Genomic DNA, 144,179 nt, shown 5'->3' with positions numbered 1-144,179 from the left:
ACAGAGTCTCAATTTGGAGCAACGGTCTGAGCTCCTAAGGTCCAAATGAGGAGCAGAAGGAGGGAGAACATGAGCAAAAAATCAGGACCACGAGGGATGCACCCACCCACTGTGACAGTGGAACTGATCTATTGGGAGCCCACCAAGGCCAGCTGGTCTGGGACTGAATAAGCATGGGTTGATTCCGGACTCTCTGAGCATGGCGGTCAATGAAGGCTGATGAGAAGCCAAGGACAATGGCACTAGGTTTCGATCCTAATACATGAACTGGCTTTGTGGGAGCTTAGCCTGTTTGGACGCTCACCTTTCTGGACGTAGATAGAAGGACCTTGGTCTTCCCGCAGGGCAGGGAATTTGGACTGCTCTTCAGTATCGAGAGGGAGGGGGAATGGAGTGGGGGGAGGAGAAGAGGAGTGGGGATAGGGGGAGGGAAGTGGGGGGAGGGCAATATTTGGGAGGAGGGGAGGGAAATGGGAAATGGGGAGCAGGTGGAAATTTTAATTAAAAAAGAATAAAAATAAATAAATAAGTAAAAAAAAAGAAAAAAAAAAGAAAAAGGTAATAACTAATTTCAGACAAATATGTTTACTTTGGGTTTGATTGTGTGGTTCCAAGTACTGTTTCATTTGAATGAAGAAAATGTGCCCCCATTTTGACAACAGAATTATTAAATATCAAAGCTACAATAAAACCTAAGTGATAAAGAATACATGTGTTGACTTATGAAAACCAGAGTAAACATGGAATTCTAATAAGACATTAAGACCTACACAGTCTAAACAATATCATTTGTCATTATGGTATTATTTCTTTACTTGGAAAAACTAAAGTAAATATGAATTCACCTTGGGAAAACTGTTAGACTTTGGGCCCAACTTCTTAACTTCACCTTCAATGAGAGCTATGTGATGAATGCCCTTGATTAATAATTAAACCATTTTCTAACATGACCTAAAAGTAGCTCTGCCCTCATAGTAAAGTTTATTTTATAAGAGTCAGGGTGTTCCAGAATGACAGGATAAAATGGTAATCCCTCTACAACAACAAAAAAAATAGTCTTTTTTAAAAATCTAGCACTATTTTTTAACTTAAAATGGTTATAAATACCACTTAGGGTTAAAAATGTGTGATTTTATACTAAGATGAGTTTGATAAGTGAGTTTCTTAAAGGGAAGCACAAGTTGGCCATTTATAGTAACACTCTGGAAGTAGTTCATAAATATGTTTTGAAGGAATGAGTCACTAAGAAACAAATCCCAGTGAAATGATGACAATCTAAATGAACTTTTAAAATATTTGTGTTAGGATCAAATATGAACACAAACTAGAAACGATGTTTAAATTGCCTTTGAAGGCAGTCATTGATTATGGAAGTGGTTTGAATCAATAAATAAGGTAAAATCCATGGAAAGTTACCTCTGAAAATAATCTCTAACACACTGGACTCTAGGCTTCTGCCAGAGTTGGCAGAACTGCTTCCAGAGTGACCAAGGCTTGGCTGCTATGCCTACCCAAATCTTCTGCCTTCTTTCTGGTCCTTTACCCACTTTGCTTGTCTGCTCCATTTAATACATTCATGTTCTAGCTGTGTACACAATTTTGCTATACTTGCTATTGTATGTACATGAATAATAAATATTTTACTACATAAAAATAAGATTTAAAATGTTTTTTAATCTAACCGATGCTTTTTTCCTTGGGTGAAAAAGAAATTTTTTTTATACATGCCAAGGTTAATCACTTGAAAATCAATTTAGTCTTTCTTCTCTGGCAGACATTGTTTTTTCTGTTAGTGAACATGAGCTAGGCACTACACACAGACTCAGACTAGCAACTTTGTTCTCTGACATCTTCGAAGTCCAAGTTCTAAACCTTGCTCAACCACTTGATTCTATTAAATTCTTTATCTGGTGTTATCATCATGGTGTACACAAAAGAACCAAATATTTCCTTAGAAAGCTTTGAGCCAGCGTCACTCATCTTAACCAGACTCAGTCTCACTCGCATGCTTTTGCCTGTTGCTATTTTCTATACTAACTGAAAAGTAAATGTTTATGTGCTCCTTCTGAAGCAATGTCTTAGCATTAATCCTAGTCAAGGATCTTTAGCTGCTAAACCTATTCAAAACCTAACTGAAATCCCATCTTCCAAATCTGCTTTTCCTTTAGCACTGGTCATGTCTGACCCCTTCAACTTTTATTCTTCCCTCTGTAAACTGAAAGCATATCAGGGTTTAATAAGTACAAAGCCGGAAGTAAAGAAGTGTGTTGTGTATATTTCCAACAGTAGTGTATTGCCTATGATGATAAGTCGACAGTTAACTATAAAAATTTTATTATACCATAAAATTGCAATGCTCGGTAGAAACTGGCCACATACTATATGTATTGACTATTTTCTAAAAAGGAATGAATTGTAAATTTAGTTATTGCGATGGTTTGAAAAGAAATAGCCCTCAAAGCGAGTGGCTCTCTTAGGAGGTGTGGCCTTGTTGGTGCAGGTGTGATCTTGTTGAAGGAAGTGTGTCATGTGGAGGTAGTGTGAGATCTTATAAATTCCTTAGCCATGCCCAGTGAGATACACAACTTTCTGTTGCGTGCGGAATCAAGATGGAGCTCCTTCTCCACTCTCAGCTTTTTCTCCAGCACGATGTCTGCTTGCGTGCCCCCATGTCCTTTACGATGATGATAAACCTCTGAAACTGTCAGCCATCCAATTAAATGTTTCCTTTAGAAGAGTTACCTCCTTTTTCCAGCTGCAACACTCAGGAAAATGGGCTCTGCACCTCACCTGGGCAGCCCAGCAGAGCTGACTCTGTGGATGGGGCACAGGTGAGCCAGTTCAGAACTTGAGTGTGGAAGATCAGCCCCAAGTCCTCTTCTGTCAAATGGCAGCATGGATGGGAAGAGATGCCTTCTGCCTTCCCTATCAGCTATGTCTGAGGCAGGTGAGATAGCTGGCCCTGAGGTCATAAGAGAAGAGCAGGAGAGTTGCACCTGCCCATAACCAACTGCAGCACTTGGGAGAACAGGTCCTGCACCTCATCTGGGTAGCACAATAGAACTGACCCTTTTGACAGGGATGAGGGAGCCCCAAAGTAGTGAGCAATGGAGAACTGTCCCCACAACTTGACTGTCATGTAGCAGTATGGCGTGGTGAGAGATGCCCCCCATTATGTCTTGCCCCTCACCAGCTGGGATGAACAAGGGAGCTGACCCTCCTTTTCTCCAGCTACAGCATGCAGGAAAACTGGCCCTGTTTCTCACCTGGGCGGCTCAGCAAGTTGACCCTGTTTACTTGGAGCCAGTGAACTGACCCTGAGGATGTGAGCATGGGAGATCTGGCTCTGCCCCTCATCTGCCATATGGTGGCACGGGTGATGGAGAGATGTTCCCTCCTACTCCTGGCTACCTGTGTTAGGTGGGAGAGCCGCCCTGAGGTCGTAAGAGTAGGAGAGCTCTCCCTGCTCCTCACCAGCTAGAGCTCTCAGGGAAGCGGTCTGTTCTTTTGTTTATACCCTATGCACTTCCTGCAAATAAAATAAATTAACATTTAAGAGAAAAACGGGGGAAAACCCCATCATGGAAGCTGTAGTGTGACACAGTGAGTCACACAGTAAATACTTTTTATCCATATATCTTTATTGCAAATGTTCATCACAAAGAGTCTTAGGTCTGGTTAGAGGCCTCTGGTTTCTGCTACACTATCAATGCTGGGCCCTCACTGGGATGCCTCTAGGATATCCTTGTTGCTGTTGCCCTGTGTCGTCGTGGAGATTCTGCAACTTTGGATCATGTGAACAGGAAATGAATGGGATTGAGATGCATGATGTGAAAGACACAAAAAATGAACAAAAAGAAAGTTAAAAGAAAGAGTTGCTATGGCCATGGTGTCTCTTCACAGAAATAGAAACTCTAAGACAGTCATTAAAAACGAAGTTTTACAGGGAAAAAATATTACATGTAAACCTTGTCAGAGGATTCCCAGTGAACCACAGTCCTCTCATATGCTGCTGCCATGCTGGTTTCACACCTGTGTCATTAGACATGCCAGTGGGTAAATGCCGAGAAACTTAACTAAGGCAAAAAAAAAAGATTACGAATAGTACCTGAATTTATTTAATGACAATCGTATTTTTAAAATATTAGGATATTGTGGGTTAATAATCTATTCTTTAACATAATCTATTTGAATGCTTTCCTATTACAACATTGTGAATGAAGTATATTTCCTTATAACTATACAACTTTATTCAGAGAAGTTTGCTATGCCAATACTCACTGGCAGTGAAACTCACATTAACTGTGAAACTACCTTGTATACTGTGAACATGTTCAGTGCAAACAAATAAATACTAAAGACTGCATATATTGTGGCTTTTGGTTCTGTGGATTCAGATACCATAATTTTGAATGAATAATTACAAAAACAGTAGCTACATGCCATGGTACACACAGTTAGCTTATGATGGTATTGTTAGATGTGACATTGGATATGTTTTTTTTCTCCATAAATTTCTGAGTAGTTATTAGGTGAAGTTCAGTTTCTGAATGGTAATGACTGAGCTCCAGTAAACATGCTTTGGAGAGCCAGTATTCTAAAGATCATATGGCCTGTTCGGAGAAACAGTGATGAGTAAAACCCGCCATTTGATGTACATATGTACATATCATCAAGCTGGGGGTGTTTGTATGTTGGTAACAGAGGATGAATGTGTACTATTCATATGGTCATGGGTTCAGTGCCTACCCTTACCACAAAAGGCAGAAAAATGGGAAACTCTGTATACCACATCTTCACCCAAACTTGCTATTATCTGTTTTATTTGTAAGTATAGAATACTTGATGCCTATTAACTATCATATCCGTGTGCTTCTGATTTCCTTTGCTTTATGATTTATGTAGTTATGCACTGTTGCACCTTTTTATGTGTTACTCAGCATTTCTTCTCTGGCGAAATTGCTATTTAAAACTTTTGCTTACTTTTAGGGGAGTATTTTATTAGTAAGTTATGAGTGCTCTTTATATTCAAAATATAAGTTCCTAACCTGATTCATGAATTTTAAATATTTTCTCCTATTCAATAGCTTGTCATTGTCCTCCCCAGTGGGATATGCTGCAAAATGATGTTTAATTAAGTCTAGTGATTATTAAGAAAAGAAATGATGCTGCTTTTTTTCCAAATAAATTAAGAGAAAGTGAACATATGAATTTGAATACCTGGAGAATAAAAGAGAAATTTTAATAAAATGGAACTCAGAAAAACTCTGATGCTAATGATAATAGCTATCAAATAAAACTAACAAAAAGAGAGAAGTAAAAATAATCATAAATTAAAATAAATAGCATGGTAAACTATAGGAATAAAAATCAACTGTATATATACTCTAGCACTAAATTTTGAAAGGGCTTAATTAGTTCATAAAGTACAACATTGTGGTCTGTGGATACACATATTCAAAACAAGAACTATACAAACACTGAAAAATTTATAGTGGGCCAAAAGATTTTCTGTAAAGTTGAACAAAATTTGAGTAGTATTAGTTATGCCAGTGTCAAGGGGGAAATACTTGGTTAAAAAGAAACAAAGTTAAATTGTCTTGTATAATATGAAAAATATAACCTTTGTAACTTATTCATCAAAGAACATAGCAGTTTAAATTTTGCCTAAACTGAGGAAGAGTTAAAGCAAACAGAGGAGGCAAAACCAGGATTAGAAATCTAACTTTAAGCTTTAAGCCACACTGAGTACTACTCATTGCATTGCACACCATAACTGCAGAGGTCAGTGTGAAGACAGCAGGCAGAGCACCCTACAGTCAATGAGACATGGTGTAAAAATGTCTCAAATAAAGTTTTAGTGAACTGGGGGTAGGGGTGGGGCTGAGAAACGGGACTAGGAAGTGTCTGGATGGCCAAGTTGAGGGAGGGAAGGAGAGGGAAAGCAGAAAAAGGGTTATCTTGATAGAGAAGGCCATTATTGGGTTTGGGAGACACCTGGGAGAAAGTCCCAGGAATCCGCAGGATGAGCCCACCTAAGACTTCTAGCAATAGTGGTGAGGGTGTCTGAACGGCCATTCTCTTGTAATCAGATTGGTGACCACCCTAATTGTCATCATAGAACCTTCATCCAGTACCTGATGGAAATAGAAGCAGAGATCCACAGCCAAGTACTGGGCCGAGCTCCGGGATTCCAATTGAAGAGAGAGAAGATGGATTATATGAGCAAGAGGGGGAGGGGGGTCAAGATCATGACACAGAACCCAAAGAGACAGCTGACCTGAGCTCGTGGGAACTCATGGACACTAGATGGACATGTAGGGAGCCTGCAAGGGACTGACCTAAGCCCTCTGCACGTGGGTAATTGTTGTATAGCTTGGTCTATGTGTGGAGCGCCCAAGCAGTATGACCAGGATCTGTCCTTGAAGCATGAGGTAACTCCTTGGATCTATTCCCAGTGGTGGGGTGCCTTGTTCAGCCTTCATACAAAGGGGGAGGAGCTTGGTCCTGCCTCATCTTGATATGCCATGCTTTGTTGACTTCCTCTGGAGGCCATACCCTTTCTGAGGAATGGGTGGGGGGACTGAAAAGGGTGGGGGTAGGAAACGGTTGGAGAGGAAGGAGAAGAGACTGTGGTTGATACATAAAATAAATAAATTTAATTAAAAGATCCAATATTAAATATGAAAACTATAAAATTCTACTAAATACCGGACACATCCTTAGGTATGTCACGTCGGGTTGCATTTTAAAGTTCGCTAGCAAATTCGACTTTCCAGCTATGTTGGAGAACTGACACCTTCAAGATAAAATTGTCTACAGTAGGGTAGAGTAAGCTACACTTTTATGTACTGTAAAAAATATGTCACTTAATAAAACAAGTATATGATATTTAATTTTCCTAAGACTTGAATTATAGTAGGAACCAACCTAGGCTGTATCGGTGACGCTAAAGCCATGTTAGAAACCATTACCATTAACAAAGGCCAGGATCAAGAAGCAGCAGAAGAGGACGCTAAAGGGAGCTGACTTCTCAGATCTCCCTGTAAGTCCCTCCCTCCTGCACTTTCCTACGTGTGACTGGGTGGCACGGTGTAAGTCAACATTCCACTGATAAACACTGAACATCGGAATCATAGGTGATGGAGGACACCAGGAGAACATGGCCCCCTGAATGGAGTAAGCAGGGCTCACATGGGTTCCCATAGACTGAAGCAGCAACCATGGGACCTGCGTGAGTCTGTACCAGGTCCTCTGTGTATGATGCGACTGTTAGCGTGGTAGTTATGTAAGGCTCCTAACAGTGGGAGAGGGTGAATCTCTGACATTTTGCCTTGCTTTGGGTTCTTTTCCTATTCTTGGGTTGCCTTGTCAAGCCTCAATATGAGGACTTTTACCTTGCTTTTCTTGATCTGTTTTGTCATGTTTGGGTGTTGTCTCTTGGAGGCCTGCTCTTTTTTGAAGGTAAAGAGAGGGGAAATGGATCTTGGTGAGAAAAGAGGTGGGGGCAGTTGGGAGGAGTGGAGAGAGGGGAACTGTGGTCAGGATACATTGTATGAGAAAAGAGTCTATGTTCAATTAAAAATGAAAATGGAAGAGTAAGATTATCATTTAGGCCTTATCTTTTCATTGGCTGGAATAAAATAGGAGTCCCCATTCTAACACAGATACCAGAGGATATTATATTAAATGTGAAAAATGATTTCAGAGAAATAAATGAGATACAAGAAGCCAAAGTGTGGAAACAGTAAAGGAAAGGATTATACTCTGTCTAGATAACTTTTAGACTCACGACTATTACTGTGACAAAGAACTAATTCTTGAAGCAAGTATTACATTTTAATAAAGAATGGAGGAGACCACAGGAAATTATTTTAGGGGTACTTGGAAAAAAACCTATGCCAAAAGATCATGCTTGAACTTGAAGGTATGCCTAGAGAGCTAGCCTAGAGGGTACGAGAGCTTTCTTTGCATGTATTAGCACCAGAGAGTACATCCCAGAATCCATACAGAAACTGGCTGCAGACATGTGCACCTATAAATCTAGCCCTGTGCAAGAAGTAGACAGGAAGATTGCTGAGCCTTGTTAGGATGCCATCCTTGCTCCAACTTCAGTCAGCAGCAGAACCTTTCCTGAAAGGAACAAGGAGGAGACTCATAGAACAGGGTACTCATGCTGTCATGAGCTACACACACACACACTATGCACAATATCACATTGACACACATATGCAAAATCAATAAATAAATAAAATTAAAAAATAAGATGTCTTCTTATATGTATTCAATACAAATGTTTTGACATTACAAAGTAATCCTGAGTTGGCAAGTTATCTCAGTGGGCGACGGGACTTGATGCAAAGCCTAAGAATATAAAATCTGTCTCAGGGGCCCACAGGATGGAAGGAGAGAGCAGACTTACATGTTGTTCCCTGATCTCCACATGCAGGCCGTGACACGTAAAGACTTCAGCCCTTGTAAATACATACATGCAATTCGAAAAAATCAAATCAATACTTATTTCCCAATTAGAGATACATATACGTGAACTTTGGAAATATATTGAACAAATTCAAAACATTGGTTTAAAGGGACGTTAAATCATTTGGCAGCCATAGGAAGAAGAAAGGGATGTGCGGTGTGGAAGAAAAGGATAACACTGTGGGCACTAGATAGAGCCATCTCAGCAGAGCACAAGACTAAGGGAAAACGGTGGAAATATACATAAAAAAAGTAACTTTTTTCCCTTTAAGAACAAAAACTGAAAGCTCTACATTAGACTTTTGTCCAGCGCATGCCCTACATAAAACCTTAAGTCTTACAACATGCTGAACACCACCAAGGAATCAGTCAACCATCCTTTCTCTCTTAAGATTCCACTTTTTACTCAGCATCTGGCTATAATAGAATCTAAAGGGCAATCACAAGAGATAAGGGGAGCTTGCCTCTCTCTGCGTACCTCTGTCTCTTTTCTGGGGATCACAATTTCTTATTCGGGATCACACAGAATTACCAAGCCCCAGAGTATACTACCCATGTTGAAAGGAAGCCAGTCGGATGGTTTCAGTAGTTATTCTGTATCTAGAAGCTCACAAGGCAACTGTAGGTGAAGCTGTATCTTTCATGACAGTTAAGGTTCAGAAAAGAAACCCACATGTTTTCTTTGCCCAGTGCCTGTGATACAAAGTGTCTTGTTGCCAAAGATGACTAAGTTATTTGAGAGAGGAGCTGATCTTGCTTGATTTAATTGTTGCTCTGTGTCTTACTGTAGGGATTAAAACCAGGAAAGAGACATGTTGTAAATCTTTGCTTTTCAACTGTTTTTCCTCATCAATGTATTTTAGACAATATTTTCTTAATAACTTCCCATGAAATATGAACACCACCTATATATGTTTGCTATCCACTATGCTATGATTTATACATTGACGTTTGGTCACTCCCCTAAGAACCAACATTTTGTACTTTGGAGAGATATCACTCCATGGTGTTTGCACAGTTAAGTCACACCATTGAATGCTATCATATTTATTTTTGCAACCTACATGCCCTTTTCTCTAATTGCAAAACTGGAGTGTGTCACTAAATTTTGCTTTAATCCTTAGGAAAAAGACTCAACACAATATTTGTGAAACTGCTATGGAGAAATCACTTAGATTAAGCAACTATAGAGAATGAGTCAACTGGAGTTTGCTAACATGAAGTCAATAGCAGGGAATTTTTCATCCTTCCCATTACTGGAACTTAAGAAAAAACACATTCAGTGGTTTTAGAAATATTCTACATATAATTTGCAAGTTGTGGGTATTTTAGCCACTCCCTGTTCCTATCATATTTCAAATAAAGAGTTAGAATTTCACAGAAGCATATTAAATCATAAAGGCAAGTCTACCTAAGGCGTGATTTAACTGCATTTGATGGTTGAACTAGACTTGCTTATTAGTTCTTATTAGTTATGCTTATCCTACTAAACACTTAAATTAAAAGCAGAAAGTAATGCTAGGAACAACCTCCCATATGTGTATGTAGACACACAAAGGAAGGGTTCCCTTCCTTAACAAATCACGGTGTTCTTTGAAATGATAAATGCTTCGTACTATAAAACGGGCTGCTTGTTTTCCTTATGTGGCAGAAGAATCAGCCTTTGCCTGTTTTTCTCTAGGAATCAAGAAGCCAAATGCATCTTCTTCTCAGCCCTGTCCACGCTATTCATTACTCATGTGTCTGTGTCCCACCTGCCTCGGGGTGAAAGTGAATGGCTTCCTGCCTCCCTGAGGCATCCCCCAAGGTTTCTGAAAGAATTTAGAAATGGGCTAGAGAAACACGTTTTATTTATTTATGCCTATTTACATACTAAAATATGTTTATTTTTGCTCCTGTCAATGGAAAGAAATTCTCATGCTCTATGTCTTAAGCTTTAAGCGAAGAAATCTGAAAAGAAAATAAAAGATGCCATAAATTTTTCACACGGCCATCACCTGATGGAATGAAAATGAAGTCAAGCATGCACAGTGTGACTGGGGATTCACACAAATTTGATTGGAATCGGGCCACATGTCAGCTGCATGCCCTTGCAAAAGATTGCTTCAGTCTTCTGTGCCTTTGTGCGAGTTTCCTAGTTTCTCTGTAAGGATTACAAGGCCAGAAAATATCCTAGAAACATTTCCAGCACATTGTAAGCATCCCAACGTACTAGCTATTAACAACCATAAATTGTTCTGCTTCTTGGTTCTGAGGAGATCAACTGTTGTACATAGTATCAAAAAAATTCTCAACTTTAATGATGACTATAAAAAAAGGAAGTTATTTAGTATTCAGATACTCATATTCTAATTCAAGGGGTCAGGAACTTAAAGTGAAAATATCTAGGACAGGGTAAACAAACACAAAGAATATAAATTGTTTTTATATCACATTAAAATTTTAATTTCATGAGTCTTATAAGTTAGGAATTGTTGAAGTGATTAGTTTTTATCACTTTCAAAATAGGTCTAAAGGATCTACAAAATACTTCTCAAATATAAGAACAGATAAATTCCCAAGGTTTCCATTGAAATGCAGATTCTGATTAAGTCACTCTGAAAGGGGGACTTCAGTGAGGATATGCATGCAAGACCAATGCTGTTATCTGCAAACCGTAGTTTAAATGACAGGATATGCGATTTTCAAATACTTTATATTGCACTTGATGAAGGAACTTGTCAATATGCTATGCCAGAAGCATAGATGAACAAACACACTGGGTGTCTCTCCAAAACTGCAGAATTTAATGAATAGCAATAAACTCTATTGGACACATGCCATAAATTCAAACTATAGAATTAAAGTACCCAGCAGAAGACCCCAAAGCATAGGGAACAAAGCAAAAGGCTAAAGTTCTGACCTGCTGTGAGAAAAGCATAAAATTAATTAATGAAGTGAGAAGAACATGTAGTTCATGTAACACTTTTGTTGAGACAATATTATGTTCCAATAACCTTGGCATTAAGACGTTGTATGTATTTTAAAACACTAAAAAGCATATAAAAAGTAGTGAACCAAAGCAAGAATTAGCATGCACTATGAAAGTGAAGGGAATACTAGTTTGTAAAGAGTTATGCATTTTAAATGCTATAATGACACTGAAGGAATATTCATATAAGTTAATGACAGGAAAAAGGCAGAAAGTTATTTAAAGTTCTGTGTTGCATGAGTCCTAATTGGTCTTAATAATAAAAACCCAGAGCCAGATATCGGGGCAAATGCTGCAAAATCTGAGAAAGAAAGGAGCAAGCCACAGCTAACCCTTACATTGCTAACTCCTCCGGCAAAAAGGGCCAACCTTATGTCTCTTCCTGCCTTATATTCCTCTCTCTGCCCAGCCATATCACTTCCTGTCTGTCTATAAAGACCTCCAGACCTCTATGGTTAACTAGTGGCTAACTCTACCCTCTGATCTCTGCAGGCAAGCTTTATTTGTTAGACTACAGCCAAGATATCACCACAGTTCTGTCACTTTAATTTATGACACATGTGTTTAATGTAATTAGGGGAAATCTGTTTTTTAATAAATGATGTTTAAAAACCAAAGAGGTTCCCTTCCTATAGTTTAGTGTCCTTTAAACATTAAGTCAGAAGGAATTACAGAAATTGTAAAAGAAACTATGAAATATTTATCATATCACTATACACAACATTTACAATGAATAAACATCAAAACTACAGAAAAATTGAAGATTAAATCATTAAACAAAACTTATAACAAAGATCACTGTAGGAATGAAATCGATAGGAAAAACTATATAATATAAATAAAGAATATTTACTATTCATTGACCAAAAGAGAAATACATATTAAATATGAAATTTGCTTGACAAAACTGGAAACCACAATATATAAATTTTCATTTATTTAAGTAGAAACCGAAATGTAGGGAACAGCAGAAGTCTTAGCAAAATGGGTGGGCTTGGGTACTTCTGGTGAGACCACACACTGACTGCCGTTTTAGACAGCAACTGTGCTATAGCTACTGAACTTTTCACTGGGTCCACTCTGGCACTTGACAGCACTGTTGCTGTAGTAGAACATCGGAAACAACCTCAGTATCAGTGCACAGGTAAAGGTGTATTTTCTAGTGAAACTTTAGTAGAAACTGGTAGGAAACCATTTCTTAAATAAGCTGTTACCTCTTAAAAGGAAATACACAAGCATGCATGGTTTGGGGACTGAAAAATTATAGTTGTATGTTGCATATTTACAAAAGCCTACATGTTGGAGAATATGTATAAATGATACATATGATCTATTTTTGTATAAGCCTTTGGTAGCAGGTCAAATAGTGGCCAGAGAAAAATAATCTCCCTAGAAGCCTCTTGGTATTTTCTGAACTGTGCCATAGGCATTTCTTATTCAATAGTTGTTGTGTAAAATATAATTATTCTCATCATTTCTATAGTTGTACAAATTTAAATCATATTCTTCTTTTTATCTTTATATGTGTATACACAATATGTGTGTGTGTGTGTGTGTATAGTATAGTATATATATATAGATGCTTACACTAAGGGACATCTCCAACCCCTAAACTATGTTTAGAACAGCACTAAGGATACTGACATTTAAATAAACAACAGTTTTTTTCATCATTTTTCATTACTGGCCATGTTTTTCTAACTGTGGAATTTATAGATTCCCATAATTATTCACAAGTGCTGTTCTCTGCTGTGCCTGTAGTAGGAAAGCTGCTGTGTTCAGTGCTCTGTGGACTCTGAATATTCGCATATCTGATCTCAACTACACAAGACCCATGACGGACATTTCTTTGTCTTCTTTCAATTGTGAGTCCAGCAGATCGTATATAGACCTTTTCTTTGTTCATGAACACCCCTTCTGCAATTAATTCTTATTTTACTTCTTAAATGTGTGGTTGTTTTTATAGTTCTCTTTGCTTCTACTATAAAGTAGCAATATTTATCTAAATCTTATAGTGTATATGTAAGCATAAAATAAAATATTTCACTTGGTGCATATTTGTAATTCCAGCAGTTGGGAGATTGATACAGTAGAATTGTTGAGATGGATTGAATCCTATTTTGGGCGTACATGTAGAGACACTGTCAGAAGAAAGAAAAACTCAGAAAAATTATTTTCCAAGCTATTAAAAAGCTACAAAAACAAGTGACACTTTCTATGTAACGTTATTTTATCATAATTATCTTGTGCCTTTATTATTGGCATGATTACAGTAAACATTATTTTATGTGCCTTCTCTGTTTATATTACAGAGTGCCCTCTGTTTAAAGAACCAGCCATTATTTACAAAAGTATCTCATATAAACGGTATTCTCAATAACATTGATAGTGGTATAACACTGTTTTTTGATTGACCAGAGCATTTGAAATGAGAGTTATGCAACCATTCTATAAAGAATTTTTAAACATAGAGATCAACATGTACATGATAGCCATTGGCTTATTTATATATTTCCTCAAGAGAAATGCTCAACCACAGATACTCCCTTCATGCCCAATAACTCCCTAGCCATCACCAATTTATAGAAATACAGATTAGATGGAGACTGATGAGCCTATTACAAAATATAATTGAAAGCAATTATATTCCCTCAGAGACCTGTCAACTTCTTGCACAGAGTCACATCCTCTTTGATTTATTCTTCTGCCGTCTGTTTCACCTATAGACCTGGATTTTCTTTCGTCTCTTATCTTATATACACTTTTGCATGATTTTTTCTTATAGGTATGATGACTCTTTGAATGCTGTGGCTCTGAATTTTTTAGTCTCATGTCCTCAGTCCCAATCACAGGGCCTGAAACTTGGTGTTTACTAATATTTGTTAAATCGTAATCAATTAAACTTAAAGAAAAACTAATGATGTTTAATGTTTATAAAATTAAAAGGTCATGTGAGGTAAATTTGATCAGGAAAATAATATATGGAGACAAGTTTGACATAATCTTTCATTATATTTTGGGTGATAAACTTACTCAATGATTATACCTTATCATCATGTATAGAGTTGAAGACAGCAAACTCTATAGTATTCTGGTTTGATGGTGTCCTTCGGAATTCTGTCCTCAGCAAGGCAGAATTAAATGCTGGGGTGTTTCTGTGAGTAAACTACTGAGAATTAAATGTCTGTTATAATGTCAGCAACAATAAATACACAAATGAGAAAATACCATAGCAGCTATTGAACGTGGATCAGTGGATATCTGTTTCTGGTACCTACTGGTTGATGTTCTACCATGATAAGCAATTTACTAGATGAGTGTAGGAGGTCCTTCTGTCTCTGTGTTGCTAGTATTGGTTAATGAATAAAGAACTGCTTTGAGCCTATGACAAGGGCAGAACAGAACTAGGTGGGAAAAGCTAGGCTGTATGCTGGGAGAAAGAAGGGCAGAGTCAGAGATACACCATGGGGCCGCCCAGAGATAGACATGCCAAAACTTTAGCTGGTAAGCCACTGTCATGTGACAATACACAGATTAATAGAAATGAGTTAAATTAATGTATAAAATTATCCAATAAGAAGCTAGAGCTAATGGGCCAAGCAGTGATTAAATTAATACAGTTTCTGTGTGTTTAATTTCAGGGCTAAGCTAGTCGGGCAGCCAGGATGAACAAAAAGTCTTCCTCCTACAGTAGATTGTATTTCTTATGATACTTTTGTTTTCTCTATCTCATGGGTTATCTATCATTTGGTGTACTATTGAGAATAGGCACTATTTGTCTTAACAGTTCAGCTTTCCTATTATTTGAAAATTAAGAAAATAGATTTAATGTGCTAAAAAGGTCTGTTAAGACAAAAATAAAAAATAAAAAGCAATCTTGGACTTTCCTGCATTAAAGTCTGTTTACTTCCAGATCACTGACAGACTTTAATATAGAATGAATATCTCAGGTAAAGTAGAACAGAGGTTATATAATTGTGTTGGTAACATAAAGTTAAGAACAAAATCTATTTACATGCATATTTTATATAATTACATGTGTGCATACATTGTAGATTCTTGAACTTGGCTATAAATAACAAAATTTTTACAACTGGGAAAATATTACATGATTAAAAAGTTTTTATTTTGCTGACAAAAGCATTTGTCCTTGGTCTACACTTTTCACATGTGTCTGATCAAATCAAATCAAGGGGGCAGGCTAGTGGGTAGAGAGAAACTAAGGAGAAATGAAAGGACTTCGCTCCTCCACTTTCTCCCCCTGGCAATGCTCTATGACGATATTATACAGTTCTTTTTCTGACACATGTTCTTTCAGGGACCTTTATTTCTACAGCTGCCTTTCCATACAGGGTCATGGTGGAACTTAGAGTTGCAAGATTGTGGGCTGAGCACTCTCATGGTAATCCACAGCTCACTTTAAAACTGACTTCAGAATTTAGCAATTTAGGAGTGGTCTTGTTAAAAGTTGATGATATTGATATTAATTCATGTATAGCTGTATTAAGGAGATGGAAAAAGTCATTAAACCAGATGTAAAGTAAAAAGAAACTTTTTCAAGAGTATGACACCTAAACCAATGACGTCATCAGGAAGCTAGCTGACTGTGCTGAGAGGCACTGTTGTTGACAGGAGCTGATCATGCAGAGCACCCGAAAGCATGAGAGCAAAACCCACTCACTATCTGAGGAAGGTCAGAAAAGGAAAAGCACATCAGATAAACAGTAGCAGAGAGATGATTGCAGAACTACAATAATTTGAATAAGCATTGATATGGTTATTATTTTCAAAGAAATATAAGATAAACATATAATCGATCCATCAGGTCCTGTCTAACTCCCTTTATCAATGATAGAAATTTAATTATTATAAAACAATTACTGAGAGCTGTGTAGTAAAAATTTAGAAGACACATAAATGTCAAATTGTTTGACATTAAGAATAAAATTAACTTATGAGAGAGAGAAAGAGAAAGAGAAAGAGAGACCAATTTTACAGTATTCCCAGGCCACAGAAGGAAAAGTAAAGCATTAATAAATGTTGCTAAGAGTGGTAGCTTTGTGTTGAACATTCTTTCAGTCTTTCTTACATACACATTCTATATTGTTTTGGTTTTTATTTTATGTGAATGAGTGAAATCACCTCATGCCTTCGAATGGGAAAAAGACCGTTCTCTTTTCTTCGTGGATTATGGTTTTAGAACTGTCAGCAAGTAGCTCCTTCTCTGGAAACCAGCCACATCTCCATCATGGCAACACAGCTGTTTTGAACATTTTAAGATCACTTTGAGAACACTCCAGCTGCAAGGACCACATGCTGAAACCTTGGTCATGATGCAGCAGGTTTGACTCAAATCCCAACCACTCTAGACAATAGTATAAGTCAGCATTCTAGGCAAGACAAGCTTTACATGACCCTGCATCTACTCTCACCCAAAATAGAAAAGTAGCACTTCTCCAATAAATATGTAAGAATATAGTAGTTGGTACAACAAGAACCCATGCTATGATTGATATAAATTCTTTCCTTCACTTGCATACAACACACACTCTTGAATACAGTCAAAGCTGTTTGCCTTAGTTCTTGAATCTCTTGGGAACAACTCTCCCAAATGCAGTACTTTGACCATCTCACTAATGTTCTTTTTGCCTACTTGGAGTTTTTATCAAAAATAAGTGAGCTTAGGTAGTAGCTTAAAGAGAAGAGAGGGAGCTAAAGGAACAAGGACAGTCTCTACCAAGGACTCCAGAAGGAGTAAGAAATAAGGATAAGAGAAAGTAAACAGTCAATATGCAAAATGAGAAACATGGAGAGTGACAGACTACAGATACTGGTTACTAGAAGGATACCCAGGAGTTACCCAGCCTTGAAGGATGAGGGTCCCAGTAAACTTGAGAGCTATAATATTAATTGGTATGACTGATACCAATACTGACATAATTGATTGCTACTCTGGACTAAGGATTTCATAGTTCTTCGGTGCCATGATATTAGCAACCACAAGTCAAAGCACTAGGAGTCTAGCATAAGCAAATGACTGATCCCACGAGAATCTAATTCAAGGGTCTGAACCCTAAATGTGTAGGAGGCACAGAGGTTCTGGTGCTCACTAGTAAGCACCAGAGAAACCAGGATTCTAAACATGCTGGGTTATCTCTTCAAAGGAAGAGATATATAACCTGTGACCTGTTTCTTGACCAGAAAACTAGGAACCGAGGTGGTTAGTAGCCTGATGACTTTTTTCACTATACCCAATCTTTGAGATATTACATGTAGACAATGTATAGAACTCATCTTTATGGAAGATGTCAATTGTTCTTTACAAAAGGTTTTGATGCAGTCATGTCTTAAGCTTTTTTGTACACATGGAAAACTACAATCAGAAAAAAGTTCAACAAATTGTACTGTGCCTAAATAAGCCTAAAATAAACTTCTCAGGGTCAGAATTTCAAAGTTTGAGCCAACACTGAGTCATGATGCATTGGACTCCCTGTCTGTCTTTTGTGGATTGACCCTCTGCACTCTTCTGGCCACGGTGTTTGCAGAGACATCCTCCCATCCCAATACTAAAGGTTTAGTTCCAGGGGTCCTTCAACACTCAGTGTCTTATAACTATGCCTTATAACTATCAACACTAAAAAGCTTGTTTTCCAGCTGCTCACAATTTCCACCTCAGAAGAACAAAACATCCCAGGCAGCATAGAACTAAATATAAAAAATCTTTTAAAAAAAGATCTTAGCTAAAGAACAACTCAGTGATCTGAAAAATCAATAAATAAATCCATCTTGGTAGCACTATAAAGAGACCCAGCTTACTGTCATTACTTATAGATTCAAGATCTTGACATTAATATGTTCATTTTGTGTAGATCTGAAATAGGTACATCACTTTTGTTGACCTACACAGACATGCACAAAGCAGTAAAAAGATGAGTTTCTGTATGAGTATGATCGGATCAAAGATGATGCTCTGACTTCTTGTAGTGACTTGTAGAGGCAAGTGAGAACTGAACACTGAGCGAGTCATGTGCTTCAGTGCAAGAATTCCTAGTTTCAGAGTTTATTGGGTTAAGTTTGATTCCCCACTTCAGCTTCTGGTAGTGGACAAATGAGATGAGTCACTCAATCATCTTGCTTCCTCTTTTGTATTATGAAGAAGATGAAAATTTACCAGGATGTAAGGGATAGGCTGTTTCCACATTTGATGTTTTTTTCTCATTATTTCTCTTTTATATTGTTTGTTTGTTTGTCTGTTTAGGAGTAATAGCTTAGTAATCTCTCAATTCCATGTTTTCAGAGACCTTATTTAACAAATGGAGGCATTGGTAATTCAAACTGATTCCAGAAGTTATGAAGCCAACAATATAAAGCCAGAAATCCAAACATATACTAACATGGAATATCAGATGCCTCAAAGGAAAAAGGAGCCGGGCGGTGGTGGCGCATGCCTTTAATCCCAGCCCTCAGGAGGCAGAGGCAGGAGGATCTTTGTGAGTTCGAGACCAGCCTGGTCTACAAGAGCTAGTTCCAGGACAGGCTCCAAAACCACAGAGAAACCCTGTCTCGAAAAACCAAAAAAAAAAAAAGGAAAGAAAAACAATGAAGAATCATTTGGCAATTAATTTCAATTAAGTGTAATTTAATTTCAATGACTACATAATTGTGTATTGCAAAAATTCAGAAAATACCTCATAAATCAAAATAATTAAGCTAATATAAATAAAACTTCATAATAGAATGTGTTGTAAAGTAATTCCTACAAATAAATGATAAAGGGAAAAATGTAAAAAATAAGATAGGTAATAAAATAGGGTTGGGGAGATGGTTCAGTTTGTAAATTGTTTGTCCTATGAGCAAGAAGTTGACCCCCAACACCCATATAGAATACTATATACAGGTAATTCACAGATATAATGCCAGTGTTGGAGAGGAGAGACAGGGGCATTTTTGTAACTCGCTGCCAAGCCAGCCTGGCTTAATCAATGGCAAGCTCAAGTTTCCAATGAAAAACCTCTTGTCTTATGAAAGAAATAATAAAGTAGTACCTTATTTCTGGAACAACATGTGCTCTTTTAGGCCTTCAATGCCCAGCTCGCTATACTTCATCTACGTCTTGTATATTTCATCTTACCCTCAAAAGTTTTTATTTATTTTATTGAAGTTTCTGTTTTCTTGCAATCAATCTTGATGCGTTTTGCAAAGGTCAGCCTAGTCACTGCTCTTCTGAGACAAAATAAATACTGCTGTGTCAAAGAAACCTCACTCTGAGTTTGAGAAAGGCAAACACTTGTCATTGAAAACCATTCGCTAAAGAGTCTGATTATAATCTGAAAAATAAACGTTCTGGGTCAGAATCTCAGAACACAGAAATGGATATTTACTTTTATTCCATCAAAAATGTCAAAAATGGGAAAGAAGCATCTTCAAATCAGATCTCATTAAATTACTTTTTTCTTTTGAAAATAATCTTGTATTTGTTATTTGGAATAGAATTTTCATACAAAAAATGAAAAATTGAAAATATTTTTTCTGGGATTCATATAGCTATTCAATTATGGAATAAAAGATCCTAGTTGGAATTCGAAAATACATGTTCTGGGGACAACAGTAGCAATTTTTAATCTTAGAATTTATAGTATACAATTTTTATCTATTAGATGGACATACTTCTCCCTGACTTGCTTATGACTAATTCAACTATTACGCCATTTCACACACAGAAAATGCATGTAGATTCTAGGTACTACTTTAAACTCCTTCAATTTAGATAGTGTTAAAGTATATAATAATAGTCTTAAGTCTTTTTATGTGTTTGGCATGATTCATGCAAGAGTGCATGTGTGTGTGTGTGTGTTTTGTGTGCGTGTGTGTGTGTGTAGTGTGTGGTTGACTGTCTGCCTGTGTGATGAAACACACATAGAAAACGGTACTGATTTAATATTTAAATATTCCTTTGAAATAAATATTATTGTATTTATCTTTTCAGATGAAAAGAGTAAAACAGAGAAAATATAATTTGCAAAAGGCTCCACAGCTTTTTATTTATGACATAAGTCTAAGAACAAATGAATTTTTACAACAAATATCCAGAAACATTTTGAACTTGGCCATGGCACTAGATAGATAATACAATTTTCTTTTATGAAGTTGAATGAAGTGATTGTGTATGGTGTATGTATGGGCTTGGAATCCTGTGATTCCAGTCAGACTGCCTGCCCTTATACAAACAGTAAAAATAGACAACGGGGATGCTATGTCATTGTTGGAATTTTAGTTAGTTTAAAACACGAAGCATAAAATAGTATTATAGTCAGAGCCAAGATGAGATTTAGCATTGGTGACTATTTGTGTTTGTGACTGGTGAGCTGCCTCTGCAGTGTGTTCCTTCCTGAGCATCCTCCGCTGAAGGCTGACGTCCCACGCCTTTACTTCATTGGCCTAAGCTGTCTGCTGCTTGCATCAGCCCGCACCACGTCACACTTGATCAGATTGCTTTGGCATGAAACATGAAAGTCATGCTCACCGAAGCGCTACAGATTTGTTTAAATCTGTTAACCATAAAATTGTGCCAGCAACAGTTTTGCGGCAGGATGAATACCAGTGATGATTAAAGTACAGGGGACATATAAATGAGTCTCAAAAAAAAAAAAAAAAAAAACTGAAGGTATAAAATTTTGGGTGTGTTTCATTTTGTCCCTTCAAATGAAAGGTTATCACTACTGGATGAATTTTGTGAACACTCAGATTCTATGGGGGAGATTTTGAATTTCATGGGGGCATTAAGAATGGGAGGAAGGGGGAATTTTACTGTTTCTGTTTCCTGAGACTATCTACCATGACTGCTCTGTGTGTTTTATGAGTATTCATCTGCAGAAGCGTAGAGGATATGGCACCAGGTTTCCAAGACAACGGAATAATCCCAAAGGACAACAGAACGGGAGGTGAAGGCAACTGGAAGCCAAAAGAATATCCTGAGCTGCAGAGAGGTACCACCTCAACAGGGAATAGAATGGAAACTTCTGGATACCCAGATGCCATTGGAAGAAGGAGGGCCGTATTCAGGAAGGAGTTTAATATATGGCTTGTGTCCCAGAATTCTATAGTGCTCAGAAAAAAAAAATGAAATTGTCACTCCCAACAACTCTGCAAAATGAAATTAATCTCTGCGAGGTCCTTTGCTATGAAAGATAGACTCTTTCCACATGGAATCATTTTTTGTTGCTGTTGTTGGAAAAGTCACACTAATTCCCCTTTCCAGGCAGCAGCCAAGAATGACTTATCTGACTTTATGTGTGGTGGGGAGGAGGGTGGACAATCACACTGTGCTCAGCTACATGGGACCTTGCGCTCTTCACCTACCGGCTTGTGAAGAAGGATGCCCAAGATCCTCTCACTGTCCTTAGAAGCCCACCCTTCTCTCTCTTGCAGAGAAAGCCTGTGACTGCTCAGCTCTGTTCATGACAGGACACATGCATTTATTTATGAAGTAAAATATTAGAAAGTCCAAATCGGCTACACATCAAATCGCCTCATTCAACTCTATCTTATCAGGAAAAAATGATATAAAAATTTCTATTTGTCTTGTGGCTCATCTTCTTAGTTAATGCTATGCTTGAGAGATGAAATAGATATGATTTGTTTATGCTTGGAATTGCTAAGACATTCTTGCTATATTATTTGTGTATAAGTTTTCTGTTACTGACATAACAAATGATCATGATTTCAGCGCGTTTAATGACTGCAGATTTATTTTCTTGTCATGTTAGTAGATCAGAAGCCCAGCACAGCAGTATCAGACTCCGTTAGAATCAAGCAGGCTGGCGTCATAGTGTTGGCTAAAACTGTGGCTATCGAGCAGTGTTCAGAGTCCCCACAACAACTGATCTGATTTTTTGCCCAAATATATTCTTTCCACTTGTTTTTAAAGGATGCTTCTGCTATCTTTAAGCCAGCAGCAGCTCAGATTGGGCTCCCACTGTGGTGATGCACAGATTAATGGAGATGGGTTAGTTTAGGATGCAAGAGTAAGCAAGAAATACGCTTAAGCTATTGGCCACACAATATTGCCATTAATAGAGATTTCTGTGTGATTATTTCATGAGTCTGGGCAGGCAGGAAATGCACAAACAGCCTCCCCCAACAGAGCAAGGCACCAACCGTGAGTATAGTAGAGTATTTCTTAGGATTCATCACACTGACTTTTTTTTTCTCCAGTCATGCTTGGTTGTATCCTCTGGACCATTCAACTTCTGGGTCCTGGGGCTCCAGTCAGTGTCAGGATTAGGCTCCTTCTCATGGCATGGATCTCAGACTGGACCAGTCATTGATCGGACGTGCTCACAATCTCTGCACTGCCTTTACCCAGATATATATTTTTTTTTATTAATTAATTTAATTATTAAAGATTTCTGCCTCTTCCCTGCCACCACCTCCCATTCCCCCCTCCCCCAATCAAGTCTTCCTCCCTCCTCAGCCCAAAGAGCAAGCAGGTTTCCCTGCCCTGTGGGAGGTCCAAGGACCACCCACCTCCATCCAGGTCTAGTAAGGTGAGCATCCAAACTACCTGGGCTCCCACAAAGCCATTACGTGCAGTAGGATCAAGAACCCATTGCCACTGTTCTTCAGTTCTCAGTAGTCCTCATTGTCCGTTATGTTCAGCGAGACCGGTTTTGTCCCATGCTTTTTCAGACCCCGGTCAGCTGGCCTTGGTGAGTTCCCGATAGAACATCCCCATTGCCTCAGTGTGTGGGTGCACCCCTCGCGGTCCTGAATTCCTTGCTTGTGCTCTCTCTCCTTCTGCTCTTCCTTTGGATCGTGAGACTTCAGTCCAGTGCTCCAATGTTGGTCTCTGTCTCTGTCTTCTTTCATCGCCTGATGAAGGTTAATATTCAGGGGGATGCTTATTTAAGCAAGGAAAGGCCCACTGCAATCTTAGAGCTAGGGTGTTGTGTATAGCTCTCAGATGGAGTGAACATGCCTCTGCCATGTTGGACTGATCGAAACCAATGGGCGGGGTCATGGAGTTGGTCCTAGCCACGCCTGCTTAACATTTAAAAGAAAAAAAGGTGCTCCTGGTCAAAAATAGCACATAATAAAGACATATTCAGTTGGAAAAGACGTCTAAATGGGTCACAGTGTTACATAAATTTACGTTGGCTTAGGAGAGAGAGGAAAAATAGTCTAGACAGTTATAAAGGAGTACAGACAGTCATAGATTAAAGGAGATAAGATAATAAAATAAATATTAAACTTGTGGAAAAAGTAATAGAGTAAGAATAATAAACCACATAAAGATGGAATATACACTAGACTATGTATATTATTGCATTTTCTTTAATTTTTTTGACTGTGAATGAGCTAAGTACAGAGAGACATTTCATTGTACAGGCAGCAATATGTCTCTTTCAATTCATTCTTCCCTCATTATCATTAAGTTCTACTTTGAAAACAAATTAAAACTTAACATATCCATGAGTTTTTATTCAGATGAGTCTGTTTAATATTTTTATTATTCTCATCCAATATTATATGGACACAATAGACACTAGTTTGTGTGACATTCTGATAATCAGCTGGGTCCGGCCATACTCCTCACTACTCCCCCGGTAAAATTGTGAAACTATTTCATGTACGTTACCTGCTTTCTTCTTCTCAGGTTTGTTTTCATGTTGAACTTTTGATAGTCTTCAGCGTTATCCCAGCTTTTGCAATTTTTGATCATTGATGTGTGGAGACTCTAGAAATTATGGTACTGGTTTTCAGTTGATTTTATTATGGAATTCAGATGACATTCCACATTTGCAATTTTAAGGTTTATGTTTCCAGGTAGTAACATATGTCTCTTTTCTTAGAGCTAATCTACTTATTGTCCTACTCTATTATGTAGAATCTACTGCGCTGTTCTATGAGAAAGAGACTGAAGTGAGAATGATTTGAGTGGAGTGACTCTGGCTCCAAATCTGTGGAAGAGTAGTGGAAACCAGTCTTGCATGGACAGGAGGAAGTATTTCCTCATGAGTCTCAGAGAGGTTCATGTAGAATGGGGAATCTTAGTCAATCAATATTTTCAAAACTGTTCTCTCCTCAACATTTACTACAATTATTTCGTCGTTTACTTTCTTTAGAGATGGGAACCTAATGTTGCCCAGACTGGTCTCGAACTTGCCACATACCTGATCAGTGTCTTGAACTACTGCCCCTCCAGCTTTGTCTTCCCTCTGCTGGGATCACAAGCACATGCCACCATGCCCTCCACTCACTGATTTTCAATTTCTGAATTCTAAATGAATGTTAAAATTTGTTTACTTTAGCAATGCAGGGTATCAATTTACTTTTTTTTCAGAGTAGAAAGCATTGTGGTTTTATTTTCTTAAAATGCAATTAAGAATTCAAGAGGAAAAACTGGAAAAAAAAAAAGAAAAACGTGCTTAGAAGTCTGATTCATCTGGTTCTGTAGTGTGTGTTGTAGGGGGGGGAGCCTTGAGTTCCCAATAACAGTATCAACGACCCTGTCTAATCACTTATATGATGAATATTCTAATACTTCTTTGCCTTCTTTATTTTTGTTCTCGGTAGTGCAGGAGCCCTGATCTCAATCATGCCTGTTGTAGTAGCTGCCGTCTCCCACGATGCTTATACTTTAACATCTGCTTACTTCTCTTCTCTGGTGCATGCACACCAGACAGCAGGTGCCTGTTCTCCTCTGTGTCCTCTGCTGAAGCTTTCCTATTCACTTCAAGTCTCTAGGTCTCCAACAGAGATTTGCTGTAATCTATTTCTGCTTGTGAAGCCCACTCTTCATGTGTAAGGGGAGTCTTTACCTATCCACATTTGTTGTGCAATATGTAATTGAGTGCATTGAAATAGAAAATAATGTCCAGCCCTACCCCACTCCCTAAAACGAACAATGTACAATAACTTCTTTCAGGGACCACTCCTTTTTAGATTAGCTTAAGCATACAGTTTGCATCTGTATTCCCAGCCATATTGTTCAGTCTGGCCTCATAGCAATCACATCACTAAAAGTTTATTCCTCTCTTTAGACTTTAAAGCATCTCTATCAAAACACATCTCTATCAAAACCTACGTCTTTCTGCGTCTGTGTCAAGTATATTTTAGCTGACTATATTTTAGCTGTTTCAAGCTAGAGTCATAGCCATTCACTGCAACAGATAGAACTTAGAAATTCCATGGGTCTAAATCATTACCAGGAGGCTGCAGTTTACGTTCTACTGAACAGAAGCACCTTGATATTTAGTAGGAAGGAAAGTTGACAACATCCTTCTCAGACAGCTGTGTAAATGCTGGCTGAGATGTCACAGAGGCCCTTAAGCCTTCTACTGTGACTCCTCTACAAAGATCATCACAGTATAGTCAGACCCTGAAGTTTCCAAACTACAATCCTTGAAAATCATTATTAGCATCACCTGGAAACTTTCTAGATCTTCAGACCCCAGCTATTCTCCAGATGGGTGGATTCAGAGGCTCTAAAAGCAGGGATAGAGAATCACGTATGTTTCATATACCAGAATTGGGAACAACTGAGAAACCTGCTCATGGAGCATGTCATGGTCAAGCTTTCAAACTGGGTTAACAGAATCACCAGAAATTGTTCTGAAAACTAGATCCTGGGTCCCATTATGTAGCTCCCATGAAGAAGACTGCAGGAAAAATGCAATTTTACTAGCATTTCCCAGGCATTTCTCCTTTTCAGTTAAGTGCTTATGACTTCATAAGAATTGTTCTGTGCTCTTCCCATTTTCTCTTTTTAAAGTGGCATTCTCTTCTCTTTGGAACTGCAAAGGAAAATAAGGCAATGAAATCTGAAGCTGGCTTGTATGAAAGAGAGTGCTCATATACCAAAGTCATTATCTCAAACACTGGTAATCCCAGTACCTGGGAGGAGGGAACAAGAGGACATCCTCAGTTACATAACAAGTTTGGGGTCAGTCTGGGCTTTATGTGACTCTGTGCAAAAGAGAAAGGGAGTAATTTTGCTCATCACTGCATTCATTTTGAAAATAATTACATTCCAGAGTTGTCTCTTTACTGATATTAAGCATTGTGACTTGCATCACACACACACAAACTCTGAGTGATCTTGAAATTACAGATATTTAGATTCGTTGAACAAGATCTGTGGTTATTAATTGATACACAAGTGTACATAAACATCATACATACTTAACTCACTGGAATATGTTATCATCTACATTATATATACCTGAAATATTAATATGATACAGAATATACCTCTTGACTGTCCATTGTCCATCGGTAAGTTATGAGTATTGAGTTCTTGGTGGACAAAGTAGAAGTGTTGAAATAGTTAATCTTTGATGTTTCTTGCTTTTCAAGCTACGATAATTAAATTACTTTAATAATACTATGTACTATGATTAAATTACTTATCAACTTGTATACACAGTCACTTCCAGAAATCATAAATGAAGATTAAATGGTATTCCTTTGAACTTCTGTTTCTTGGCATTTATTGCATTGACTACAGGCAAATACTTAAAATTTATTAACCTTGTCAGTTCAAAGCAAAGCACAAAGGATACAGACAGGGATGCTCTAAATAGTTTATTCATACTTTGAGCCACTTACTGTAAATGTGCTGCTTCTATTTGATAAAAATACTTCAAATAAGAATCAAATTCAAGGGCAATTCCAGAATGAATTAGAATCAAAGAAAATAGTAAAAATTAAAGCACCCCAAGCCTATGTTTTTTTACAATTCTGTGTTAGGATTCTATTTACTTTGGAGACTTTTAATTAGGAGAAGTTTGTTTTGATTGATGATCTCAAAATTGCATCATGGTTACTTGCCCCTGTTGCCTGTGAAAAACCTGTTATAATGAGAGATCAGTGGCAGAGAAAGCTGCTAGTCTTACTGCATTCAGGAAGCAGTGGAGGAGACAGGAATAAGCAACTCTAAATAACTTCACTTTCACTTTTTTAATAGTGCCCCAGCTTCCATTAGGATCCAGCCCTTAGCACATGTGCCTTTTTGGGGAATTCAATAGCCAATCTCCAGCAGCCCTTTCTCATCTCAATAATACTTGTTGGAAAATGTGAGTCCCTTCCCCAGCTCTACAGTAGAACACACTCAACAGACTTCTGTGGCCCTATGCACTTTCCTATCAGTGGTGGATCCCACAGATCTTCCTCTTCTAATCTTCCTTTCCCCATTTGTTGCATGGCCCCAGACTCCAACCCTAGCAGGCTTCTCTTGCTAATTCAAGGACCATTCTTCTCAGTGCAACAAGTAGGCTAAAGACAGACCCACACCTCTCCCACTGTTCCTGAGATTCAACACCCACCCACCCCCCAGTCTCACTCCAAGTTTTGTAGCCTGAAAATTTTTGTTTTCCCTTTCCTCTCTGACACCATCCCTAAGAGATAGCAAAGCGTCTCCTCCAAAATACCCACTCCAATTCATCCCAGTCTTCTTCCCTGTAAACATACCAGCTGAGTAGACAGGAAAATAGACAGCATACTACCTCACACTCCCCAGAAATCCAGAAAGGAAACAGAAACCAAGAAAAAGAACAAAAACCCACCCAACAAAAATGAATCCAGAAATCGACACCTAGACCTATAATCATCCCAAACCAAGATGCCTAGACATGAATGTAAAAACACCATCAATAACAGGCAGGGAAATAAGTCCCTACGAGAGCCCCTCTATCTGACCACGGCAGGCCTTGAACATTCCAGTGTAGCTGAAGCACAAAGAAAAGGCCTTAAAACTAACTATATGAAGATGACAAACTTCCTTTAAAAATGAATATTCTTTTTTTGCTGTTTTTATTAATCTATACATTTTTCTCTAGTTCCCTCCCTCCCCTCTCCCTTTTTACCCTCTCCCATGACACCCGTGCTCCCAATTCACTCAGATTACCTTGTCTTTTACTTCTTCCTATGTAGATCCATGTATGTCTCTCTTAGGGTCCTCTTTATTGTCTAGATTCTCTGGGTTTCAGTAGGCTGTTTTGTTTTATGTCTAAAAGCCACTTATGAGTGAGTACGTATTATATTTGTCTTTCTGTGTCTGGGTTACCCGATTCAATATGTGTTTTCCTAGATCCACCCATTTGCCTGAAAATTTCAAGATGTCATTATCTTTTCATGCTGTGAAGATAATCAACATTATTGGTCACTGATACCTTCCATTATCAATGATCTCAGTTCCCCAATAAAAAGACATAGACTACCAAATTAGATGTGAAAACAGGATCCATTCTTCTCCTGCATGCAGAAAATCTACTTCCATTTCAAAGACAAATATCACTTCAGGTTGAGGAGTTGAAAAAAAAGGTATTTCAACCCAATGGACGTTAGAAGCAAGCCATTGTAGCCAATCTAATATCTAACAAAATAGACTTCAAACCAAAACTAATCAAAAGAAATATGGAAGAATACTATATACATCAAAGGAAAAATCCAACAAGATGACATTTCAACACTTACTATCTAGACACAAAACAAAATGCCACATATATTTGCAAAAGAAATACCGCTACAGCTTAAACCACATATTGTCCCTCACACACTTAAAGTGGGAGGCTTCAGTATCCCACTCTGACCAGTGGGCAGGTCATCTGGACAAAAACAAAACCGAGAAATACCGATACCGAACTTAAGAGACAGTATATATCAAATGGACCTAACAGATTTTTACAGAACATTCCACCCAAACACAAAAGAATATACATTCTACTCTGCACCTTATGGAACTTCCATCAAAAGTGACCACTTATATAGAAACAAAGCAAGTCTCAACAGATACAAGAAAATTAAAATAAGTTCCTGCATCTTATCAGATCACTACAGATTAAAGTTAGATATCAATAATAATGGAAACATGAGAAAGCTTGCAAACACATAGAACCTGAACAACTCTCTACTCAATGAAAAATATTCCAAGACAGAAAAAAGAAATAAATAAAATAATTCCTAATAATAAAAAAGGAAAAAGAAAACGGGGAAACACAATCTCAGTTAATATCTTACAATAAGTTATAAATAGCTGATTTGATTATAGATAATTTTTTGTATATTCTACTAATGTTTCAAGCAAATGTTTTTTTTTAAAATATTTATTTATTTATTATGTGTACAATATTCCTTCCATGTGTGCCCGCAAGCCAGAAAGGGGTGCCAGGTCTCATTATAGATGGCTGTGAGCCACCATGTGGTTGCTGGGAATTGAACTCAGGACCTCTGGAAGAGCAGTCAGTGCTCTTAACCTCTGAGCCATCTCTCCAGCCCAGCAAATGTTTTTTTATTGTGATGCAATCCAAGCTTGCCTTGACTTTAGCACCTTCCCATTTCAGCCTCCTGCATACTAAAAACTAGTATTGCCCGTCACCATAATAAACTTTAAAATGTCTTTTCCATTTGATTACATTAATTATAAACACTATACATTTAGAATAAAAGTAGACCTATATGAGAAAGCACCTAGTTTACTCTTTTACGTTGGTACTAGCTAAATATTCTTGACTGGAAATTAAGAACTTTGTGACTAAGGACTCCTACAATAATGCACTAAACACGTTTAGCATGATTTAATCGGCAAAGTTTTCTAGGTAGATCCTTTTCATTATTTCTGTAATAATGAAATTTTTTAAAGATTAAAAATAGTAATCATCATATGAAATAAGTGTACAAATCAGGAAAAATTGAAAAGAAGACAAAATTGATCAAAAATAGATAATTTTACATACACTCTCTGTATAATATTGTAACAATCTGGAATTCTAAGTAAATGCAGAGGTTTTGTTTATTCACATTTCCTGTACATTTTTAGCAGGCTGCACATAGTTAATTTCACAGTCACTTTAGTATTTTAATTTTCCAGAATAGTAAAGTGCTGTACATTAATGACAAGGGAAGGACAAAGCCATGGCAAGTAGTCATGGTCCAACAACACACAGTCTGTTGGCCTCAGGCTGAGTACAGAATCAACTTGTTAAGACAGATTTTCCCTAACTGACAAGAAAACAACTGACTCTTTGCTTTTGAACTTACACATTTGCTTGATGGCTTTGGTTTTGCATGACTAGCTTCTGTGGTAACTGAAATTGCATTTCACAAGCAAGAGTTGAGACAATAATCAATTTTCTGATCCTTTCATATTTTTCATTACTAATTAAACTAAGACTTGGGAAAGAAAGCATAAGTCTTGTAGAAATATGACAACCATTTTTTCAAATTTATTCACAATTTCTCAATATGAAAATGTCTTGCTAACCATTAGTCTTTACTCACCATCAGGCACAAAACATGACTGTACTAAGCAGGAATAGTCATACAAAGAACAAAGTAACTGACATTGTGGCATAACATCTTTGAAAAATGAGATTTATCTAATGAAAAATTATATTTTGAAAAATAGTTACACTTATGACTTAAATTACATTTAATCTGATTAAACCATGATCAGTCTATTAGACTGGATTTTAATTTTAATAAGAACTTTGAAGTGATTTGTGTATATTGTGAAACACTTCAGACTGGACTAGCAAATCAAATTTTCCTTGGTTATATTTTGTTTAAGGAAAGGGGTCTTTTATAAATTATCTAAAGTTTTTGGAAAATCAGAAGAACAAAATGGAGGTATAAACAAACCACAAAATGTTTAATTTAATTGTGACTAATTTATGAGATTTAGCAGTGGTAGTTGCTGGGTCCTGCATTGATTTAGAGAGGAATGTGAGTCAGACATACCACTGCGCTGAGGATGAAAAACAAACCTTTATTGAAATTATGGACAGTGGTGAATCTTCAAACTATTTTTTATGTTCCCTTACTTGTTCTCAAACCATTGGTTTCATCTTTCATTTGAATCAGAATAAAATACTATTAAAAGGGGGCATTTCACCAAGTAAATAATTTTGAAGAAACATATTTATTTCTCAGGTCTATAATATAATAAAATCATACCACAATTTCTCAGTTTCTATTTCCATTATAGTGTTTTTGCAATTGACAAGTGTATTTGCTGGAACAAAACACCAAACAAATGCAACTTAACAGAGGAAAAGTGTTTATTTTAGCCCACAGTTCCTGGACAAGGAAGTCAAAGTGGTGGGGGTTCAGAGTACCTAGGCATAGCACATTCACAGTCAAAAGACAGAGAGAGATCAATAATGGCTTTCCTGTTCTCACTCAGTCACAACTAAGGTCGATTTTCACATCTCAACGTAACCTAGAGCAGTGGTTCTCAACCTTCCTAAGACTGCAAAACTTAATACAGCTTGATGTTGTGGTGACTCCCAACCAAAAAAAAAGAAGAAGAAGAAGAAGAAGAAGAAGAAGAAGAAGAAGAAGAAGAAGAAGAAGAAGAAGAAGAAGAAGAAGAAGAAAGAAGAAGAAGAAGAAGAAGAAGAAGAAGAAGAAGAAGAAGAAGAAGATCTTTGTTGCTAATTTTGCTACTGTTATGAATGTTAATGTAAATATCTGTGCTTTCCATTAGTCTTAGGTGACCTCCCCCAGGGGCCAGGATGCACAGGTGACAACCACTGGCCTATACGATCACTCACAAGCATATGTAGAGACTTGTCATCAGGTATTTCTAGATTAGGAAACTGATATGCTACTGATCTCTTTGGCAGCATGAATCTGAAAGCATGGTGATGTTGGAGGGCCTTCTGTCTATTTGTTACTTTCATTGGTCAAATAAAGAGACTACCTTGGCCTTTGATGGACAGAAGCTTAGATAGGCAGAGTAGACAGAACAGAATGCTGGGAGAAAGAAGGAGAGTCAGGCAGATGCCATGAAGCTCTGGCCTGAGATGGACGTAGGTTAGAATCTTCCCGGTAAGCCACAACCCCATGGTGATACACAGATTACTAGATATGGGTTAAAGCAAGATGTGAGAGTTAGCCAAAAAGAGGCTAGATATAATGGGCCAGGCAGTGTTTAAAAGAATACAGTTTCTGTGTAATTATTTCAGGTAAAGCTAGCCGGATGGCGGGAAGCGGTCTGTTGCTCCTTTTTACAACAGCACGGAATATAAAAATGAGGTGGACTAAAGTCTTATTTAGCAGCAAACTTTATTCAGAGCATTGGACAACTTGTATTCTGAGGATATTCTGAAGGTCATGTAAGCAAATTTCACTTGAGTTCAAGTTAAATGCAGTCACAATGCAAGGTCACATTAGTTCAAGCTGAAAAGAGTTAGGAGGGCAACTCATGCTTGAAAGCATCATTCTGAGCAATAATGGGTAAGATGACGGTAGCCTAAAGTAAACCTACTCATATTATTGTAACTGGGAGGAGCACAAAACCATATGCCAGGAACAACTCATGATACAGAGGAACAAAGGTTATAAGACTCTCATCTTGTTTACTCGAAATTTCCTCACAAGCTCTTAGAAATCTCCTTACACAATTCTATTCATTTCTTAAGTGCAGCACATCCACAGTGGTTTTGATTCAGGATATTGACAAATCTAATTATCACTTAATGTGCAAGTACCCTATAAGTAAGCAAATTATAAAACATAATGAATAACATTAGACCAGTGAAAACATTCTTTGCTATACTCTGCCTTGAAAAACAAGGGTTCATTCCTTCTAAAGCTTCAGCTATTCCATCAGCCATACCCTTGAAGAAATGCCTGGTAATCAACGTGAAAATGTATCAAAAACTTTCTGCTGTAACTGTATAACATCAAAACTTAAATAATCCCCCAATCTTGTAAATGTATTCCCATGCATCCCATAGAACTGACTACAATTAAATCAATGACTATTAGCCAAAGAACAGTTAGCAGCAAATGTTCCATGAGGATTCCAATCAATAAACACATGATCACCAGGGTGATTGATTTTTCCTTTTTCCTTTTGGCATCTTCTAATAGGAATAAAAATGTTTTGATACCAATAGGAAATGATTCAAGTTTAAACACCGTACCTACTTCAGATGGATGAATGAAAATCTATTAAGGTTAAAAAATCCAGGCATAAGCACTGTGTCATTAGTAAAAATGACAGGAGCTGGTTAGATGTGTTCAGAGACATCACAGATGCACAAGTCTAAGAAGCTAGCATCGCTGGAGAAACATCCTCAGGTGATATAGAACTCTGTGTTTTGTAGAATAATACCTCTCACTTGGTAAATGGGGCCTTAACTTGGTCCCGGGTGGAAAGACTAGGCTTCAGATGATACGATCAAGATCTCCATTTGTCCTTTGCCCTTCAGCTCGAGGATTGCTATCTTTCTGGTGACTTCTGATGTCTCCACACCATCTGCCAGAATTATGGCCCTGGGCCATAGGAGCAGAAAGAGGAATCCATAATGTTTTAATGGATCACACACTCTTCAATTATATCCTTTCTACATTCACAATCTTTTGCAACATTTCTTTTCTCTCTCAAGTCAGGTCAGTTTGCATTGTCAGTGCAGCTCAATCTTTCATGTGCTAATTTATACATAGGGTTAGTTTTGAACCCCAGTCTTCCTTCAGAATACCCATTTTGTGTGAAGATAGGCAGACTGGGATTCCAAAGCTGCCCATTATGATTCAAAGACTCTAAATCTTCCTTAGGTCACATAATAAGTTGCCATCCAAATTTAAATAAACAGCAGGTTCAGTTAAAACAATGGCTGAAGAATATCTAATAAAAGCTGATTGGTTACAGCAAGCTGTAGACTGTAAAAATTAGGGAATGGGTAAAATGTTTTTGCATGTGTATGTAGAGTATGTAGAATTTGAATTTATGCTTCTTGTCTTTTCAAAGAGCCATTGATAGTCCCAAAGATGGGAGAATTCTTTATTCTGACCCAAATCATCATGGTCAAATTCATTAGAGCAAGATTTTTTTATTTATGTACACTGCCTGCCTCCCTCCTTGTCAGGATTGAAGAGGTCTGTTGACAGAAGTTTATGTCCCACCCAGTCCCGCAGCCATTAAGTTCCAAAGAAACACGTAGAAGTCTACATTAATTATAAACTGGTTGGCCTAGCAGCTCAGGATTCTTATTAATTAATTCTTTCTCATATCTTAAATTAACCCACTATTCTTGTCTATGTGAGCCACATGGCTTGGTACCTTTTTCAGTGAGGCAATCACATCTTGCTTCCTCTCTGTCTGGGTGATGACTGCAGACTTAATCTTTCTTCTTCCCCGAATTCTCCTGTTCTCATTGCCCCACCTCTACTTCCTGCCTGGTTGCCCCAACTATACTTCTTGCCTGGCTACTGACCAAACAGCATTTTATTAAACAAGGCAAGGTTTTTATAGCTCCGGAGCAGGGGTTTTCCAAATAGGGGATTTGGTGGGTAAAATAGGCAGGGTTATAGTAACAGAATATAAGAAAACGTGTTAGTGACCTCCTGGAGCAAAGACATAATTGCAAGGTGGGCATGCCAACAGGCAGGCATGACAAGGTAGCCATAACAACCCTTTTGAAACAAAGTCAGGGTTGCAAGATGGTTATTGACTTTTTGAAACAAGAACCTGGTCATCATTCCTGAAACAGGCAGTACAGAACCATTTGTAGTTAAGCTTACAGGTAGCACCTGGCCCAATCCCTGAGAAACAGAGATTTAATCATGAACAGGAATGAAGCTAATTTGTCTTTACTATAGGATGACTTTTTACTATAGGAGGCAGTCTGGTTCTTTATCATCTATAAAAGCATTCTAAGCAATCTCTATGGGATTTTTAGACATGATTTTAGGTAAGATCCATGTTCTTGGGACTCAGGTGTTGCCACTCTGCCCTAGTGAGCAGAAAGGGATGACAGATATCGTGCAGCTGGGCAGCTCTGAACTCTGGTCAGATAATGAAAAAGAGACAAGCTTCAAATCCTTTAAGTGCTTGGCTTCATAATCAGGAAGTGTGAACCAGGCGGTGGTGGCGCACGCCTTTAATTCCAGCACTTGGGAGGCAGAGGCAGGTGGATCTCTGTGAGTTCGAGACCAGCCTGGTCTACAAGAGCTAGTTCCAGGACAGGCTCCAAAACCACAGAGAAACCCTGTCTCAAAAAACCAAAAAAAAAAAAAAAAAAAAAAAAATCAGGAAGTGTGAGAGGCTGTGGAGTTCATTTGGTCCACCCTGCGAAGCTGTGTCCGACAAAATTTTCTTTTTTTTCCTCCATTTTTTTAAGGTTGCCCATTAAACTGCAATTGGAACACTATGCTGAAATCTGTCTTTGAACAGGATAGGTATCTAAAGCAGCTAATTTTGCTCTAGGTCCCCACATTTCTACATAATTTTAGAAAGTTGGAACTTGGAGCTCTGAATCCATTGAACAAAGTTTGAATTTGAGTACCAGTGGGTGTACATAGTGAGTCTCTCCTGTCCACTTCTTCCCTTGTAGGGATTTATGTCTGTGACCCTCCCTGGAAAGGAAGTCTTACCAAAATGATCACTGAGATATTAATTTTGCAAAACCATCTGAAATGCCAGTGGAGCCAAGAAAAGCTTGCAAGTAATTCTTCCTAATCTCAGTTCCCCAGAAAGAAATTCATCTGGGAATGAGGATGTTTGGACAGTAAACCAAACCACACAGTCTCTAAGATCAGAGGAAAATGACTTCTCAGGGATCTTGGGCACTTATTCTAGAACTCCCTAAACAGTCATTCTGGAAAGCTTAAACACACACACAAACACACACAAAACCTTTAGTGATGTGTCCTAACTAGTGAGGAGAGCGAGAGTGCATAAGTATCGATCTATATGGTGTATCTCACACCTTTCTTTGTATTGTCAAGTACGGATGTTGACACAACCACAGCTAGGATCCAGTGCTAGCAGAGAGCATCTCACCAAACTGTCTCTCTCAAGAATAAGTGTATTTGTCTGAGGTCTAGATATGTGGCCCAGGCAGGACTTGAGTCTTTCACGATATTAGGTGCATGCTGGGTGAGAAATGGCATCTTTCATTTGGTTCAGAGCATACTGGCCTGAAACTATGAAAAGATGTCTTTGCTACAGGTTGAAAAGTTTTCATAAGCAAACAGGTCAAATAAAATCTCAGCATGGATGGGGGAATTTGGCATGAAGTTCTACTTCTAACTAAGGAGCTACTGGCATTTTACAGTGAATGGAAATGAGGATATGACCACTCCAAGCTGTGGTTGAAAAAGAAGGGTTTTATTGTATATACGAGGGAGATTAAATCCAGAAGCATCTGGAAAAGTCCATCTGGACAGAACAGAGCCATGAGAAGAGGTGGAACAAGAGAGGAAGTAAAGAGAGAAGTCAGATAAAGGGCAAGCAGACCAAGAAATGGCTGAGGACAGGAGGACAAAGAACACAGGGCTGAGGTGGCAGGTTTGCATAGCAAAAAGAAGCTGGGGGAAGGGAAGCAAAGTTCAGGGGCTGAAAAAGTTTAGGGAAGGGGGTGGGTGAGATGTGCTGAAGAGGGCCCAGCTCAGGACCCTGTAACTGGTGCTCACAGCTAGAGTCTGGAGGCCAGCTGAGCTTTCGTGTGTTAAATAGGCTCCACAGTTAGCTAGTTTCCTGAGTTTGTTTAGGACTTGACAAGTGGTGGCTGGGATGGGGAGAGTGTGTTTTCTTTGAGGGTGCGGCCCCTGGTGAGTTGATCATGTTCCAGTGGCCACTCGCACATATCCAGGACTACTGGGCAAAGCCAACTGTACTTAACAGGTTATTTTAAAACAGGACACAAAGCTCTGTGGACATGGAAGTGGAGGAAGATCTGAGAAAATTATAGGAAAGGGTAGATATGACCAAAATATATTGTTTCAAGGTCTCAAAGAATTAAAAAAAAGGTAAGGAAATGAAAATAAGAATTATGTCAGAGGCTGAAAAGATGACTCGGAACTTGAGTCCTTTTTGATCTTCCAGAAATCCTGAGCTCAGCTCCCACCACCTATAGAGGGCAGCTCATGACCCTGTAATTTCTGATCAAGGGGATTCATTGGTACCCACACATACAGGGCACACATATAATTAGATATACAAAATAAAATAAAATTCAGGCAGCTAAACAGAAAGATAGATAGATGATTGATGATAGAAGATAGATAGATAGATAGATAGATAGATAGATAGATAGATAGATGAATAAACAAAAAGTAATGAAGTCATCACAGAGGAAGACAGGGAGACTGGGTGGATCATCTTTGCTAACACTGGGTCCCAAAGTGCTCAGAATCTAATTGTCTAGTTTTGTCTTACTTTAAAAGTGAACAACAGACACATTCCAAAGAAAACCAGATCGCAACAAATATATTTGACTTTGACTTTGTATGGATGTGCATTTGGTCTTTTTTGTTTTACTAACGGATAGGCCATCTTGTTCACAGGAAGGTGCCACCAATGGACGTGGATAGTAATTTCTTTCATTGGGGCCTTAGAGAACAAGGGAGATGCCCAGTGGAAATAAAAGAATAAACCAGAGTCTCAGAAACTATGGCAATCCATTGGAAGACAGTGTATGGAATTTGAGTTTGGCCTCTCTCACAAATTTCCTTGCGGTATTGTTTCCTTGGAGTCATGGAAGGTAAGACCAAGGAAAAATGTTTCTTAATTTTCTACAAGTGAACAATAGAAGTTTCTAGAAAAGGAGATTCTTATACCTACTGGAATATCTTTAAGCTTAGTGAGGTTTCTCACTACAGTGATTTAAAATACAAGAGTTATGCATGACCTATCTGGCTATTTCTGTCAGAGGAGTAAGACAAGGTCATTTGAGGAAAAGCAGTGTTGACAATTCCACAGGTCCATGCCTGTGGCTTTGAGACGACCAAACTAATGAGATAATGTGAAATTATGGAGAAGGTAGTGAGAAATAAGCCTGGTAAATTATAGACAGGTAGGATTAGAATAGAGTTTATCTGAAAAGCTTTAATTGGACTTAGTATGAAATAGGAGGAAGATTTTTCATATTATTTACTAAGATGAGTTTAGCATAACTTGTCGAAGTGGCTTGCTCTAATAATATAATCAAACTTCTTATCTCCATGACCTGGTCAAGTTTTTGTAGTCAACTTAAGGACCTTTTAAAATGCACACTTCTCTGATCTAATCGTTCACTGCTCCAAGAATCAGGGAATTAACTCAATGAAAAATTATTCTTTTTTCATACTCTATGCAGAGAAATGTGGCTCACAGTCCGACAGTTTTTCCTCTGTTTTTGCTACAGTGTCCTTGCCTTTGCAGACACCTTCACGGGATGGAATGCCCACTGTCTTTTAGCTGCAAGGAAACAGATCTCACGTAAATATTTATTTTCTCAGGATGTACTTCCCAGTACAGGATGTACACCAGACTTGCTGGGTATAAACCCAGGCTGAGTTTGAACAAGCAACACAGATGTTCCTAGAGGATCAACTCTAAATTTCACAAGCTCTGCCTCCTGACAGCTGTTTGTAACCAGGCTGCAAATTGGTTGCCAGCATAATGAAACTAAGAATTTGTGAAGCTACGAATAAACTGCAAACAATCTGAAGAACAGTCTCTCTCATTTAGGTGTGAGTGTTTGTGTCTACTTACCACATTCCCCAACTATCTGCTGAAGCGGAGGGTGTCCACAGCTGTGTTTACCGAAGATGAGGAAATGAACAAAATGGTCAGTGGTGGAAAATTACTAAATAATGTAGTACATGAGCTTTAAAGAAATTTAAAGATTTACCAGTGAAAATAGGTTAGGAACAACATATGGCAAGGTGGATGAATATCGCACCCTTGAAAATCTATAAAAGAAAGTCCTATGAAGAGATCAAAAGTTGGGGTCATGTGTCTAAAACTAAAACTAAATATTTAGCTAAAGGGTTGTTTTCATGTGTACAGGTATATATTATATACATATGGCATATATATATATATATAAACAAACATACACATGTATATTACATAAATGCTAAGAGAATAAAAATGTGCAAGACAATTTGAGCACAAAAAGATAAGTACTATTCAGTTGTACAGAAAACAGAGACAGTTATGAACTGGAACAGGAAAACAAGAACCCAAAGACAATACAAGTTCATGTCACATGGAGTTGTACTTCTTTAATTTTTATTCCATATTTGATATCTAGATATATATTCAGCATAATGTTTATTGTGCATACTCATTCATGACATTCTTAATTGTAAAAACTCTTAGCCTCATTGGGCTCTTAAAACTAACCTAAGTGGTAATCCAGTCAGTCAGCCTTTGGCACATAGGGACCGGAAGATTCAATCATGCAACAGTCACGAGGTCTCTTTAAAGAGAAAGATTTGAAATATCAGCTCTTCCTGGCTTTGCTCTGGAAATAATTGAAGACAGCTATCATAGTAGCTCTAAAAACTGGACAATATCTCCTGTATATATTCAGGTCAGTGATAAGACTGGTATCTTCCTTCACTGTAAACCATTTCCCTGTGGGCCACCATAGCATCAGAACACATCCTTTTAATTGCCCATCTATCCCACCTTTGTTCAGCATCTCTGCTCTCCTAAATTTGCTACACATTTTTTTCACCAACTTTTCCTACTATCTCTACTCACCTTAATTTTCTATTTGTCAAATTTGTCATGGTTGTTGCTGGTTGTTGTTTTACACATATTTTTGAGTTAACTCACTTGTGAAGTCAGACAACAACTTGTGGTCAGTTTTCTTGTCTCCACTGTGTGGGTTCCAGAGATTAAACTCAGTTACCAAGCTTGGAGACAATGTTTGCACCAACTGAACCATCTTCACACAAGTCTTAAAAGGTAGAGAATGAGGTACTCATAAATCTTAAGATTTCATAGAAAGTCTTAGAACAACAACTCTTTATGACCATTCCATGGAAACAAAATTGGAAGTCAGTCAGGTTCTATTACTTACTATTATTATTACTAATTATTATTATTATTATCTTACTATTAAACCATGACAAGGGGCCAACTTCTCTTTATTTTTAATTCAATTACAGCAAATTCAAAATTATCACCTAAATTTCACTAAACATGGCAGGCCACACATTTTTTTTTTTTATAATTTTCAGCTTAATTTGACAAGAAAGAAAAAGCCCTCACCCAAACTCATGTTCCATTACTTTCTATGGATTCTTTTCTCTATTATAGGATGACTTGGCTTAAGAACCTTTTCATTACCAATCATTTTCATCTAAAGACACACACTGAAATGTTGACTTACTTTTCAATGAGCTCCTGATTCTGACTTTAAAAATTGCAGGTAACTGACTGAGCATGTGCACAGCGTTGTTAAAATGCCGACCCTTTCATCTTGAACAGGCTGGCTTTTGGGTTTTGAGCACCTGCTTGGTGATCCCAGGGCAATGAAATGAACCTGCAAAGGTGCTAGGCTGTCATCCGAGAAGCATTGGCTAGGTCACTTTCCATTCTGTATGGGAGTTTGCAGATGATTTAAGTTAAAGATCTGAAGATGAAATGATGGTCCCAGACTATCCAGGTAAGAGCAAAGTTCTCATAAGGATCCTACAAAGAAGGTGGCGAAAAGGTCATAATGAACGTGACATATGGTAGGACCGAGCAAAGGCTACAGGAAAGACGTGACACTGTGAGCCTTGAAGACAGAGGCAGCAATCATGGGCCAAGGACTGTGCACGGTTTCTAGAAGCTGAAAAAGATAAGGACTCAAAGTTCTCCTTTGATGTCCTCAGGACAAGTGAAGGCTTGTGCACCTATTTTTATTTTTTAAAGTGTTTTGCAGGTAACTGAGAAAACAGCTTAAACCGGCTGCCGTATAAAGAACTAAACTTGTGCCAACCTAAGTTCAGTTCCACAGAACCCACATAAAAGAGCCCACCTGTAACTAAAATGGAGGGTTAGCAAAGGGACAGGAGACCATAAGATTCCAGTATTCCTGATACCCATTGGCCAGACAGATTAGCAGAACTGATTAGTTCTGTGTTCCAAGAGACAATCTGTCTCAAAAGAGACAAATAGACAAATAAATAAATAAACAAACAAACAATATAAATAAGGGTGAAGAGTAATGAAGAAAAGAGACCCAATTCTTGCCTTTTGTTTTGACATAAATGTGTGCACAACAGCAAATGAGCAACCAACACACACACATACACTCACAATTCACACATCCATTTATCTTTTTATATGTACTATAGTACTTAGGATGGATCCCAAGGTCTTATGTTCTAAGCTCTCTTATCTACAGAATTTATAAGACTGAATTATCACTCTAAGTCATTAATTTTGTGTGTATTTGTTACTACATAAATAGAAAGAAAATAGAAGCTTAATTGGATTTGATTGTTTGTTTTCTGATTGAATGAAAACTCAAGAAAATCTTGGCTTTCAACCCGACCATTCTTTCAGGGGCAGTTTGGTAAAGAACAGAGAAATGCTTTCTCTGCCTTTGCTCCTTTCATGGGCCAGTGAAAAAGGATTTTCCCTGTATAAACTAAAATCCCCCAACCTACTGATTTTATTTATTGCAATCACAAGCCCATTCTGACCATGTAGTGTTTTAACACTGCATGCTGGGATAGTGGAGATGAACTGGACTGGACTGGCAAAAATGGCATTTCTTCTATAGTTCCACTTCATTTTTCTTTGTTTACTAATTAATTGTTGACAACATCTGTCCCTCATCTCTTTCTTCCTAGCCTCTAGCTCTCATGTACTCATCACCATCATGAAATAGTAGTTGCTTAGAATCGCCATCTTATTATATGTCTGATACATCACATGACCAATTAACCTATTTAACCCTAGCTACAACTATAAAGGGATGTCACTTAAATTATCTCATTTCTAGAGAGATACTGAGATTAGTCCACTCAAAGCTGTAGACCAGGCTGCAGCAGGGTCAGCGTTGAGATTCGGTGATGTCAGGTGCAAGGCAAAGAATACACACTTCCATTCTGATCCTAAATATTGGAGGAAAACAGAACTTAGTGTACAAGCAATAACAACCATGGAGTAGTTTGCATCTCTTCCAACTCTCTATGGCAAACTAAGAAAGAAGAAGCTGTCCACAGAAAGTGTTGACCTTGGTTTTATCAAACTAAAATTAAAATATTAGAATTGATTAGAGGAAGTAAGAGTTATTGAAAGGAATATGTACTTTTTCAAGTTGCCTTTGTGTTCAGAGCATAACCACAGTGTGCCTGCCTCTAAGAGGAGCTGGCAACTGTACATTTCTCACCAGGACAATTTGTCCACTTGTCCTTGAGAGTAACTAAACAGAAATTATAATATTTAATGAGAAAAGAACGCGCATCTACGTGGCTTTAAAAATGTCACCGTGTCTCTGTGTGTTGTGAGACTAGATAGCCCAGGGACTTAGAGTAAAACCAAATACTTCTGTCTGTTCTTTAAAAAAAACTGACAGCAAGGTGATTACTAATGACATTTTGCTATACTCATAGATCTGTGCCTTGTTCAGTTATCGTCAATTACCCTTCCCCCTGCAGCAGATAGAGTCAAATACAGAGACCCACATACAGACATTATACAGAAAGTGAGAGACCGTGGAATGCTCAGCTGTAGATGAGTCTCCATCAAATCTCTCTGTTTCTTTATTATTGTTACACACACACACACACATAAGTGCATTGTGTGTATGTGCATGTGTGCATGCACATACATGTGTGTATGTACAAAGGCATAAATATAGGATACTGTCTGTGTGTGTTTTGCGTGTGTTGTGGGCCCATATTTCTACATGGTGTGACAGCCAAGTTCTCAGGCTGTCTCTACCCTAACAAAAGCTCCGGATATGTTGCTCCTTTTCTTTCGCAATTATGTAGATCACCTGAGAAGAGGTGTGAATTCCAAGCTAGTGACTGAGCTGGGATGTGATTTAGGAACTGGCTGGCAGGACAGAGAAAGATCTGCTACAGTTCAATAAGCTGGAGATGCTAGAAGTTTGATGTATGTGGGTCCATTAGGGCTGAGCCCCCCAGGATCTACCATCTTCCTTCACAGATACTCATTCAACAGTGTTCATTGCCACATAGTTCACAAAACCCAGGAAGTGGGAACATCCTAAATGTCCTTTAACCATGGACAGTACATAAAAAAATTTTGGTACATGTATATAATGTATACTGTATAATGTAATACTATATATAAAATGCAAATGTGGTACACAGGAACAATAAAATATTATTCATCTGTAGAGCAAAATGAAAATTTCAAGCAAATCAATGCATCTAAAAGGGTTATTTAGACCTAGAAAGACAAACACCACAAGTTCACTCTCATATGAAGTTCCAAATCTTCAGGTGTGAATATGCAGCACGGAGTAACCACAGAAACCTGGGAAATGTAAGTGGAGCACAGATATGTGGTTGTTCTTGAGATGGGAATCATATACGGGTTTTCATAGACAGGTAATGTGAAGTGTAAAACAGAAAAATGTAAAGGGGAGCTTCACTGGGGAGAAGGAAGTCAAGGCATAAAGAGGAAGAAAGATGAGAGACAAATAGCATCAGTGTTTAATAAAGCCTTAAGGGATCATATTATATATGTTTATATATATATACACACACACAAACACAGACACACACATACACACACACACATATATATATATATATATAAATACACACACACACACACACACATATATAAACACATATCAACGTTAAGCCACTCAGGCTGACAATGATCCCCTGAGGAAGCGTGGACGAACAACACCTTCATACCAAACACAATACATATCCTTTAGAATAGTTGGGCAGGTAGTCCAGTGAGTCCTTAAACAATATAGACTATGGCTGTAGCCCTTGGTTGCCATTCAGAAGTTGAAGGTAAGCCCCTCTTGCTGAATACACTGAAAACTAATGATTAGAATTGTGTCTAACCTGAAAACCTATACTAGGCATGATATCAAGGGAGGGACACAATTAGTCTTACACCTATGAACCACAGCAACGATCATTTTGGCAAAGATATGCAAAGGAGTAATAAATGGCACACATAAGATAGTGGTGATCAATAACTGTCCAAATGGAGCAAAGAAAAAAAGGGTAGGGAAATCATCCTTGTACTATAAACCTAGCCAGTATCCTGGAGTGAAAGAGGTCATGTAGCTTAGAGAATAATCTACTACCTCCATTTTACTGGATCCGAATTCTTTCTTACTACATTCTAATCTCACCTTTTGTCTACTATCAAGTCTCATCAGAGAAGCTTCTCCTTAGTACAAATGAAGATTGTCCCAGAAAGCCATGGCTAAACATCTTGATAGTTTTAGGAAATTATAAAAGAAATTACTGACATCTTCTAATGTATGTGTTATACACCATACTTAAGTATATATATGGATTTGCTTGGATATGCACATATGTATAGCAACCTTTCTGATGAGCCAAATGAACCTAATCAAAAAGGAAATTGCAAATCTGGAAAGCTTCAGACAGACAGATTAGAAGATTTTTATGGACTATTAAATAACCATTTGTCGTCATTCTCAAAAACAAAGTTGTTCAAGTGACTCATGGAGGGGTTTGGTGTCCTGCTAATTTAGATCCTCGGAGCTCCAGCTTCCTTTCTCCTCCTTGTCTCCTGAAGCCACTCCTTCTGAACCACATTAGGAAGGTTTGCCTCTCATTCATGCCTGGTCTAACCTTGTGCTGTGGGAAGTGTGGAAGGAGGAAGGAATTGTAAGGGGGAGAAGAAACATATTTTCAAAAAAAACCACAGCACAACAACACTCTGCACTTGTGGCTTGGCTGCAGGACCCTGGGAGATGGGTGGTAAACCTATGCTTAGGAATTTTCTGCTATGCCATGAGCCATCTCCAAGTATTAGGACTAAAAATAATTCCAAAGTTCACTTCTAAACCTTGGACTTCCAAACGTACATTTGTCTGTTCTGTTACAGATGACGGATCTGAAATGAAAACTGATCTTTTTTCCTCCCTCTGCAGCAAAGGCCACATTCCATCCATCCAAACCGCAGCACGTTGGAACTGAAATAGTCCAGTCCCTCACAGAGATGAGTCACTCTAGTAGTGACTCTAAGATTCGCTCCTTTCATATCTAAATGGTAACTTTTTAGTGTGTCTTCTGCTATTAAACTTAGAAACCCTTTCATGGAAATCAAACAGATTTGCTTTGGGAGGAAAAGAAAAGCTATGAGGGGTTATATTTCTAATGATTCGTGTTACAATAGCACTTTCGTCAGACTGTAGAGCTAGGCTGTTTGAGCAGCAAATCTGGGGCCCCCAGAGAGAAGACAGGGGTCTTGTGGACTGACTCTAAGCTTTCCACTCTGAACTCAGTCGGGATACTTTAGCAGACTTTGGGTTATTCCTTGTGAAGAGTCAGTTCAGAGTAGGGAATTTGATAAAAACAAAACAGAGTGTGGACCCAAATATGAACACTAAAGCTGTACTTATGACAGGTAGACTGGCTTGTGCAATAGGGTCCTAGACCTTGTCATTTACGAAGGGTAATTCTGTGTGTTGTAAACAAAGGAGCTGCTATGCTCAGGGGAGCACTGGGAAGCATGTCCCATGTAAACCATCTTAAAGAAGATGTCAGAGGAACAGTCAACACAACAGGCTAAAGTCTGAGGAAATACCATCCGATTCAATGAACAATAAAGAAAGCTCTGAGACAGCTTTAGCTTCAGTCTTTTGATTTCCAAAGCAGTAACAGGATGATATTCTGTAGCTTTCATAGACAATGACTGTGATCCAAACATGGAATCCAGAAAATTTGAGGTAATCAAATTACATTTCTACATTGGTTCATCTTGAGTACGAGGTTCACAGTGAAAGCGCACAGTTATTTGGTAGTTTGGTAACAAATCAAAATGAGGATAAAAATGCTACAAAACTATAAATCTAATTAGGTAAAACAGGAAGCTGCACTGAAATCATAAATGTGTTTTTGTTTGGAATGTCTGTGAAGTCATGAAATAGCAAAGTGTCTTAGTGTCTCCGGCCACTTTCACATAATATGAAAGGCTGGAAAATTTATAAAGAGCAAAGATGTATTTCATACAGCTGGGGAGGCTGAGAATCTAGTGTCAGGAAGCTGCCAGGGCATCACACAGTAAGGATGTAAAATTTGAGTTCAGAGTTTCCTCTTTCTTTCTATAAAGTCATAAATTTCAGTGTGGGGCCCAGGCCTCCTTAGTTCATCCAGTCATATCTGCCTCCTAGAGTCCTGACCTCCAAATGCCACAACATATTGAATTTGGAATTAAGTTGTCAAAATACGAGTCACATTCAAACCACAGCGTACTTCAGAGATTGCGGAGGGAGAAGACATTTCATTAGTCTTTTGTTCTCAGGGTCTTGCTCTATAAACTTCTTTAAAGGTACAATGCATTATAACATTCAACTAGGAATGGCACCATTATTAACCAGTACTAGATGAAGAGTACCTATTAGGTTGGTTGGGTCTTCCATGTATGCTTTCTTCAGCAAGTCTAATTTTCAATCATTTATAATTTTATTATAATTACTCTTCCTTTATATGGTAGCAATGTCCGTTCTATGGATAAAGTTAAAGTATTGGCAACAAAATCACAAAAGCTGTAAAGGCTTGATTATTTGCATGGTACCCAGGATTACATACATAGCAAGGCTATAACAGTCAAGCTTCCCTGGTTTTCGTTTGGGCAATTCAGCCAATTTTTTTTCTGCATCTTGGGAGTCTCTAGACTTGATGATATGTGTTTTATAACTCTTAATGTAACTAAGAAAATCGAAGTAAATTAAAAAAAAAAACACTATAAACACCAAAGCAGCAGACTAAAATGCCTGGGAAACAGGCCAATGGGATCGTGAAGTACGAAACTGAATCTAATTGTATTTTAACTATGAAGGCAGGGTTATGAAAAGGAAATCAAAGAAAATTTCCTAAATTAACTTTAAAATTGCAAATCTCCCATAGATTTCACTACATTATTAAAAATAACAGCTGTCCCAAAATTATTCTTCTCTCATCTGAGTTTTCTTGTATCAGTAGCCATATAAGACACTAGGAGGATTTTAACCATAAAGGAGAATTATGTAGATAGTTTTTGAGGCATTTCACACAAAATACTCACCAATATCTATTTGTTAAGCACTGATTATGATTTAAATCTCCAAACCCTAAAATGGGGTTTGGAGAAGTTACTCAGCAGTTAAGAGTGGGATTAGGTTCCTACCACATGGAGGGGGAAGCACCAAACAGACAGTGACCTCAGCTCCGGGAAATCTGATGCATCTCTGGTCTCTGTGGTTACACAGACACACAGACACACACACACACACACACACACACACACACACACACACACACTGAATGAATGAATGAATGAATGAATGAATAGCAAATCTTCTTTATACCTAAATAACAATATTTGTGAGGTTTTCACAGATGCTCTACTCCTTTCTGTGTAGTTAAAATTCACATAAACTTTAAATTGATAGCAGCCATTAAGATGAACGGTCTATTTTGTACCACTTTCCTAAGATGATAAAAATGAGTCAAAGCAAGATGGAGTAACAAGGTGCAAGTTAAGCAATTAGTAAGAAAGTCAGACTGTGAACCCAGACTGCTACAGAATAGCATACTAAGCAATCTATAACAGCTGCAGTACTGATCACATTATTAAATAAACATACTAAAAATAAGAAGGCAAAAAACATGCAAAAATATGTAACTATTGTGCCCTTCACTATATTGTCACATTGACAATATAGATACCAACATATCTGGTACTGTGGTTTTGTGAACTAAAATTGCATTAGTGTTCAGAGAAACTCCAAAGCCATGAGTGCAGAGAAGTGGGCGAGTCTTATGATGGCTCCTCTGGAAATAAGATAATTCTTTAAATACCTCTGACAGACAAGCAATTGTGGGTTTGAAATCTTGATTTGGCTGTGGAAAATTAGCCTATCAGAGATGCCACCTCTACCACTTGGCAGCATTCATTGAGAACTCACACATTTCTACTTTTCAAAGAGGTTGAGCATTCTTGAATTGGGTTAGGTAGAAGAATGGTTTTTCAGAGATGTACTGAAATGAAGGGTATCCTGCAAACACTAAAGTGTTACTGGCTCTAAGAAGGGAAACTGAGACTGTATGTGGATTGTCTGGATCCACTGTTCATGGATGTTTGATTAGATTGGTCAAGCTTAAGCCAAAAGGCAGGAAATAAGAATGTGATTACAATGGCAATACCCAAAACTGCATAGTTCTGCATAGCCCTGTAATAGGAGTCTGCTCATTTGTTCCCCAGCTGCCCAGAACTGAATAATCACAAAGAAACTATATTTAATAACAACACCGTTTGACCAATGACTCTGGCCTCTTACTAGCTAGCTCTGACATCTTAAATTAATCTATTTCCATCAAACTGTGTATCTCCACAAGGCTGTGGCCTACCAGTAAAGTTCCTAAGGTTCCAACATGTCCTCCTCTGTTGGCAGCTACATGGTGTCCCCCTGACTCTGTATACTCTCTCTCTATGTCTTTTCCAGCCTGGCTATATTCTGCCCTGCTATAGCCAAACCAGCTTTATTCATTAACAAATAAAAGCAACACATATACAGAAGGACATCCCATGTCATCTCCCCTTTTCTATCTAATTAAACAGGAAGGTTTCGCCGGGCGGTGGTGGTGCATGCCTTTAATCCCAGCACTTCGGAGGCAGAGGCAGGCAGATCTCTGTGAGTTCGAGGCCAGCCTGGTCTACAAGAGCTAGTTCCAGGACAGGAACCATAAAAGCTATGGAGAAACCCTGTCTCGAAAATCAAAAAAACAAAACAAAACAAAACAAAAAAAGCAGGAAGGTTTAAACTTTAACATAGCAAAAATATATAAAACAAAATAGGTATCAAGCAAGAATTACAGTTATAATATTTAGTCTTATATCCTATCTTTGTGAACTTAAAGTTTTATATCTAACTTATCTTTGTCATAACTAAAAAAACTATAATTATAATTATCTAGTCTTCAACTCCATCAAAGACTCCAGAAGGATATAATATTACCTAAGTAAACAGGAAGTGCATTGTAAGCAACATCTAAAACTCTAGAATTGATGGAGACATCTTGCTGCCTGGACAGTCACTCAAAGTTCTCTGGACAGTCACTCTAAGTTCTTCTGTAATATTGGGACATCAGTCTTCAGGCTACAGGCCCATAGTATCTAGCAGACTTTTCTGTGCAGCAGAAAATTTGAAGATCTGTTCTGCCTTGTAATGGCAAAGTTTGTCAGTCACTTTCTTCTGTGTCCTGCTGAATATCTGGCATATTCTTTATGAAGCAAGAACCCTGAAAGACTGTCTCACTTTTAGGCATGTTCATTTTTCTTCAGGTCCTGCATGTTCAGTTCACACAGCATATCATCAATCAGTCCAGGCATGAGCAGTTTCTTGCCCAAATGGCCAGCCTGTCACAGTGAAGGCAAATTGTATAATGAGTTTCTTCAGTCATCCTCTTTGAAGTAATTTGTGCTGCCACAAGCAGACATGTCTCACTGTCAAGAAAAACCTAAGTTCTTAAAACATTTTAAATGCCATATTCTATAGGTCTTTGAAGCATTGAAGGTTATCTATCTAACTGAAATATATCTCTATATATTTAGAAAACCTAAATAACACAACTACAAGCTTGACTATTATAAATGGCTCTCTATTAATCTATAATTTTTAATTATATATTACATTTTAAATAAACACTATAAACATATAACCTTAAATAAGAATAGAAATATATTTATAACAAAACTGACTGCAAATTTTTATCAATAAACCAAAGTTCATACCAATGCAAAGTATTCATCTTTATATTATATCTCCTACACCCTTTTTAAAGAAAGAGTTTGACTGTGACCATTTAACCATTTAAACCAACCTCCTTTAAATGAAAACAAACATTTATAAACAATCATTTTGGGAATTTGGGCATAGTTTTCTCCAAACTGCTTCCTGCTGTTTGTTGGGCAAATTATTTTTAGGGTCATGCAGACCTCTTGAGTGGTCTTGTTCCATCAAACCACATAAACCAGGATGGAATCAATAGGTTCTCATCTCCCATGGAAACAAAAGAAGAACGTTTTTTCCAAAACAAGATATCCTTAGACCCAAATTTTGAGGTCAAGATGACTTTAAAATATTTATGTTGGTTTAGCTTAGCAGGCCCCTGAATCAAATTTCTCTCTGTAGTCAAGAAATTCAAAGGAAACACAATAATATGCATAATCCAGACTGTATTTTCCATCTTTACATGGCTGATTTTTTTATTCTATAACTTTTTAAATATTTATTTTATGTTTACCTCTTTTATCTATGACTGTCTGTACTCTTATTTTAGTTTTACTGTCTCTTTAAGGACTTTACTTCATTTTTTAACTGTCTATAATCTTTTCCTCCTCTCTTCCAAGCCTATGCACATTTTTAAACACACTGTCTCATTTAGAGGTCCTTTATTTCTGAATCTGTCCTATTGTGTATCTGAAATCCTTTTCTGACAAGTAGCATTTTAAAATGACAAGCAGTATCGTTGAGGCAGCCCTGGGTGCTGGTTCCACCTCTCTTGGCCTTTCAGTTTGGCAGAGGTACGTTTTCTGCCAGCTCTGGTGGGAGCCATGCTCACCACCTCAACTCTGGGAATCACCATGCAACACTTAAACCCTTTTTGTCTGAGTAAAAGCTAAATCTGTCATGTAGCATGCTGTGCAGCTTGGAGATATCTGTGTGCATGGCAGCAGGAATCCCTCTATGTTTGCCTAGAAGGCCTATTCCAGCTACTTGCTCAGGCAGGGATGCTGAGCAACAAGTATCCTTTCAGTTACTTTTCCCCTAACCCCTAGAGGGCATACAAGTACCCGAACCAGAAGTGTGTGGGTATACAAGCCCGGACCAGAAGTGTGTGGCAGGTCATGCTGGTTAGCTCCAAACATATGGGTGCCATTTTGTAGAAGGAGACAGCTCATTTGTTTCCTGGCTGCCCAGACCCAAATAATCATAAGCAACTATAATGATTACAACACTGTTTGGCCAATGACTCTAGTGAATTTATAGCTAGCTCTTACATCTTAAATTAACCTATCTCTATCAAACTAAGTACTGCCACAATGCTGTGGCCTACTGGTAAGGCTCTTAAGGTTCCAGTGTGTCCTCCTCTTTTGGCAGCTACATGCCATCTCCCTACTCCGCCTACTCTCTTTCTATGTATTTTCCAGCGTAGCTATATTCTGCCTTGCTATAGGCCAAAACAACTTTATTCATTAACCATATAAGCAACACATAAACAGGACATCCCACATCACAGCTCTCCACAGCAGACAGAGGACAGATGGCAGATGGCAGAATCTAAAGCATAACAAACAAATGGCATTCTATGCCCTAAGCAGGCTTTTAAAGTAATTCTTATATATCTATTTTTTCTTTTATTGAAAATAGATTCTTTTCTCATAAATATATCTTGATTACAGTTTCTCCCTACTCTTTTCCTCATAGTTCCTCAACACCCACTTACCGTACAGATACACACTATTTCTCTCACGAGAAAAGATGGGTTTCTAGTAGATCACAACCAAACATGACAAAAATTAGCATTAAGAGGATTAGACACAACCATCACAGTGAGGTTGGGCAAAACAGCCCAACAGAAGAAAATGGGCTCCAAGAGCAGGCTCAAGAATCAAAGACCTGTTGTGGAAAATTGCTTTAAGGATATAAAAGTGTGCTACATTTATGCTGCATTTGTTTAATTATATAAAGATGTGATGCTGTTTCACCTTGCCTGCCAAAGGCAGTTGACTGGTCTAATAAAAAGCCAAATGGCCAATAGTTAGGAAGTAGAGGGACAGAAGAGGGGTTGGAGGAGTTGGCTGGCAGAAAGAACAAGTAGAAGGAGAGAGAACAAGAGGTAGAGAGGGGAGAGAGAGAGAGACAGCAGAGAGGAAGGAGAAAGAAGGAGAATAGACACACTGGGGCTAGCCACCCAGGTAGTCATTAGGCAGCCAAATATAAAGGAAACAGTGAAAGCAGGACATACAGATAAAAATTAAGGTAGAAAGCCCCAAGGTAAAATATGGATGAAGAGAAACAGGTTAAACTAAGTTATCATAGCTAGCAAGAAATAAGCAAACACTAAATCTGAGCATTCATAACTAATAATAAATCTCCATGCCATGATTTTGGAACTGGTTGGTGACCCAAAAGAAAGCTTGCCAGAGAGACCCACTGGTTCACACATTCAGGAGTCCCATAAAAATATTAAGCTGAAAGTTATAATATACATATAGAGTACGTGGTGTAGCCCCTGTAGGCCCTGTGCCTGCTGCTTTAGTCTCTGTGAGCTCTTAAGAGCCTTGCTTATTTGATTCAGAGTGGCCTGTTCTTCTGGTGTCCTCCATCTCCTCTAGGTTTGACACTCTTTCTACCTCCTCTTCCACAGGGTGTCCTGAACCCTTACAGAAGGAATCTGACAGAGACACAGCTGTGTGTTTCAAGAACTCTCTCTTTCTCTGTGTAATATCTGGCTGTGGGTCTCTGCAACTCTTCCCATCTGCTTCAGGAGGAAACTACTCTGATGATGACTGAATATGAAACTAATTTATGAGTATAGAAGAATATCATTAGGAATAATTTTATTTATATGTAATATATATGTTTTTATAAATATAAATATATGTATATATACATATATGCATACATACACACAAACATACATACACACACATATACAGTGTTTGGTTATTATCTTGTCCCTTGTTATTGGACACCCAAGCAATCATTGTCATGGAGTCAAATCAGACATTGGTTGGTTACTCACCTATTCTGTGTGCCACCATTATCCCAGTATATTTTATAGGCAAAGCAGAATTTAGCTGAAAGGTTTTGTGGCTAGGTTTGTTTCTATGTATCTCTTTTGGTAGCCTGCAGAATGTTCCCACACCAACAGTACTAGAATGTAGGAGTAAAGGTTTTATGTAGGCACCAGCTCAACTTCTCCATGTTCAACGAGTTGTGTGGGTGTTGTCCTCAGCAATGGGGCCTTGCTGTCAATTTGTGGGGGACAACTTATTTTCTCAGCAACAGTCTGGGTTGTTGTAAATTTCTATGGGATCCTTTTGACCAACATCTCAATTAGCTCAAATCAAGTCTGGATACTGGAAGCTTCATTTGATGAGAGAGGATGGCCAATTGGTGTTCTGTTGCCGTCATTATTTGGAAACGTCATTAGCGTTGCCTTTCTATATCATAGGAAGTTTACATTTCACTAAGTTTTTATATCAAGCCTCAGATGTTCTTCAGTTCTTGCTGTCTGTCTCCTCCCTCCCTCCCTCAATCCCACTTCTGCTCTGCCTTCCTACTTTATCATAGCCTCCCTTGCCCATTCCAGTCCATCCACAAAATGTATTTTCCCCTCCCAGGGAGATCCATGTGCTCTCTGACTGCCAGTCCCTAGCTTCCTCTATGTGTCTATGGATTGTAGCTTGATTAACATTTATTTAATGGTTAGTATCCAGATATCAGTGAATATATAGCATATTTATCTTTCTGCATTTGAATTACACAGACTACTTCCATCCATTTGTCTGAAAATTATATGATGTCATTTTATAAACAGCTGATTAATAGTCTGTTGTGCAAATGTACCACATTTTCTTTATTCATTCTTCTGTTGAGGGACATCTAGGTTTATCTCAGTTTCTGGCCATTATGAATAGAGCAGGAATGAACAGGGTTCAGCACGTGTCCCTGTGGCAGGATGAAGTTCCTTTCAATATATACTCCAGAGAGGTATAGTTGATCTTGAGGGAGATAGACTCACATCTTTCTGAGAAACTACCTAGGCTGCATTTTAAAGCATATGCACATGACACTTAGAGAAAGCCTGAGTCAAACACAAGGCACTGTTTGCACGTAGTATAAAAAAGAAGCTGGAAAGTTGATATGAGCTCAAAGAAAGAAAGGCTTTGATGAGGAGGCTTTCAATAATACTCAATTATATTAAGTCAGAACCAGTGTGCTTTAAAATAGAGGGCAACATAGTCCCAATTCTATTATTAAGCATGTCAATCTAGATTTCAAGGGGTTGAGTGAATGTCATCAACAATCTTAAAGGGAAGCTCAACAAAGACAAGAAAACAGGGGGAAAGAGATAAAACACCCTTCCAACCATAAACTAGCAATGATTCAGAGAAAAAGAACTCCCCAACTTGAGATGCAGACAGAGAACATACAGAGTTCCAGATGGCCAAGTTCAACTTAAAGATTCAGTAATGTCCTCTCTCTCTCTGTCTTTTTCTCTCTTATGAAGCTTTAAGTAAGTTAATGGTTACGTGTTTGACTGCATTTCTAAATGTCTTGAATCACCTCTGAATTATATGCATCTGGATGAAGTTGTTAATCAGCACGTATGTTATGCAGCTTTCTGTAACTACAAAACACATCTGTGATAACAAACTTACAAAGGGAGAGGGCTTATCTTGGCTTATGGATTTGGATAGATTGATCCCACTGTTTTAACTCTGAGGCAAGGCATCATGCTGGAAGCACATGGGAAAAACGAATGCACTCACTTCTTATGCCATGCATTAAAGAAAACAAGAAGGGGCCAGATCCACACAAGCCTCTTCTAAAGGACACCTTCATGACCTAAGGACCCCAACTTCTCCAATATTCTACCACCTGCCTTGTAGCTACCCTTGTCTTTGGAAGACATTCAACAGCAAAACTATAGCAGTAGCTAAAGGGCAATAACTGATTGAAGAGAAAATGATGAAGCATTTGATTTGGGCAAGGTGATCTAGGGAGTTGAATTCCCATAAGGGGTTTGCATGATTAGAAGAACATATACATAGGGCAAACTCAAACTTTTCAGACAAGTAAAGCCAATAAGACAGAGCACTGGAAACAGGAAGGAAGCTCCCATACATGGATAAGTTCTAACACAAAATGAGTTCAGTCAACAGGGTTGTAAAATTTTAAAAATTTAAATTTATTAGGATGTATTAGTAGCACAGTTACACAGAGTAGACTTCAGGGATTCACCAATGATGGTCACCAATATGTGCTTCTTCGTGGTTTTTAAACCCTATTTTTCATCATTCAAATTTATTCAGATAATCGTTGAATTTCATACATAGCTTCACAATCTGGGTCTGACAGGTCTTCCATTAGTAAAAATGAATGGAAACGTACATTTCATGAAAGGCACATAAAATAATCTAAACTAACACGGGAGGAATTTCGATAACCTCGAATTTCTTTACATTGCAAATTAAAAAAAATTTCCCCCAAAGCAAACCACGTGAATGCAATTCATGATTCTCCATACACTTACGTGTGCACAAATGTCAACAAGAAGACTAGGGAAATGGTAACATCTGAGGCGAGTGAGAAACCACACGCTGGCACAGTCTATAGAAAGACTTAACTTTACAGGATGAGTCAAAGAGGGGAATGAGCTGGGCAATGTTACTCATTTTGCCAACACAAGGACACATAGACAGGAAAACGGCACTAACAAAGTTCAGTATGTGGCACTTATGTAACACATATGTAAGCACTCACAGACACACTCACTGATCTTGTTAAATATTACTATTCAATTTCTAAGTATAATTGTCCGCTTAATGTCAGAAACCACAGTATAGCTTTAAATGAATATGAATTCCAGCGAGTGGAAGGAATTTGGAAATCGAAGGGAAAAGAAGCAATTTTTGACATAAAGTGATAAACTTGAAACTGGTGAATCAAAAAGCTTGTATGCTATCAGTAATAGAGGATTTTCTGGTTAGCTTCCAAACAAGGAATTATCATGTATGCTTAAATATGAGGGACTTGCCAAAGAAAATACATAAATGAATGTCTCAAAATTCACATACTAAAAATTTTTACCCACAAAAATGTTTTCACCACTCACCTAAACTTTGCCATAAATAAACTATGTTTTTAAGGGTATAAAATTAATCTGGCATCACCAAAAGCAATGCAGAAATGTCATCCAGATACTAAGGTTCAATTGAAACAAATTGGTGGACTAAAAGCGAAGTGTTTTTAAGATCCTGTATCTTCAAAATTCTGAACCTTTAGCTTCTTCAGACAAATTTAAGGTAGAATCGTAACATCATGCATCCTGTAAAGAAAATGTCAATGCACACGATGCTTGCTTAACTGAGATAAAGGCAGTGTGCTCACCTCGGTGAGAACATCCCCGTGAAACACATAACCTTTAGAGAACAACTCGTGGTATTAAAATAGTCTGTGCAATGTTTGTACAAATAACGTTTTATGAATACAAGTATACATATAATCAAGGAAAGGGCCATGACAATTCCTAATATTAATTATGGTACCTAAAATTCATAGGACACAAACATAAATAAAGCTGTTTAAAACTGGCAAACACAGAGCTATTCTGTCATTCAGTACAAGGTACTTAATATTTATGTTATTTCCAAAGCCATCACACTGGAATCGTAAGTTGCCACTCTTACAACCTAAACATAATATGGGAAATCAAAAGATATAAATACATCTTACATTTGCATATTTACACTTACACAGACGTCATCAGTTACACTAGAGCCCAGTTTCAACATCACACCTCCCTTTGACATTGCAGGCCCCTCTTTCCCCTTTGAGAAAGGTCCTAGTCCTTCCAGATAAAGACACAAAACAGAACAACTTTGGTCATGTCCAGGATGCATTTGCAATACACTACATTCTGTGTGGCTGGGAGACTCTAGTCTAGAGAGATCCATATATAAGTACTCATTTGGTTTGAAAATGCTTGTTACCACCAACTGCAAAACTTAGAAGAGACCGCAATCTTTTAGATTATTTTTTATGATGACATCTGTTACAGCGTCAAACACAAACTGCACGTTCTTAGTATCCGTGGCACAGGTGAAGTGGGTGTAGATTTCCTTTGTGTCCTTTCGTTTATTGAGGTCTTCAAACTGACACTGGATATATGCAGCTGCCTCTTCATAGGTGTTTGATCCTGAGATGGAGAAAAAGAAGTATACAAAAAGTTATAGTGGTACAGGGTTAAGTAAAATGCGCCTTTAAACACAGGCCAGTTTTCTGCATATAAAATATAGGGACTCCATAATTCCATTTAACCCTCTAGAACAAAATGATTTTTTTTTCCAGTTGAAAAACACCTGGGTAAACTCCTCTTCACAACTCATCTTTAACCTTAAGAACTCCTTTACATGGTAGTCTATGTTTGCTCCTTTTCTGCTTAAGTTTCCAAGATCCAGACCCCTTTCTATCACTGTCTATCATCCACACCTTCATGCTGGAGAATTCAAGCCACCGAACCCTAATGGTGGCTTTGTATTATTGGACTAACCCACTGGTGAATCAGCAATGCCAGCTGAATTCATTTCTCTCCCCCTTCATATTTTCTCATTAGTCATCTTTTTGTCATCATTTTTATTCAAAATCTATATCATGTCTCTAATATGGTAAATGTTACGAAGTTACTAAAAGAAGAGAAAAAAATGATGTGCTACTCCTGCTTTTAGGTGAGGGGCTTGAAACTGGCTCTGAGCAAGAAAAATTTAGAAAGGGCCTGGCAGAATCTGGGGATAAGCACACACATCCTCTGACCCAGAAATTCCAGTTGTTAGGTATAGGTTCAGTAGAGCTTTGTTATGGTCAAAGAAAGTTCACAAATAATGCTAGCAGAACATCGCCTTCTACTGGAGGAAATAGGGCCTGCAGAGAGAAATTTGGGCTGACATCATAATTTTTCCCAGTTAAGAATACATACAACAATGAAAGGATAGTTTGCAAAAGGAATACAGGGCTGCAGACGGACTTTGATGAAACGGCAGCTCTCAGTGATAGGAGAGGAAGTGCATTGCAAGGCAGCAGAGGCAGGACACACCCAAGTGGCTGGCAGGGCCCCCCAGGCTTTATCCATACAAAGCCATAGCCATAAGATCCAGGAGCTGACGCTGTGCCAGAAACAACTTAGCCATTCACAGAGCAAGTAAGTAGTGCAGATTTGAAATTATAATCGTAGCCTTTGGGATATCAAATAATTATGTGATAGTCAGTGTTTATCAAAGACACTTCCTGTCTGCATTCAACGAGATTCTAAATAAAAGCAGCTTGACTGGGGCAGATCTGCAGACATTGCATGATGCACTGGGGTCTGAAGTTGGACTCTGCGGCTGCACCGAGCTCTTGTTCTTGTCAAAACAGGGTTGGCCAAGTACAAACACCAATGGGCTACGCAATGTCAGCTGTGTGAAGACACTCACTCAGCACTTACCATCAACCCACCCACTGCAATGCTAACTCAGAATTTATTTAGACTTTAAGAAGTTCTTGAGAACTTTTTGTTCTTTCAAATAGACTGAGGCAAAGGTTAAACTATTTCTATTTAGAGTTCATACAAACTAATGGCACTTTTGTTTTTTGAAGGGAAAGGGCCCTTCACTTAAGTATATATAATACATATTGAAGTATGTAATATTAATATATATATATATAATATACATACATGTATATGAAAACTGATTTACTTTGCTTGTATGTGAAGCCTGGAAAACCAGGAGTGGGTAGGTATTTCTCTTCTCGGCACTCAATTTTTGTTTTGGAAACAGGTTCTCAGATACCCTGGTCTGTCTTTCTGCTTACTATGTAGCCCAAGATGGCCTTGAAGTACTGATCTTCCTGCTTCACCTTACAGGTCTGGAGCTTACAAGTGTGAACACCAGACTCATGTTCAATAGTGGCTCGGGATGTGCTCCATAGAACTAAACCAAATTTCAACCAATGCTTTATCCCAATTCCTGATTTTACAGACGAGGCACTGGAACCTAGAAAAGGCATCTGCCTTGTTCAAGATTGTGGATTCAATTATGTAAAAGCTGGGTCTTTCCTTCAAATCTGCTGTGCTCTTGGAGCTCATTGGCCAGATCATCAACACTCGAAGGAGCTGCCCTACTGGGTCCTCTTCCCTGGTCTGCTTCAGTCATGTTCTGTCCATTAGGCTGGGTGACTCCTATGGTTCGTCATGGGCTTATTAGCATGTGTGTGTGTTTGCCACGAGATAGCGAACAGAGACAGGTCTTATCTCTGCTCATCCAATCTGTCATTAGCTTATTGTATGAGCACGTCAGTTTTTAAATTCATTAGAGACATGGAGTCACCTTAGGAAATTACCAGAAAGCTTTTCCAGAAAACGGACAAGAGAAAACTCATCCACATCTTCATGGCACATTTGTGTTGAGTTTGGAAAACATGATGTCCTCCGGTGCAAGAATTAGTAAGACAATAGACTCAAGCCAACAACTGAAGTCATGCATTAGGGGAGTTTCGCTTAGATACACATGATTTGCTAAGTTAATCTAAGAGTCCAATACCTGCATATTCCGGGTAGCAGATTGTGAGGGGGCTCTTCTTGATTTTTTCTTCAAAGAGGTCCTTCTTGTTTAGGAAAAGGATAATGGATGTGTCTGTAAACCACTTGTTGTTACATATACTGTCAAACAACTTCATGCTTTCATGCATTCGATTCTGGAACATAAAAACAATCATTTTCATGAGCAGCGAAGGCTTTCAGGAAAATTGTTTTTATTTAATTAGCATTTTTTTCCTTTAGTTTTCATACTGACCATAGTTTCCTGTCCCTCTTCTCCGGTTTCCCCCCTCCCCTACACGCCAACTAGCCCCCTCTCCATCCACCTCCTCCTCCTCCACCTCCACTCAGAAAGGGGCAGGCCTCCCAAAAGCTTGAACACAGAACGGATAACACAGCACACCAAGTTGAGGTAGGACCAAGCTCCTCCCCTTGTGTCAAGGTTTGCTGAGGTTATCCAGGGTGGGGAACAGGTTCCCAAAAGCCAGCTAAGTGCAGGCATGGGTTCTCATCTCCCTGCTACACAACTTGATAGGGGAGAGCATTTCGGGGTTAGGGAGAAACCTGGTGCCGGGGAGGCTCCAGGGAATCCACAAGGACCCAGCTAAGACCCCTAGCAATAGCAGTGAGGGTGCCTGAACTGGCCTTCCCCTGTAATCAGATTGGTGACTGTCCTAACTGTAATAATCATAGAGCCATCACTCAGTAACCGATGGAAGCAGATGCAGAGATGCACAGTCAAGCACTGGGGAACGGTTTTAAAAAGAACAAACATTGCACCAGACCAGATCTTTGCAGCTGAAAACCGCTCAACACCCCGAAGCATGTCCCAGCTGTTATCTCAACTCCAATTTTGTCTTAACCTGCTCTGTCTGAGTCACTTGGGCTGATTTCAAACTCAAGCAAAGAAAGCCTTAGCCAGTTTATTCCCTGTGCTGAGACGGAGGCTGGCCCTGGGTGAAAGCTATTACCTCCTAAAGGGAAACCGAACCTCTCTTCTTTCCTACAAGCAGCAACAATTTTCTAGAAGCCAGCAGGAGACCCTGCGCAGCTAGGCCTGTGACAATGATCATGAAGACCAGGGTTTGACCCCGACAGTGGAATGATGCATACCCCTCCCCCTTGACTTCCGGCTTCTTCTTCCTTATTTAGAATCCAAGAGCTTTTCTCACTATCCAACAAGCATCTAGGATGCTGAGCCCCTGTTCTTCCCGTAAGGCTGTACTGAAGGAATTATCTTCCACTTCCTCCTAGCCAGTCACCTTCTAATTAGACTACTGAGGTGAGCGGTGGCCAGGTCTAGTTGATTGAGACGTCTATCCAGTCAGGTCTCCTGATCAAGAACTCATAAGCATTCTATAGCAATACATTTTTGTCATCTCTACACAAGCACAACTTGGATTTTAGATAAGCTGAGTGTCTCGGTATCACCTAATCACCGCTGGCTCAGTGCCCACTGGGTAATGTCTTATGCCTGAGGTCCTGCTGCTGTAGCATGTTGTAACCAAGGGGTGTTCATGTCTGAACCCATCAAAGAAATGTCACTGTTGTGCAGATCACCTAGGCTGAAGAGGCAGTAGACGCGTTGGAGAGTAATTATTAAATTGAGCAAACTGAAATCCAAGTAGGTCAACACTGTGGACATGAGCAAAGACGACTTCCAGTTTTGTCCGCTACCCTTTGAGGTGCTGAGTTCAAAGAGAACACTGCCATATTTTACAGCGTAGGAACGAAAGAAATGTTTACGTGAGGCTGTGTTTTCCCTTCTGGTCAACAGCTGTTTGTACTTGATGTAGAAAAACCTGAAATCTCCCCGAAATTTTCTTTCTATTTAAGGGCCAGAACTTTAAATCTGTATCCAAAAAATGCTTCCCCGGGAGAACAATGCATTTATAAAACGCTATTTGAGAATTATTTTTCTCTACATAATGAAGGGTAGCATATATCAAAACAACAAGCTATCGGAGTAACTCGTGAGAAAGTGTGAGCGTGAAGCGAATGCAGGAGATGCACAGGTGTGTGTGTGTGGGCACCTACACCTCCCAGCATCTCTACCCTCCAGGCTGCAGCAGAGAAGCCACAGCATACAGCCTGAACTTTCAAACACTTCCTTCGTAAGCCAGGATTTCTCAGAAAAGCTCTTGGCAACATCTGCCGCTGCTGGCGTTTCGTGTTGCGCCCCAGAAGTGCGTCTACTTGCCATTTCTTCATCCTCAGCTAGAACCAGGTCGTAGTCACTCAGGGCCACACAGAAGATGATGGCGGTCACGCCCTCGAAGCAATGGATCCACTTCTTCCGTTCTGACCTCTGTCCTCCCACATCGAACATTCTGTAAGACGAAGATTTATGACTTGACCCCACATTCAGTGTTCAAAAGCCCCGACAAGTTCTGCAATGCCAACAGAAATGCTCCACATAGCTTGGGGACTGTGGGACGGGAAGAAAGGGACAGAGTGGGAGGGGAAAAATGTTACCAATTTGTTTTCTCAAAGGCCCAGGGTGGGGGGTTAAGTTATTTTTTAAAATAAATTCTTTGATTGCAGCAAGGGTAACTCTAAACCACATGAAAAATATTCTTAACAAACAACACATATGGGCCCTTGATGTGTCTCAGAAGCCTGAGTTCAATCCTTTGGTCCCTTCCACATGCACTCTGTGGCATGTGTGCATGTGGGAGTTCATGTACACACACACACACATACGTACACACACATGCACACACAAGTGATGAAAAATTAAAATTCATTTTTTTAAAAGCAAAGACATCCATTAACAATCATGAAAGCACTTTGGATATCAAACCAGTAACAGATGAATGGACCTCACTGCTTGTAAACACTGACAGCCACACGAAGCAATAGAGGAAGTCAGAAACCCAAGGAAACACACTCGACTTGCCAGTTCCAAGCAATAGAGCCACAGGCCAGGGCTCCCTGTTTGTACTGAGAAATGAGTTCGGGCAGGATGTTGGAACGTCAGAAAAACCATCTCAGTAAGAAGAGGGTTATGAGACAAAGTAATTTTAGAAAATGACCAAGAGGTTTGTGTAAATTATAGACTAAAACGAGAGGGGGGGGGGAGAGGTGATGGACCAATAAAATAAGAATTCCTCAATAATTATATAATATATAACCATGGACAACTGGAGGTTAGTGTACATGGTTCTGGCCCAATCAAACAATATAATGCCAATGACCTTTTCTTCCTGTTCCTGGCAAGGATACGAAGTTAAGCCAAAGTTTAAATTTGCATAGACGACATTATACTGCCTAGAAATAGCCACTTATATAATAGAAACACTGCGTAAACAGGCACATTTTAAAGGCCCCATTTATCTCAATGGCGCACTAATTAAAGCCACTCCTGGTTAATTCCCCACAGAGCAGCGGTGGCCTAAAACCAAATCTGAATCCGTCCACTAGTGCTGTCGCTTTTGTCGTCTTGATTTAGCTGGATGTTAACCTGCTCGTTAATGTTTGCTATAGCAGAACAATCCTACCACGGCAGACATCAGAGCGGACAGGCTAGGAGGAGAACAGAGGGCAGAGGGGTAAGATGCAACCCAGTGTAAAGGAGAACAAAGGGAGAACCGGTTTAACATTAATACAAGAATACAATTCGTAAACAATTTTACCATAAGCTTAGTTTTTTTTCACACAGCACGCCTCGCCCATCCATCTGGAACAACCCATCCCTTCCTCCACTTTCTCTGTCTGCTCTGCTCACTCCGTGACTCAGTCACTTACTAGTGCTTCTGTGTTACTGATGTGGTCGACATCTAGAGATGGCTGACTTTAAGCAAAGCAGACTCTCCTTAATGGGGTAGCCAGGCTCGCGGCACTCAGCCAGGAGGGCTAGAACCAAAGCTAGGGGTTCTCAGACAAGAGATGAAAATATCCTCATGATGCCTCCACGGGTTTTATTTGAGCCTGACTGTCTGCTCTGCAAACTCAGGTCTGCCCATGCCTTCGAACAACTTAATCATTCCTGCTCTCTGGAGAATACTGAGTGGTACAAAAGGAAGTACCAATAAAGGGGGATACGGTAACAAATATCTTCAGGTGTGAAAATGAAAAGGGGCTTGGGACTGGATACATGAGTAGCATCCTGAAGTGTCCTGAATTACTTTACATAAAAAAAACCCAGATTTTTTTGAAATATAGACAACAAAGTTAATTTTATTTCAAATTCAGATGAAAGCAAAACCCCCGGAGTTTCTACAGTCTTAGAGAATGCATAGACTATGATGAACAGCATGCAAATACCAAACTGCTTAGAAACAGTTTTAATGAGTTCTCAGAGGAAAGGGAAAATGCCCACTGTGGGGAAGGTGATGCTCTAACAGACGGGCAGAAGTGGCTGTGTAGCTTATCTGCATCAGTCTGTAAGGAATGGATTTGACTTCTTATAGGAACACAACAGCAGAAAAGCAAACTTGAGGAATTACACTCCAAGCCAAAAGGGAGTCCTCCTCCCCCACACAGGAAAGAGCGACATATGACTGCACAGTTGGCAGAGGTATAAGCCAAGGTGTGCCATGAATTGCCAGCAGCTACCAGACACTAAAATCAGGTCAAGAATATTTTTCCCTGGAGCCTTGAGGAAGAGCACAGTCTCTCAACACACTGATCTCAGTTCTAACCTGAAGAACAGGAAGATGATGGATGTTTACTTGTTCATGAACCCATTTTTGGGCAATTCGCATGGCAACGCTAGGAAGTGAAAATATTATTTGCAAAGAATGTTCTTTACTCGTAAGCCCTATTTTCTGCCTTAGCAATTACCATCTCTTGAAAATTAAATATCTGCTTTTTTATCTGCCTTTTTCCTTAAACAGTTTAAAAGCAAAGACGGTCTCTCTTTGCTTGTTTATGTCCCCAACATTTGATACACAAAGAACTCTATAAATACTACTAAATAAATCAACCATGCCTACTAAATACTTTTCAACATTTTCAAGAAATAATAGACTAGCGTTGTGTTTAAGATTAGGAAATACTTTCTATATCAGGGGAATGTTAAAACCCAAGAGATTTCATTATAATGTGACAGTCAGGTAATTTGAGTATAGAAGGAACCTCCCCAATTTATTTAACTTATGAATTATAAATGAATGATGGTCTTTCATATATTGGTCATAAAATGGAAAATTCATTTTACACCAGTGATTCCCAAGTAGCATCAATCAGAAACAACAATCGGGAGATGCTGATGTCACTGGTCAAAGACTGTGTTTTGAGAAAGAACCCGAAATCTAAGGAGCAACAATAGTTGTGACCAGATTTTGTTTAAATTTATAACTATTTAAAGAGCTAAATGAAGATAATAACCAGATTAACTATTTTTACTACTCTTTTCAGATTCCATATAAATCAGAGTATTCAGAAATGTTATAATTATTTATTCATAAAATGTTAAGTGTAGAATAGAAAATAGATTCCTGCGTTAAGTCGTTCTGTTTGGAATTATTAATGTAATTCTTTAATTTATTGTTTAATAATTTAATTCTTTAATATATTGTTTCTCAAATTCTGAGTATCTATTTAAACAATAAAAATTTCTCATAAAATCTGTTCTCTTTTATATGAAAAGGCTGTTAACAACTAGAGAATCAAGTTGAATTTCTTAGGTATTTTTGTAAAGTGAAGTCGAAGGAAATGTTTCCTGAGATGCACTACCTTAGCCTTTGAAATCATCTAGTACCAAGTGGCCAGGACTGACCAGTACAAAATTAGCTAACTCTATATGACTATCAAGTTCATTAAGAGAACAGTGTGTCCCAAAATCTATTACATATTTATATTATAGAAAGGAAATGGCAGGTTTTCTTAAGTCATGTCAATTTTATGACAGAGAGGATACATGAAATTTATATCTGGAAATAGATAACCAGAGCTGCTCGATTCTTTCATTAGACAAAGTCCCTGACCATAAAAGCCCAGTCATATAGATTGATACTTAAACTCTAAGAAATTCTCTCATAACTCATCTTATGTTTGCTCAGCCAATCATATAAAAATCAGATATCTATTTCATTTACCAGTTAAAGTCAGACAAAGAATTGTAACAGGAAATATACAGAGCATTACAAGAGATTATCACAGTCAATGGTTCGTAGTAGATTTATTCTAAGTACATTTCTGCCCTAGTCCATTTCAGGTTCATTGAACGCAGAAAAAGAAAAGTTAAAAGCATATATAAGCAATCATTGTGATTTACAGCCCTAAATCCAAAAGAAGAGCGTTTACCTAGTGTTAGAATAACCTGTGTTTATCTCTACGTCACTACATTAAAAGTGAAACTCAGCACATCTTGTAACACTGTCTGTCCCTCAAGGGGACATGCTAATATCCAAGCATCTCAGTGGGGTTTACCCAGCTACTAAAGGGGGAAATCTGTGTCCAAATTCCTTCTGTTTTAACTGAAACACTTTCCAATTCCTCCTTAGACCACCCCACCTCACAATCAGCCATTTCCTCATCAAAACACGTTTTCTTAGTCCATGGTCACTAAAACTAGAAAAACTAGTGGATGTGGCAGGACACCCTTTTAAATCCAGAACTCCAAAAGGCAGAGATGCAGGCAGATCATTATGCCTGAGACTAGCCACAGTGAACTCTAGCCAGCCAGGGCTACAAACTGAGACCCTGTCTCTAAAACAAAGCAGAAAAAAAATAAAAAAATGAACAAACAAAACCTGAGTAGACAAAATTTTTGAAAAACCAGACTTGAAGATGTTCTGTCATTAGGCAAATATGTTTTAAGTCTTCAAACAATAAACATTTTATTATTAAATATCATTGCATAGTTTTAACATAAATGGGTATGTCTGTTGTGGGAGTCCCCTCTGTGTGCTGTGATTACAATTAGTGAATAAAGAAACTGCCTTGGCCTGTTGATAGGGCAGAACTTAGGTAGGCTGGGAAAACTGGACTGAATGCTGGGAGAAGGAAGGCGAAGAGAGATATGCAATGGAGCCGCCGCTGCCGGATACAGACCTGCTGAAACTTTGCTGGTAGGCCACGACCTCTTGGTGATATACTGATGGAGGTGGGTCTTGTATCTATCTGTTGCTTTCCTTCTACTCCCTCTCTGTTCTTCACCCAACTTGACCTTCCTGATCCCTCATATTCTCCCCCCTGGCTCCCCTTATCCCCTCCCCACTCCTCTATCAGCCTCCCTACTCCCCCTATGCTGCCAATTTACTAAAGAGATCTTTTCTATTTCCCCTAACCAGGAGGGGGAATCTTGTGGGATAATGCTCTTCTACACTGTAAAGATTTGTCACTCATATTGGTTTAATAAAACACTTATTGGTCATTAGCGACGCAGGAAGTATAGGTAGGGTGACAAGACTAGGAGAATTCTCAGAAGAGGAAAGGCAGAGAGTCAGTCACCAGTCAGATGCAGAGGAAGCAAGATGAGAATGCCTCACTGAGAAAAGGTAGCAAGCCATGTGGCTAAACATAGACAAGAATTATGGGTTAAAACTGTAAGAGATAACTAATAATAAGCCTGAGCTAATAGGCCAAACATTTTATAATTAATATAATCCTCTGTGTGTTTCTTTGTGACTGAATGGCTGTGGGAACAAGCAGAACAAAAACTTCTGCCTACAGAGAGATCCATGTATATCTTTCTTTGAGTTCTCCTTGTTTCCTGTATTCTCTGGGGTTGTGCATGGTAGGATGGTTATTTTTTACATTATGTTTAACATACACTTATGAGTGAATACATACCATGCTTGTCATTTTGGGTCTGGGTTACCTCACTTGGATTTTTTTTTTCTAGTTCCATCCATTTGCCTGCAAATTTAAAGATGCTTTTTTTTAACCACTGAGTAGTACTCCATTGTGCAAATGTACTACATTAACTTTATCCATTCTTTGGTTGACGAGCACCTAGGTTGTTTCCAGGTTCTGGCTATTATGAATGATGCTTCTATGAACATAGTTGAACAAATGTTCTTGTAGTACAAATGTGGAGCCTTTGGGTATATGCCCAAGGGTGGTATCGCTGGGTCTTGAGATAGATTGATTCCCATTTTTTTTTTTTTTTTGAGAAACCATCATACTGATTTCTAAAGTAGCTGTACAAGTTTGCACTTCATCAGCAATGAAGGAGTATTTCCCTTACTCCACATCCTCTCTAGCATAATCTTTCATTAGTGTTTTTAATCTTAGTCATTCTGACAGTTGTAAGATGGTATCTCAGATTTGTTCTGATTTGCATTTCCTTGATGGCTAAGGATGTTGAGTAGTTCCTTAAGTACCTTTTAGCCATTTGAGTTTTTTTTGTTGTTGTTGAGAATTCTCTATTTAGATATGTACTCCAATTTTAAATTGGATTATTTGATATTTTGATGTGTAGTTTCTTGAATTCTTTGTATATTTTGAAGGTCAGCCCTCTGTCAGGTGTGTGGTTGAAGATTCTTTCCCATTCTGTGGGTTGCCGTTTTGTCTTGTTGACTTTGTCCTTTGCCTTACAGAAGCTTCTCAGTTTCAGGAGGTCCTATTTTTTTAATTTTTGATTTCAGTGTCTGTGCTACCAGTTTTGTATTCAGGAAGTGGTCTCCTGTGACAATGCAGTCAAGGCTGCATCCCACTTCCTCTACTATTAGTTTCGGTGTGGGTAGATTTATATTGAGGTCTTTGATCCATTTGGACTTGAGTTTTGTGTAAGAGGTGAGATATGAACCTATTTGCATTCTTCTACATGCAGATATTCAGTTATGCCAGCAACATTTGTTGAAGATGCTTTCTTTTTTTCCATTGTATAATTTTAGTTTCTTTGTCAGAAATCAGATGTTCATAGGTGTGTGGATTCTTTGGGTCTTTGATTCAATTCCATTGGTTCACCTGTCTATTTTTGCACCGATATCAAGCTATTTTCACTACAATAGTTCTATAGTAGAGCTTGAAGCCACAAACAACATAAAATATCTTTGTCTTGTTTTTTTTTTTTTTTTTTTTTTTTTTTGTATTTTCAAGACATGGTTTCTCTGTGGTTTTGGAGCCTGTCCTGGAACTAGCTCTTGTAGACCAGGCTGGTCTCGAACTCACAGAGATCCGCCTGTCTCTGCCTCCCAAGTGCTGGGATTAAAGGCGTGCGCCACCACCGCCCGGCAACATAAAATATCTTGTAACTCTAAACAAACAAATTAAAGACCTGCATGATAAGAACTTTTAAGTATTTAAATAAAAATATTGAAGAAGATATCAGAAAATGAAAAGATCTCCCATGCTCTTGGATAGGTAGTATTAACATAGTAAAAATGGCAATCTTATGAAAAGCAATTCAATGCAATTCCCATCAAAATCACAGCACAATTCTTTACAGATCTTGAAAGAACAATACTTTACTTCATATGGAAAAACAGAAAACCCAGGATAGTCAAAACAATCCTGTATAATATATATATATCATATACAGTTTGAATTTAGAGAAAGCAAACATAAAGCACTAAAAATAACCTGGAAAAGAAAATGTATAATGAAAAACATAGGGTATGAATATCATGACAGTTTTCATAAGGAGGATTTATCATAAATTTCATTTCTAATAACTTCCGTAGTGACAAGTGGGGTCTGCTCAGTCTGAGTCATGGGATCTGTAGCGTCCTGTGGGAACATGAAGACACCTGCGTGGACTTACACATGAATATAGCTGCACTGTCCCTATACCTATCTTATTCACACTGGTTTAAGGAAACAGCCAAAGGAACCCCCGCCTGCTGAACCGAGGAAAATGATACAAAATCCACGCAACACATTTAATTCCAGCCTTGTATCATTTCTCTGGGGCTACTAATTAGCTGTTATGTATATGGTCTAGGGAACGTGGTATTTAATATAGTCTGAGTAATCTACTGCCAGGTTTATGTGACGGGGGCCCAGCAAGCTGTCCAAAGGTTTACATCAGGATCCTTGCCTCTGGACACAGAACTGACACTTAGGGGATGTGCCAGTTTAAATGCAATTAATCATAAGGCATGCGGTATTGAAAACCAATTTCTTCCAGCTCCTGTATAGAGCTTCAAAATAGAGAAACATGATATGAAGGAGGGAAGATTAATAATGAAAATCAAACAAGTATATAATTATTTTAAACATCAAGTAACAGCACAGTGGTCTTAGATTTCTATGAAAACACAGGCAGTTTGTTTCAGTAAAAGATTCTGTAACCAAGTTATTGTTTTCAGGCATACATATTTATGTAAAATAAGTAGCCTTGTTTTCCTTGATTCTATCATCACTACTTAAATGAGAGTAAGGTGGACAAAATGAGGAGGAGCAAGGTACCCGTTCAGCAGTTCTGACTGGGAAGGCATTGGTTTAGCAAGTGGAGCAATACAGCAAAGAAATGGGGGGATAAAAAATAAACATAAAACTCCATAATAGACCTGGAAGGAGGTGGGAGGTCCTTGGACTCCCCACAGGGCAGGGAACCCTGACTGCTCTTAGGGCTGATGAGAGAGGGGGAGTTGATTGGGGGACGGGGAGGGATATGGGAGACGGTGGCGGGGAAGAGACAGAAATCTTTAATAAATAAATAAATTAATTAAAAAAAAAAAAACTCCAGCAGCAGGTATGGACAAGGGAACACTGGATGAAAGAAACTATCAAGGAGGCTTTAGGGATGGAGGTGGACTGGCAAATTAAAATTTGGGTTTGGCTGTGATTCAATCCCTGTCTTTCTCATGTTTTTGAAAAGTATTATTTATTAGAAGAAGAGAGATACAGTTTTATGAATGTCTATATGATGATTCATTGCCTTCCTCTGAAACTGGCTCATTCCAAGGAAGGAGTTGGAAGGAACATCCCCCATTCCCTTTCAATCCTAATGCTCCATTATGTACCACTCTTCACATGCAATAGCTTCACACTGGACACGCCTGAAGCAAACACTGCCCCCCCACCAGACTTCAAGTATCCATTTGCTTCATGAAATTTTTCAAGAAAAAATTAAAAGGCACCTTTGTGCGGTGATATTTTGTTTCTGAGCTAACAAAGTGAGGAGCGAGCCGCTAGTTAGTCATAGAGGCCAGGCAGCGGTGGCAAACACCTTTAATAGCAGCAAGTGAGAGATAGAGGCAGATGGATCTCTGTGAGTTCAAGGCGGCCCTGGGCTGCACAAGATTAAAACATTCTAAAAGAGAAATGGAGCCAGGTGGTGATGGGTCACACCTTTAATCCCAGCACTGGGAAGGTGGAGATGAGAAGGGATATGACTTGCTGGAGAGGGGAATGTAAGGTAGGAGGAGACAGGAGCTCAGTGCACTCAGTCTAAGAATTCGGTTTGAGGATTTCATGGAGACAGGATCTTGTCCACCCTGGGTCTAGATTTGGTAAAGGTGAAAGGTCTCTCTAGTATCTGGCTCCTTTACTTCTCTGCTCTTTCAGCATTGATCCCTTAATATCTGATTCAAAAGTTTTAAGTAATAAGACAAATTAGAATTCACACAACACCTTTCTTGAAACAGTTTTCTAAGTAAGCACATACTCTATAACTAACGCTTCCCATTTTACCTACAGACAGACAGCGATGCTCTCATCAGACACATGCTTATATATTAAAGACACATCTTCTGTTTAGTCAAAACAGACAGACACTATTGGCCACCAGAAAAATAGCGGGCAAAGGACACTTGTCTGGTTATTTTTCCTTAAATAAAAGTTAAAATATTCTTCTGAAAATGTTGTTCTCACTCATTTCCATACGATTATTTTGTCTAATCTTCTGAAAAAAATTTCCCAACAGTAAAAATGTCATAAACATTTATTACTTTGCCTTTTGTTTCTAAAGCAATGCATCTTATAACCAAGCTCGTGAACAATATATTTGGAAGTTACTCACTTAAAATGAAGATCTTTAAAAGTAAAATGGGTCTCCACAATTCCGGTTGTTTTCACCCTGGTTCTCAGGACGTCCTGCTGAGTTGGGATGTAATTTGGCTGTGCTATTCTGTCCAAGTCATTCAAATAACTGAAAACAAATAACAACCACATTGTCAAGAAGGACGAGAGCCAAATAAGAGTGCTCAAAACAAAAACTACAGCATAGTTTAGTTATGCAGTGCTCTGAAGTCTTCAAGGGTCTTTATGAGCAATAAAACAACCGGTTTAAGCCTGTATGTCATATAGTTACTCACAAATATATTAGTACCTGTTCAAATTTGTTTTCTGGTTATAGAAATTCAAAGGAAGGTGGCTTAGAAATGCCTAAACTGAAAACCATCATGAGTTGTTTTTTAAAACTCTTACTTACACTTTTTGTATAACGCCATGCTTGGGTCTATACTTTGCTCTCCGTTGAAGACTTCACAGGTCTTAATTGTGGAGGTAGTGGTAAGCAAGCTCAGCAAAGGCTAGGTGGGATGTTCTTGCCTTCCAGCCTTCTATTTCACTGTTCTGTTCTCTGATTCAATAGCTCTACAAACATCGAGTTCCCCAAAACAACATAGGCTCTTGTCAGTGGCCTTAGTTGCTTATCACAATTAAAGAATAAGGCACTACTGTTAAAGGTGCCACACACTTCAGCTTAAGATACAGAAAAGGCAAGTTAGAACAATTTCTTCCCTGAAGGCAAGTTTTAATGTCCCAGAGGTGCTATGCAGCCGCTGGGGGAGAAAAGACATCACAGGGCTGGTGAACCCTATGAATCAAACATTCAAGCTGCCAAGTAAGACGTTCCCATCTTTCAACAGTGGCACCACTCTCACAGAGGTAATCAACTGCTGTCTGATTTTATTTGAGACCTGCTCCACATTTGAGAATCCCATTAACAACCTTTGACTGGGGAAGTTGTAGGCCCAACTATAGTTACTAAATTGATAAAACATAAAGCTACTTTCTAAATATCTATGTTTATGCTCACAGACAAAAGCTACTCTCAGTCTTAACCAGAGAAGCCTCTTTTTACAGTAATTGATGGTGAACACTGAGACTCGAGGATGTCCAAGATGAAGAGAGGAAGAGATGTCTGAGGGTCAAACCTAAACAAGAGGTTGACACCACCCTCTCTAAGGCACGGAGAACTTAGGAAGAGGAGGGGGGTGTATAAGATCCAGATCAGTGCTCTGCGAAAAGCAGAGTGAGGTTTTGAAGTTTCGGTGACATTCTTGGAGATAAACTGGAGAAAACCCTGTTCTATACAGTTCTAATCAGAGACTAAACATGAAAGATGCTTTTCAGAAACATGGGTAATAGCAGCATTGCTACCACAAACACACACACACAAAAGACAGGGAAAGCATTCAAATATTGTCACTCAGCAACCATGAGTATAAGAACGTGCCAGACAGTTCTCCAGAACAAATGACCCGGAGATAGATTTGCTAGCACAAGATGATTCATTAAAGTTGAGTTTTGAGTTTAAGCTGTGGCTACTTACTATGCTGCAGAGTCATTCAGCTGGTACTCCCGGGATCTGTTGAAGCAGGCTTGCACACCGCTGTCTTTCCACAATCTCTTTATGACTCCAGCAAGCTCTGCCGTCATAAAGCCTTCTTCTGCAGCCCCAGCAAGCACAAAGAGTTGGCGAGCATCATCCTGCACATTTGATGGAACAAGAGGTGTTAGAGTTAAAAGATACAGATGGAGGGATGAGCAAGAAGAAAAACACAATTGTGAATTTCCTTCAAGGTTTTTATAAAGGGCCACAACTTTTCTCTAACGCACCACTTGCAAAGTTTGCTTATGCAGAACAAAATTATAAGCTTATGTTGCAAGTCTCTGCTTTGTGGTACAGGTGGCAGCTATTAAAGCACCTGGAGCAATAAGAACAACTAATCACGGCATGTGAAGAGACCTTTGCTATCCACTGACAGAATGTTGTAGACGGAAGCTCATTTAAAACAAAAAAGATGGATGATTCAGAAAGTCATTCTTCTCCAGAGTCTTTTAACCAAAGAAGCACAGCATCATTAAAGACTATCTAAAGCACAATCTAATTAAGTTGTAGCATTTTGATACAGTTTACAGATGCAAAATATTGTCAGGGAAGAGAGAAATCAACGTGGCGAAAGAAACAATGGTTTCACAGAATAGTCTGTGGATTCTCACGATGTACACAAATTGATAATAGGGAGAGAGAAGCTAGGAGCAGGGTCTGTTAACCCAGGCATAGGGAAGGACATCTGGAAGCTTTGGAGTAGATACACCAACAATCCACGCGAGGACAACACACACCAAGCTCTAAGAGGAAGAAGACTGGATATAAAGGGGGTCTGGTTCTGCATTGGAGATGAAGCTGCTAACTGTTATTAAACCACAGATAACCAACCACTCGTAGTCACTGTGGCCAAAGAGAAACAGGAGAGGAGCCTCTGGGTGTGATCCAGGCTGCCTTACACAGGCATGCGCCAGGCGGAATGAGCTCCCGCTCCAAGTGCACGCACTTTATTCGCACTGAGTCTTCCACATCTGGGCTGTAGTGTAGCACATCTTTACTAAGACCAGACACATACTCAAGTTCTGAGCTCCGAGTGTGGGTAGTAATTACCATCCCTGGTAGCAGAGTGGAGACTTTAGGGAGAAACCGTCTAAAAAAGAAACCTTGGTGTCACAAGTTACAACTTTACTCAGGTTATTTTTAGCTTGAGATGTGTGGTTTTGTTTAGTGGGGGAATAAGCCACTGCTATTACCAAGGGCCATCCTTCCAAGCTACATCTGACTCTCCAATCTTCAGGTTGAAGGTATTTGAAAAGCATGTACTGGGGAGGTATAGAGGCTTTAATTTTTTTGTTATTCTTATCATTATTCCATGCAAAATGCTGTATAAAATCTATTAGCCTATATGATCAGGTTATTATTAACAGCAACCTAGAAATGATTTAACATACACAGGTAGGATTTCTATAGATTACATATAAATACACTTTTGGCTTTTCTAAAGTAGGTGTTTACTACACAGTCCTGACTAGCCTTGAACTGGGGATGCTCCTGCCTCACTGCCAAGTGCTGATATTACAGAAGGGGACCACCACATCTGGAAGCCAAATTATAAATAAACTTGATCACCTCCAGATGTTGGTATTTGCTGGGCTTCCTTGAACTAATCGCCCACCACTACTGGGGGATGAAAGCATTTGCAGTTGACTCTTACAGACGGATGCCGAAGTATGAGGAAGAAAAATGTCTCAAGACAGGCTTGTGGAACAGACAAGCTGACAATACAAACTCATCCTACCGCTAATTCATGAAACATTTTCTTTTCAGCTGGAACTCATCATAGAAACTAATTAAGTTTCTCAGCATGGGAACACATTATTCAAGCATATGTTTTCTTCCTTAGTAAACCACAAGAGAACTGCATGCAAGCCAGCAACACGCACACGTCCTTAGTAAAGCAGTCCCTCAGACTGCAGCCACTCTTGGTACCTGTGACCTAGCTCCAGGAGCAATAAGGCCACCCACTTTCCACATAATAACCTATGCACAAACAACCTGCTATTTTTATTTACCGAACCACGGAAAACGTAATTTTGTTTAGAAATATACTTAAGTAGTTTTTAAAAATGCACTCCATTATGCAATCTCTCGTCAATGATTGTGAAGTTTTGGCAGAAAAGAACGAGAGCCTCCAGGCTAGCTAATCCGGTCGGAGCCTTTTCTTGCATACTTTCTAGGAAGAGGCCCTAAAGAAAACACGTAAGGAACTTTGGACGCTGTATTTATAAACTGCACTTCCCTCCCGAGGTACTCAAATGTCTCTTCCTTTTTTAGACTGCACACGTCAGTGAGACCACGCGATCCCTTTCTTTCCATGTCTGCCTTATTCGAATTAAGACAGAATCCTCCAAGTCAGAAGAAAATGTTGGCTAAATGTACAGAGGTAGAAAATTAAAATGTGCCCCCCCCCCCCCCCCCCGCTGGAGGAAAGGAAGTGGGTGAAGCAACAGGAAATGTTCTTCAAAGGATAAGCAGCAAAAAGCAGTTTGAGATTAGGTAGTACGAGGAGCACCTGCACCGCACCTAAACTAAACATATAAGTTGCATTTTATCAGAATTATGTTAATTAAACTCATTTTAGCCACTCTCCTAAATGTGAGATGACAGGCATCTGAACTTGCTTTCCTGTCGTAATGGGATGCTGGGCATGTTAATTCCTGTAGTGACTACGCTATTATCCTGTGGATTCCATAATATCGAATTGCAAACTCCCAAACTATACAGTAAAAGTAACAAAACAAAACAAAACTCTCTTCTTCACAAAATGTCAAGGAGCTTCTTCCCCTAAAATAACTGGAAGCCTGGCACGGTGTGATGGTGGACAGCTGTAGTCCTGGTACTCAGGATGCTGACACAAGAGCATCTTCAGTACTAGGCTAGCCTGGGAGTGCAAAGTCAGTCTAAATTACAGTGAAATGCTCTCACAGAGAAAGCTAATGGGATTTGAGCAGAAAGCACTATGGGAAGATGTCTACCTAACCTTCTGTGTTGCACAACCCAAGGCGATTTGCCTCAAGTACCACAGTCCAGTAATCACATAAATCAGTACATAAACAATCAGTAAGTCCTTATCGTCTGAAATAATTGCCTAGAAACATAAAATATTTGTCTAATAAAATAAGTCCTTTTCTTCTCTAAAGCAAGAAAACAAACCTGTAGGACAATGACAGTGTTTATATACCCCACTCTGGAACAAGGTATCTGCAAAATGTACATAAAACAAAACTCAAAATCATTTGGAGACATCAACAGGAACACACACACATGGTAAGAGATAAAAGGCACAGCGACCACAGAAGAGAGGACTGGAGTGAGGTAAGCCTGAAGCAGTTTACAGGAGCCTGAAATGGTGTTAAAAGCAAAGAAGGGCTGGAGGGCACAGCTCAGAGCTAGACTTAGTTCGATTTCCAACCCACCTACCGTCTCCAGACCAGACCTCGCTCCACATACTAGACAGCACAGCAAGCAGCATGTGGGGCACAGATTATGTATATACTGCACACACGTAGAAATAATATAAAAAATTAATTTTTCTTTTTAAGGTCAGAATGGACATGAACATGGAAGTAAGCCAATTAACATGTGATCTGAGAGTGTAAATCCTAGCTCATAACTGAGCTTTGGAGTTCATAAAGAAGCCACTTCAGTACTGTACTAGGGGGATGGCACAGGCTTTCCCAGGGGTAGCTAGACACTGGGCTGGGCTGGGCTGTGCATTTTATGTAAAACTATCTCATTCTCTACAAGATTCAGAGCCTTTATCCAGGATGGTGACTTTTGACATGCTAGGGTCACAAAAGGCACAAAAAGAGGATATTTCCTATTGGCTACAGAGCAGAAACAATGCACTTTCAGGGCCAAACACATCGGGATTCGTTCAGAAGCTCAAACACTCTTTAGTAGTCAAAGAAATCTGAAATATGAAATCCCCAGGGGAGGCTTTTAAAGCAACGGCTAGATGAGTAAACATGACAGAGAAGACAAAATGCCAGTAATCCTTGCACACCGAGCATCAAAAGAACCGTCTAAAATACAAGGTGAACAATATGATAAACTAGATGAAAAACAGTGATAGCTCTGAACTGAAGCTTATAAGGATAGCTTTGGGCCATCAGGTCTGACATATGAATGGACATCCATTGTTCCAGAGCTTACATCATTTATAATATTTGTCAATGATATTGGAAATCACACAATGATAGCATATGTGTAACCTACTACATTCCCATAAATATGTTGCTATATATGCATATATACTACACCTATACACACATATACATACACAAATATTATATATAAACAATACACATATACACAAAGAATAATAAATATTCATAAATAAATAATAAATAAAAAGTTCTGAAGAACCTTAATGGGGCAAACAAAGGATTTGGTGTGTTTGGCACACTGTAACGCAGTGGCAACTCAGATGATTAAGGGCTGCTTTATGGAGCATGAAACTAAATATATTTTCTCTACAATCACAAGTAAAAATGACAAAAAAAATTTTCAGTCATTTTCTTTCGCCACAGTATTTAAAAGGGTGAATTTTTAGGTAAGTCTAAAAAAAAAAAAAATAAGTTAATTTAAATTCCATTTAAGATTGCAAAATTTTTTGCTAAATTTCAGTGAATTTATGAGGGATCATAAGCTTCATTGTATTAAGAAAGGAAATTACTGATATTACCAAAAATAATCTTATGCATGTTTATGACAATAAATATATGTTCAAATTCAAAAAAATAAAGTGTACTGTCATTTTTGTTTTTCATGTGGATGTTCAGAAGTCAACAGAAACCCGGAAAGACATGATAATTAAAAGTAAACTGAGACAAGGAAATAGCCTATGCTGGAAGAACACATTACACTTCAAATTTTCCTGTCATCCTCAGGATGGAAACACAGAAAACCACAAGCCCTCACCTCTCTGCTCTGACATAAAGTGGAACACTGCTGCGAAGGCCTCCGGTGCTCATCTAGCAGGCCCAGCGAGGAAAAAATGCCTCCGGGACATTTTGAAGAAATGAGATTCAGAAAGAGTAGAAATTACTGGCTATTAAAAACCTACAGCATGTAGAACAGTCTGAATTTAATACAAGCCAAGAAGATAAAAATACCAACATAAAGTTGTATGATAGAATGAATCACTGTGAAAGGATATGCTTATCTACAAACACTGATAGATAACAAGCTATAAATAGGAAAGTACACACAGCTTATACTATTCATACTGGTAGCTAATAAGTAATTAATAAGGAAGCATACATATGGCATATTGTGTTCATCCAACAGAAGTTTTCAGAGGGACTAAAGAACAAACAAAGATACCAAAATTCACTGCCTTGCAGAACCTTTAAAGTGGGTATAAATATTTGGTAAATCCTTGGTCAGCTGAAGATGTTCTATATAAAACATAGCAGAAATAATACTGTAGGGAGTTTTAATAATGAAAACTACCCAACATTGAGATGAAGGATAATAAACAAAATATGAGAAACTAGTTATTAATTATTATTGGGGAACGAAAGGCTAATGCAAATGGACTTACAAACCAGCAAACAGTGGGTAAGCAAACAGGGCGCAAGCCACAGCAGAAAATAATACATAGCAGGTAAGGGTGTGAAAAACCACACACCCGAAAGAATTCGCATGACACTGAGCTAGGACTCACTAACCACAAAGTAGGCAACTCCCTTAACTCTGGCTGCCTTGGGTCAGAAGAAAATATATAGGCGGATTGCTGTCAAGGTGAACTGCTAAACATTCCTCCACAGCCATCTTGCAAATCAGGCAGACAGACACAGAGTAACCAACAAGCTGATGAAAACAAACCACGCGAGTATTCAGGAGAAAAGTGACCATCTTCTAAGGGCAAACTGAGGCTGGTCAGGAAGATGCTTAGTGGACCTTGGGCAGGCTCAGGGTTCCTCATAGCATAAGGCACGAGTGAAATTATTAGCTATGTAATAATCCTTTATAATAATAAACATCCTAGAATACATACATAATAATATAATATAAATAATAATAAAATCCTATATAATAATAAAGCTGTAATAATAGTTTAGATTCGTTTCCAACTTATTTCAGATCTAATACTACTAGAAAAATAAAGTCCAATGATATATAAATAAACTTCCTATCTTCAAAGCTATCTTAGCAAACATTCTCTGCCAATCACTATGAACCCATATAAACATGCTTTCTGGCTGGCCTCGTTCTGTGTATTTTACTGTAGGCTAGACCATTGCTCTAATTAGAGTAACAAGGGCCTATTATATGTTAACAGTTCTACACAAAGCTTCCTACCACATAATCTAAATTATCAATACTTCAGTATGCATAGATGGACCACCCTCACTCTGAGAAAGATTTAAAGAGACAGCAGCGATAAATTTAACTGTACTACGTCAATCTTGAGAATTATTTGCTGTGGAATAATCCTTCTGAACACTGTGAATATGTATTACTTTCAAGGGTTAGTAAAGAACTGACTGGCCTATAGCTGAGCAGGAAGAGATTGGGTAGGAGACCCAGATTAAAAGGATGCTGGGAAGAAGAAAGGCAGAGTCTGGAGTAGTGAGCATACACAAAGAAAAGCAAGATGGAATGGACATGCCATACTGAGGAAAGGTTCCAAGCCATGGGAAAAAGCATAGATAAATATGGGCTAATTAGAGATATAATAGTTAGTTAGAACAAGCCTGAGCTATTGGCAGAGCATTTATAATTAATATCAAGCCTCTATGTATTTATTTGGGAGCTGTTGGTGGGAAAGAAACCTCCACCAACAATTATTTTTATTTTTCACAATGAAAATATATGTGAGCTGTGACCATATCAGTCTGAACATGCCTGACCTTGCCTAAAATAGCCAATGTATATACTGTGTACAAACCTGCTAATTGTAGAAATGACCATACATTGGTCATAACTTCTGAAAAGTCTATTCCTTTTCCCCTCACTTCTCAAGAAGCAAACTGCATATTAAGATATAATCTCAATGCAGATGGGGGAAATCTCACGGGGCCCCACTCCTAGATGAGGAGTGATAAGCAATGAACAATAGCTGAGAGAGGCTGAGATCATCTCCCATAAGGACAGCCCTCTTACCCCATGTTATATATGAATACATATTATTTATATAATAAATATATGTTTATCCATTTATGTGTATATGTAACAACATGGTTAAAAGAGGAGTCCTGAATTAGGGAATGAGGGAGGGCAGAGAGGGAAAGGGAAATTATGCAATTATACTCTAATTAATTATTTAATTAAAACGATATACTCCCAACAAAAACAAGCAGGCTTTTTTTTAGCATTTGTTTCATTTCGACAGAATTAGAGAAAATTAATTCTCAAGTCCATTTGAAACAGAAATGCATACTGGTCTTAATGTTCAAGAAATGAATGGGGCAGTGTGATCAAACCTACTAGGTGCCAATCCATCTGTGAAGCAAAGCAAACTAACACCCTGTGAATCTGTCAACAATATCAGTACAATTATAGATATCAAAATTAACAATTCATTGAGATCTGCTATGTCCAAAGCATGTTATAAACAATCAGTACTGATTTTATCTTTTTAAAAATCCTATGAGGTAGATGTTCTTATTTTTTTCCCGTTCCAATATAATAAAACAAGATTAGAGGCATTGAGTGACATAATTGGTGGCTTGTCTGGGAAAGAACCAAAGTTACAACAGCAGAGGGGAATGAAGAGTCTATACTCACAACCAACTGACTGTTAAAGGTGGGATTCCAATGTCATTGGTGAATGGAATGGTTACTCAATGAATGGCAGTCAGGCAGGAGTCAAATCATATGACATATTTAGATCTTATTTAATAAGAAACACCCACAAGTACGTGGATACAAACATGTAGCACAGAAAAACCATAGTATCATAGAAACTTGTAACTTTCAGGTTGGGAAGATGGGTCAGTCAGTAAGTGCCTATACACAAGCATGTGTACCTAACTGCTTGTGTCTCCATCACCCAGGCAAGAAGCCAGACATGACATCTCTAATCCTAGTTTGGGGAAGACTGAGATGGGAGGTTTCCTGGAACTCCCTGGATAGTCAATCAGGCTGAATTAATAAACTCCAGGTTCAGTGGGAGTTTCTGTACCAAAAAATAAAGTGAGAACCATTGAGGAGACAAAAGAGGATGTGGACTTCTTTTTGGACACAAAATGCACAGGAACACATATAGTTGCACACATACACACACACACACACACACACACGGGAACACACACCACACACACATGCACAAACACACACTCTCAAGTTTAAGACCATCATTGGATCTACATTGAATTTGATGTCAATTTGATGCCTCAGAAAACAGGCAGTGATAAAGGCTTGCTACCAAAGATTATCCACTCTGCCTTCACGTGTGAAGCAGATCTGTGGTCTTTAGCAGAACTAAACATCTATTTTTCTTTCACCTTATAACACTCATAGGGATGGCTACTTCTGAAAAGAGAATTTTCAAAGTGCCTTTGCATATACTATTCCTTGGTGTGCAGACTGCCTTTTCTTCATTTTTCTCTATAAACCTACGACTCAGGGTATAATATTCAGCTTAGGTGTGTCGTCCTCATGGGTGGCTCTATTTAATTCATCTTTATATCCCTGAGTGTAGTTGCAAGGGCCTTGCAGTGGTTTAAATTCTATGCAGACCCAAGGCAGTCTGAAATACAGGACAGCTGGAACGGCAATAGACCCTGGGAGAACACACCCTGTGTGTGTGAAGCGGTAACCGAGGAAGGCTGTGAGCATCAGAGATAACGGATGGAGAGTAGAAAGGCACAGCTGCTGGGTGCAGCAGGGAGCTGAGCAAAGCGGATGCACACACAGGTCCCGCAACCGCGGGAGAGCAGTTAGCCATAAACCAGAGCTAAGGCTAAGCCAAAAAAAGCGCATAAAAAAAAGAGTTTGGAAAAAAAAGGAATTCCTGCAGAGAAACACAGGAGAATCAAATGCCTTCTCATGAAATTGCCTGTATTGCCCCTGCACGCTCTCCCAGCGCAGGTTTGAAGCATCTTTTCTTGCAACCATGGGAAGATCTGCTTCACAGTGCGGTGAGTGTGGGTTGTTGCTGAGTTTGGTTTGGTTTTCAAATATGAGGTTTCTCTTTGCAGTCCAGGTTGGTCTGGAACTTACCATGTAGGTTTCTGAGCTCAAACCCATGACAATCCTCCTGCCTCACTTCTCCCAAGTGCTAGGAGAAGAAGCATGAGACACTAGATCTCACTTACATAAATGAATTTGCTAAGTTTTAAATTGCCATAATTGGAATTGGCATAAAGTATGATTTCTGTTTACTTTTCCTCCTTAATCTCAATGTGGATTCCATCTGTGCCATTCTTTTAAACGGAGATTAAAATGTTACTGTTGCTGATATTTCCAAGAACATCTCAAAATAATTTTTAATAATTCATAATATTCTTCTAAATTTTCTTTCCCGAAATAAGAGTTGATAATATCTAGAATATCTTATCTCATCTACTCAACATTCACTCTGTAATATATGCATTTATCATTTATTCCACTAACAAATGTCCTGAATGTATTGAATAAATGAAAAATACATTATTTAAAATGATCATGACCAAAGCCCCCAAACTGGACCTTTTCTCTCTAGATTTCCTTGCCTTATATATCTGCTGCTTTGTACATTTCCAGCCACACACCTTCATTCCCTTCCACTTTACCCTAAACCCCTACTAACAATTGCTTGCTTTTCTCTTTGATACTTGACTTCTATATTTAGTTTTGATTATCATATATGTAAAACCAGACAGTACTTTTTCATCTTTCATAATATTGTTGAGGTTCATTCATTCAGTGGTACATCAACAAAAGACAAGCAACAACCCTGAAATAGACAGATGAAGCCTCAAATGGAGAGAAAGCAGGAGAAAAATGTGCCCTGTGGAATGGCTCAGGCTCTTTTCCACCAAACTGAAAGCAGGTTGGGGTTCAAAGGAGGGAGTCCAGCCCAGCACCTGGACCAACACTGAGCCTGCTGCCCTCAGAGCCTGGAGCAGTCCTGCCAGGTAACCTCCTGCCTCCCGGCTTCTCTACCAGACACTGGCTTGTCTGCTCAAGTCCTGTTGAGCTCTGAAACTCTGATTCATATCTTTAAGCAGCCAGTATTTTCCTGTTCCAAAGATAAGCAATCTCAGAACGATCACATTACTCAAAGGCTCAGCTATCATTGCTTTAGTCAAGGCCCAAGAACAAATTGCTAGATCATTTTAGTACTGAAATGTCTTGTTTTCTTGCTGTGTAGCCCAGGCTAACCCACTACTCACAGCTTGGTGTCATTGCAGCAATCCTCCTGCCTCAGCCTCTCCCATGCTAGACTGAACTATCTAAACTCGTGGGTTAAAATAAATCTTCCGTCTTTTTAAGCTAATTATCTCTGGGATTTTCATTGTGGTGACGGCAGATGAGTACTGGACACAGAGGCACCTACATGTCAAGGTCTGAATATAACAGGGTTGCCAATGTCCATGTGCTAAATGTGTGGCCCCTGGCTCATGGGCGATTGAGAGATGTCTGGATCGGCGGTGGGGTGGGTTATAACATCATCACTAAATTAAACTGCTGGCAACTTCAGAGGTCAATGGGCAATTAGAACTGGGGCCTGGCTGGCAGATTCGGGTCACATCGTGTCCCTGGCTCCTTCCTGTCTCTGTCTACTTCCTGTCTACCACGACGTGACCCACTGTTCCATGTGACACACTCCCCACCATGCTGTTTCAGCCTGGCTGAAGACCACAGCCATGAAACCAGCCAACCATGGACTGAAACCTTTGACTATGTGAGCCAAAAGCAAGCTGTCCCCACTTTACGTGGGTGTGCTCAGGTGCTTTGTAGGACTGACAAAAGTTCCTAAGACTCTAATGTACCTACTATGTAGAAAATACTTCAGTGATTTCTGGACAGTCCGGATAAGCCAAGAAAAACAGCAGCAAAGCTGAAGAGTACACATCTGTGCTCTTCTTCTTCTTTTTTTTTAAAAAATTTATTTATTTATTTATTTATTTATTAAAGATTTCTGCCTCCTCCCAACCACCGCCTCCCATTTCCCTCCCCCTCCCCCGATCAAGTCCCCCTCCCTCGTCAGCCCTAAGAGCAATCAGGGTTCCCTGCCCTGTGGGAAGTCCAAGGACCACCCACCTCCATCCAGGTCTAGTAAGGTGAGCATCCAAACTGCCTAGGCTCCCACAAAGCCAGTACGTGCAGTAGGATCAAAAACCCATTGCCATTGTTCTTGAGTTCTCAGTAGTCCTCATTGTCCGCTATGTTCAGCGAGTCTGGTTTTATGCCATGCTTTTTCAGACCCAGGCCAGCTGGCCTTGTTGAGTTCCCGATAGAATATCCCCATTGTCTCAGTGTGTGGGTGCACCCCTCACAGTCCTGAGTTCCTTGCTCGTGCTCTCTCTCCTTCTGTTCCTGATTTGGACCTTGAGATTTCAGTCCGGTGCTCCAATGTGGGTCTCTGTCTCTGTCTCCTTTCATCGCCTGATGAAGGTTAATATTCAACTCTATTACAGAGCTACAGTATTGAAAACAGCTTGGTATTGGCATAAAAACAGAGAAGTCGACCAATGGAATCGAATAGAAGACACGGACTTTAACCCACAAATCTATGAACACCTGATTTTCGATAAGGGAGCTAAAAGTATACAATGGAAAAAAGAGAGCATCTTCAACAAATTGTGCTGGCAAAACTGGATGTCAATCTGTAGAAGAATGAAAATAGATCCATATCTATCACCATGCACAAAACTCAAGTCCAAATGGATTAAAGACCTCAATATCAGTCCGAACACACTGAACCTGATAGAAGAGAAAGTGGGAAGTACTCTACAACACATGGGCATAGGAGACTACTTCCTACGTATAACCCCAGCAGCACAGACATTAAGGGCATCATTGAATAAATGGGACCTCCTGAGACTGAGAAGCTTCTGCAAAGCAAAGGACACTGTCACTAAGACAAAAAGGCAACCCAGTGACTGGGAGAAGATCCTCACCAACCCCGCAACTGACAAAGGTCTGATCTCCAAAATATATAAAGAACTCAAGAAACTAGACCGTAAAAGGCTAACCAACCCAATTATAAAATGGGGCACTGAGCTGAACAGAGAATTCTCAACAGAAGAAGTTCAAATGACCAAAAGACACTTAAGGTCATGCTCAACTTCCTTAGTGATCAGGGAAATGCAAATCAAGACAACTTTAAGATATCATCTTATACCTGTCAGAATGGCTAAAATAAAAAACACCAATGATAGCCTTTGCTGGAGAGGTTGTGGAGAAAGGGGTACACTCATCCATTGCTGGTGGGAATGCAAACTTGTGTAACCACTTTGGAAAGCAGTGTGGCGGTTTCTCAGGAAATTCGGGATCAACCTACCCCTGGACCCAGCAATACCACTCTTGGAAATATACCCAAGAGATGCCCTATCATACAACAAATGTATATGCTCAACTATGTTCATAGCAGCATTGTTTGTAATAGCCAGAACCTGGAAACAACCTAGATGCCCTTCAATGGAAGAATGGATGAAGAAAGTATGGAATATATACATATTAGAGTACTACTCAGCAGTACAAAACAATGACTTCTTGAATTTTGCATGCAAATGGACGGAAATAGAAAACACTATCCTGAGTGAGGTGAGCCAGACCCAAAAAGAGGAACAGGGGATGTATTCACTCATAATTGGTTTCTAGCCATAAATAAAGGACATTGAGCCTATAATTTGTGATCCTAGAGAAGCTAAATAAGAAGGTGAACCCAAAGAAAAGCATATAGGCATCCTCCTGTGCTCTTCTTCTTGTACTGACTTCCAAGGCTCCTGAACTACATCTGTCCTTTTGACTTCTTTTGTAACGCCTCCCCAGTAGCTGTCTGGCCTCAGTAATGCAGCTACATCACTATCCCTGTAGGGGCTGAATTATATTATATAGGCCCATATTCCTACATTGTCTGGTGGTCAGAGAATGCTGAGTGAGCTACAAGGCACAATTTGCACCTGTCACACAGAAGGTGGTTGACTAGCCTTTTGATAGTGAAACAACCTGATGCCACCATCTAAAGCAAGTGGTCAGGATATGTTAATGTCGTTCTGCTCATTCTATTGCAATTTAGGAGGTTGCCTGGGTAAGAGATGTTTTTCTGTGTGACAAAATGGGCATGTGCATGGCCGTGACAAAACAAGCATAGCTATAGACATGACCTAAGTCTTTCTCCTCGCCACCTAGGAAACAGAATGCTAATGAATTTCCCCCTCAATTTACATTTTGAAATAAAAGCTGTTTGGATAATAAATGCGAGTGATTTTCAGGATGTGAATTCAGGATTTCTTGAAGGATCACTGAAACTTTCTCCCAAAATAGTTGAGTGAGTTGTGTTTTCATTCCCACATCTCCACTCTGGTATAAGAAATGGTTTATGGCTGGGCGGTGGTGGCGCATGCCTTTAATCCCAGCACTCGGGAGGCAGAGGCAGGCGGATCTCTGGGAGTTCGAGGCCAGCCTGGTCTACAAGAGCTAGTTCTGGGATGGGCACCAAATCTACAGGTGCCCAAACCCACCACCATGAGATTCAGAGTCTCATGCTTTACTGACAAGATAGTCCCCAGACAAGCTCCAACAAAGCCACTGACTTACTGCCCGAGCAGAGTCTCCGAAGTCTATCTTCAACCTCCCCATGGCCCTGATGATGGCAATGATGGACTGGATGGTGTTACTGTAGACCACTGCCTTGTACTGTTTACACTCTTCTTCTGAGTAACCAGCTTCGTGGATGATTCTGAGGAGAGCAGAGGAAAACAGGCTTACTTCCTGTACAGAAGTCACTCAGAGTCGTGCAAACATGTCTAATGCCTCCATTGACTTACTTCATTTGCTTCACAATCGTACTTTTCCCGGATTCGCCAGCACCTGGAAAATAAAATAAGGATTTTCTCATTCAGTATCATCACGTAAGTATCTCCAGCTCCCGGTACACACAGACACACAGACACAGACACACACACACACACATGCATGTGCAACACCCTCTGTGTCACTTATATTGAATCTTGTATTATATTACAGCAAGATACAAAGCAGCAACCATAGAGGATGAAGAAGTACAAAGACCAAAGTATAAGGTGCATCACACAGTCAGTAGGAAGTGATCTCAGAACTAACATTCTTCTTTCCTGACCTCTTCCTTCCCATTCTTTCTTGTGGTGCTAGAGATCAATCCTCAGGCCTCACATAGTCAAGGCAAGTAAATGTTCTACCACTAAAGAATACTCAGCCCTGTATTCAGTATTTTGCTAAGTAAATAGATTCAGCCATTCTTACCACTGGAGGAAAAATGGGTAATTGTGTGAAATGGTTAATGTTAATTTTTTTATGACAGTAACCACTTTACTATAGAGAGATCTCTTAACAGTATGTTGCACATCTTAATACATTATAAAACAATACAATTTAAAATTAACTTTGCCTCCCAGCATAAGAATACTCAAATTTAAGTCTATTTTCTATTACTTCATAATAAGCCTTTCAATGCCAATACACTCAGCTAAAAAAAGATGTTTCTGGCATTGTATATTCTCTAAAACATTAGAAATATTCAGTCTTTTGTAGGCAGAGACTGATCATTCATTCCCAGCTGCCCAGACCCGAAATAATCACAAAGACTGTATTAATTAAAACACTGCTTGGGCAATAATTAGGCGTCATGCTAGCTAGCTCTTATATCTTAAATTAACCCATTTCTATTAATCTGTGCATTACTATATGGCTATGGCATATGGAGTAAAGTTCCTAGGCATTTGTCTCCTTCAGTAGCTACATGGCTTCTCACTGACTCCACTCACTTTCTTCCCTATCTTGGCTTGGAATTCCTACCTTACTCTATTCTGTCCTTTGATAGACCCAAAGCAGGTTCTTTATTAACCAATGGTATACAAAATGGAATCTCACATCAGTCTTTGGCTGGGCATGGTAGCTCACAGCTATAACCCAACATTTCTGAGGCTGAGTCAGAAGAATGACACAGTTTAAAGTGACCCTTGGCTACCTAGTGAGTTTCAAGATAGCTAGTGAGCCTCTATTTCACAAAAACAAAACTATGAAAATAAAAATAAACCAGCTCTGATTGAAAATTGAAGTATTATAAATTGTTTTGTTCATGGTTTTCCACATTGGTAGGTATTTCAACTGTTGGACAAATATCTTAACAGTAACTTTTGGCTACTTTGAAGTAGAAGGACACTGGTATAAGAAGCCACTTGAGGGACCGGAGTGATGGCTCAGTAGTTAGAAGTACTTGCTGATCTGACAGAGACCCAGGTTTTGTTCCCAGTACCCACATTAGAGAGCTCACAACCACCTGTAATTCCACTTCCAGGTATTCAACATTCTCTTCTTATCTCTGCAGGCATATTCACACATGTAGGCAAAAGACTCATACACACAAAATAAAAATAGATACTTTAAAAAAAATCCAGAGAGCATGGATTAGCAATTAGGAGCACTCCCAGGTTTGATTTGCAGCACACACATGGCAGATCCCAACAACCCTAACTCCAATGCCAGGAGATTTGATGCCCTTTTCTGATACACACAGGTGACAAGCATGTACATGGTACACATACATACAGGCAGAACATTAATGTACACAAAATAAATAAATCTAGAATAAGGAAGAAGAGGGGAAAGGGAGGGGAAAGGGGATAATAGATGATGGGGATAGAGGATGAGGAAGGGGAGGGAGGAGGAGATTTAGAGGATGAGGGAAGGGATGGAGGATCAGGAAGGGGATGGAGGAAGGGGCATCCATATCCACGATAGCCACAGTCTCCAGGAACTGTAGAGATGGCTCAGCACTTAAGAGAACTTGTTGCTCTTGCTTAAGACTCTGGATCTTATCACCCACATGGTGACTTTACAGCCATCCAAAACTAGAGTTCCATGGAATTTGACACAGTCTTCAGACCTCTGTGGGTATCAGGCACACACATAGTGCATATACATACATGCAGGCAAAACACTCACTCACATAAAACAGAATTTAAAAATCCAGAAAAAATTAAAGAAGCTACATGAGGAAATTTTAAAGAGTAAATGTCAATAGTAAGGGCTCTTCACTGCCTGCCAATCACCATTGCTAAAGACTAGCACATGGCCAATGTGACTTGCTCACGCTAGGCAGCAAGGTTATGCCAGACAGTGCTTTTTCCGTCTTCCTTTCAAGGAGGTCACAAACCCAAGAGCCATTCTCTAACCTGTCCCCCCACCCACTTGCTACCCGCAAAAGGTTTCCTTAGGAGCCAAACCCTAGCTTTATGCGATACTACCACATAAATATCAGCAGGGAAACGGGGTCCCCCTTCATTCTCATCCCGCTCAGCAGGAGCTGCTCTTACTATGTCACAGTAGACCAATTACACTTTCTATGTGTTGAGAACATCTGAGCACAGGGCACAGGGATATCTGGCAATTTCACACATGTGTGCCCTCTTTGGCATAACCATGTGTACAGAAGAACTTAGTTCCTGTTTGAGAAAGAGCCTGGGTCATGTGCTTTTATGAACCTCATTCTCCTGTTTCCCTAGGGTTGTCCCCATGGTGTTTTCTGCTCAGCATTACTGAAGAGCATAGACAGGAGAATGGCCAGGGCTAATCCCATCATAATTCTTCAAACACTATCTCCCCTGTCCCACACCCACCAACCCTGTTCTGCTTCCTCTGGCCATCTGCGATCTTCTATCAACCACACTTATCTCCTCTGCCAGCCCCTCCAGATTCCACAGGTGATACTCGCTGCCTTCCTGCATCTGATTCTACTGGGATTCTCAGCACCTGTCACCACACAGTCAGCCAACTGGAAGGCAAGAAAGCTGTTATGTTGAAGATTTTAGAGCTCATAGATGCTAAACTTCAGCATTGCCTTCGTCTTTTCCTCCTGTAGTGACTGACAGACATAGAACACACACACACACACACACACACACACACACACGGGGCATCTGAAAACAAGCTGTAGTTAAATGACCTGTTTGACACAGCTCAGGAAGAAACTGCCTAAATTTACTAAGTGTTTGATATTCAAGCAACCCTCACGTCAAATAGAAAAGCAGGCATGGAATAAACAATAGAGCTATTCTTTCTCTACAGACAGTCTTTGAATCTTTCGTGGCATCTGCCCATAAAAAACAATTCCAAGACAAACAACCCGTCATTTGCTCTCGGTGACAGTGGCTTGGCTCTGTGAAAGGCACAATTGCAGGTCTTGTGGCTCATACATTTCTCTAAACCAGGGCTGGGTCCCCTGAGCGGTACAGGATAGGCAGTTCCCCAGAAGCGCAGTCTCTAATTCTGCATTTAGAATAGTGCAGGCGCTGAGAGCAGTGTGTCATGCCATGGTAGAACATGTCAAAACATAGGGTCCATCAGGACACAGGGCAAGCCCACAGGCCCCTCATCTGTGCTGTGAGTGAGACCATTCCGAGCTAGAGAAGTCAGTGAGGTCTGACATCCTTGCAGAGGAGAAAGTCAGGGGACTGAATAAGACTGTTCTCAGCTGAATATGTATACACAGATTAGGATTTACTTTTGCTTACTTTGTTTTGTTTTGTCTTTCAAGATAGGGTTCTCTGTGTAGCCTTGGCTGTCCTGGAACTCACTCTATAGACCAGCCTGGCCTCAACTCCGAGATCCATCTGCTTCTACCTACCAAGTATGTGCCACCTGGCTATAACTTTCAAACCTTACAGTGGAGGGAATTATTTTAATGCTCAGATTATCTTGAAATTCTAAACCATTTTTTTCACTCTCTGAGAATAATTGGTGACATGGGTACTTGGCCTATTCTGTAAGGAGCACTCAATCTATTGCTCCTGTTGACGTCTACGTAGGGCTGAAGAGTAGAAGCGGCCATCTTATTAACCGGTGACAAAATCTCTGGACAACAGGTATCTAGAGGCGGAAACCCTGAAAAATGTTTTAACACTTAGCAATATATGTAGTTAGTTTTCAATTCTTGCTTCCATGCTAAGAAAATACTAGCGTGAAAATTATAAATCCTTCCTGTTGCTGTTTCAGCCTTCCAAATCGTGATATCCTGCCTCCTAACATCATGAAAAAAAAACAGTGTAAAGGTTGTTCTCTGCAAACCTCAGTCAGAACAGTCGTGTTTAAGAGGGCAACAGGAAGCAACGTTAAAAATCAAACATCAAAACCTGTACAGTGACAGAAGGAAAAGCCTGCTGTCACCAGAAGTACTCCGCCAGGAGGCTATTACTTTCCACTTACATCTAGAGTGAGACAAGGAAAACCAGTCGCGCAGACCCCACCAAGTGCAGCTTCAAGGAGAACATGAAAGGCTCACGTTCAACATATCGGATAGGTGTGAAAGCATTTGGGTCATAGGCTCAGAAGCTCAAGGTGACTCTCTGGTCACAGTGATGTGAGACTTGAGAGGAGACAGAGAAGGGGTAGTGACTCCTAGGGGATTGAGAATAGGTACAGACATGCATAGGTCATGATGGGCCCGCAGAGCTAAAAGTGGAGGCATTGAGGGGAACCCTCCCCTTCTCCCGGGCCTCCTTTTAGGAGGAAATGACTGGCAGAACGTTGCTTCTCTGGGAGCCCATGCTGGGCGCAGCATGTGTGTGAAGTGGAGCTTAGCAGAAAATGACTGCAGAAAGCAGAAACAGATGCTAGAAGAGCGACAGGGACAATGTAGGAGCCCCAGGACACAGAGGGAAGGCCTTGCAGTGGGAGGTCCCACCAACATGGCAGCCCATCAGTGGGGCCACTGAGAATACACTGGGGACAGCTAGGGTGAGGGAGGGCAGTGAATGGGAAAACCTAAATAATGGTAGGAAGTCCGTAGCCAATAACTACGTGACCCAAATTCCTTGAACACAAGCACCCCGACTTTAGAAAACAAGTTGTTTGGTTTTGTTTATTTTTAAGGTTTAAGACAGAGCTATAGTCCAGGCTGGGCCTCCAACTCACTTGTAGATCAAAGTTCTGATCCTCCTGCCTCTGCCTGTGGAGGTCTGAGTTCATTGGCACGCACCACCAGGCCTAACTTTATGTTTCTGGGATGGAAGCCAGGTGCTGTTCCAGCAATGCAACCAAGGGATTCATGTTGAGTGATACCCCCACTTCAGTACCTTAACAGAGAGTCATTTGTCCAACTCTTTGTTTAGGGCCATATTTCTAACACTTATCTGCTGCAGGCTATAGGCCACCACCAGCAGCAGCTGATCAGATATTACCATGGGGATCTTGTCAGGTCATCACAGTGCACGCCAGCCCGATAATGGAGTTCCTGCTTATATCAAATTTAACTTCTTGATTTACCATGAAGAAGTTAAATAATGCTCACGTTAAAGTGGAATACGACTCGGGCACGCAGCACCTAGGGATGGTCTGTTTCAGGGTGCTGAGGTGATGAAGTGATGGATATAGAAACCTTTGCCTTTAAGACGAAAGTAAACAAAGGGGAAGGCAATGGCAGCAATAAGCTAAGCATCAGGGGCTGCTGCTTCTCCTCTTAAAGGCAAGTAGAAAGGATTCTCCTGCCTCCTTTCTGTAGAGAAGTTATCTTAGAAAAATTACAATTAGAATTATTCTCTCTTTGAAATACTCACAGATATCCTCTGTCTGTCTGTCTCTCACCGTTCCTCCCTCCCTCCCTTCCTCCCTCTCTCTCTCCCTCCCTTCCTTTCTCTCTCTCTCCTTCCCTCTTTCTCTCTCTCTCTCCCTCTCTCTCTCTCTCTCTCTCTCTCCCTCTCCTCTCTCTCTCCCTCCCTCCCTCTCTCTCTCTCTCTCTCTCTCTCTACATGAACACTTGAGGAGATTGTGCTCCCAATCCCACAATTTCAGTAGGAAGGCAGATATCTAACTTCTTCCTGTCCCATGGACAGATGTTGTTTCCCCTTCTAGACAGAGGCTGCTGAGCTAACACAGAAAGTCACTGCCCTCACAGTTAGGAGGGATTGTGTGCGAGTGGATGAAGTCTAGTTCTCCTTCCTGAAGACTTGGTTACTGCTCAACTCAAACCCGCATCCTCAGCTTGACTATTCGATCTCTGCAGACTCTATAATACACATTGGCTATCACTTTAATGGTTATTCAATAATAAACATACTCTGCTACGTAGGGAAGTTTTCTGGGCTGTGTGATTTTGTTATAAATTGTAATTCCTCAACAGTTGAAATAATCTATGATCTTTTCTACTTTGCTCTAAGAGCTCCAAATGTATTTAACTTATATTTACAATGTGGCTGATAATCTAGGATAGAAGGACAACTTGATGACTGTAACCCCAAAAACTTAAGACCTCAAAGGAATCCATTTTCTTCAATTAATATAAAATTATTCACCATGAAGAACGAGTATACAGGGAGCAAATTCAGCCTGGCCCTGAGTTATCCGCATGCTCACTACGGCACTAGTCCCACGGTTAAGATGGTCTATGAATCTAACGGAAGAGGCTTGAGAACACATGATGATGATGTACATGCCCGTGTGTGTGTGTTTGTGTGTGTGTGCCCATGTGCGCTCGTGCTTCATGTGCTTATGTGTGTACCTGAAATCTGTTGGCATCCGATTTTAAATATCTTCAGCACAAAAAAATAACGGTAGGTATACAGTGATGGATATGACAATTAGATTGATTTAAGCACACATACACTAAACATAGCATTATACGCTGTAAGCATACATCTTCACATCTATTTCAAATACACATGTATATTGCATGTCAAAAAGAGAGAGAAAGTGATCCTACCAACACCAGCCTCTAGAACTGTGAAAGAATAGTGTATGGTCAAAAAGAGAAAAGTCGATGTGCTGGCTAGGGAACCCCAGAGAGAGAGGATAGCATTAAGGAGAACTGTGCTGCACTCTGCCCATTCCGGACATTGCTGTGAAACACACCACAGGTGGGCCAAACTATGGTGAAGAAGAGTGGAGGATTAGATGCTACAGGCATCCTATGCAAGTGTCTGCAGGGAGTTTTAATCCAGCGGATCTTTTTGGACAGCAATAATAACAGCTTATTCTATCCCATTCTGAGTCACTTTCATGGCTCCATGAGAGACAAACAATACCAAGGTCTCTATCACAGTTTGTGGTTATATTTTCTTGAATTCGAATTTGAAAGATGCACTGGCGATGCTGAGGCATACATGGGCGGTCCATATGTGGCAGTTCTGTTGAACTTGTCCATATTGGGTTTCATGGTCTACGGTGATGAGGATGACTGGGCAGGTCTCTTCCTAATGGGGGCACCAGATCTCATTACAGATGGTTGTGAGCCACCATGTGGTTGCTGGGAATTGAACTCAGGACCTTGGGAAGAACGGGCAGTGCTCTTAACCACTGAGCCATCTCTCCAGCCCTTATGTTTTCTTAGCAAGCATCAAATGCTATGCGCTGTAGTTGGTTTAGTTGTCAATTACCTAACGAGCAACCTCCAAAGATGGAATTATGTATTTTGAGCTGGCCCACCAGTGTGTACTACTAGGACTGAAGCTCCTTAGGTTTGCAGGTCTTAGACGAAGTAGACAAACTAATGACTACATGCAACCAAAAAGAAATATCTCTGGATACAGGAATATCTCCCCCCCCCCCCCCGCCCGCAAAGGATACAGGTGCAAATCAGGTTCCTCCCATTGCCTTGACATTAAGATTAGCTCCAAATATCAAGGTACTAAAAGAGTGATACAAAATTGAACACACTAAAATCACTTTGTATGATCAAATGGTGGCAGGAACCGGCAAAAAAAAAAAAAAAACAGAGCCAAAAGCGTTCCGAGAAGTTGTGAGAAGGAAAAGATTCACTTATCTGCTGTTTATGCTTCGGGAGGTGGGGGTGAGGGTGGATGCTAAGACAGGTCACCTACAGCCTAGACGGGTCTCATGCTCCCTAGCTATAGTCATGGCTAGCCTTGAACTCCTGATGTTCCTGCCTTGGCTTAGCATGGGCTGGAAACACAGGTGTGCCTCCACATCTGGCTCTGTTTATGCTTGTAAACTGGAGTTAATTCATCACCATCATGACTGATCAGATAAATCAGGAAACCTATCACTCTAGTGTGTCACCAAGGATAAGTCTAACTTGGTATCCACACTTGCTATTAAAAATGAATATAGTCTATAAAGTAGATATAGCCTCATCAAATGAGACAAGCACTATTGTTTTACCCATTGGCAAATTTATTAACAAAAGACATCTGGATTTTCATAATTATTTGTGCATTTAATATATTTCTTTGATTGAAGAAATGCACAAGGAAAACTCAGTTTCACAAGTTATGTAGTTAGAAAGGGGAGAACAATTGTTCATCATTTCCTGATAACTGGTTGTCTTTGATTCGGTATCAAAAGTTTATGATGAGAGGCTTCTCTGTATTCTCTGTATCCACTGATAATTTCTTGTACAAGTACAATACACGTAGATCATATTTACTCTGATAATGTCTTAAAGTTGGGTAGAACACAGAATCCTAAGCCATTTCTATGAACTCTTTATATTTTTTGCTCAGTAAAATCCATCAGTTTAACTTGTAGTCTTTGAAGGGGGTGTTTTTATGCATGTCTGTTCTAGAAACTGCCTCACTGATTTACACAGAACTGGATGCTGATGTATTTCATTATGAAAATTTTTAATCCTATTTTATTATACTTAATTTCATCAGAAAATGTGTTGTGGGGGGGGGGGGCTACAATTCCCATGCCGGAGACAAGTTAGATTTCTGTCTTGAAAGCTTAAATGTTACTCCTCGCTGTACTGTTCAGTGTTTGCCCTGGACTTAAAGACTAAGGTCAGAGCCCCAAGTCAGAAGGACTATAATGGTTTCCAGCAAAAGCAAGGTGAGTCCCTTTCATGATTCAGTTACACGTCTGCTTTCCCGGGAACATCATTACACGTTGGGACACTGCAGAGGCACTTTGGGTGTGCTTCTGATCTAGTTCTATAGAACATTAAAGATGTGAGCCTGGGGACCTGCACTAGTAATTCCAGCAGTCCAGGCAAGAGAGTAAGGAGTTCAAGGACAACCTGGGCTACAGAGCGAGATCCTGAACAAAACAATACCAACCCGATAGTTGTAGAGATATGTGCAATCAAGAGTAAACAGTTAACAGAAAATGACTCTTAACTCTCATTTTTCTCTTTTAATCCGAAGGTGCAGGCTGCGGAATACAGCAATTACTAGTACAATCTGATGTCACTGAGTTAATTAATTCCCTCTGATGTCACTGAGTTAATTAATTCCCTCTGATGTCACTGAATTAATTAATTCCCTCTGATGTCACTGAATTAATTAATTACCTCTGATGTCACTGAATTAATTCCCTCTGATGTCACTGAATTAATAAATTCCCTCTGATGTCACTGAATTAATTCCCTCTGATGTCACTGAATTAATAAATTCCCTCTGATGTCACTGAATTAATTCCCTCTGATGTCACTGAATTAATTAATTCCCTCTGATGTCACTGAATTAATTCCCTCTGATGTCACTGAATTAATTAATTCCCTCTGATGTCACTGAATTAATTAATTCCCTCTGATGTCACTGAATTAATTCCCTCTGATGTCACTCAATTAATTCCCTCTGCTGACCAACATTCTGACCCATTATTGCTGGGGTACTGTTAGTACCAGGAAGAGCACAGCAGGAAAGAACAAAGGTCCTATGAACATCTTATGAAATAGTATCCTAAGAATGCCCCATACCCAGGGTCACTCCGGTGATGTAATGTCATCTTTGCCTAACTCACTACATTCCCAAAATAAAGAGAACCCATGTTTTCCACCACCGTGAGAGCCCACTGCACACTGCTGAATTTAACACACAACAGCAACCCAATATATTATAATGAACTGGCCAGAGGGAGAGAAGAAACATCCCATGAAATACAAGAATACAGAGTAGATACATGGATTGTGGGAGGAGGCAAATGTTTGTGGGAGAAAAATGAAGATCATGGTGGCAGCCTGAGTCTGGCTGCCCATGGGAAGAGGTTCTCTCTCCCTTCTATTCGGGTAGTAGCTGGGCAGTGTATGGTGGCAGCTGAGTCTGCCTGCCCACAGGAAGAGGTTCCCTCTCCCTTCTATTCAGGCAGTAGCTGGGCAGTGTTGAAGGGCGGCCCAGGAACAATGCTTCCTTTGCAAGCTCAAGGGCCTGAGTTTGGTCCTAGCAATGCAAAATATAAAGTCGGGAACATGTCTGTGATTGGACAGCTGTGTCCCTCATGCTCTCCTGCTGCTAAAAGGAAGTCATGTCACCATATTTGTCACCAAAGCCCAAGTCACCCACACAAAGCAAAAGTGGCCATGTGGCTTCTAGTTCTTACCATTATATATGATGAGACCTTTTCCTATGGACTTGTTCTACAGTGTGGATTAAGGCAATGCCCAGGAGATAAAGGAGCAGTAAGATGCCAGGACCTGTTCTCTGAATGAGCGGAAGGCTACCAGATTACTCTGGGGTACCATAAGTATCTTCTTTGGTTAAGTTTCTTAGATATAAGAACTTGACTTCCAGGAAGACTTTTGGTCAGAACCTAAGTATGTTAACAGAGTAATACAACTACATAATAGGGAAATGTTCATAAACAATAAAGATAAAACATGACTTTTTACTAAGTCATGAAATATTAATCGATAATAAAAACCCCAACATTAACAAAGTGCAGCAGCTGATAAGGAATTCTGGGGTGGGGGTTGGGGGTAGAGTGATGGATCAATGATTAAAAGCACCTGTAACATTTTCAGAGTACTTGGTTCAGTTCCCAGGACCCAAAGGTTGGCGCACATCTGTCTGTAATTCCAGTTCAGATGTTTTCTTCTGGCCTGTGGTACCAGGCACAGTATGTGGTATACATATACACACGCAGACACTTAGTCACACAAAATAAACCCCCTTTTTTTAAAAAAGAAGAATCTTTGGCAGTGTAGATTATCATCTACTTCCAAGAAATAGTCCAGGACTCCAAATGATACACTTATTCAATAGACTGTGTCCCAGGCACTGGTTTCAACAGAAAAATTATAAGAACTCATTGAGAAAAAGACATAAACAAAAAAATTAAAACTATTTATAAATATATGCATCATATATTATAAGTATATAAGAGAATATAAATATATAAGAGAAACTTATAAGGGAATATAGCATAATGGTATTTATATCTGAGTTATATCATCAAACATGTCTGCGGTTTCCCATTTTTTATATTGTACATAAAACTGAATCAAAATTATGTAATTTATTTAGAAAAATTCAGTCACATTTCTCCCATGTTTAAAACTGAATAAAATCATCCCCTTTAGGCTCATTTGCATCTACCCACCTTCCCATCTCATCAGCCATGCACATAAATCTCACACTCCAGTTGTAGAAATTTACTTTTATTCTCAGAATTTCATGAGCCTTCTTGCCCGCATTATTCCCTGGCCTCATTCCAGAACTGAGCACTGTACCAAACTGGGTCCTAAAAAGGTAAAGGACGTGGTTAGCACCGGAGCCACTGGGGGTTCAGTGTTCCCACCCAAGGCCATTCTCACTCTCAAAGGCTATGCTACGTGAGTTGAGAGATGCTGAGCTGGCACATGGACCACCATGGTAGTAGAAAGGACAATGACATCAGAGTTACACAGTGCAACTGAGACTCAGGGGTGAGTTCAGGGCCACACTCAGAGGGAGCTATGACAGACAGGCTCAAAGCAAAGTTGTGGAGCAACACCCTTCATCACCCTCAGACCAAAGGAAGCAGAGTGTATCGCCCTATCAGGTGCAGGCTATGCTTGCCAAAAGGAGCTCAGGTGCTTACTCTCCCTGCCCCCCGCCCAAGCCCACCTTCTCTCTCCCTCACACTAGCGACACAAAGAAGGGGACAATATATGAAGGAACATTTTCCTGCAACATCACATGCATTGGCTTTATTAAGGCTCCCATGAGTCGTTTTACCTTTTAAACACGTTGCAGTTCTCTCTACTAACCAGCAGGCGATGATCTGATTACAAAATAAATTCAGATGGTATTTCTTTCTACATGAAAGCAATCGTATGAATTAGCCCCTGCAATCCACACTATTCACTTATAAGTAATAGATCTTGAAACATATTTACAAAGGGAACTGGATATTAGATTTTGACTTTCGTCTCGAATGTAAGCTGACTCCATCTTTATATGAGCTTTGCAATGAGTGGGAAGAAGCACAGAGAGAATATGGAAAAATAAAAAAAAAAAAAGTTCTTTCCTAATAAAAGCATAAACCCAAAAGTTCCTATTGCGTCTAGTCCCATCTCCATGGCTACAGCAAACTGTTCCAGCTGCCCTTGGTTTAAACTAAGACTCTGAACTACACTCACTAGGTATGGGGAGATGTATCCCAGAACAGTTATTAAGGGCTGCTTAGCAGACAACCAAGCACTTTGCAGTGTGTAGAATCCTATTCTCTCCGTACTTTCCCTCTGTCCCATTGCTTGCTGAAGTAAGTATTATGTGATTCAATATATGCAGAATTAAAAAGTTGAAACAGTGTCCAGTATGGGTTCTATCTCATGGAGTGGGCCTACAGTCAAATCAGACATTGGTTGGTTACTCCCATAAGTCTGTGCCACCATTGTTCTAGTGTATTTCGCAGGCAGGACACCACTGTCAATCCCAGGGTTTGAGGCTGCATTGGTGTTTACATTTCTCTTTTAGTAGCATGAGGAGTACCTTCCTGTACCAAAGACACTAGAATCTAGGTTTCTTTTTTCCTTCATTATAATCTTTGTCCTATAATTTAAGTCAAATGCCTTAAAGAAAAGAGAAATAAGGAAAATAACTTTTTTAAAAGCCATGAATTCAATAAGGGTAAGGCAATGGTTAAGCACGGAACTTAACTACGCAGTTTGGACGTACTCTTCATTCAGATTGCTTTCTGCCACTTAATTTTGAACCATGTCAAAGAAATCAGGGATCTATCTTGAGTTTAGAACGAAAGGAAAATAGAAACTATCAGTAATAATCAAAACAAAACAAAGTCATGAGACCATGGAGAACATAGCTGGGTGAGAGAATTTTCACAACTTTTCAAGTAAGATAACTTTTGTTTTAATTTTAGAATTTCTCCTCAAGAGCAGTTGTTGTTGGCTGTCAAATTCTGATACCAAAAGACATCCCCTGCTTGTTAATTCAAAACTTATTTGCATCCATTTCCCATGAGAATGGGAACAACTGTACCATTTTTTTTCTGCAGCCTTCCAAGCACAGTGCATAAGCATTCCACAACTGGATCCAAAAGCCTTCTAGACTCCTCTCTTTACATACATCTAACTACCTAATGCCACATATACCTCTAAAATTACCTAGTCCACACAGTCCAGACACTGCGGCCTCTTTTATCAATAACTATACTTTTAAACTCAAGCAGAAGAATAAAGGGTAAAAATTTCCAAACTCTCTGATCTTCAGTCCAGACTGCAAGGAAACAGAACCATTAGAGTACCTTTGCATTCATTCAAAATTGTGGATTATGTAGATACCATTTGATAGACACACCGTGAGACGCCAAGGAAAGAGACCACGAGAATAAGATTTGTGTTTCCTGCTCATAGAAGGGGGAGAACAGGTGGCAGGAAATACTTCACAATGAGTGATAAAGAAAGGAAGTGATTAGCATACATGGAGCCTAAACTTAAAGTACTAACACCTGCTATTAATATGAATCACAAACATACATAGGAACTCACCGTGAGAATTTAAATGAAGGAAAAGCAAGTAGTGACAATAGAAGACTATAAAGAACTCAGTATAAAGCTCGCACACACAGAGAGACAGCCAAGTTCAAGGTCTGTCTGCTGCCCTATTTTGAGTTCTATTAGTCTCCTGCCATTTCAAACACAATGCTACAAAACCACCCTACTTGAAAGGATCCTGAAGAGGGGAAAGATTACAATCAGAAGATGGTGTATTGAAGGGTGATGAGGCAGGAAATGTTAAGAAGGGAGAAAAGCTAGAGATAAGTAAGCTAGCTCATGAAGAGCTGAAGAGCCCTCACAAAGAATATATCACACCATGTGACACACGGGAGACCAGAATTAACAACCGAAGCAGCAGTTACAGATCTGGGACTGGGGCTGGAGAGACAGTAATCTGTTAATTATCTGATGTCAGAACATAGCCTCTGTCATTTGTCATAGACTTGCACACCAGTCCTTTACAGTTAAACATTTCACTAGGTGCCATCAGTGTGTGACTTTGACGGAAGTAGGAAACACTACTCACTCGTTGGCATGCCTGTGAAGGTAGACTTTGTCTACCCTGATTCAGGCAGAGATTTGAAAATTTTAAGTTGGGTATAAACATCGGTGAAACCACCATATACTTCTCACATCCTAGCCAGATCTACAGAAAATCAAAGTACATGGAAATCAATAAATGATTAGACAGACTGCCTTTCCTCATCATCTCTCTTCCCCTGACTAGAGGGAACCTAAGGATGATAAATGACAATGTGGCTTTAACTAAGCCTCTCCAGCTCCTCATACCATAGACATAGTGAACTAAGGTCAATATAAAATCATAAACAAGAATTCTTAGCACTCAATAACTTAATACGTATCTCTTTATAAGGAAATATGGATTTTATGGATTCTTTTGGTTTTTCTTTTTCTTTCCTCTCTCTTATTTCTTTCTTTCTCCTTTTTCTTTTTTAGAATGAGAATATCATATCAAATTCTTTAAGAATGGCCCCAACATGGTAGAGCAAAGTAGGAGCTACTAGTCATTCATTCAAAAAAAAAAAAAAAAAAAAGTTGAGATGGTACACCATATCTTATTTAAAATCTTAAGCTGGTAATAAGAGATAGAATCAGTTAGTCTTAATCTGAGAGTATTGGGACTAGAGAACCCAAAACAATAGACTTCTTAGCTATTAAATGTGTTATTATTTACAAAATGCCTTTTCCGTAGCGATATTACATTTACTGTGAGATATGAAGGTGCTCTAAAGTGTAAAAACGTGTGTGTGTGTGTATGTGTGTGTGTGAGCTAATGAAATATGCCCTGAATTCCCTTGATCTATTCCCATTAATAGATGTTAATAGCAGGCTAATGCTTCCATTGGAGATTCTAAAGTATAGTTAACTTTTAAGAGTAATGAAATCAACAGACTTTAAAAGATATTTAGTACCACTAGTGATGGGAGAAACCAATATCAAAATGACAGAAAGACACTGCTAGGACTTCAAGAGTAAAGCCCGAGCCTCTCCTAACAACCCTCGCTCCACCAGCTCCTCTCACCCAGCAGCCTTTCTAACCACACAGTTTGCTCACACCCGCTAATTTCATATAAAGTAGAAGTTCCACCATTTTTATACCCAGCACGTGGGTGCTGTTTGATGAGAGGCTGGTGTATTTACATTCCTTCACACCATCCTAGTAAAACCTCCCTTTAAAGGAAAGTTTAGTCTCTATGTCTCCAGCTTCTCAAAAGTCTAAAGACTTAGGCCACTGAGTAGACAAGACAAATCTGGTCCTGGTGGAACAAGCGCCTTGCTAGGCTTCATGAGCCTCCTTATTACCCAGGGAAAGGTGAGTGCGCTGTCCACCCATTCCGCAGCCCCACGACACAGGACAATCAGAAGTGATAGGTAGTGAAGTCAAAGCAGGAACTCAGTTTATTACTGTGTGTGTCCGCTTATAAAGGGTAAGTGACATCCTGTGATATAAAGGGTACCTCCAGTGGATGAGAGGCAGCCAAACCCTCCCCCTGGCTGGAGGGGTGTCTACCTAGTTTTTGCTGTCTCATCCTTACTCATACTTGAGCCAGGCTTTTCTCTGTCCTACAGGCCTCAAAGTACAGGCCCTGAGATAATTTTGGCTACACCTACTTGGGAGACAGAGGCAAGGAGATCGCAAGCTAGAGGCCCACAATTGATCCACAGTGAGGCAGAAGCCAGTAAGACCCTGTCTAGAAATAAAAGAAGTGTGCACCGTTTAATTACAGAACACTTCTACAGCAGTGTGAAAGGGCCTAGATTCAAAGTCCAGAATCACAAAAAGAAAAAAAGAAAAAAAAAAAAAAAACATGCCCTGCTATAACCATATTAAAGAGGTCAGGAAGGCCACTGTGGGCAAGCACCAGTCATGTGTGAGATAAGTAATCACACCGTAACTGCCATCTTTCAAGGGATGACTCTCAGTCTCTGATCTAAATCTTAAGAATCTGAATTTTAAAATGAAAAAGAATATCATGAGTTAAAAATGTTGTAACAAACGAAGTGGAAAATGAAATAAAGAACAAAAGAGCAGAAAGAAGATAGTGAGAAAATCTCATGTACACGTAAAATAGGCTAAGATGAAATCAATACATCAATACAGAATAAGGAGAACCCAAGAATCGAGACAGAAGCACGGGAGCTGACGACTGAGGCACACGGGCTCTGTGCCCATGAAATGCCAGCTAGCTACACTCATGCACTGTCAAAAACATTCTTCAAAAAATACTTCAGTGAGACCAGTGAGGCAGATTGCTGGAATGTGTGCAAGGAGTCTGCTTGCTTCCTGAGAGCACAGCTACTGTAGACTTTCCATCCTAAATACAAACTCAAGCATCCTTTTTAGCAATTGGTCCTAACACATTTATACATTTTAAATCTGGATTAAAAGAAATAAAAACAGCCAGCTGAAATATTCATGAATAGGGATTATATAAAGATCTATATATGCGATGCATTTTTAAATGCATTACATGTGATGGTTGGATAGTCAACACAAAAAGTGTACAGAAAATGCCATCACTTTCTAAAAGGACATGCATAAAGCTGGGAGTAGTACTAGTTTTTATATTCCCCGCAAATCCAAACCAACATAAGATACCAACTGACACCTCCTAGGATGGTCGCCATTTCACACACACACACACACACACACACAAACCTCATACATATACATACACACACATACATATACAAGTAATGCATGGAAAAAGTGGGAGTTTTTCACACTAAATATGAGAATATGAAGTTGGGCAAATACTAGAAAAAACCGAACAGTAATCTAAAGTAAAAATGTTTTTAAATGTACTGAAAAGATGGTTCAGTGGTTAAAAGCACTGGCTCCTCTTCCAGAGGACACAGGTTTAGTGTCCACCACCCACATGGTCGCTCACAAGTGTCTGTAACTCTAGCTGCAGGGAATCTAATGCCTTCAAATAGACAATTTGGCAAAACACCAATGTAGGTAAAATAAAAATAAATAAATCATAAAAAGAAACTCTTTTTGAAATATATTTAAAAATACAATTACTATATGATCCAGCAATTTTGGTTATGGATACATACATACAGACATACATATATACATATATACATACATACACACATGCCATACCAAATCCATCGTCTCAAAGAGACATCTACCCACTAAAGCTCACTGTAGGATTTACAAAAGCCAATCAGTGAAGCAACTCAAGTATACATGATGCAGATGCACCTACCAACACAAATGAACCTTGATAGCGTGTGATGCAAACAAAGCTAATTGGAAAGACAAATATTTTTACAGGGGCTTAAGAGATGGATCAATGCTTAAGAACATTTGCTGCTTTTTCTGAAAATCAGAGTTAAATTCCACGCACCAAGGTAAGGTGGCTCAGAGCTCTATAACTCCAGCTCCAGAGGCTCTCAAACCTCTCTGGCCTCTACAGGCATGTCCACATCCACACACATGCAAATACACAAAACTAATATATATATATATATATATGTGTGTGTGTGTGTGTATGTATATATACATGTATAAGTATATGTGTGTATATGTATGTATACATATATATGTTATACCTTCATGATTCCGCTATTATGACATTATGACTTTCATACTTGACACTCAAACTCAAAGAAACACAGAGCAGAAAAGTGGGTGTCAGGAGCTGGAGGAAACAGTGATGGGGAGATATTGTTTAATCACTGAGTTTTGGCATGGACTGATATTAAAAATTATAGAGAACAGACATTGATGATGCTTAGACAAAAGTGGCTATTCTTAATTTCACTGAATTGTATACTAAAAAGAGCTTATATGGTGACTTTTATTTATCATGAGTAAATAAACCTGTTTCTGCAGGTATGGTCATTTTCTATATACATCCTTGTTTTTTAACAAATTTTACAGTGATCTCAGAAAAAATAATCCAGTACATTACTGAAAGGAGGATTAGATCCACAGTGGGGATTCGAGCACACTTTTCAAATGGTCAGGTTCATGTACGTTCTCTATCATTAGGTAGTACCAGGGTGTAGACTGCTGGCTGAAGTTCTAACTGAGTCAGCACAAGGCAGAGCAACGGGAAGTTTAAGAGTATCTTCAGTTATCTGAATGGTTGGGCACACTACCCCATATACAGAACCTCTCAATGTATCCTGAATGTCTTCCTGATGCACATGTTTTTGAGAACTCTCTGAGTATCCTACTTGGGAACAAATGGCAATTATATTAGCTCTATTTTCATCATGATCACAGACCTTTTTGTATGACTTTAAAATATGTTTAATATCTACAAGAGCTAGTTCCAGGACAGGCTCCAAAGCTACAGTGAAACCCTATGTCTAAAAACATAAACAAAAACAAACAAACAAAATATGTTTAATATATGTTTTTCCTAGCAATGCACCTACTAGAAAAATGAAGAGTATCGCTTGGAAATTCTAGAGAACTTGAGCACCACGCCCACAAATCATATCCTTGGTGGCACACAGACTGCAGTACAGGAAGCCACAAATGTTTTTATTTATAGAAGAAACACCATTGGTTTCTGTAGTTAAAGTGCTGAAAGCAATTACATACTGAGAAACACAAATTTCCCTTTCTTCTTTTCCTAATACACTGCAGTTAGGATGGGCTAAACTTAGTAAACATACGAAGACAGAAGGTTATGTATACATTTTGTTTCAGAATATGATATAGGGCAAATTTGTTATATATGTTATATATATATTATATATTATATTTGTTAAGAAAGGGAGCACTGATTGTGATAGGGATGAGAACCATGAACTGTCCAAAATCTCGTCTTCTTTTCCCTTCACACATAAGTAACCGAGCTGTCCTGGTCCTGGCACAGAGCATCTTCAGCACAGGCAAATGACACCGTCTTACAGACTCTACAGACATCATCAAGGTCTGCCTTCCACAGGATGCGCTACAAAGGAAGATGCCCATGATCTTCTTCTCTCCCTTCCGTCCTCCCAAGTGCTTAGGAGCCAGATGGCCCTTCGTACAGAGCTGTAGGAGGACGATGTTCAATTTCATGTCAGCTAGGAGGCTGTACTAGGGTCAACTCCAAATCCCTTTCCTGTCTAAGTGTACCACATCACCAACTGTTCTCGGATGGCTCCAGTTGTGACACACGACCAGGGAACCGCCATTCACTCACTAGCTACTGTTATCAGCACTACCATATACCTCTTATCTATCTTTGTGAGCAATGAAACATCCCAGGTAACACACTCTAAAGACAAATATGTCCATAAAAAGTACTACAGACCTTATCAACTCATAAACCTGAAGGCTAAATAGGAAAGCACCAGAAACCTGCTGGAGGAAATGGAGAGAAAACTTCAGAAACCACAGATGTATGTGTGTCCATAGATAAAGGTAGATAGACAGACAGACAGACAGACAGACAGACAGATGAAAGAATGATACACTACACAGAGAAGATTATCATATAATCCCACATTCCTACTCTTGGGTATAAGGCTAATATGGCAGATAATAAAAAAACTTCTTTATTTTTATTTGGAACACTGTCTCATGTAGCCCCAGATGGACTTGAACTTGCTAGCCAGGGATGTCCTCTTCTTGACCCTCCAGCCTTCATCTCTCGAGTGCTAGAGTTACAGTTGAGAATTACTATGCTAAAATTTTCTGACATGATTGTAGAGATGTAGATGCTCAAAATTCATATGTAACTTGATGGGACTGGAGTTAATTCAAATCAAAATTCAAAGTGACTAATTCTAAAGTGAAGGGCTCAAACTATCAATGCCAATTTGTAAATACGCACTCTAGAATGGACTTTCTCCTTCTTCCAATAGCATTCCATTATTGTTTAGGCTCTAACACATGAAAACTTCCTGTCTAAAGCCAACACCTTTGTATGAATGATGCATCCATCTACCTTTTAAAAGGAAACAGTATCTCTATTTGGGGGGGGGGGGATGTTCTTAAGTGTTTGAAAGATTTGTTTGGCCCAATGATTAATTATCCATCTCATGACATGTGTTTTGTGTAACACTGTAGTTTGATCCCTTTGGGACTCAGCCCTGCCTCCTGGTGTGGACCACGGCCCTGTGATTATTCTTTTCTACCCCTTTCAACCGTTTCTAGCCCATCTTCACTCCTTTGTGACTTCTCACCTGGCCTGTAGAACAGTTCTCTACCAGGAACTCCACAGTCCCCCTGCATGGGTAAGACTCAGGAAGCCCAGAGTTTCCACATTTGGTTGGAACCCCGAGTGGAAACAGCATCCAGAGAACATAGTTGTCTCCATGAAGACATACCTCAAATGTCCTAAATCCAGATGCCTGGCTAGGTCCTAGCGCAAAATCACAAACATGAACCACCAGAAACCAGCAGCCTTATTTTAACAGGCTCTGAGAAAAGATCGCATTTCTATGAGGCTTCTTTTCTCATAATTTATTTCTGCCTACCTTAGCCATGCAGGAATGTGTCTCCACAGAGGAAGTAATGAACATCTTCCTTCTTGTATACTCTGTCTTTAGCATTGTTCCTAATGAGCAGCGGCAGCTAGCTGAACGTTTTCACTAATACCTACCACAGTTACCTCCAAGCGCTCACTGTGTGGCCAACACTGTGGGAATCATTCTGCTTTCACTGTTCATTCGTCCTGACAATCACGTCCTCACCAAGGGACATTTTCATTGGTAAAATTGATGCAGCCCATCTCCAAGGCAGAAACTTGCAGAGGTGAGATTCCCAGAGAGCATCTGTCTTTTTAGGTAGCTGATAGACCCTGCTCAGTAGCAACATATTTTTTATCATTACTGTGAAAAACACCTCCAATTACAGAATTATTTAGCCAAAAGCACTACCTAGTGAAAAATAATGTGAAGGCAAAATAAAAACAAGAGAACAGCAAAAAGAAATAAATGTTCTGTCAAAACGTTAGAGGTAAACAGAAATTAAAGGCCATCTTTAAAACTGAGCTGCCGGCATCCCATTGCTCTGCGAACTGCTGACATACCACAGAAGTATTTAGGACCTAGCTAAAGATGTGAGGCGGAGCTTTATTTCACTCTGAGAATAGCCCAGCAGACTTCGCGGTCACTTTTCCATTAGCAGATTCATGAAGGAATGTTAGCAGGACTTTAAATGACACCCAGAGAAGGCACAAGACGGAAGCCGGTGGAGCAGAGCTCTAGATGGGAAATGAGGCTTGTGAAAAGAGTCTCAGGAAGAAAGGACGCGTGAAGGTCAGTGAGTCCCCGTCTGCCTGCGGGGGCACTGCACGGCTCCTACCTCACTGCGGATGAAATCCAGTAATTTTTAAGAGAATTTGGAATGGAAAAAGTCACAACATTTTCAAAAGTCATTCCAGGGAAGAAAACTATTTAGAATCGTAAAATTCTACTTATGCTCAACACAGATCCTTGAATGACGCAGTGTAAATTCATTTCCTTGTTTGGTCCCTGAGGAATGTATACAACTTTTGGCTATCAAAATCCAACTTCACATGAAAAAAATCTTTGGCTTTTTCTCTTCAGAGACAGATAACCACCTTCAGCTTTCAAAGGATTCATTTTCTCAACTTTTCAAAGTCCTTCTCCATTCTGTCTTCACCTTACTTGTTTAGAGGCCCACTAAAGAGGTAAGAAATATTCTAATGCACAATGTCAACCTCTTTGGACATCTTGCTGTCTTCTCTGATTACCAGTACCTTTGTAAGTTTATCCAAGTGGATACAAACAATCATGAGTTACGTTAACAAAAAGTTGAGGTGGAAAAGCACCCCAAATGTAAAGGGAAACAGAAGCTAGACAAAGCCTAGAGTTGACTTCAAGTGATTTTGAATATAGCATTGTAACTAGTTAGAGAAGAAATTGCAAGAAGTAGCATAGGAGCACCAAAAATCCAAAAAACAAAACAAAACAAAAAAAACCCTCAAGCAACAACAACCCAATCCCCTTTAGAAATGATTATTTGACAAGAAAAAAGGAAACCGGCTGTGTCTGAGACCTGCCTGATATCAGTGAAGCTTAATAATGTACTCTATAATGCCACTGCACTCTATATAAGGAAGCAAAGCCAAACTCAGATCATTCAATGAGTTTGTATCTAATGGTACAGGCATGCCAAAGAACCCTACTGTAAGAGTTAGGACCAACATCTGGATATGCTACAAAGTGAGTGAAAAGATGCGATGCCAGTTAGTCTCTTCTCATCAGAAATTCAGTAATAATGACTGCAACAAATTCTTCACATACACAGAATTTGATATAAAACATAAAACATGTGCTGAAAGTGTTCAGTTACTCCCATATACACTACGTGTTTGAGCTAAATACTACGTTAGTTCAATTAGTAAGTCAACAGTGAAGAGGTTGATAACAGAGAACCCACTATGAACAGAGTTTATGGAGATATGTACAAGGCCAACACTTAGATGAGAGCTGGACTTTGCAAAGATGTCTGAGCATGCTCACGGCTAGGTTACTAGGATCCTGAGATACGGGAGAAAATGTAATAAAGATGACCACAGGGATAAAAGTATGAAAATAAATAAATTATCGATAAAATAATAAAACAATCTTGATAGAGGTCATCTTGTACTTCTAGTAAATAAACTCTTAAAGATGCTGTATCAAGGAGAAATGACAAACCATATTGCCGCAGAGGGATAAATGTAAGTTCAGGAAGACAATTAGGAAAGAGTACTTCCTATAAAAAAAAAAAAACCCGGCTTTGCAAATTATTGTTTCAAAGATTTAACACAGATTTTATAGGGAGACGATAGAAAACATTTGCACAAGACACCAATCAGTGACTTGGGGTACTCTGGATTGTGAAACCCTCATGTCAGAAACAAACCTATCCTCAAGTAGATTAACATACATGTAAATGTAATTTAATAATTTAATATATGTAAATGTAATTTAATAATATAGCATATACGTAAATGTGATTTAATAATTTAATAAATGTAATTTACTGATAATCTAGAATGACTGTCTGAAAACATACAACTTTTAATGAATGCCTCCCTTGGTTTTACAAACATTACCAAGGAGCGGAAGTTCTCTCTAGCACACCTCGGGTCAAACAGATGACATTCTTGAAATTCATCCTCTAATCCGTATATTTATTTTTAATCACCAAAGCCATATTCAATACTTCAAATACTTCTCAAAACAAGATACTGGTATGAGACTTAATTTCTTACTCTAAAAACTAATTAACCCCCAAGCAAATGTATGTAGCTGTGGGGTAGCCATGGCGCCTCAGAGGCACATGACCTGCCAGGGAGACAATGTTTCACAGGACCTGAGCATCAAAAGATGTCCAAAGACAACAGCACTTTACCAGCTACAGAGAACATATGAATGAATCTCTCGGAAAAACGACACGAAGAATTGCTAACACATGACCTGTGGAGGTTACACTACACAGTCGAATAAAGTATAGATTACACTTTCCTTTTTGAGGATTTATAAGAAGTTCTCCAATATATTCAAAAGAAGACCACAGCTTCCTTTAACTCAATACTTGCTAGACGTAGTCTTGAAGCATCTCTCCCACTGGGACTCAACAGAAAGAATATAAAGCATGTACCTCCCGTTTACTTAGGAGATACATTGTGTTAGCAAAATATTCTCCCACTAACAGATTTTCTAATTGTTATAAGGGGCATAATATGTGTTTATACAGTCCAACACACTATTTACAAAAATTAAAATTTTTAACTTTTTAACCTGATAACTTCTTTAATGTCATAACTTACAAACTTATTATAAAATTGTATTTTCATAACTTCATAAGAAAAAACAAAAATTCAGAATAGATAAAACACTACTGAATGAAAAATGAACTGCTGGAGGTATCCCCACCGCTCATTTCAAGCTCTACTACAGAGCTACAGAAATAATAACCTCATGGTATTGGCATAGAAACAGACAGGTTGGTCAATGGAATTGAGCTGAAGACCCAGATGTATATCCACACAAAAATCCATAACTTTTGACAAAGAAGCCAAAATTATACAATAGAAGACAGAAAGCACATTCAACACTTCAACAAACAGTACTGATAAAACTGGATGTATGCATGTAGAAGAAGGCAAGTAGATTAATATTTATCCCTTTGCACAAAATTCAAGTCCAAGTAGATCAAAGTCCTCAACATAAAACCAGGCACACTGAACCTGATAAAAGAGAACATGGGAATAGCCTTGAATGCAATGGTACGGGAGACAACTTCCTGGCCAGAACACCAATAGTGCAGGCATTAATATCAACAATTAATAAAAGGCACTTCATGAAACTGAAAAGCTTCTATAAAGCAAAAAGCACCATCATTTGGACAAAGAGGCAGTCTGCAGAATGGTAAAAGATCTTCACCAACTCCACATTCAAAAGAGGTGTAATATACAAAATATATACAGAACAAAAGAAAATAGATATCGAAAACCCAAATAACCCAACTTAAAAATGGGGTACAGATCCAAACAGAGAATCCTCAATAGAGCAGCAGTTCTCAACTTGTGGGTCATAACTGCTTTGGGGGTCACATATCAGTTATCTTGCCTATCAGATATTGGTATTATGATCCATAACAGTAGCAAAATTACAGCTATGAAGTAGCAATGAAATAATTTTATGGCTGGGGGTCACTGCAACATGAAAAGCTGTACTAAATGATCTCAGCATTAGGAAGGTTAAAACCTACTGCACTAGAGGAATCACAAATGGCTGAGGAATGTTTAAAGAAATGTTCAACATCCTTAGTCATTAGAGAAAAGCAAATCAAAACTATGTTCACTGTGGGAGTGCAAATTTTTACAGCCACTATGGAAATCAATATGGTGGTTTCTAAGAAAACTGGGAATCTGTCTACCTCAAGACTAAGTTATACAATTCTTGGGCATATTCCCAAAGGACATCCACCACCAGAACACTTGTTCAACTATGTTCACTGTGGCTTTACTCATAATAGCCAGAACCTGGAAACAACCTAGATGTCCTTCAACTGAAGAATGAATGGATAAAGAAAATGTGGTACATTTACAGCAATGGAGTATTATTCACTTGTTAGAAACAATGACATCTTGACATTTTCAGGCAAAATGAATATAACTCGAAAAAAATCATCTTGAGTTAAGAAACACTGATCCACAAATACAGTATATATTCACTTATAGGTGGATATTGGTTGTTAAGTAGATGATAATGATGCTACAATCCAGACCAGACCCAGGGAAGTCAGGATAATAAGGGGGGAGGGGCTCTTGTGGAGGAATGCATTGACCTCCTTGGGAAGGGGAGACAGAATAAATCTTTTAAGTAGATTGGGTATGAGTGGAGACAAGATGGGGCAGGATGAAGTGGTGGAGAGGGAGGATAGGAAAGAGTAGAAGGGAAAAGAGCTGGAATTGGGGAACACTGTGGTGGCAGAAACACAGTGCAATGGAAACTTCCTGGAATCTATGAGGGTGAACTAACTTAATTTGGACTCCAAGTCATGAAGGATACAGAGTCTGAACAGGCCATTATTTATAGCCAGGTAAAGCTTCCAATGCTGAGATTGGGTTACATGCATTTGAGTTGCTGGCCAAACAGTACCCATGGAAATCCCTAAACAACCCAGACTGATGCTAGAAAAAAAGGTTCCTTTCTAAAGCCTGGCAGTGGGGCTCCACTGATGAGGACAATATTCATACAGCTCATAGAACACAGGGAGGTTGAGCTGGTACCTGAGTGAAGCTTTTACCTCATTGTTCTAGTCTCTTTGGCATGAGAAGGCACTCTGAAAGCTACCAAATGAGAAACCTGGAGAGCAACCCAGTCACAAAAGCCTTGACCTATAATCTGTTCTGCCTGCAAGATGTACTGGGGCAATGGTGGCTCAGAATATATGGGAGCAGCCAAGCTTAGTTTAGTTTGAGGCCACTGCATAACAGGAAGCCCATGCTCAATACTACCTGGGATGGCCAGAAACCAGAGACTGGATAGCCCAGAGATATAGGTTAGAACCAAACACAACTGACAAAGAAAAAAATTCAATAAAGTAATCCCTAATGATTTTCTGTGATACTTAATGATATTCTGCTATACTCATAGATTGGCGCCTTGTCCTTGTCCCGTTATCTATCATCAGAGAGGCTTCTTCCAGGAGCAGATGAGAGTGGGTGTGGAGACCCACAGCTAGACATTAGGCAGAGAGAATTTGGAGATCTCCATTGAATCATTCCCCTCAGAGATCAGGAGCTCCATGGAAGAAGGAGAGGAAAGATTGCAAGAGGGGATAGAAGAGGATACCAGAAGAACATAGTTCACTGAATCAGCTAAGCAGGGCTCACATGTGCTCAAAAAGACTGAAGCAGCAATCACAGGGTCTAGCGGTAGGGCAGAATAGAGCTGAGCCAGAAAAACTAAACTGAATGCTGGGAGAAAAAAAAGGTAGAGTCAGTGAGAAGCCACGTAGCTGCTGCAGGAGACAGATACCCCCACGGGAGCCCATTGGAACTCTGCAGTTAGGCCACCACATCGTGGTGATGCACAGATTAATGGAGATGGGTTAGTTTAGGATAGAAGAGCTAGCTAAAAATATGCTTAAGCTATTAGTCAAACAGTATTGCAAATAATATAGTTTCTTTGTGATTATTTCAGGTCTGGGCATCTGGGAAATGAACAAGCAGCTTCTGCCAACAGAATTGGTGCCCATGTGGGTAACTAGATCCACATAAAAACCTGAGAGCTTGTATAGGAATTCTAGACACAAAAGAACAGAGTTTAGCACAGTTTCTTGGTAGCCACATTTTTTTTTCTGGATGGGCTTGCAGCAAGGGTGGCACCATGGCTGCTTTAAGAGAGGTGCAGTAAAAATTGTGCAGCTTCTTTAAAACTGGCAGCTTCCTGGTTTATCAGGATGAATGCGTCTGACTCTTCCGGGAGGTCCAGCTATACAGCATTTACATTGGCTTTGTGAACAGAGTTCTACAACTTGCTTAATGGCCACACAGATCCTCTGTGTGCCTGAAAACGAGGCTCTCAGAGGCAGCAAACATGTCTCCTCCTTGTTGATCTTTGTGGAGTTGTTCCAAGCCACACACACTTAGCAAAAAATAATAATAAAAAAACTCTCCTGGTCAGAAAATAATTCCAGATATGGTATAAGCACAGATTCAGACAGAAATAAACCTCTGATTGGGTCACAATTTGTTTTTAAAAGATTCATAGGATTGATATAAAGAGAAGAAAAAGAGTATAGACAGTTATAAAAAGAAATAGTTTTTAAAAATAAAGCAAAGTCCTTAAAGAGACAGAGTACAGACAGTCACAGATTAAAGAGGTAAAGAAAAATAAGCCATGTAAAGATGGAATATACAAAGAGAGCCTGGGTTATGTATATATTATTGTGTTTTCTTTGAATTTTTTGACTGTGAATGAGCTAAATACAGAGAGGCATTTCATTGTACTGGCCGCTAAGCTAAATCAAGATATATACTTTAAAGGTATCTTGACTTCAAAATCTGAGTCTAAGGATATGTTGCTTTGGAAAAGAGGTTCTGCTTTTCTTTCTATATAGAATAAGAACCTGTCAATTCCTTTCAGACTAATGTGGTTTGATAGACCAAGACACCCTCCCCAAGAAGTCTCCATAAACCCCCTAAAAGAAAATACTTTGCCCAACAAAAAGCAGGAAGCAGTTTGGAGAGAACTATACACAAATTCCCTAAATAATGTTTAGAAATGTTTGTTTACATTTAAAGGGACAAATTTTTACATTTTATAAATGTTTACATTTATAGAGATGAATACTTTGCATTGGTATGGATCTTGGTTGATTGATACAAACATAAGGTCAATTTTGTTATATGTACATTTCTATTCTTGATTAAGGTACTGTTTGCCCAGCTCATTTAAAGATGTAACGCATAATTAAGAAATACAGGTTAATAGATAATCATCTATAATAGTCAAACTCATAGTCAAGTTAATTAGGTTTCTAGATATATAGAGATATATTTCAGCTAGATAGATATCTTCAAACCTTTCAAAGACTACAGAATATGTCATTTAAAATGTTTTAAAAACTTAGAACTTTTCATGACAATGAGACACATCTGCTCCTGGCAGCACCAATCTACCAAGAGAATGATGGACATCCAAGAGGCTCCTTATAGAGTTTGCTAGCCATTAAGGGAAGAAACTGCTCTTGCTTGGACTGCTTGATATTATGCTGTATGAACTGGATATGCAGGACCCACAGAAAAATGCTGAACTTGCCTAAAAGTGAGACAGTCCTTCAGGGTTCCTGGTTCATAAAAGACATTCTGTAGGACATAGAAGAAAGTGACAGACAAACTGCCAATATAGGCAGAACTGTCTTTAAAATTTCCTGCTCCATGGGAAAGTCTGCTAGATACTATGATCCAGTAGGCTGAAGATCAGTGTCCCAATGTTACAGAAGTACTTTGGGTGACTGTCCAGGCAACAAGATGTCTCTGTAATGTCTAGAGTTTTTAAAGTTGCTTACAATGAACTTCTGTTTATTTAGTACAATTATATCCTTCTGGAGTCTTTAATGGAGTTGAAGAATAGAGAGTTATAATTATAGTTTTCCTTAGTTATGATAAAAGATAAAATACATATAAATATTGTAACTATAATTTATACTTGATAACTGTTTTCTTGTATGTAATCTTGTGATGTTAAAGTTAAAACCTTCCTTTTCATTTAGACAGAAGAGAGAAATGGTCTGGAAAGTCCTTCTGTCTATATGTTGCTTTTATTGGTTAATGTATAAAGAAGCTACTTTGGCCTATGGCAAGACAGAATAAAGCTAGATGGGGAGGGAGCATTAAACTGAATGCTGGGAGACAGAAGACAGAGTCAGTGAGAAGTCATGTAGCTGCCACAGGAGACAGATGCCTCACTGGTAAACATTCCTGCTGGAAGATGGCCAGTAGGCCATGCCTTTGAGGTAATGCACAGATTAATGGAGATGGGTTAGTTTAAGACAGAAGAGCTTGCTAAAAATACGCTTAAGCTCTTGCTCAAACAATATTGCAAATAATACAGTTTCTGTGTGATTATTTCGGGTCTGGGCAGCCTCCGCCAACAGAATCCTAAGGTCACTCTAAGTTCTCTGCATGTATGTTATGGTTGTTAGCTTGGTGTTTTGTGGGACACCTAACAGTGGAAGCATGTTTGTCTCTGACTCTCTTGCCTATTCTTGGGACTCTTCTCCTCCTTTTGGGTTTCCTGGTCTGTTCTCCACATGAGGGCTTTGGCCTGGTTTTATTTATTGTCACTTATGTACAAGGTCAATTCCTGGAGACATGCTTTCTTCTGAAGAAGACAGAGGTAAGCCGATCTGTTGAAGAGGAGAGGTTGAGTGGGAGTAATGGACAGAGTGGAAACTGTGGTCAGATGTATTGTATGAAAAGAATCTATTTTCAATAAAAATAAATAAATAAATTCTGGCTTTGATTTGAAAAGAATATCACAGTTATTACTCTTCAAAATCTTTGAAAGTTAGGTCAAAGTGGGTAGTCACTGTCTGATCCATTTCTACCTGACCTCAATGTGAATTTCCCCTGGATATTTATTTCAGGATGGAAACAACTTAGTTATATGCAAATTACCTGACTGAAAGACAAAACTAAACAAAGTAAATCTTCTCTCGTAGGCTAAAATTTTTGAACACAGAGACGTTCTTACAGCATCATTTGACTCACTCATCTGATTTCTAGTTGCCAATGTATGGTCCAGAGAACTCAACTTGACTCTATGAAACACTATTTTTTAAGCTATGCTGCTGTTTCATGCTCACATGTGCAAACAGTTTCACTTCCTTATCAATTTCTCACTGTCTTCAATTACCCAAGGAACAGGGGAGGATAATCAACACAGTCTAGCTGAGAAGCAAGAAGTCAAGAAGTCACGGCCTGAGCATGGTGTCGCTCAGTCCAGAACACTGGGACTTATTCATGAATGGAGCACAAAGGTACTACAATACAAAACTAAGAAAACCCCAAAGAAGTGACTCACAAAAGTCAAGGTGCTAATGTGACGGGTAAGACACTAGAACTTTTGCTAGTTGCTTTATCACTTATTTATGTGCAGTAGGATAAAACTCTCAGCTTCATCTTGAGAACATGGCACAGGAGAGACAGAGCAGCCCCAAGCCTTGTCAATAGTGGGCTACGAACTGTGGTGCAGATGTTGTACTAAAGTCAACTCAAAAGCTTTGAAAGAAACTTCAGCCAGGCCACAGTAAGATAGGGGGCAAATGATTAAGTCCACAGAAACCAAGAGTATGATAATAAAATATGCAAATCAAGAGTTAGGTGTAGCTAGGAGACTGTTTGTCACTGTCAACAAATGGATTCTAAAGTTTATATAGAAACAAGAGATCCTGAGTCGCCTTTGCCATGCCGAAGGAAAACGGCACTGGAGCAGTTACATTAATTACCAGTCCTCAAGATTTACAGCGCAGTGCAGTTTATCAAAACCATTTGTTCCGGGTCAGAGAGCAGAGGAGAGCTAACAGTGGACCAGAGTGAAAGGCCAGCAGGAGACCCACACACCGTCAGCTGACCTTGGACAGAGGCACGAAAGCAATGGGAAGGAAGCAGACGGTCGCCTCAAACGTCAAGAGTGCTGAGCTAGATGTCTGCATGAAAGGAATCCAGGCAACTGTGGAAAGTGAGAAAACAATAACCCTCCTGAAGAAAGTCTATGTGATCTGAGCCAGTCTCGACTTACTAGGTTCAGCACGAAAGCAGAGTGTGTTAAGTGGAACCTTATCAAATTTGCACACTTCTGCTTGATGAAGGCACTGCCAGGATAATACTGGCAGGAATTGTCTCCAACATAGAGCATGCAGGGATATCATGCAAAATATAAATGGCCTAGTCAGTTTAAAAAATTAAAAAAAAACTAAAATATAAAATATGCACAGAAGTCTTAATAAAACATATTAAAAATTAGACCAATGATCTTAACAAGAGACACTGTTAGCAAATTAGTAAGCGAAAAGTTGCTTCCCACAAGTGAGTGTAACTCTTACACTTCACGCATACCAGAATGTCCCAGTCACAAACCTGGAACAGCAAAGTGTGGGACAGGAAGCACTGTCCGCTGTTGGTGGAAATGGAAGGAGAAAGATCCAGTGTGAAAGAGTCCGGCAGTTACGGTGTCACTACTGCAGAAACCAATACCACTTTCTGTTGACAAGGAGCTGGAAACAGGTCTATACGGAATGCTCACAGCAGCTTTATTCATAACTGTAAAACTCATACCACTCTGGAGACAGATACTAAGAACACAGAAGGCCAAGCACGGACAGCTTATCTGGACCTGGGGAACTCACTGCCTCCTGCTCAATATTGCTACAAAGGCAAAAATGCTACAGTAAGAAGCCAATGCCTTTTAAGGGGTGGAATTAGACAATGTTTGCAAACCTCCCCGCCATTCACCAAGAGATTAGCACACACTCTGGAGCTCTGTCACCCCACAGAAGACAGTCTCCCCGCCCCTCGTCCCCACAAATACACCCTCCCAGTTGGCTTTCGCATCTTTAGAGCAAGCCCACAGCACATGCCTAGTGAACACAGTGCGATGGGTCGAGCAGAGTTCTACACATGAAGCAGCATCCTGAAAGAAGCAAAGCCTGAAGCAGCAGCTCTTTCTTCCTCGTGTCACAGAGTGGAAAGGCAGCCTTGCTTGCTGGTGGGTACATTAGCTTCCTAATTGTCTGCTCAGTGACATGGAGCTTTTTTCTTTTTCCCCCTTAAGCACCCAACTGCATAACTCTGCTATCATTCCTCCTGGAATACCACTGCTACTTAGAATTTCAAAACCTCAATTATAATCACTGATCTTTAATAATAAAGACACCAGCCTACTCACTAACTTTGACACCTTAATAACTACGAGTGCAGTCTTGAAAACCAGACTATACGAGATATATTTAAAGAAGTAAGCACATAGATTTTCTTTAATTGTGATGAAATCATCTTATTCCAGAATAAGAAAAATAATCTCTAATAACCAAATTCTAAAATGGTCAATTATCATAGGCCTTGCACACAGTAAAAAGATCATTTTATGCATAATTATACTGTCTGTTCAAAGTGCAAAATTAAACATCTCTTGAAACAAGTATAATAAACAAAATTGTATTTACTTATTTATACTACAACAAAGTCATTTTGATTGTAAACACCCTTGGTCTAAATAGTGGGCTGATGAGAATGAACTTGGATATTTTGTCCTTCTTCAAGTAAAGAGACTAAGAAGTGGACCAAGCACTTACTTTCAAAAGCACTAAAAGTTAAAAATGTACACAATCCCAGTCATTAACATGGAAAATCCTCTGTGCTTTTGTTACAGTTGTAACTAAACGATGGACAGGACATTTAAATGAGTCCAAAAGTAGAATAAAAGAAAACAATGCCCAATGTATCAATCCAGATTTTCTGTAGTATGTCATAGCTATTTGTCCTGAGTATGTGTCACTAAGGTAAAAAGATACTCTATAGAAAAATAACCCACTTTAAAAGACACTCCACCTGTAACCTACTAAACCATAAATTCAAGTCTTTAACAATTATATTCCTCTCATCATTCTGGAACACAGCCCAGAACTGTTGATCCCGGAATTCCAGTTAGAACCATTGAAACCATCGAAGTTCTTGCTACTTGGGAATAATGCCATTCTCATATAGTTCTATCTCAAATATAGAATCTTTCATGATTTCCTATAATATAAACAAGAAAAAACAAGCCTTCAAGAAGAATGTAGTAATTAAATTATCTATCATCATGAGCCTATATAAAGGTGCTGGAGCAAATTCCCTTCCCAGCATGAGAATGTTGTCTTCCATATGGCGACCTCCATGACAGCTTAACTTAAATGGCATGGCATTCCCTCCTCCTTCTCTGTACCTACCTCCTACAGACAGCTGCCAAAACTTAAAGTTTGTGTGACCTTGGGTTTTTCTTCATAAATAAACATCTAATAAAATTATCCTCAAGCTCAAAATAGTTATATGTGTGTGTTTTGTGTGTGTGTGTGTGTGTGAGAGAGAGAGAGAGAGAGAGAGAGAGAGAGAGAGAGAGAGAGAGAGAGAGAAGAAATCTCAAACTAAAGACTAGAATAACTGGAATGCCTAGTAACTTCAGTCTGGAATTTGGTACTCATGAAGAGTATGCAGAACTGTCCCTTCCACCAGCTTGGAGTAGTGCCACTAGACCCTGGGTACCAAGGCCAAGCCTAGTCCTCACAGTGCAACCACATACCATTCATCAAATCAAAACAGATACTTAAAAATACACCCTTAAAAATGCTTACAACCCATCACTCTGCCACAAGACAGTAAGGGCACAAAAATAATAACTGAAATAAAGTATCCCTTTCATTTATTTCCTGCAAAGATTAACTTAGTGGCTAACTAAAGCTGGTTTCCATGTGAATTTATGCTTGAAATATGTCTGGGTATAATGCAAAGGGAAATATAAGTCACAGAAGACAATACTGAGATCAAAAATCCAGTAATCTACACACAAACAAGAAAACAGTATCTTCTGATATTGTTTTTTATTTTTATTTATTCCTTCTCTCATACATTTACATTACATCCCAACCACAGTCTCCCACACCTCCTCTCCCCCCAGCACCCATCTCCCTTTCCGAAAGGAGCAGATATCCCAGGGATTTGAAGCAAACACGCATAACAAGTTACAAAAGACTAGGCACAACCTACTATATCATTGTCATACGATCCTGAACAAGCTCAATCTCATCAGTTTGGGTTTCTTAATTTACCTTTCCTTGACAACAGAACAGAGGGTGTACATCTGCCTCTTCACAATGGCATTTGGGGACAGATATCTAAGACTGTGGTTGGAATGCTAATGTCACTGACAAGTATGACCTCTCAAAATAAAGTCAAAAGAAATATTCTTTCTATACTCCCATCACATTAGTGTTTGGGATAGCAGGAACATACTGCCATCCTGCTGACTTCACTGACAATAACCCCACTGATTTCTCCAACATCACCACAGTCACAAGACTACAGTACATTCCCAGCCAAATCGGAGTTGGAAATGTCTTTAACTTCAATTAAGTCGTCCAAAACAAGTCAGTTTTCAAGCAAACTCAGAATGTAATTAGAAAAAGGATGTCTTAATTTCAGTTTGTTAATTTTAAGATAAACAGTTTACAAGAGAAACATTAAACCTAGAATGTAAAACTTTATTATGGCCACAAAAAGGAAGGGAAACAAAGTCAAAATGTGTCCTTCAATCCCTTTGAAGGCTAAAGTCATAAACTTCATTAATATAATCTTCCTTCTCCCAGTCTCCCTCATTAAATTGGTAGAAGCCAGAATGCTAGGACATGGATATTCCCACATTGTGTCAAGTTCCCACAAGTTCAGTACTCTTGTTTGCTTGATTAATGGAAAAGTCGTTGAGATCTAAAAGGAAAGGTAATGGAACAGTCTACAGTCTGTCTTCAGTAAGTACAGTGCATTAACTGTAATTAACTCTCCCTTCAAAGACTCAGGACATGAAATTGCCTCAGGTTTTTCTCTTAAATAAATTTAACCTTTTAGTTGAAATATTTCATCCCTAGATACTGAAGACGTAAGACATGAGAGTAAATATACATATATATTAACTCCAGCTTTATTCTGGAATTAGTTTTGCATATTCTAGTTTTTAAAAAGCAACCCATACTGTTTTGATGCATTTAATCTTATATATATATATATATATATATATATGAGATTCAGTCTCACCTTTAAAAAAATTATTCATGTCAAGTGGCTTATTTATTTTTTCATCTCTCATTATTATTAACTGATTCAGTAAATATGTGCTTAATATTTATTCTGCCAATCCTCGTCCCCATAAGTAAGGGACCCTTTCATTCAGAGCTGCAAATGTCCACATTTTAAAAGAATGTAAGGAAACTTTGCTCAGATTCCAACGTACAAAATTACTTAGAGGAACATCAAGAGATTAAAACACAGAAGTCAGAAGAAAGGTAAGACCCAGTCTGGCAGCTCATATCGTGGGTAAATAAATTGGCTGTCAGTCTTGATTTCCTGCTTTATAACGTGACACTGACTCTATTTACACCACCTCTAGAAAACTGAAGGAAGGATGGAGCACAGAAAAGAACAAGAAATAAATGGAAAAGCATATACACTTTTTTATAAAAAATACCAATGAAGCCGGGCGGTGGTGGCACACGCCTTTAATCCCAGCACTCGGGAGGCAGAGGCAGGCGGATCTCTGGGAGTTTGAGGCCAGCCTGGTCTACAAGAGCTAGTTCCAGGACAGGCACCAAAGCTACAGAGAAACCCTGTCTCGAAAAACCAAAAAAAAAAAAAAAAAAAACAACAACAAACAAACAAAAAAAACCAATGAAAAGGAAACATATAGAGAATATGCTCTTTATTTGAAACAAAATATTTACTTGATGTTTCTGTGCCTGTGTGTTTGTGTATGTATCCATATGTGCAGATGCCCACAGTGGCCAGAAGAGGGCATAAGGTCCCCCGGGGATGGAGTTAAAGGAATTACAAGTTATCTAACCTAGGTGCTGGGAACCAAACCGGAGTTATCTTGCCTTGTAGAAGATTCAGTCCCACTCTCCAGCTCACATCCTTTCTATATTGTTTTCTTCGACACTACATTTCTCCAGGACAGAATCCACTCTAGACACAGGTTTGGATCCATATCACAACCCACAACTGACAGTAACTTCCTTAGTAGTATTAACTGATAATTGCATTTCGGCAATTTAATGTCAGATACAGATGAACTGTTGTGTTTTTATTGCATTTTTTATACGCCCTCCCCCACAAAAACGCGATACTTGGAGTTGCAATAATGAGCCTTTTTTTTTTTTAAATCATAGTTGGTGCCTTAAGGAAGAATTCATTCTACTGAAGAAGGTGGAGCCACTCTCCAAAGAGGATTTTTGCAATCTGAGGAAGACGAGGAGAGTGCAGAACCATCTGGCATTTGGGAGTAGGCGTGGAGCATGCAACGCGGCCTAGGCCTGTGTGACATCACACCTAGATGTCACAGAGCATAAAATGCAAGCCAAACTGCTCCACTTTGGAGTTTGTATGCCGTTCTTTGGCTTTGTAGTTATCTAAATCTTCAGTCTAATTATATGCTTGCATAATTGGACATATTCAAATGATGTTGAAATATATTTAAATCGTTATTAGGAATCAATAAATAGTAATTTATTAAGAATCCAACATTCAATATTGGGGAAAAAAATCTCAGATTTTTGTTCTTGAATTTGCATAGTCAAGACTGGAGCAAGTGAGAGGGAAGGCACCCTGGGAAGAAGAATAAGACAAGGACACAGATAGAGATCCGAGCCTTCAGATAGGCTTGACGTCATATTCAAAAATGGGAAGGGCTAGAGAACGGCAAAGTCAAGTCATGGGAAACACGCAGAGGTAGAGTGGAAACCAAGCCCGGTGGAATCTTTCCTACTAGGTTAACAATTAGGGTGGTGCTCTGTAAAGATGGGAACCACCAGGGACTTCTGAAAAACTTCCGATATGACCAAAGCTGTCATTCAGGAGGCCTGTAGGCTGAAGGCATGCAGGAAGGCAGGCTGGGTAGGAGACAATTGGGTAAAAATGGAAAAGACGGGTGGAGGCGTGGTGCAGACCACATTCCAAAAGAGGAGTAGCAAGACTCAGGGGACAGCAGGGTGCAAAAACACAGGAAGAGACATACACAAGTTGGCAGGTATTGGCCTACGATACCCAAGCCCGCTTTTATATGTGAAATAATTTTGCCAAGAAAACAAGAAGATAAGCATCTGAGTACCTGGCACCCTAGACAACACCATGGCAACTCTTCTCCTCTTCCTATGAGCACGAAACTTGTAGCAGCTCAACACCATTAACCTAGGAATTTAAAGACAAACCCAGGAACATATGTACAAAGTATGCTCAAGGCAACAGACTACGTGACAACAAAACAGGAAGACCACAATCGCTAACGTGAGACTGGTCACATGATCTGTGGAATGGATTATAATAAAGCAGGCCAAAATAACTAGACTGTTTGATTTGATGGCAAATGTTTAAACACTGTTTTCTCTAACTCTTATTAGCTTCCCAAAGACTGTTCCATTCCAAGATATGTGGAGCTGCAAGCCATATAGTTGGCATTCTATAAATATTTGTTAAATGAACTACAAGTGTTTAAGAACCAGATGTGGTGAGTAATTTCGAGTAAGCCCAGTTCACAAATGATACTCAGGAATGAAAGAAGCTGAGAACCATGGGCTACATCTGATCATCAGTACTTAAAATTATTAATGAGAAACTAAGTCGTAAGCTCAGAATTCCCTCCTAGGTGCAAAAATCATGCTGCAACTTTGGATTAGAAAAAAAATTAGTTATGAAAAAAAACATGAATGACATACATGATCAATCATTTCAAGTCCAGTCTCTATAATAAACATGTTCACCTGATTCTCAGCATCCTCACACTTAGCAAAAGTCTCAATTGGTTTGGGCTACTCTGACACCCAAACAGACTAAGGCAGCTTTGAAAATGAAGTATCTACTCCTCCCTGTTCTGGAAGCTGGAAAGCTGTGAGGAGAAGCCACCACTATCTGCTTCCACCCTGTGATGAAGGTCTGATGCCCCTGCTGAACTCCAGCCATTGGTACCTCCGATAGGCTCCATGCTTAGCATTACACGGGGAATCCAGATTTTAGCAAGAACCATGGGAGGACACAGAATTCAACCAAAGAGCAACTGCCCTATATTTACGATCAACAAAGGTATTTCATCACCAACATCAACAGAAGAAAACAGCCATAAAAACATTATGGGGGCACTTCCAGCCAGACCTGAATGATCTTATCATCAAAGGGACTTTACTTGAAAGCTCTTCCACACACAGAAATAGAAGATTGATTGTCACTAATTATAATTTTGGGTCAGTCTTCAGAAAGTGCATGTTTTCATGTAGGAAACTATTTTCCCTCAAAATGGCCTACTCAAATTAGTCTTCAGATTTATATCAGAAATTTATAGAGTAACAACAATATTTAAGCATGAGAGATATTGACAAATATGCATGTGTGCATATGTGAATGTAAAAAAAAACCATAAGGATTCATGCTATACACGTTAAACCCAGTTGATAAAGATTACATGAAGTTTCACGAATGCGGCAGAGAGAGAGAGAGAGAGAGAGAGAGAGAGAGAGAGAGAGAGAGAGAGAGAGAGAGAAGACCAAGCATGAAGAGACTTATGAGGAGGAGAAATGTGGCAACCATTTTCTCGAGGGTTGCACACTTCACAACGTGGACTGGCTGTGGGCCTGCAGCACCCAGACCGCCTGGGAGTTTGAGGAAACTCTCGGACTGAATGCCACACCTCCTGAGCCGCAGTCTGAAAAGCAGTCCTAGAAACATCGAGCTGGCGTTCTTGATATAGCAGAGGTGGCTAAGGGGAAGAATTTCAGGAGAAAAAGATTGTTAAAAAAAAAAAAATAAAGAGAAAAACCTAACTTCAGAGCAGGCAACCGAGAACATAATCTTCAAAGGCTGGAGAGAGGGTTCTGTCAAGGGGAAACTGAGTTCTGTTCCCAGAATCCACATTAACTCTCCAACAACAACCTTAACTCCAGTCCCAAAGGGATCCATTGAAACCTACGTTCCTACGCACATACTACCAGACACACACACCACACACACACACACAATGTATATATAAATTTTAAAAGAGGATGATGTTTGTAATGTTTAGAAATATGCTGGTCTGCTGGTGTTTTTTTTTTTTTTATTTTCTATTTTTTTGTACTTAGAAGAATAATGGGGAAAGAAGCAGGCATGAGTGTCATCCAGATGGAGATTGAAGAATATCCAAGTGGCCTACTTTCCCAAGCCACCCTCTTGGCAAAGGCTACAAGCTTGGGAGGTAATCAGTAGCAAAGGGAGGAGGCAGATGGGGACAAGCCAGGCAGAGTCGGACCTCTCTTCGTTTCTCCTCTGGACCAAAGTTCTTGGGGTAACTGGCAGCCCAGGAAGAGGTTCCATGCAGTTTGGTGGGGAAGAATGGCTAGGAAAAGCTGAACTTGGAGCTTCCAGCCTCACAGACCTGTGAGCAATGAACACAGTGCATGATTCTCTGGAGGCTTGAACTGACCAGAAAACGCAGAGCACTCTAGACAGTTCAGAGCTTGGATCCCCACACAGACCTTGCAGCAACAGGATGCCTGAGGCAAACGGTAACTGGGGAGGAACACAGCATCCAGAAGACAGTCAGTCAAGGCAGAAAGAAAGGATAAGCCAGCCGAAACAGAAACAAGAAACTGGACTAACAGGTGCAGTGACGATTCAACGGGGTTTGCCAAAAGATAAAAACTATCTTAGGGTACTAGCTGCTGTTGGTGGAATCTCAACATGAAATTCAGTAAGGATCCCCAGGATAGTACCAGAAACTTCCACATTTTCGCATATCAAGAACTGATGGTACCATCAACTATGGAAGGAAAAAAAGTGGGGGAGGGGAAGTGTCTAAACAAAGGATGAGAAATGCTACCTTGGACATATGGTGTTGGGAAACTCAGAAAAGCCTACCCTCGCCTTGCATTGCATGGGACCCAGGGGGTGTGGGACCCTGCCAGTATGTTGTAATAATGAGCGGCAGGGCTGTGTCCCCGGCACCCGGCCGCCCGCATGGCTTAGCTTATGCCCCAAAATAATTACACGGAAACTGTATTCTTTTAAACACTGCCTGGCCCATTAGTTCCAGCCTCTTATTGGCTAGCTCTTACATATTGATCTAACCCATTTCTAATATTCTGTGTAGCACCACGAGCTGGCTTACCAGGGCAGATCTTAACCTGCGTCTGTCTGGAGTGGGAGAATCATGGCGACTCCTTGACTCGGCTTCTTTCTCCCAGCATTCTGTCTGTTTACTCCACCCACCTAAGGGCTGGCCTATAAATGGGCCAAGGCAGTTTCTTTATTAAATGAAAGTAACTCCTCCATCACCAGTATTCACAAAACTCACACATTGCCCCATGTGCACTCATGGGGAACACACTCTACGGTGGGATGGCATCAAGACACTTTGAACAGCAGACCACGCAACTTTTCAAACTACGCACAGTGGACACCAATTAAAACTCTGGAAAATAAAAGAGACAAATAAGCAAACTTAAGAGTTTATAACTGGTTTCCAGAAAATGGCTTAGAAATGACAACGGCACCATTAAAAGGTCAGCACTAATATAATTAATTTTAAAAAAGCAGGATAGCTTGTCAAAGAGCTAATTAAATGAGGATTTGGAAGCAGCACAGAGAGATATGGAAAAGTCCAACTGAAATATAATGTATTTCATTCAAGAGGTGAGAAAAAACACAAGACACATTCTCTTTTTTTTAAAAAAAAAACAAAAACAAAAACACTGATAGGTGCAGTAACATGAATGTCTTTTATTTTCCGCAAGACTTCTAAATCTGTGAAAAAGTCTTTAATTTAAAGTCACTTCATTAAAAAAAAAAACATAATGTAGGGAGATATGGTGGTACATGCCTCTACTACCAGCTAATTTTAGGGAGGCTGAAATAGGAAGGTGGCGAGTTAAAAGCCCATCTGCAATATACAGTGAGCTCAAGGCCAACCTGGGCTATTGGAGACCCCAACCCAATAAAAAAAGAGTGAGAAAAATGTCTATACAGGGTGCAGAACCTTGCTTAACATTCATGAGCACTTCAGTTCAACGTGCAGTACCACCAAAAGGTAAAAAAAGAAATCAATCTTTAATGTGACTAAATTATGATTTATAATAATAATCTAGCATTATTTAAAAGATTTAAAATTATTAAGAGATACATGAATGGCTTTCTTTGTCTCATATTACTTTAATGCCAGCATGAGTTGAACTTGACTAAGGAACAGGACACAGGAGTGTGAGGACACCAGAAACCATGGCGACGAGAGGTCCAGCCGTTGGTGCAAGTGAGGATCAATGAGGGTCAGAAGCAGAGTACAGTCTCCCATCCACAGAGCAAATTTACCAACCAGTCATGATACAATTGCTCCAAGTGACTGCAAAGACCTGTGCAAAGTCAGGCCGCTAGTTATGTTTATAACATATAAAAATGAATTTTAATTCTTAAAATTGGATTAACACCGGGACTACTAAGTCAAAGAAGAGTTTTCTCTGGACCCCACTCTACTGTGATAATTTCACTGCCGCTTTACTTATCTGACCCGTGCCTGCAAAACACGGTGAAGCAGAGAACTGGTGTGTATTAGACTCTCAAATAAAAGGCAGCTTTCCAAGAAGAATTACAACAAAGATTAGGTAAATAAATTCTGAAAATAAAAGCTCAGGACCCTAGCTTAGGAGGGCCATGCAAGCAGGAAGCATTCTTTATAACTCCTGACTGAACCTTAAGGGACTCTTTTTACTGTTTGTCAAAAGGCACCAACACAGGGCTGGAGAGATGACCCAGTGGTTAAGAGCAGTGGATCTTCCAATGGACCCACGTTCAATTCCCAGCACCCACATGTTGGCTCACAAACATCTGCAACTCCAATCCCAGGGGATCTAAGGGCACCAGGAACACATGTGGTACACAGACACATGAAAACAGACATCCCATACACATAGTCTTAATAATTAAAGATTAAAAAAAAAAAAAAAAAAAAAGAAGCGGGGCAGCAGTGACATAAGCCTTTAATCCCAACACTTGGGAGGCAGAGGCAGGCAGACCTCTGTGAGTTTGAGGCCAACCTGGTCTATAGAGCAAGTTCCAGGACAGGTTCCAAAGTTACAAGAAACCCTGTCTCGAACACTAACAAGTTTAATAACTCATAATTTAAAATAAAGCCTACTATAACTTTTCAAGAGATGCATCTCCTCTCCCAAAAAGTAAATTTAGGGTAGGTCTAGAGTTTTATTTTTTAAGAAAAATCTTGAGAATCAAAAATATGGTAACTTTTGGAATTATTTAAAATGTTCTTGAATATAATCAACTTCCCCAGGGAAAAGCACATTCTTTTGAATCTGTCCAAATGATGTTTCAGAATGTAGTCTTACAGGTTTGTTTTATTTCAAAAAAAAATAAAGAGAAATATAAAATGAAAATATGTAAGAAAACCACAGCATTTATTTTATTAGTGAGTAATACCATGGAAGAGAAATACTGTAAAATCATTTTAAAAGTCTTCTGACTTCAGAATTCTAAACAATGTACAAACATTTCCCTGGTGTAGCATCAGTAAAGGAACCTGAATCCATGAGGAATCTGTGGTAGGAGCAGAATACAGTAATTGAAATTGATTTTTACCTCCAAAAGTCTTTGCTATGCACACATCTTTGCAAAAAAAAAAAAAAGCAACAAAACGATTGTTTAATACAAGAAATGGCTGAACTCATAAGGCGGGCTGAAACTAGTGTCTATAACCATTTCTGTCTATGAAGAACTCATGCGTCCCCTTCGCTCATATTATTGCTCCTCCCTCTCTATGACTGGACCCCAGGAGCTCGGCCCCGTGCTTAGCTGTGGATCACTGCATATGCTTCCATCAGTTACAGGATGAAAGTTCTATGGTGACAATTAAGGCAGTCATCAATCTGATTACAGGGGAAGGGCAGTTCAGGCACCCTCTCCATTGTTGCTTAGATTCTTAGCTAGGGTCATCCTTGTGGATTCCTGGGAATTTCCCTAGTACTGGGTTTCTTGTTAACCCCAAAATGGCTCCCTCTTTCAAGATATCTCTTTTCTTGATCTCCCTCTGTGTCCTTCACCCAACTTGGCCTCATGTTCACCTCCCCCTGCCCTTCTCCTCTGCCCACTCTTTGTCCCCTTCACCCCATCCCCCATTCCCACTTTACTCAGGAGATCTTGTCTATGTCCGCTTTCCAGGGGGATCCATACATGTCTCTCTTAGGTGATGGATAAACCCTCAGAAACAGCTGACCCAGGCTAGTGGGAGCTCACTGACTCTGGGTGACAGTTGGCATATGACCCAACTAGACCTCATGGTGTGTAACAGTTGTGTGTGTATGGCTTGGGTCCTTTGTGGACCAACTGCCCCTGGAACCCGTATTTATCCCGAGTGCATGAACTGGTTCTTTGGAGCCCATTCCCTATGGAGGGACACCTTGCTCAGCCTAGTTACAGTGAGGAGGGTCTTGGTCCTGCTCAGTCTTTGTTGACTCCCCATGAGAAGACCTGACTCTCTCTGAAGAATGGATGGGGAATGGGGTGGCGGAAAGGTGGGGGTGCAGGAGAAGGAAAGGGAGAGGGAACTGGGATTGGTATGTAAAAAAAAAATGTTTAAAAAAAAGAAAATTAAATAATATAAAAATAAATAAATAAAAATTGGATTATAGACAAAAAAAGAAAAAAGAAAAAAAAAGAACTCATGTGCTGTTTTCTGAGAACTTCAGTACATTAACTTATTCTATCCCTAGCCCCATGAGCCAGATATATTTATTATTCAGCATTTACAATTTGGAAAATGGAAGCTTAAAGAATGTGAACTACTTAAGGCCTTAAGCAAAACAATTGCCCGGAGAGTTCTCATTCACCTGGCCTTCATTCTGGTGACACCTTTACAAAGCTCAATTAACCTAAGAGGATAGAAACTATTTCTACATAGCAAAGGACCCACTGGGATGCTGGGCCACACAGAGCTCACAGCCAGTTAGGCTCAAATATGCCAGAAAAAGATGACAGAGATTGATGAATTTATAGGCACAAGCATTCTGTGCACTAAAAGGCCCCAAACTAAAGTGCATTCCCTACTGTTAATTCTATTCTCAGTCTCCCCCTTCTGCCTATGGGAATTTTGACTTTTTTTTTAATATAAATATGTTATTTCTCTAAATATGATTGGTAAGCCTAAGACTAATAACAAAAGCATAGGGCATACTTTATAAATGCCACCAATAATAATTCCTACCACTTGAGGACAAGCAACTCAAGAAGACATTGTGGGTGAGTTCTCAGCACACCCTGTTGGGGATCATATTATCCTAGGTGACACACAGCTGTAATAGTTCATGACTCCTTTTGTGACTGCATCCAATTTTACAGAATCAAAAGTGAAGAAGGCATGTAACAATCCTGTCCAAACTATCTGTCTATCTATCTCTATCTATCGATCGATCGATCGATCGATCTATCTTGATATAGATCTATCTATCTATATATCTATCTATCTATAGATTAGATATATACACACATATGACAAATGGGGATATGCTAATACACTGGGTAAAAGTTTATTCAAATCACCCCCAGATACAACACAAATGTGTCAATTCTTTCCACATAAACCCTACTAGTCAGTCTTAATGTTGACTCACATATGTAGTCACTTCACCAGCAATGAAGAGAAGGGTGCTACAGGCCACCCCATCAGGTGGTAAACGAGTCCCACGGGATTCATTCTCTGAGAGCCAATCCCACAGAACAGGGCAACCGACAATTTTTCTTTTAAGTCTGCGATTTCAGTATGGTGCAATCAGGAAGAAAGATTAATTTAGACTCGATGATCAAGAAAAACCTCACCAACGAGGAGAGGGAGGGAGAAAAGCTACCTTCATAGTATTGTACATAAGTTTCCAGGGGAGGTGCCTGATAGAGGCAGCTGCTGCACATCTGGCAGGATACAGTCACATTGCCCTGGCGTGCTCAGGATGCACAGGACCCTGAGTTCTCTCCGAGCGAGGGCTCAGAAGAAAGACAGAAGCATGATCGCTTTCAAGTTCTCATGCACACCCGTTGGGACACACAGGAAAGGTGAAGGCAGCAAGAACAGCATGGAAATGAAGGCCATTTGGTTAGGTACAAGAGCAAAGACAATGTTTATTATACAGAGTTAGAGACTCCTGTGAGAAGCCAACTTGAACATTCAAATGAAAAGACTTTGTGTTTTTACATATTATAATAATAGTAACAGACAGATATTATGGTAGTGTAGGTGTATTCTGTTTGGGTTAGCTTTTTCCTCCTGGCTGAGTATGATCAAATGAAAAACATACTTCTCACATGTATGTTGTGAAGAAAATGAAATAATGCTATAAGACCATCCAAACTTTTTGAACAAGAAACGGAATGACATCACTACCAGCTGCAGATGTGTGCGCCCATCCCTTAAGGAGAGAAGACCACAGGGCAGAGCGCAGCATCTCATGGTCCAGACCCTTGGCAGATCTTCATGGACTGGAGATCTGACGGCACTTGGGAGTGATAGACAAGGACTCTTTTCTCCTGCTCCTTATGGACTCCATTTTAAATTGGTGTGGTGGGGTAGTGTCTAGATCTCATGGCCTCTTCTTGTTGCGTCGTTACATTCTGGAGCTGACAACTTGTTCGTCTGTTTAATCAGTGCACAGACTCTCACCCACACAGAATCAGAAGCTTAGGCATTTCCACGGGTGCTGTGAAGGTCAGAGGCCCTGCAGACATTTACTATGCAGAATAGACTTGAATCATTGGGAGCTACACACTTGGCTGTGGCAGTTTCAGTGAGCGCCAATCCCCAGCCTCAGAACCTGTGAAGGCTGCCTTATCTGGTAAAATAAATGCTGCAGGTATCACTGTAAATCCCAAGGTGGGTCTGTTAGCCTGGAATCTGAAAGTGAGTTTGATATAATCATAAGATTGTAATAAGTGAAAAAGAACTGGGGGGAACCCCCACTGGTCCCTGTGGGCTCTAAAGATGTAGAGGACTTTTCCAAGCCAATGAAAACACGTGGCTGCCCCTAGATTGGGTAAGGAAAGTGAGGAAACAAAGCAGTTTCCAGAACCACCAGAAGAAACATCTTGCCTTCATTCTTCTTAAACTAGTGGAAAAACATTTGGAAATTCGGTCCTGCAGGACCCCATAGTAAATCTAGGCAGCCATTTAATATAAACTAATAAACATTTAGTTTAAAATTATTTCCTCCTACTTGTGTTAAGATTTCTAACTATCGCCGGGCGGTGATGGCGCACGCCTTTAATCCCAGCACTCGGGAGGCAGAGACAGGCGGATCTCTGTGAGTTCGAGGCCAGCCTGGTCTACAAGAGCTAGTTCCAGGACAGGAACCAAAAAGCTATGGAGAAACCCTGTCTCGAAAATCCAAAAAAAAAAAAAAAAAAAAAAAAAAAGATTTCTAACTATCAGCCGGGTGGTGATAGCGCACACCTTGAATCTTAGTACTCATGAGGCAGAGGCAAATGGATCTCTATGAGTTTGAGGCCAGCCTGGTCTACAGAGCCAGTTCCAGGACAGACTCCAAAGCTACAGAGAAATCCTGCCTTGGGTAGGAGAGGTGGGGAGGATGGATGTTCTCTTAATCTTACTTCCTAGGGTCCAGCACCATCTGGGATCTGAACCTCACTAGGACCTTACCCTGTGGAATCACAGACTCAGTAAATCATGCCAAGGAACGCGTGACCGAAGAATGTGACCAGTACACTCCATTCCTCTCACATGAGTGTGTTGATCTTAAATGTTCCCAGGAAAAGAGAACAAACAACAAAATAAAATTTCAGATTCTGGCTGGGTCCTCAAGTTCTTGCTTAAAATCTTGCAATCAATGCTTTCAGGCTTTACTAAAATCTTTACAAAATTCTATTTCCTAAGTCAGTCACTAAATCCTGTAACATAGACCTCAATAGTTACTGCTCTTGATACATTTCACAAGTCTCAGGCTCTAAATGAAAGGAGCTCAAAGAAACACTGACGGAGATCTACTTCCACCAAAAAATAAAAAATAATAATGAATGCACCTAGGTCACCAGGGCAACTGGAGCACCAGACTCTGCTGCAATAAACTGCCAATGTCACTTTCTAGCGTTTATTAGATTTATCAAACAATATGGCAAGTGTGGAGAATTAAATGTTACAGCATCACACTTGCTTTTGGATCCCATCCATTTACTTCGGCCATTTCATATTTTCGGTAGTCCTTTATCCTTAACACGGGCTGCAGATACTGGAACTTGATGAAGAATACATCCCAGCATAACTCCACATGATTTAGCACACATTTACACACGACAGAGTAAAGGGACAGTAAAGAAAGTGCAGAACACAAGGAAAACATAAGGACTTTGCCACCTACTGTGGTCACGGTACTTGGACCGGGGCGAAAGACTAAACAGTCAACATCAACCTCAAATATGCTTGACCTGTGTTAACTCTTCTGTGACTCGGGTCTAAAACAAAAGTTTATCCTGCAAGCAATGGAGAAGGCAAGGAAGGTCCCAGATGGAGTAGACAGCATAGAAGGGCCATAGGGAAAGGTAGGAAGGAAGGGGCAGAAAACTCTTTAGGGAAAAGGCTCTGTGACGCAAAGAGGCCTGTGGTTAGGGAGTGGGAGGTGGTCTGTAGAGAACGATTGAAGAAAAACTCAACATATCCAAAACACACAATCACACAACCAGTGGCTTCCCTTAGAATACTTGCTAGTACAAATAGACCAGAGACAGAGAGGCACACAACCCAGTTGAAAACGGCAGGTCCATTTGTCCAAGGAAACAGACTTTTTTGATAACTAAGGTTCTGGGCCAACTGTTAGGAAATAGCTAAAGCAATGCAAGATTAAAAGTCTGACTAAGCCAGAATCTCTCAGCTAGGGAAGACACTGTGTGAGTCTAAAGGTAACAGAAGACTGATGATGGGGGGCAATGGTAAGGAGTCCATCACCTCCAGATTTCTCGCCCAATTTCCCCCAGGCCTGTAATTTTAGCTATACTAAAGGAGGGGGTGGAGCTGTGGGTTTTGATTTGCTTGTTTGTTTGTAAAAGTGTGTTCAGAGAAGAAGAGGACTGGTGTGATAGACAAAAATGAACTCAACGCATTGCAACTGAACAATTGATTCAGGAAAATTGAACTTCCTTAATATAGCGCCTGTTATCTTAGAAAAATGATCACCAAATTTAATTTAATAAATACCAGGAGTACAACATAGTCTAACTAAAATATATCATAGTTATACTCATATTCCCCTTAAAATTACGAATTCCAGAATCCCAAAGATGTAACAAAAAAGGCACTTTCCTCTGAAACAATTATCCATGCATAGTGGGAAGAAAGCTAAGCACACACCCATTCATGTAAACCTCTTAGCTTATTCAATTACTAAATGCTGAAAACTAAAGTGAAAGAATTGAGTAAAGAAACATCAATCCAAATTCTTTCAGGTCAGTAGACCAGATGAGGTCCTCTCCATTTGCTTCAGCCTAATTCACTGTACCTAAAGAATCATGAGACACCTATAACATAAATAGTGAATATTCGACACCCAGCACCCAAATAATTACTTATTATTTCTAAATCTCACTTCAAACGATTAGAACAACGTATGCTTTCATGAAGAACTACAACGTAACCAGACAGATAGACTTCTAAATTTTTTTATGCTTTAAGTATTTTTAAGTAAATGGTTGAAAAAAAAAACTGAAGATGAAGATGTCCTCTTAAAAATCGAAGTGCAATTGGTTACAGGTTACCTAGGTACCAGTTCAAGTCTCAAGGGACCAACTTCTACTTGTTAGATGGGTGATACCACGCAACTACTTGCACACAGCCTTAAATATCCAAACATGGAGCAATGGTCAAAATTCACTGCTAAACTCTGATCTGGGGGAAAATGTTTCAAGTATTACAAGAACTGCCATTTGTGAAGTAAGTACACCAGCATATATATATATATATATATATATATATATATATATATATATACACACACACACACACACACACACACACTAGTGTGTCAGAACTCTGGCCAAAGGATAGGGCAGGGGAAGACAAGGCAGTAGAAGTAAGAAGACAGCGATGCACTGGAATTCTAGACCAAAGAGTCAGTTGTAGGGAAAAGCAAAAACTCAAAGCTAGAAACAACATGTAAGAAACCCATTTGCCTTTTGTTTGCTTGCTTCTCATCATTTTGGGATTTTTCTAAAACACTTGTTTGGAGGAATAAGAACAGCATAATTTCTGAAAACCAGGACTCTGGTCCGTGTCTCATTGCCTCTCCATAGATGGTTAGAGATCAACTTTAGTTCTCTGTTGAACACTCAACTCCATTATTCTATTTAATTCTTTTTTTCTTGTTTTTTTTTCATATTTAATTCTTAATCTAAAAGATTAAAAATGTAGCCTTCAGCAGGCTACATTTCTGCCTCCAGGGGGCATTTGGCAACATGCTAGGAGATTAGAGCCAACCATGGGGCATCCATTAGCATGTAATGTGTGGAGATCAACAGCATTGCTTGACATCCTACAGCACACAGGACAGCCAGAACCGACAAAGAATTATCAAATTCCAAACGTCAACAGTGCTAAAAGGGGATACCGTGCCCGCTGAACCCTGCAGAAGCAAAAATTCTGCTCTCCAACCCTTTCATAGTTGTCTAGCTAAAGACAAGCCACCAAGGGCAGCTCCTTTACAACTGCTTTCAACATGGTGGAAGGCAGCTCCGACGGAGAACTGCAACCCATTAAGATATTCCCGGCAGGTGCACCGAAACCACAGGAAAAGAATTTTATAGTCGTTTTATGTCATAATTATTGTAAGTCACCCAATGGGCCTCTACGTGGTTCAGTACCAAGTCGTGTGCCTTCTTCGGTCAGTATTCTAAAAACCCACCGGCCCCATGAGCACACAGTATCTTTTTAATACAAAAAACTCAGGACAATCCTATTTACAGAGAAAGATTTATGGGGGAGGCTGTGGAGGGTGAAAAATACCACCCAGCTCTTTAAAATGCAAAGTTATTTCACAGTTTGCTTGCAAAATGACTCAGATCGTTATTACTTTTAGTCATGCCAAGTTTGCTTCTTCTAAGCCTACTAGTAATGGGGAAAGAACGAAATAACCACCATCTTCCTGCAGTCGTTAAACCAATGAAACAGGGTCTTAATAAAAAGCAGATCCGGGCAATAATGTTTCTCTTTTTATAACAACTGTTAGAAAAAGGACAAGCAATCGCTGGAAGTGCAAACGAAGATTCTAAGAAATCTGTCATCTGCCTAAATACCTAGAGCGTGGAAGGAAAACAAACAAAAGGAAACCCCGACTCACAAATCTGAAAGCCATAACCTATGGATGCTTTCTTAATATATGGCTCAATCAAAATCCGATTTATTCTCCCACCTCCGGTTTAAAAAAAAAAAAAAACTGGAAGGACCTCCACATCGGCTTTCAGCTAAACAGTGTTAAGAATGAAAAATAATAATAATAAAAAAAGCCTGATGCACCTGTCAAGGCTCGCTGGAGCAAGCGCTGCAGCGGAGAGACGACCCTGTCGTGGAGGATGAAACCCTCGCACCTGTCAGGGCTGTTTGCACCACGAAGCATCTTCGTCTCCTACTATGCGAGCAAACGTAAGCCAACTTTGGTAGTTTCCATCCCCCACCCAGGCAAAATCCAGCATCCAGCGCAGCTCTTGTTCTTACGCAGGAAAATCTACTCAGCGTTCTTTTCTACTCACTGAGTCGCCATGTGAAGTTGACAGGCGAGACAACCGAGACCCCCTACAGAGGCCACACAAAAGGCGCCCCGAGGCCACCCAACACGACACTTTCCCCGGCGTGGGCAATTACAACGCGGCAAGACACCTCTCACCGCGGGGTGTCCGCGGAGAGGGGGTGCTCGGCTTTTAGGTTCCGAATTATCCCTCATCTAGGAAGGCAGAGCTCAACTTCCAAAATAGGGTTCCCACGCGTCCGGCCGCCCAGCCACGCTGTGCGTTGCCCGTGGGGTCGCGCGACAGTCACCACCGCGGCCGAGAAGCCGCCTGCGCTGTGCAGGGGCTGGGATGCCGCGCTCGCTCCCCCACCGTCCCCCGGCCCCGGGCCCCGTCCCCACGGCCCCGCTCACCCAGCAGCAGCAGCTTGACCTCCCGCGCCGCCTTCTCGCCGTCCTCCCGGAGGTTGCGGTCGATCATCTTGCTGCGCTCCACAGCCGCCTTGTCCTCGGCGCTCAGTGTGCAGCCCATGGTGGCCGAGCGTCGCCGCGCCCTCGGCGCCGGGGCCGGCTGGCAGCGCGGGGAGAGGCTGGCCCGGAGGCGGCCTCGCTACGTCCGCAGCTCCGGCAAGCTGGAGGCAAGGTCTGCGAGCTTGCACGCCGCCGCCCCGGGCGGCCGTCCCCGCCGGCCGGCGACACTCCGCGATCCGCGCACCTCTCGCCGCTGCAGCCGCCGCTTCTGCCGCTGCCGCCGCCGCCTCTGCTGCTGCTGCTGCCGGTGGCCGAGCCGCTGCAGCTCACAGCCCGCGCGAGCCCGGCGTCCGCGCGCCGCCGCGGCCCCGCCCCTGCCCGCCCCGCGACCACTCCCAGAGCGCGCTCCCGCCCGCCCTCCCGTGCACGTGCGCTCGGACAGCGCCCCCTCCGACGGCCGCGTGCCCGCGTGGTCGCCGCCCCGGGCGCTTCCCGCGCGTGCCCCCGAGGTGCCCAGCGCTCGCAGCCCTCTCAGGCCAGAGTCAGGTGCCCCCCAGCTCCCATTCCCCACCTCTTGAGATCCGCAGCCGGGATCAGTGCGTACCTGTCCCTTATGGGTGCGGATGGGACGGTTGCCAAAGTTGCCAGCAAGAAAAGAAAGGCAGGCCTGGGCATTTGAGCATGCCAGGCGCTTGCGGCCAAGCACGGGTTTGCAAAATGTGTCGGCTTGTGTGAAGCTCCGTGGGAAAGGGAGTGAAATGAGCGTGGGGCGCTGGGAAACCCGAGGTGGGGACCATAAGCAACCAAGAGGGAATTGTGGAGGGAGTCTTGGGGCTACAAATGTCCACATCCTCCCTGCCACTTTCTTTCTTCCAGATCTCCCTCTAATCTATTGCTCACCTTCCTTTTCATAAGGGAATGCATTTTGAGGAATTCCTTCCCAGTCTGGAGAAGACGTTTGACAAAGAATCAAAGAATGTGTTTTAAACCGACAAGAGCAACAAGACACACAAACAAGGCTGGCTCTGTGGTAATGGGTCGCCTTTAGGGCACGTGTAAGTTCCTAGCCAAGCTGTGTGACCATGTTTATGACCGTGTGGAAACTTCAGTGCCCGTGGGCATGTTATTCCATTTTGCAGCTTCTTTGCCGGTAAATGATTAGTTGATACACTCTGCAGTCCATCCTTCTAGTCTCAGGCCTAGACCTAGGAAGCTTTTTGCCCGTGTAAGGAGACAGGCATAGGTTTTAAGGTCTGGGCTCGGTCTGTCAGTTGCTCTGCTGATTATAGAGGAAACAATGACTGATTAGAAGACGGAGCCAGAGTTCCTTGCTCGTGCTCTGTCTCCTGCTCTTGTGCCCCCACACACTGAGACAATGGGGATGTTCTATCAGGAACTCACCAAGGCCAGCTGGCCTGGGTCTGAAAAAGCATGGGATAAAACCGGACTTGCTGAACATAACGGACAATGAGGACTACTGAGAACTCAAGAACAATGGCAATGGGTTTTTGATCCTACTGCACGTACTGGCTTTGTGGGAGCCTAGGCAGTTTGGATGCTCACCTTACTAGACCTGGATGGAGGTGGGTGGTCCTTGGACTTCCCACAGGGCAGGGAACCCTGATTACTCTTAGGGATAATGAGGGAGGGGGACTTATGGGGGAGGGAGAAGGAAATGGGAGGTGGTGGCGGGGAGAAGGCAGAAATCTTTAATAAATAAATAAATAAACAATAAAAAAATTTAAAAAAAATAAAAAATAAAATAAAAAAATAAATTAATTAAAAAAAAAGAAGAAGAAGACGGAGCCAGAAGCAAGGTAAATACCTTCCTTGATGGGGTAAAAATTAAGAAAGTGCTCTTTGGCTCCCGTTTAAAAATCATATTTTCTAAAAATCATTTGGAAAGCTGGTCTTGAGTTTGAAGGGGTGTCTGAGCTGACACAGGGACAACAACTGCCGGTTGGATCCTTCGGAGATGGCAGGGCTTGCGGGTTCCCATTTTTTGAAAACGGTCAACCCTGCTGGGCACGAGATATGCAATTGTAAGAACTGCCTCAAGCTTTTCTATGATTTCTCAAAATAAAACAGTAAAATCTACACACTTTTGCCACTGGGTCACCGAGCTCTCTATCTCCTGGCATACTAAATGTTCATCTGGAATTCCAGAGTTAATGAAGCCAACAGTCAACCCAGTGTGAGCTAGCCATTAGAAGCTGTAAATTAGCTGTCTATCCTGTGAGCTTGAGGCTCAGATGAAGTGCAGGGCCAGCAGCTCAATCCAAGGAGGATTAGGACTGAGTGCTGGAGGGGAATTAGGGAGGACTGGAAGCTGGAGGAGGACTAGGGAGGACTGAGTGCTGGAGAGGGATTAGGGAGGATTGAGTGCTGGAGGGGAATTCGGGAGGATTGAGAGCTGGAGGAGGCTAGGAAGGACTGAGTGCTGGAAGGGCATTAGGGAGGACTGAGAGCTGGAGAGGGATGAGGGAGGATTGAGTGCTGGAGGGGATTAGCGAGGACTGAGTGATGGAAGGGTTTAGGGAGGACTGAGTGCTGGAGAGGGACTAGGGAGGATTGAGTGCTGGAGGGGATTAGGGAGGATTAAGAGTTGGAGGGGATTCTGTATGCACCACAAGGGCTGCACCCACATACTGAGACAATGGGGATGATCTATCGGGAACTCACAAAGGCCAGCTGGACTGGGTCTGAAAAAGCATGGGATAAAACCGGACTCACTGAACATAATGGACAATGAGGACTGCTGAGAAGTCAAGAACAATGGCAATGGGTTTTGATCCTTCTGCACGTACGGGCTTTGTGAGAGCCTAGGCAGTTTGGATGTTCACCTTACTAGACCTGGAAGAAGGTGGGAGGTCCTTGGACTTCCCACAGGGCAGGAAACCCTGATTGCTCTTCGGGCTGATGAGGGAGGGGAACTTGATTGGGGGAGGGAGAGGGAAATGGGAGGCGGTGGCGGGGAGGAAGCAGAAATCTTTAATAATTAAATAAATTAATTAAAAAAAGAGTTGGAGGGGATTAGAGAGGATTGAGTGCTGGAGGGGATTAGGGAGGATTCAGTGATGGAGGGGATTAGGGAGGACTGAGAGCTGGAGGGGATTAGGGAGGATTCTGTGCTGGTGGAAACAACTTGGGTTTTGCTGAAATGAAGTTGTAAAGAAAGACATAAATTGCGCCACTCCTCTGAAAAGCTTGCAAAGAGGTGAGGAAACAAAACAAATGAATAGAAGTGAAGCCAATCTTCTAAGATGACATGAAACAATGGAGTGGATAAACGTGAAGAACTTTTGAGGGAAGTGATAGCAGGGTGCTGGCATGGACTTTAAGGTTACCATGCTGGAGCATCTACTATAGCAAGGTGTGGTGGTGAGATGTCTTAAACAAAGGGATGTGATTCTCACATTTCCCAAGCCTGGGAAGTCCAACGTTAAGGGGCCAGTGGATCGAGAACTCTCCAGTGAGGCTCTTGCTGGCTTGTGTATGGCCACTTTCCTAAGCAGGAAGAAGTAGAGGAAGGAGACCGAGGAATGAGAGAGGGGCCAGATTTCTGTCTGGTCTTTCTCTTCTTATACCGGCATTGACACCCCACCTTGAGGACTTTGTCCGTACCTGTGTCCTTCCCAAAAGTGCTGCCCCCCAGTACCATCACACCAGGAGTTAGGGCTTCAAGCTAAGAACTTTGAAGAGACACAAACATTCAGTCCAGAATAGGAAGTATCCAACTAAAAGATTAATAGGCAAAGAATGCATAGAAGATGACAATTGTTTTATGATTGACATCACGTTTGCTGTGATAAATGAAAGGTCATGAGACAATTAAGAAAACTGTAAATATTAAGATGAAAAGTTCGATGTAATACAGTGAGTTCTGTTTCCCTACATTCCCGAGTTAGGCAATAGATGTATAAAAGGAAAAAATGTTCCTTGCATCATATGCAAAACAAACCAGCTACCAACAAGTGGGTGACATTAGTAATTCAGATATGAGATGGTAGCCCACGCTCAGCCTAATAATTTACATAAGTATGATGCTGTGAAACATGATTCAACAACCTTGTCGTGGACGGGGAGCAGACATTATTAAACTGTGTAATTTATAGAGAGTTATAGAGTGAAACTGGGATTACATAGGTTAAAACAACAGCTTCTGAATGCTTGTTTTCCTTTGGAACATCATGGTTGTCTTTAACAGTGACACAAATCACACCCCATAGCATCTGCCCATTTGTGTGCACAGTTCAGTAGCTTTTAGTGTAGACACAGACTTTTACAACCATGCTATTTATAAGACATTTTGTAGCTCCCCGAAAGAAGTCCCACATCCTATAACTTTCGTCCCCAATCCATTCCATTCCCCAAGCCCAAGAAAATCACTGGTCTCATTTTTCTTCTCTTGCCTTTTCTACACATTTACAGAAGCAAAAGCAACCATATAGTCTTCAGCCTTTTATTACTGACTCCTTTTATTTACCAATATATTGTCATTGGTTTTCTCTGTTACTTCTTCCTATTGCAAATGACACTGAGCTTCATGTACTAAGAGAGATGGATGCATATGTCAAGGGAAAATTTGGAACAGGTTTAGTTAAGAGCATCGGTTTAAAATAACTAAACGGTTTCATATTATTTTCACATACATTATCTTTGGAGGAAAACGTGTATATTTAATGTAGAAATGATAAGGCACATTGTCCTACCTGTTATTTCCAAATGAAAGAGGATAGGCCATAAATCAGAAGAACTATGACTTTAAATCTAGAATTATGGAAAGAATGTAACAGTAGAAAAAGCTGCCTTGGTGTAGGAGGAAGGTAATGTGGGACGGGGAGGTCCTGTGTATATGTTGCTTTTATTGGTTAATGAATAAAGCTGGTTTTGGCCTATGGAAAGGCAGAATAAAACCAGGCTGGACAAAAAATATAGAGAAGAGTAAAGGAAGTCAGGGAGATGCCATGTAGCTGCCGAAGAAGACATGCCTGAACCTTACCAGTAAGCCATAGCCTTATGCCAATATGCAGATAACGGGAAATGAGTTAACTTAAAGTGTAAGAGTTATTTAATAAGAAGCCTGAGCTAATAGGCCAAGCAGTGCTGTAATTAATAAAGTTTCTGTGTGATTATTCGGGTCTGGGTGGCCCGTGCACAATTCCTGCAAAAGGCAATCTGAGAAGCTCATTCATCATTCTCTAAGTCTTAGACTCTAAGACGTAAACATCTAGACTGAGAAATCTAGGTTAGGATGTAAACCAGGAGTGAGAGAGGTCTAAAGGATGCTACAAGTAAGGGTTACAGTGTCAACGGGGGCAACTAAATGAGCCCTGCACCTTTGATTGCATTGATTGAGCTTCTACTTAATAAATCAGAAGGGTTTGGTTTGGACAATCATTAGAGATATTAGGAATATGTGGGAGAGCCTGGCATCTGCTTCCAGTTAGAGATTTACAGATCCTGAAATGAAATCCTTTCATGAGAGGTCATGTGATTTCTAAGCCAAGATTGGTTGGGGGTAACCCTATTGAGGTGACACAGAGAATGAGATCATTAGAGTTAATGGTCAGCTTGACAAAAACCTAGACCAGTGATTCTCAACCTGTGGGTCTGACCACCTTTGTGGGTCACATATCAGATATTTATACGATAATTCATAACAGTAGCAAAATTACAGTATGAGGTAGCAACAGAATAATTTTATTGTTGGTGGTCACCCCCAGATGAAGAACTGTATTAAATGGGC

General features: G+C 39.8%; 1 protein-coding gene across 1 annotated transcript; it reads right to left on the bottom strand.

Annotated features, from left to right (window-relative positions):
• Positions 1-55,309: 55,309 nt before the first annotated feature.
• Positions 55,310-138,783, bottom strand: Gnai1 (G protein subunit alpha i1). The gene is made up of 8 exons (XM_057758641.1): positions 138,374-138,783; positions 87,098-87,140; positions 86,868-87,009; positions 73,107-73,264; positions 71,571-71,699; positions 61,914-62,043; positions 59,718-59,871; positions 55,310-57,337 (listed from the first exon to the last, which is right to left on the bottom strand). The coding sequence occupies exons 1-8, from the start codon at positions 138,489-138,491 to the stop codon at positions 57,147-57,149; spliced, it is 1,065 nt and encodes a 354-aa protein (XP_057614624.1). The 5' UTR covers positions 138,492-138,783; the 3' UTR covers positions 55,310-57,146.
• Positions 138,784-144,179: the final 5,396 nt, after the last annotated feature.

Source organism: Chionomys nivalis, chromosome 26, assembly GCF_950005125.1.
Source record: "Chionomys nivalis chromosome 26, mChiNiv1.1, whole genome shotgun sequence".
NCBI lineage: Eukaryota > Metazoa > Chordata > Mammalia > Rodentia > Cricetidae > Chionomys > Chionomys nivalis.
Note: the sequence above shows the minus strand (reverse complement) of the source record. Positions and strands in the feature narration are given on the sequence as shown.

Bases quoted from the DNA above. Each gene is read 5' to 3' on its own strand.
- Gnai1 (XM_057758641.1), bottom strand. From the start codon at position 138,491: ATGGGCTGCACACTGAGCGCCGAGGACAAGGCGGCTGTGGAGCGCAGC. The intron at 87,010-87,097 runs GTAAGTCAATGG...TGCTCTCCTCAG, and splicing joins ACGATTGTGAAGCAAATGAA to AATCATCCACGAAGCTGGTT. The intron at 57,338-59,717 runs GTATTGGACTCT...TCTCCATCTCAG, and splicing joins CTGCTACCCGGAATATGCAG to GATCAAACACCTATGAAGAG.